Source organism: Ambystoma mexicanum, chromosome 1p (genome assembly GCF_040938575.1).
Source record: "Ambystoma mexicanum isolate Mex_15411 chromosome 1p, UKY_AmexF1_1, whole genome shotgun sequence".
Classification (NCBI taxonomy): Eukaryota; Metazoa; Chordata; class Amphibia; order Caudata; family Ambystomatidae; genus Ambystoma; species Ambystoma mexicanum.
In genome coordinates this window covers 782,360,427-782,504,605 of record NC_090921.1, presented here as the reverse complement: position 1 = coordinate 782,504,605, position 144,179 = coordinate 782,360,427, and the positions used below count along the sequence as shown (strand labels likewise).

General features: G+C 46.0%; 1 protein-coding gene and 1 long non-coding RNA gene across 2 annotated transcripts; one reads left to right on the top strand and one right to left on the bottom strand.

Moving 5' to 3' along the window:
- Positions 1-35,335: 35,335 nt before the first annotated feature.
- Positions 35,336-57,888, bottom strand: LOC138580738 (uncharacterized). The gene is made up of 4 exons (XR_011304342.1): positions 57,759-57,888; positions 52,005-52,103; positions 51,586-51,677; positions 35,336-41,620 (listed from the first exon to the last, which is right to left on the bottom strand). It is a non-coding gene; the product is annotated as an uncharacterized lncRNA (long non-coding RNA).
- Positions 57,889-57,966: 78 nt separating this feature from the next.
- RPP21 (ribonuclease P/MRP subunit p21) lies at positions 57,967-103,610 on the top strand. Its single transcript, XM_069651506.1, has 2 exons — positions 57,967-58,101; positions 102,863-103,610. Exon 2 carries the CDS (start codon positions 102,874-102,876, stop codon positions 103,387-103,389), a length of 516 nt encoding a protein of 171 aa, XP_069507607.1. The 5' UTR covers positions 57,967-58,101; positions 102,863-102,873; the 3' UTR covers positions 103,390-103,610.
- The last annotated feature ends 40,569 nt before the right edge of the window (positions 103,611-144,179 follow it).

The following is a 144,179-nucleotide window of genomic DNA, read 5'->3' as shown; positions in this document are numbered from 1 at the left end:
GATGTATTTTGATATATGTATGACATGGTGAAGTACATGTAAGACATTGATTGTATTTATGTTTATACCTATAGTGTCTTTTGCTCTTGAAGAAGGGGAAAACATCCCCGAAACGCATAGAGCACCTTTGGCTTCCTTCCGAGCATTAAAGAATAAAGAAGTTTGGACTACCTTAACAGAGTTTCTGTATTTAATATGGTGTTGGAAATAAAGATTGACCTTATCAATTTGCATTAATAAATTGGCTGATTCATCAGCATTAAGGTGTGCAGGGGACAGGAGTGTTCATAGATTGGACACCTGTTTTTGTAACATGCTCTTATGCCAGCATCCTTCCTAGGATCAAACCTTTGAGGCTTACTGTTTGTATCGATCTCCTTTATTGACTCAGCCTCTAAGGTTATGAAGTCCCCTCTCCTCCAACCTATTCTCCTCTCATCCTTTAATATCACCTCCAACCACCCTCTGAATACACTACACCACCTCTTCTCTCTTAAATATATGACAGTTTCCTCTTTGCTCTGGTTATCCTCCTCTCTACTCCTGATTTTCCGATTCTCCTCCTAGCCGTCCTTTCACCCTTCTCCAATTGTTTATTGGTCTTCCACCTCTCCTCATCACTATTCTTTTCACACTGTTCCTCAACTTTACTAATCTCCCTTCTTACCACCTTCCTTATTTTCATTTTTTTTAAATGACTTGAGCGTTTATATCACGCTTCATGCCATAGATCAGCCTCTACGTGCAGGATAAGGATACAAACCCATGCTGCTCTGCGTTGTGTGGCTTCCAAGACACACACATTGCCTCTGAGCTATCCTACTCGCCCTTTACCTCTTTCTCCCCTCCTGCCCCAGGCCCCCAACCTCTAGTCTCCTTCCTCCTACTGCAGCTCTTTATGCTATCACCACTAGTTTACTCCTACATGCCTTCTCCAAGTTCAAGCTCCCATGCTGCAGCCCCTAAACACCCTCTCACTGCTGTGCTGGGAGATGGGAGATGGCTCTTACATTCCGCTACCAGTAAAAGGCCTTTTCCTGACTGAAAGGAGGGTTCACCTGACTGGTCTAAGCATGCTGAGAGGTAAGGAGACTGTGCAATCCTGACCCCTCTGGAGGATGCCTTCAAAAAGGGTAGCCACTATTTTGAATTACATTTCAGAATGTCCTTTCTGCTAGCTGAGTGGCACCTGCTGATCTTTGTCCTTGTCTACTGCTGGAATGCCCCTACCCTCACACTTGGTCTGACTAAATCATATACACCCTAGGGGACTGAAAACCACTTCTTCCGTCTGTTGCATGGCAGGGATGTTTCTTTCATTGATTGCTCGGTGGGCTCAGTGGTTAGGGGCGACAGGCATCCCTCTCACCATAGTGACTCCAGCGGAAAGGGAATTATGAGCTCCCCCCTTCGAGGTCTCGCCTCAGGGTGGGAAAGATGTCCACTTCCTGCATAGGTGAAGGCCGAACTCCCTCCTGCACCTGTAAGTCTCAAACTTGCGAGGGGCACAGGTCTCCCATGGATCTCCTCTGTGAGGAGCGTGAAGTACTCCTGTGAGTGCTCGGGTCTTTACCATCAGGTCCAGATTGTAGGAGAGAGGTATTACGAAGACGTATTCTTTTTCTGCCAAATGTATTGACCAGGTCTACGGAGCCAGGTTATAGACATATTCTCTTGTGTCCATATGGGCTATGGGGATCCACTCTAGGTTTCCCATGATGTTCATTCTTTCCAATACGCAATTGTCCTCCCAAGATGCAGTCACGGTTTTCCCTTTGACAAAGAGAGGAATTCTGCGAGTTGTGGTTTCAGTATATTGGTCTTTTCAAATAGGACTAGCTGACTTTCCCTGGGGATACAGTGGACCTCTAATGACTATGGACCGTGGCCACTTCATAACACTGCCAAAGGTTACTCTGCTTCATCGTGGTACAGACTGAAATATTGAGGCTGTGGATGCTGACACAAATGGCATGTTATAATGAATCTGAACGGTCAGGCAGGGTGATAAAAGATGCGAGATGCTTTGGCAGGTGTGAGGTTAATATGGGGTTAGACACTGCAAGCATCAAATGTTATGTTAAAAGTATTGTTGCCTGCCCCTATTTTTCTGATCATTTTCAATATATTGGGGTTAGGAAATGACTGTCTGCATTTATGTGAGCATTAAGACCTCCTAGAACTACGTCTAGTCATATGTGGTCATCAGGTTTCGTCACAGAAGAAATTGGGGCCACCCACTCCGTGGATTGTATGTAAATGCTGTGCAAGCATAGGGGTATTTTCTTAACTTTGCAATTGACAGCTGTCTCTTGTCCCAACCTTACTTAGTGCTGAAGTCCTTTAGCACCCCACTTCCTTTTGGAACATCTCTGCATATGTTCTTATCATCACTCTGGCCAGATCTGTGTCTCCTACCAGGAACACTTGGGGTGCCACCCCCAGCTTTATTTCCATACCAAATTCTGCCTCTGTCTCCAGTTTACGATTGGAAGGCTGCAGGTAACGACATTGACATTTCTGATGATATTCCTAACTTTGTATTGTGTTTGGGAAACAACCAATCCCACAAGATTGAACGATATCCCAAGCACATTAGCGACAATTCATGGTCCACACCAGCTATTTTGCCATGGCTTGTTGGTCACTTTTCTGAGAAATCTTTTTCCTCAATATCTTCAAAAATCAAGGGGACTTAATCTTGGTGTCCTCTTCCTCACCCTTACCTTTATTCAAGGCTACTTTATTTTGCCAATTTTGACCTTACAATATTTGTCAAATTGTCCAATAAATCTGCATACTTTACATGCCCACCCCCCCCCCCCAAGTGGTACTCTTTGCAGAGGCTACGTGGTTGGTCTCACCAAATCTGAAACATCATTTTGGTCTTGTTTGACGATCTTTGTTTTCTCATATACATAACAGCTTTCACCATTTATTTGTGAGGAAATGACTGCAAACCCAGGAGGATCTCTAAATGTTCATGGCCAGAAGTGTCGGCTCATCCATCAACTGATCTTGTAGCACTATTGTTCTCAGGCTAGCTATGCATTTGTGGCTTTCTTAAGAATGATAGCGATCCTCCGACCCCCTCCCTATAGCACCTTCATGGGTCGTTCAACACTGAAATAACTTCTCTTCCCTTTAGCCAGAGGACCTCTGGTACATGCTTGCAACCTTAAATTAGGGCTCTTACACCAACGTCATCCTCCCCACCATCATCATCCTTAAAAAGTATACAGGTTATGTGGTGGGAGTGCCCCCTCATGCAGACCTTTTGTGAGAACATTATAAAGGTGATCCACGACGTTACTCAGAGTCGCCTCCCAATGTGCCCAAAGACCTTGTTGCCAGGGGCGCCATGCGAGGGGGTATACCCGAAATCGAGAGCTCGGGCAAAGTTAATGACTCATTTGTTGCTGGCAGCACGTATCACTACAGCCCGTTGCTGGAAAACAGTAGAAGGTCCAGACTTAGGGCGATGGTGGATCAAGGTCTGGGCCGAAAGAGTCTCAGCTGCGAAAGAAGGGAAACTACACCAATTCCAAGCAGTATGGTAACCTCCGGTGGACTTTGACCAAAGGTTCCCAGCCCTGATCTTTAAACCGCGGCTGATACGAACATATCTAGACCCGGGGGAATTCAATGACACAGGGGGCCGGGAATGTTGATGTACAAGAAGCAGAGGGATGAGATGGGGAAATAAGTGTTGCAATTTGATTGTTACATATCTTCTCAGAGGTTGCCAAATGTTGAAATGTAGTGTTGTAGCTCCAACTGTGAAACTAATAAAAATATATTTAAAAAAAAGTACACTGGTCCTGCCCTTACGGTTCTTCTTATGATAGTCAACTCCTCCTTCAGCAAGGATACAATTCCAGACGTCCTAAAAACAGGGCTTATATGCTCACTCCTGAAAACTCCCACCCTCAGCCCAGAAGACCTACCAAACTTCCAGCCTCCCATTTATCAGTAAAATCATCACGAAGGTAGTTGCTAACCAACTACTTAAAAAGAAAATTGGGAAACTCGGTCTGCTCCAGGATTACCAATCTTAGTTCTGGCCCAAATTCAGAAACAGCAATCAGCCAGGTGGTCAACAATGTCCTTCAGATGGTTAACAAAATGTCCTTCTGCCTGCTAGTTTTCCTAGACCTCTCGGCTGCATTTGATGCAGTCACCCATCACACACTACTCACCCTCCTTGCACATAAAATGTGCTTCTCTGGCACCATCCTGAAAGGTTTCACATCAAACCTACAGGCTGTCCAGATTGACTTCCTCATATCTAGCCTTACACTACCACTTAAGGTGTCCCTAGGGGTTTCATTCTATCCCTTGTCATATTTAACCTCTATACAAACTGCTGGGCTCGCTCGTAGATGACCCCAAAATCGCAATACACCAGTACACAGATGATACCCAGTTGTACCTAAAGGTAAAGGGCCCACAAGATATTGCTCGCCTTTGCACATGCCGTGCAACCATTCAAACATGGTTAATGTAAAGTCTCTACTTAAAGCTTAACCCCACCCAGAACTAATGTGAACTCCTGGGCCACCGCTACAAGCAGAAACGCACTGCAGGGTGGCTGGAAGAAATGTGCTTGGATAGGTTCAAATCTCACCTCGGCCACTCAGCAAAATCCCTACGCTTCATTGTGGATAGCAATCGTTCCAACAACCCAGCATGAAAAAGGTTAAAACGGCTTGGTGTCAGAACTCTCTGCACAGTAAGATCAAGCCCTTCCTCCCAGCTGAGGGCTCTTGAAAGGTGGTGCAGGATCCCGGCTGCTCACATGGCCCACCATGCCATAGCTCGCTGCATCACCGGCTCTAAGAAATTTAATCACATCACCCCCACCTTGCACAAATTACACTGGCTGCCCATCCGAGCACCACCGATTCGCCGGTTTACCAGACGGTCAAACAAAAAACATTGGGTGGTACACAGACATTTCTCACCACAGTGAAAACTAGACTGGCCCACAAGCGTAAAACTAGGAAACAGTTCTTCGCATGCTATGCTTCGGTCCTCTGGAACTCCATCCCAGTGGCAATGGACAGCTCCAAGTCTCCTTCAATTTATGAAAAAACGGAAGACCTGGCTCCTACAACAACACCTTGGTGAAAATGGTTATCTTGTGCACACCCCATCCCTCTAATCTACTGTGATAATTATGACTAATGTTTACTTGATGACTTGTTAAACTCTCGTTAACAGTGTTTTGCTCTATGACCTGTACAGCACTCTGTTTCTCTGAACTAGGTTTGTGCTATAAAAATATACAATAATAAATCAGTTGTTTCCATGGCATGTGTTCCTATGTGTAGAAGGTTTATTTCTAGTTTCACACTCGCTTTGTTCCGGAACTGTGTTCTCCAGGATGAGTTACTACACATCCCGGAAGCCCCCTCTTCCCTCCCCAACTTGGGTGAGTGGCAGGTGCTTCCAGACCTTTCCGTCTAACACTAAACAATGAATGAATATTGCTTTCTTTCTGCTGGCGAAGAAGTGAGTATCCTTTATCGCTTCTAAATAGCCGTTGCACTCTTGCTTTCATCTCTTCCATGGTTTTCATGCTCTTCATGCAGGGGGATGGGAAGGATCTAGTTGTCGCATTTCTTATTTTAAGCTCCCTTGGATGGTCCTTCGCTTCTGTTTAACTTTGTCCTCCATGTTGAGTGCTTGTGTGCAAGTGGCTTTTGATGTCGCAAGAAGACAGTGTAGTGAGGGCACGCAGGAGTGGTACTTCGCTGCTTCAGGCTCACTCCTGTTTGTCACTTAAATTGTATGTAATGTTTATTGAATTCCTCCTTATTTTGACGATCCTAAATGATCGAGCTGACCATCCGGTATGTCCTCGTCTGCCCATGCCCAGAAGTTCACGTTGGTGAGCCTCTTTGATGGCACATGCCTTTTCTCTTTAATAGCTGAGGGAACATGGTGCACAGTAGTCTTAATCCATTGTGCTTTGCACGCGTGGAATTGGATCCCACTTTTGTCGCCCATTTGTAGTGATTGTGACGGCTGAGGGTGGTTTGAAGTAGTTTATTCAGAGCTCCTACTGGACACCACCCTTACCTCCGCCACTGTAACTTTCTTAGAACTCTGAGGCACATAGGAATGCAGTGACCACTGACCTCATAGGTCTCAGTATATGACAACAATGCACGTGAGTAGCACTGCATACATCATATACCTTGCAGCATAAGATACAACAGCTCAGCAGGGGCAGTGAAACTTCAGTTTTATGCAACAAAAAATGATCATGGGTTTCAGTCCCGGATAAACCATTAGGCCAAGTAGGCACCGCCCTATGGGCCTCGCTCCTTATAGGGGCCCCGCAACAACAGATCGAAATAAAGCGATGCAGAAAATTAAAAATGTATTAGATCATTTGCGAGGGGGCTGCCCGACATTTCACTGCCTAAGGGGCTCCACGTGGTTTAATCTGGCACTGATGGGTAGGATGTGCAAGCTTTCGTCATATACTGAACAGGTCAGCATGGACGGGGACAGTGCATATTTCCCAGAGATGCTACAGAGCAGTTACAGCAGGGGCAGTGCAAGTTTCCTTTACATGCAGCACATCAAGTAGAGCGTAGGCTGGGAAAGGGCAGCTACCTTCACATGATGCAGAGCAAGTGCAGAGCACACTTTCCTCACATACTGTAGCTGCACAGTATGGGCAGTAACAACCCCAGCCTTCCTCCCACCCTGCAGAGTAGATTCATCAGGGTAAGTGCACTCTTCGATTACACACACATGCAAAATAACAATAACAATAACACAGGACAGATACAGCACTGGCAAGGGCATTGCAAACATCCATAACCTGCTGTATAACAGATGCAGCATGTGAACTTTCAATAGAAGGTGCTTCTTTTTGCAGACACCAATCAGGGACCAATGCCCACACTGAAGGTCACCTACATCGGCTCACCAGACAAGCACCTCGCGGGAGGATGGCTCAAGGGCAACGTGCTTGCCTTGAAAGCAAGACGACATGGAGCAATACAGGTTCGATCCCCGCGTCCGCACTAAGAAACATATGGGTATTAAGCGCGTTATAAATAACCTATCATATTATATCATACCTGGCATATGTTGTATGCCAAGGACGGCACCATGGCTGGGGTATGCACACACACACACAACTTGAGCATGTGGGAACTACGCTAGCATTGAAATGCCCATTCGGTGTGTCCACACACAGCCCACCTTCCATTACTGGGCTACGGGGCACTGTCCATACTTGTGATAAGCCCCCAGCCCTGCCCGAGAGGGAATCAGGACAGAGCAGGCACCCTTTGCAGTCCCTGCTATTCCCTTAGTAAAGGGAAAATTACAAAAGACACACCATCAGTTGCTCGGCATGGACCTGCTGTCTCCTTCTGATGGCAACCCTAGGCAAGCGCCTACCTAGATTGCCTAGTTGTTGCTCTGGCAAAGAGGAAATCAGATATGCAAGAAATTATTAATTTTCAGAAAATTAAACCAAGGGGTTCCAGTGCCCCAATTCAAAAGCCAGGAAGGCTTCAATCAGATGTACCCTAATTGGTATGATGGAAAATAAGAATAAGAAAATTTAAAACGAAAAAGAATAGTTGAGAAAAATAGATGGAAAGTGCATATTGCTTGAAAATCCAATCACATTCTTCCCCAACTTGCAAAGCAAGTATGAATACATCGATAAGTGAAAGAGCAGTGTTCAAGGTACAAAATCAAACACTTTAGAGGTGCCCGGCACTGCGTCACCATACTAGAATGGCATTCAATCTCAATGTAACTAGAACCATTATGCTAATGCATCTACACCAAACAGATCTCGAAACCAAGCAATATACTGAAAGACAAATTCAAAATCATTAACAAGATAAGAAACCCGATATCATAAACTATCGTCCTCACTCAGACCTTGCAGACCAGGGTAAAAACAAAGTCATAAACATCCAGCAAGCCATTAGCTCAATGCCCAAGGGCATAAGATGCAGATGCTTGTTTATTTGCACATGGGATACAATGTATCAATGAGAGAGAGTGAGAGGGATAGAGAGATAGAGAGAGACAGGGACAGAGAAGGAGAGGGAGGGAATTGACAGGGACAGTGTGAGCTAATGAAATTGGACCGGTGTGCAAGAGGCCAGTGGTGGGAGTGCAGGGTTGCAGGTTGTTTTGCCTTGTAAGGCCTACACCCCCCATTCCCCTGACTAACCGACTCCTCTGTAAGACCTCCTACCACCTTCCACTACAAACACAAACCCCTCACAGATGGCCACCACAGGCCTAGCCATGAGAACAAACACTAAGCAAGCCACAAATAAGTTCTCCTCTCCAGCTCTGTCGCCCACTCCCACATCAGCGGCTATACATACCCAAAAACATTATAGTCTATAAGATCTAATCCCAGGTATCACTGCCAAACCCACAGAAAGCAGATTGTGACTCAGGAATTCAGTACTTCTGACCTCCACCCATCAACACCACAGTTCGCATTTGCCTTTTCCACTGTCCCACTAATGAACCACACCCTCCTTTTTTCTTACCGAGCCAAGCACGGCGAGGCCACCAACAGTGACAGATGGGACACTACACAAGAGCACTTACATTGCATAAGCAACAATATCCCCACAAGCAACCACAATGCTGGACTGTTTCACAGCAAGCTCCACAGAAGACCTCACTAAACTGGTGAATGAAAGCAACAAAGCCAGCTCTCTCCAGCAGAACCTTACCCATCAATCATCTTCAAAACCGTTCACAGCACAGGAACATCAGCACAATACTTCAGCAAGCTCATAAACCATTTGCTGAAAACATGAACCATGACAGGAAGCTTAGAATCCACCTGCATATGGACAAATCCTAACACACATGGAAACCATCTACTGGGCCAGGTGCAAGTTTGTTTCAGATCTATGAGAGACTCTGAATCGGCACTACTCTCCATCGGGACGACCTAAAAATGAACTCAGACTTCAACATCACCTTTGCACTAATACTTTTAGACCTTTCAGAGGTTTTTGACACAGTCAACCATGCAACCTTCATCAAAAGAATAGAATAAACAGGGGTAAGCAACATCGCACTATAATGGATGGAATCCATGCGTAAAGAAAGAATGGAAACCACCTGGCTACCCCCTTTTAGGTCAAACATATTAATACTCACATGTGGTGTTCTACAAGGCTTATCCATCTCAAGATCTACATTGCTCGTGTCATGAAACTCATTTAACGACACAGGCCTACATACTACACCTATGTAGATGGCACTCAAATCATCTACAAAATCACCACCATCAAGGACACAGACCAAACCCTTGTCAATTGCCTCTCACAAATCAATGCATGGATGAGCAACAAAAACATTAAACTCAACCCGAATAAAACTCAAATCATCATCATGAACAACCCCCTTGTCAACCGCCCACACCATGGCATACAGAAATGGGGACCAGACCACAAGCCTCCAAAGTGGTTAAAAATCTCAGAATCCTGATGGGCAATGAGCTAACACTGCAACCTCAAGTTAATGCAGTAGTGAAAAATGGCCTCTTCGACCTATGATCTATCAGATGGATATTACCCTTTCCCAAAGAGAACACGTTCCATTATCTCAATTGTCATGTCAAGAACAGACTATGCCAGAAGCATCTGCCTTGGCATGCCAGACTACCTCACCAAAAAACTACAACGAAATCAGAACACAGCAGCAATGCTCTTTCCAAGACTCAACAAGCGAGAACACATTATGCCAGCACTAAGATCCCGCAAAAAAATCTGGGTGTTTCCCTATTTTTTGTTAATAGGGGGTCTGTTTCAGTAGGGAGAAGGACATCTTAGGAACACCAAAGGAAACAGACTACCCCGCCCTTAATCGCATAAGTGCGTGGACTATGGAGAACTGAAATAATCAATAATCAGTTCTTAGGTCTGACAAATATACAAAAAATTATTTAATATGTTCCACTACATAAAATAGTGACACAAACCACAATAAACAGTACATCAACATACAATTACAGCATAATGCACTACTGCGCTATAATATGCGCAACATGTAAATAAAAACCAACCTGACAACTACATAAAAGAGGTGGGGTTAGTAGGGGTGACAGATTTTCAAAAAAGAGATTCAAATAAGAGTGGCCATTTACTCTCTATAGTCGAGACATTGTGTTTCTGGCTTCTTAGGTGTGCTGTGACTATAATAAACAACCTCGTTCATTTTTTCCAAAGAGCCTTCATCAGGACACTAGACTTAGACACAATGTCGGTGTGATTCCCAGTTCCTAAGGATCTTCATCCGGTTTGTGCACTATAATCAACACAACGAACTCTATTAGGACTCTGACCTACTTGTGCAAATTTAATGCAAATCGAGCAAAATTCCATAATTTACCACTGACCTATTTCTTTGATGCGTATGTGGCAGAAAACTGTTATCACGGGACCAGATGGTATGTGATCACTCAGCACCTGAAGGTAAATCAGAGCATGGCACTATCTATGGCATTTTTTGTAAAAAGTTTGTCGGGTTAGCAGACGTTTTAAAGTTCTGGGGCGCACACGTTACCTTATGGCCCATTCTGCTTCTGGAATATGATCCCATCAACAGGGAGAGTCTCAGTTCACTTTCTTATTTGTGTAATTGGCTATGTTCTCAGGGACAGTTTTGCTGTATTTTCATACCTGTGGTAAATAGGAAGCCTCACGCAATACAACATGGTAAACAGGGGGCTATCTCCGCAATTTTTATTGCAAGTCCTACGATGGCACATTACTAGCCCGATTCTATGGAGTACTACGAGCCTGCAAAACTAAGTTGTAATATTAGTTGTTACATAGACGGTAATTTGAGCAAGTTCTATCTGTCATTGCATGAAAGCCTATAAGTAGCTCAAAAGTTTCAGCTAAAGTTTTCTTTTCTCGCAATTGCAATCCCTTCTAGCTGTCTCATTAAAGAAGAGGACCGGAACCCGTCGATACTGGCTGTTGTGTTCAAGGATGTACGAGAGTTCAGTCGTACGGGACCTCTGACCTGCTCACATTATAAAAAGTACGGCAACCTTAACTTGGGTAGCTCATTTTGTGAACTCCAACTATGGACGCACGGCTTGAACACTGATCGGGCTGCCAACAACAGTTTCTCTTTCACGTTGTGGAGGCACTTGATATATATCACATGTAGATGCGGGAGCCATCTTTAATTGGGAGACGTTGGCAAATGCATATGAACTGCTAACGGGACAGTACAAAGACATGAAACATACGATTAATACCTATGTCGCTCGTCCTTAGAGGCGGCCCCTGCTATTTACACCTAAAAATTGCACCAACAATTATTTAAATATTTATTTAAAGGTAATTGAAAGATTGTTTTTATTTTTTCCCCAAAATTGTTTTTGTTTTTTGTTTTCATTTCTGATTCTTCATGTGTTGCTTATCCCGAGCTCTATACTGCAGTGATAACCACAGCCGGCACAGGACCACTGTTCTCAATTGGACAGATTGCTACAACAAGGCATCTTCATGTTGCCATCGGTGCCCATAATCCCGAAGGAATACAAGTAGAGGATAATGCTTAAACAAGGTACATCTTGAATGGTCCTGCTATGGCATTTGGTGGACACCCTTTTGGATGGATTGCATTCCGAAACACTCTGTGATGTTTGCGACCTCCAGGCATATAAAGGCCTATAAAGGCCTCGGGTGTCAAGGCTCTATACTGTTTGCTCAACACTAGAATCAATGTAGAAACAGATTCCACTTGATCGAGGTATTCAGCCCTTTTTTGACTGTGTTTCCATTTCTGCTTGATTTGTCCAAGCAGTAAGTCACAGTCACTGCCCCTTGCTAGACATCTTACAGTGTGAATCATGAACCACAGAAAATCTGTATATTTATGAGATTTTTCTTTAAAATGTGGCACCATCGGTTTTTCAGTCACCAGATTTCTCAGGCACGACCAGTGTTCACAAATACGCTGGCAAATCTCTCTCTTGGTCTTCTCTACATAGATTAAGTCACACAGGCATTTATTTCCTTAGATAGCCCACTTTGTAAGGCAATTGGTAAAGGTGCAGAATTTCCAAATAAGACCATTCAGGTCTATATCTTTTAGATTCCTTGAAAGCGAGCACACTGAGCATCAGAAATGTCCAAGGACGGGCAGAAGAGACCACAAGGTTGCTGGAGTGCTAGTCTGCGTAATCTGTTTGCCTTCATACATATGAAATAGCCTGTCCTTTAGGTTTCTAGGATGCTTAAATGCAAAGCGGGGTTTGTCTAGATGGAAATCAGGTGTTTTGATAATATTCCAATTCTGGAGTATGACCACCTAAAGGCATGACCTATCAGACTAAAGGAGGTGACACGTGATCTTTTCTACTGGAACCTTCACTTGTTTGCCAAGGCAGATATTTCTATCCGTATTACATGCTCTTTTTTGAGCCGTACGTATTGTCTGAGGTGGATATCCTAGTTGTTTCAGTCTTGTGCTTAGGATTTTGCTGTGGCATCAAAATCTGCCATACTGGAACAATTAAAGCAAATTCTTAAAAATTGCCCATATGGGAGATTTTCCTTAAGGCTAGAAGGATGGAAACTTTCAAAGGCCAGTTAAGTATTCTCATTGGTGGGCTTTCCTAAAAAGAATGTTTTTTAGGGTGCCTTCTTCTGTTTTATGTATCTGTAGGTCGAGGAAAGGCATAGATAATTCATCAGAAAACATAGTGAAGTTGATAAATTAATTTTGCCCATTGAGCCACACTAGAAAATTCTTTAAGGAGTCTGAGGATCCCTTCCACGCCATAAATACATCGTCAATATAACGGTGCCACGATACCATGTCGTTGGCAAAAGGGTTATTCTCACTATAGACCATCTCCTCTTCCAGATAGTCCATATACAGATTTACTATATCAGGGGCAAAGGTAGCCCCCATGCGGGTCCCAAGGCATTGGTTGTAAAAACAGCTTTCAGAAAGGAAATAGTTCTCGGTGAGGGCCAACCGTATACACTTGAGGATAAAATCTGTCGGGACAGTGGGTGTATGCCTTTTGTCCACTAAAATGACTACACTGGATGCAAGAGGAAATCTCCATCTACAGACCAAACAGAACCCTGAGATATAGCAATGACATAATCTTTGGACCTAAACATTCAAAAATGAAATATGGTGCATTACCATTTTCAAGCATGTCAGCGAAACTCTGGAATTCCTTCCCCAAGGGAATTTATATAATAGAGGAACACCTGACCTTCAGGAAAGCAGTAGAAACATGGCCATTTAATATGTTGAGCTAACTCAAAGCCATAGGCCATTGTCAAGAAGAGACCAAAGATGGCTGAACACGGCACACATGGTTTCAGCTACCCAACAAGCTACTTATGTGACTGTAACTCAACCTGATGCCATCAGGATTTCACTCTCTTTCCCCCACTGACCCATACTATAACCCTCAATACTCCTGCAAACATACCACATGCAAACCAACTATGCCATGCATACACAACACCTATAACACCACCCTGCACTGACACCAAACAGCACTAAGAACCTCCTCTAGTAACTCACATAATCTCAACATGGCCAATGCATCCTTACGCCAAGGGCACTGATGAATCTGGTCAATTTGTCACTTCTTCCCAGAGGGGAGCCACCCCCTGAGAGGCTAGGGAAGTGAGCCTGCTCCACAAAACCCTCCCTAGGGGTTTGGGCAAGCGGGACCTCACTGGGAGTGGACTCCCAATATGAGAAAGACCCACCCGAGCCGACCAGCTTGCCTGCCTTCATGAATGCCGATAAGACTGTTGTCGGGACAGACTTACTACTATCAGTGACACTTCTCTGTGTTTTGCTCCAGACAATGGTGATTTTCATTTAGAAGGCACTGTTGACAAAGAACACACCCCTTTTTACTACAACAAAGTATTTAAACCCAGAAAGAACTGAACGTCGAGAGATCTCCTATGCAGATAGGAAACTGAGTCACACGCAGCGACGTATCCTTTAAGAAGAGACGTTGTGGAGAGGCGGAGCAATGCCAGACTGTGGAGCTGGCAGTGGTGTGGACAGTGAGCTGAGCACTAGCCAAATGCTGGGAGGCTGGCATCCCCTTCGGCCAAACAACCACGGTACAAGGGCAACGCCGAGACCAGATCACGGGGACGATATTAAGTCCGAACTGTCATATCCGAAACACATCAGGTATCCAGGTACGCAATATGTGGGAAGTGAACGCTCCCAGCAAGAGAGTACCGTCCAGAGATACGGACACTTTGAATTAAGCACCAGAGATCCAACGAGCCTGAGAATTCCGAGTAAGTCGACAACCGGATCCTGGCGAGGATTACAAGGCAATTGTACCTTGCAGCAGTTGGACAGATGTAGTTGGACAGATTGAAAGAGATTTGCCGCAATACGCAACCCTACTTTGAATCATCACAAAACTACGATTGAGAAATATTAGGATAAATATCCCTCATCACTAAAAAGAGGATTACTTGGAATATAGGCATCTCTCCTGATGAACCACAGATAACACTGTGGGGAAACGTGTGTTGGGAGATAATGAGAGACAATTATTGTATTGAATGATACACCCATCAACTTTGTTTGTATGAAATTAATACATGGGAGACAATGAGAGATAATCTATGATTGTATGATTGTATGAAATGAATACATCAGATGATAAAAGAGATGAGTAATCTACTGAATGTAAATAACAAGGGGGGTCCTAGGAGACTCTCTGCCAGACATGAGTCCTGGTTACAAGAGCCTTAACCAGAGTCTTTAGCTCACTATCTTTCACAGAGAAGAAATATCCCAAACATATCAGTCTTTGTCTTGCCCTGGGGCAGTCCAGCACCGAAATGCTAGGCAATTCTCCTCTGAACAAGAGTACCAACAGCAACCCCAGACACGTGTTTCGGTCTGGTTGAACCTCATCAGTAGGGTGTAGCTGTGCCTCTCTAAGAATAGTGAGCAAATATACTGAATGTAACATGCTAAAACTGTATGGAAAATAAAATTAGTACACCAGTGCACAATAAACTGGAGTCGTAATACACTAAAGGAAAGATTTGTCATTCTTCTCTGGGCGCGCAAAATTCACAAGCACCACCCCAAGAATAAGACAACCAGTATCTACTTGGAAAGAAAAGTCTAAACATTTTGAGTCAAGAGAACATATATAGTTGAGAGTGCTGGGTAGGCTCAAACGAACAAGGGCTCGGTGTGAAGGATCATATGAGAAATAGAAGAATATTGGATACCGGTTGGAAGAACTGCTGAGGCTCCAGGAGTCTGAAGTTTGAATGGACAAGCACCCTTGTGAAAAGGACAGTGAAATCTACTCCTTGTACTTAAATTGGAAATGTTGCAAAGCCTGAAAGGTCGAACTGGGCAGGGCCCTGTGTGAAGCAAGTTGATCCCAATATAAACTTTGTACCTCCAGGTTGGGGAAGCCAACCACCATATGAGAAATTAAGCTATTGAAAGGAGACGAGAACCCTGTATGAAGCAAATTAAAATGGAAAGAAGAATATTTTGCATCAAAACGAGGGGAGCTGGTGTGGTTACGAGAATACAAGTAACTTAAGTGAACTAATATTTTATCTCGAGAGAATATCAAGTTAGGAACAAGTCCCTATGAGAGCTGCAGGGCTTTGGGGAGATCGAGGGACTGGGAATCGTTCCCACGAAAGTTGTGAGAGACATTTGGCTTTAACAAACTTTACTTTATTGTCCCAGGTCTGGAGGCAAGACCAAAGTTATTTTGAAACTTTTACTTTTGAACTTTGAACGACTTGCCATGTTGGGCCAGGGAGAAGTCTAACCCCGAGACTGTGTACCGGTCTTCACCTTTCTGGTGTGTTTCTTTAATGGTAGGGCTAGTTAGGAGGTAGTATTTGGACAAAGGGCTTTTTAGTTTGACAGGGACCCTTGGTTTTAGGTTGATAGGCAGGGAATTTCCCTCATAGCAAAAGGGCAAGGTAGGCGTTTTCTTTTGAATTAAATAAACCTTTAATTTGTCTGGCTCCTCCTCCTGGTACACCATAGCACACAATGCCCCCATATGGATGCAAACATCTTGCACCCCCACCAACCAAGACCACTTGCAAGCAAACTCATGTGAAGTGACCAGTTTTTCCAAACTCTAACTAACACCACCATAGCAAAAGCACTCATGCACTCTCCTTCTCCTACCACTAACAAATGAAGCCTTCTCTCATTTCAGATCTGCCAGACTACCTAGAAACCATGCAAATGGTAGCAGCAGTGATCGAAGTGAGGGGGAGCAGATTTCTTTTTTGGGAAGATACCGGAAAGGTATTCTTTTTAAAATAAAAGTATAGGAAGAAATTTGAACTGAGTACACTGCAACCAGGCACGCAACTACCAATGGGCAGTGTTAGAATGGATTTCTAAACTCTGCTCTGGTGAACAAATGTTTAGGAGGCCACCCTTGTTAGTGAAACAGGAAGAACTTCTGGGAAGACAGCCAGACCAAAGCACGGTAGCTTGGAGAGCAGTCAAGGCTAAGTCACAGGAGGAGTGGGGGTGATCTGAGGTCTTTGATGAACACACACAGTTAGACACCAACAATTACCCTTAGACAGTAGCATGCAATAATATGCAATTTATTAGGCCCAAGAATGAACACAAGTGAATAATGAAAAACACAGTAATGTCACCACTCAAACACACACTATATAAAATATATACAGTCACTTTGGTCAATGCGGTAAAGTGCAGAATCCCGCCAAACACTTTAGGGTAAAGGGCAGGCAAACTTTATAACATTGGTCGTGCAAAGATATACAGTCAATTTGCTACCTTTTAGACGAGTCTTCCAATAAATGTTGCTTTCCAGTTGTCTGCATAGGTATGTACCCCTATTTTCACTGTCCAATAGTTTCAATGGTTATGATTTAGGTATTTTCCTTTTGCGCCAACTAGAATGGTTTATCCATTTTTCAAATTGCTTTCTCTACCCTCTTGTTTTCAAAATCCAAATAAAAAAGTGTCCAAACATGTCACCGTCCCAGAATTCACCAATATCTTATTTCACGCTTTCATTGTGCTCCTTACACATCAGTTTTAGACTTATTTTCCTCTCTCTACGGGTGTTTCACCCTTCTTTTTTAAAAGAGGCTCATCAGGAGAAAATTGCTTTCTTAATGTCAATGTGTTGCTATTGAAATGGAGTTTCAAAGTTGACGTTTATAGTGTTCCTTTTCTTTTTTGCTCTCTTGTTCAGATGGATATTTTCCTTCTTAGTCTTAGTGAATTGAAGCTTTTGTGCTTTTTTGGAAGCATGAGGATGCGATTGCCAAGGCGAGTCAAAGATCGGCGGCTCGTAGCAGAGGACAATCTAACCATTATTTTTTTTATTTTTTATTTTATTGCAATTGGTTTAATTAAACCTTTACAAATACAAATACAGAAAAGTAATAAAATCAATAGTGATAGATAATGATAAAAAAAGCTCACTTAGCCATCGTGAATGAAATATTAAACACAATAGTGATAAATATGAAAAACAAAAAAAAAAAACATTCCAATTGCGAGGCAGTAGAGTAATACTAAAAGTGAGAAGTAAGAATTAACAATAAAACTCAGCCGGAACATTCAAGACATCACATAGGAAGGGAAAAAAAAGAAAAAAAAGGAGAAAAGGGACGATTCAGAAGCATATAGGAAACATGGGGAGTAGACTAGACACGAAATGCAAAATGACAACAATTAAGATAATGTCGACCAGTGAACATTTTAGTATCCATATGCTCATTTGGTCTTAGAATAGGCGTAGAAATAATTATAATATCTCGAAGTTCAAACTTGACAGCCCAACAATCAGTTAGGCCTTCACACAGGCCCTCTCATTCACAAAGTCTACAGTTTAAGACATTTTATAAAGCCTGATAAGGCCAAGCCCTCGTGTATACTTCGAATACTAATATAACGCTTCCAGACCAAATCTTCATCACCAAATAAAGGCTTCACATCTAATTTTCCCAGAAAATTGGCCCGAGGCCTTGTAATGAACCACACTCCAAGACCAGGTGCCGTAAGGTCTCAAGTCTCCCCATACAAAACCGACAACCTGCTGAATCTTTTGTTATTTGTAGCCTCCTTAGTTGGATTTTCCTGGTTGATAATAGAATCCACCGTGCCCCCCGGTAGAATCGATTCGGAAATTGGGCCAGTATATTAGTTGGAGTTGGAGAACCTCGGCTTCTATGTTTGTGCGCCAAATGACTCAGAGGATAAGAATGAAATGCCTCTGTAGTCTGGACCCAATCTGAGTCAAGTAATTCCCTTTTGACCTTTATAGGATTATCGACTAAAGTCTCCAGATTTAGACCACTATCGCAGAGAATGAGGTCTGATCTTTCCCTTAGAGAGGATAACACATGGGACTAGTTCAGATTTTCCCCCCATATGTTGGTACAGAGAATCCGGAATAGGAGCCATAATTTTCGAAAATAAATACAAACAGGTCTATTGTACCCTTACCTAAAGGGAGGCGATACCTAATTAGAATCTTATAGCTGGTAATGACACTGCATTGGGTACACCAAGGATTCTCCTCCAAATTCTGCCCTCAATTCTATCTAGGATTTTGTGAATTTGATCAGATTTTAATTCCAGGCCATCAATCAGTTTCGGTACACTCTTCCCCTCAAAGAACATTAGGGCAGGCTTAAGGGAAAATCTACAGAATTTACGGTTGATTTTTAATAATCTGGGATTCCAGGAGCTTAGCCTTATGTAGCAGGGCATCAGTGGCCAATTTAGACCCTTTATATGCAGCAAAGTCAAAGCCCAAGTACCTGACACTTTCCGACAATTTCAGGGGCACTCCTCCAACAAAGCCAACAAGCCCGATGTGCTTTGCCCTTGCTTTTCTAAATGTGAGGATTTTAGTTTTATTTGGGTTAATAGTGAGCCCATTATCTTTGGCGTAGCTCGCAAATTTATTTAAAGCCTCTGCAGACCGACCCGAGTTGGGTCAAAAATCAGGAGGTCGTCTGCATATGCCAGCCATATGATTTTCGCCTTGCCCACCTTAGGAGCAATTAACCCTTCCTTCTCAAGGGAGAGCGCAACATCCGAGAAATATTGGTTAAACAGCCAGAGGGCCAGAACACAGCCCTGTCTGACCCCCCGGTAAGATCGAATTCTCCTGGAGACATCACCCTTTTTCGCTAAGACGGACTTGAATCCCGCAATTTTCAAAGACACTGCTAATAAGTATGAGAAGCCCACCCCCCACCATGCCCCATTTAGCCAATTTAGCCCATAGTTTGCCCCAGTCCATGCAGTCAAATAAATTGTTAAATAAAATAGAGAATTTATGATATTTAATCTAACTTTGGATTGAGTGAAGGTCTATTATTTCAGTACCAGCTTTAAGTTCTTCCCATGTTTGGCAGTAATTGAAAAATATAGTATAGCTTTCCTTTGGTTTAATTAAAATTGTGTACCCGACAGGGAAGGACGGCTAGTTGACCCCTAGTGAGGGGGACAGCCGTTGAAGATTAGGGCCCATGCCAATTGGCCAGCAGTACATTTTACCTGGCAATTGACTGTGCTCACGTGTGGCATCCATGTTTGGGTCTCCGTTTCAATGCCATCATGTTTGCGGGTGGCGGTTTCCATTGGTTTATTTACTAAGAACTCTGCTCCAATGACATTCTAAGACCTCAGCTGCTTCAGTTTGCAGTCTCCTTTTAACGTGTTGTGGCAGAATCACCTTTTATGAAACTCAGCTACTCACTAATATTTAAACATAGCTGTAGGTTCTGCTATGCGATATGAAAGATTATACTGCATTTATAAAAATCATCTCTGGGAGAAAATAGCATTGCAAATCGGCGTAAAGTAAAAACATAAAATGTGTTCAATACTGGCAATTAAAGTGGAATGTGTTTGTTGCATGCAGCAGTGCATTTTATTGGGGAATAATCCCAATCCGCTCATTGAAGGGTTAGGCACGGCTGTGTTCATGCATTCATCAAAATATGGGGTCCCTTTGAACACATTTTCCAGGGCCACTTTTGGTTGCCAGTCCACCGCAGACTTTAGGCAATTGAAATCATGATGGGATGTTAGCATTTACACGTAGGGGTTACAACGGAGTGTGGGAGCCCCTCTACCGAGAACAAACATGGGTCAAATACCCTGTTCTATGTAATTTTTTCCACTCAGGAGGGTCTACAACCACGTGTAGTGATACACAAAATTGCAAATTTGCCAATCAGGGCTTTAGATGACAGCATTAGCCGCTGAAAGCCAATAGTTTATTCAAAGTCTGTGCCAAAAATGCTGACAGTAGTCTGTTGTAGCACTTCCATTATGCAGTAGTGAGCTACAAGGAATATGCAGGCCTAGTAGGGGTGGTAGGTCACATTATGCATTGTAGATAAACAGGCAGGGCGAAGGCCCCAGCTCTGTAGCTAATAGACATTATTGGAGTGTTTGGAACATTATGGCACCTATATAGCGCTTAGATAGCCAGTCTTAAGCGCTATGAACACTAAGCTATGAGTGCATGCCTTTTAGAGCTTGCTCACATGGGGTTAATTCATCTCGGCTTCTCTTAGAATATTCTGCCTTTCTAACGGTAGCCCTGCATGGCTTCGTAAACAAATCCTCTTTCTCTGAGAAGGCACTGATAAGACATTCCTGAGCTTTCGCGCAGATGGGCTCCAAGTAGGGAGGGGCACAGAAAAGGAGCACAGTGAAAATTCACAGAGTTGGGTTTTTGCATGAGCAAGCCTATATTTTGCACAGGGAAAGTTCTGGAACTGTGCGTCATGGACTGACAGCACGAGATTATAAAAATGCATGCCCACATGACTCAGGTGGGAGATCGATCTGTGGACTTGGTTCGAGCAAGATCAAGTGTCCGGAATTTGTGGCTCTGTCAGCACCCTGCAGCGCTGTCCTCTGAGCGGGGCTTGTTACAGCTAGCTTATGAGGGGCAGGGTCTCCCAGTGCTGATTGAAGGGGCGTAAGACTGTGTTTCTCTATGTTTCTCTAAGTTCTATGTTTCTCTATATTTTGCATTTCTCTAAGTTTTGTGCTTTGTAATCTTCTCTAACTTGAATCCCAAGATGTTGCTGAAATTCACTGTTTAGAATAAATACTAAAACTTTTTGAAGGTGTCATTTGTCACTAGCATGAGTTCACTGCTCGGCACAATAGAACCTGTATTTTGGGCTGAATTGGGTAATTTTTGCTCCCAAGGGCTGGTCCCGAGGAAGATTTGCCCAATATCAAGACATTTGGTGGCAGCTTGGGGATTTGTGCAGAGCAGTGCCTTGCTGTGAAGTGACAAATTGTGTGAGAGAACACAGTGCAGAGTGATGAGCAGGCTGTCACATTTCCTTGGTGGTCTCACTGCAGCTCTGAGACACAAAAGACAGCAACGTTGAGTCGGCTTGCCGTGGCCCATAGCTTGTGTGGTTAAGAATCCCTTCAGTAAATCAGTCGTGGCTGACTTATTTCTTGGGAATGGAGCCAGGGAGCACAAGGCGATAAACAAGCGGGAAATGGCTATGTTTAAAGCGCTCCGATGAATGGTCAAGAAAGATTTATTTTCAATTAGGAAAGAATTTTATCATGCGGTTTCCCCAAGTTTAAAGTTGTAATTTGAAATGCAAAGTGAGACGGAGTTCTCAACTCTATTCTGTCATGAGGGCAGGAAAAATAGTTGCAAGGATTTGACATGCAAATTGTGAATAGTAATTCAACCATTGATTCAGCCCCAGTGTGCTAGCGAGTGGGGGGCTGTAATGTAAGGAGGCGAAGGTTCCCTTTTTTTTTAAAAATGTATGCTTTTGAAGTGTTGACATTCCTGAAGATAAAGTGGGAATGAGCCATTTTTAGGAGAAAGAGTAACATCTGTGTTGAGAGCCTAAAGGGTTTGTTTTTCTTTTGGCAACTGTAAATTCCATGTGCTGGTGGTGCATTGTGTTTAAAGGAAACACACTAAAATGGCTACATTGCATTTTAGCTGTGGCATGCTTACAATGGGTGAGAGACTCACTTAAAAAAGAAAGTGAGTGAATGGTATTTGAATTTTCGATTTTTGTATATTGATTTGGAATTGCAGAATCAGTTTGCAATGGTTTGGGGGGAAAAGACAATTTATATTTTTCTAAATTGCCCCTGGAGTATTTTGACTGTTCCCACGCTATGCCATGGATTTGTACTGTTGCGTTATAAGTGATGTATGTTTTGGAAATAGTGACCTGTTGACTGCGGTACATGGTGAAAAATGTTGTTGACACATTAACAGCCCACAAGCAATATAGAGTGTGGGTTGCTCTTGCAGAGAAAAAAAACGTGCAGGGAGCTGCACTACACATGGCATGTTTTAAATGCACTGAAATAAGTGGTTATATTCTGGCAATGGTACAACAGAATGAAAAATCTGTGTGTGATAAGACAGCACAAAGATTTAGGGGGTTGCGGGTTCTTTTGAAAGATCGCACATTGCATTGGAGTGAGTTTGTGAAGCCAAACTACAAGGTTACGAGGAAAAAAAAAAATGTATGCCTTTAAATGGGACATTGATCAGTTCAAAACAGGCTAAAAGACGCTTTGACATTTTGCAAAATTACATGGAGTAGAATCTGATGACAAGAAAAGTGCCTCTTTTGAAAATAAGAGTCGTGCTGTGTAGAGCTTGTGCCTTGAAGATAACTTGCACTGTCTTGGGCGAGGTGCGCGAGAAAAAAAAACTGTTGGAGGAAGGCAGAAAAGCAGAATACTGCGCTCCTGTTCAGTGAAATGGTGTTTACAGAAGCTGGCAGATATGGGAGCTTTTCTGAGTTGCTGAAAGCAGTGCAGGAAACAGTTAATCTGGATGAACTGTCTGAACCGAGTGCCTTCCATTGAAGCCGCCACAGTTTAAGAGTTATAGGCAAAGAGATAAGTTTGCTGCGTGCTCATGGCGCTGCCATGTGCACAGGAAAGATAAACAATGACATTCCTGCATTCCATCCCCTGTGAGAGACACCGTCAGTGTGAGCAAAAACTGAGGAGGGGGGTTCAAAGACAGAATGCTGAAACAGAACTGAAGGCAATAATTGCTGTGAGTGAGAAATTGAAAAAGAGTGCAATCTACCTTACATGCTGATGTACTCATGCTTTCTAACACCGGCATGCAATAACACAGCTGATCAGAAGTAAAGAATTAGCCCAGTATCAACACTGGAAGGAAAACAAATGCTGCATGCAGAATGGGCACATCACATCTGAACATTTGGGGAACCTGTGCATCTGTGAATGGGCTAAGAAAAGACAGCTGCCCATTTCAAGAGACATTGCCGTGCAAGCTGCATCCCCATGCGCCATGTGATGTGATGTGAAGCAAAGCGACATTGCCGTGCAAGCTGCATCCCAGTGCTCCATGTGATGTAAACTGAAGTAAAGCGCTGTGCACTGGAGAAGAAACCTCTAGGCGCTTTGAGAAGTGAAAATACACAGCTGGCAAAAATGCAAGCTACATTGCCAGGGCTGGAGTAACTGACAAAGACATTATGGCATTCCAGATGGAAGCAAACTGACAAAGGTAGCCGTTTTGCAAGAGAACATGCAGAGCGGGGCTTTGGAGTATAACATGAACACTGCACATTAGCCATGTTCCAGAAGCCTCACGGCTTAGTGCAAGAATGAATGATTTGTTGAAGCAACAAAAGGAACTGATTCAAACTATCGCGCTCAAAGGGGTGGCCCAAGAAATCAGCAGACACCCTTTGGGAAAATGACAAGTGGAAAACCAGAGGCTTGAAAGACACTAGCTGTATGGAGAAAAAATAAACAAAGCTGCTTGTGCAACTAACTGCAGGCGGTATTGGACTGAAGGACTTTACCTTTGAAAAATGGAGTGATGCCAGCAGGGCAACCTAAATCAAGATCATGACACACTGGAAGCAAGTTGGTGCCTGGCATTCGTGATCTCTTTGGTGAAAAAGAAAAGCATTGATCCATTGAGAAGTGCGACCTGGGTACTTATTATATGGCTTTTGTAAAATCACAGATCAGTCTGAAGTACCATTGACCAACTAGGATCGCATTGCACAAATGAGTTTGTGATTAGGCAGTTACACCCCGTATGGTTGAGTGCAAATAAGCCCCCAGTAACATGCAGAAGGGTGACAAATAATTGTGGTAGCAATGATAAAGTGTGTAGTTACCTGATGAGACTTCTGAAGGCGGGGGTGGTGTTAAGGGAAGGGGTGGATAACGCTGATATTGTAGTTTTGATGACATCCTAACGTGAATAACAATGACATTGTACTTTTGATGAAATCCTAACATTTCTGTTTGTATTTTGCCTAGGCAAAAAACCAAGACAGTTGCGTGCCATGATTGGGGTAGATGTGTGCAATTTGCGGGTGACACTGATCAGTCAAGCAGACGCATTCTCAGAGAAAGCGAGTCACTGCGAGATGATATGTGAACTTTGAACCTGTCCTGCACCGCACTCAATGCTGCTAACATGCATGACCTATGAGGACATTTGTTCTGCAACCTGCGAGAAGTGTTCAACAGAGTAATAACTTTTGCTGAACTGGCACGGTGCAGACTTGTCTAGTTATCAAACATTTGATGCTGCACATTCAAATGATTCAGTTGCTGGAAATAACTTGGTTGATATGTTTTGCCTTTCTTGTTTAAAGGACTGTGGACAATGGATTGTGGACTGTGACATCATGCACCACAAACAGCTGTGTGACACAGCACTTGAATGCTAACACATTGAAAAATGGTTTTTAAATGCATTTTTGAGATGTATCTGAAAAAACGAAATGTTTTGCTCTTCCAACTGAATTGCTTTAACCAGAGATGCTTTGCTTTTTTGAAGAAAAAAAAAACTTCTACGTTGTACGTAGGCAGGAAAATGATTTATGAATTGTTGGGGCAGCAGGATTATGCAAGCAGGAGCGTAATCTATTTTGAGATAAAATGAGTGCGCACACCAAAGTCAGCTGTGCGTAGGTTAAGGTTCTTAATTGGAAGTAATGCTGCCAAGTGTGTGAGCTCTAATTTGAGATGGTAACCTTTGAAACACTGGATACTTTTACAGCCAGCCTTAAGGCGGGTAAATGAAACCCTGACTGACTTGATGTTTGATTTTATGACACAGTGTGTGACACAGTGTTTGTTAAACCAACCAGTTTCATGTTTTTGTGGTGACAGTTGTCTCCAGCACACTAATGCAAAGAGTCACCTTTTGATTGTAGACATTTAGAATAATTCTTTGGAAAAGCGCTACAAATGAGTATCCACATGGAATTGCTAGCGTACTGGCCTGGCACATTGTCGGACATCTTTTGTCACTGACTCATATGACTGGTGCCTATGAAATCCTAGGCCCAAATGTTTCAGTGAATGGATCCAACAATTTGTTTGTTTTATGTTTTTTCTGACCAAGAACTGCAGCAAGTGTTCTCGCCAAGATTTTATGGACTATAAATTGACTAAATGCATTTCACACAATGGTGTGATGAAACAGCCATTGCCGGATGGTAGTATGGTGTTTGTAGCTAAAACTAATATTGTATATGGTAGGCATCCTACTTGGAGAAGGGTATTCTCCAAGTCACACAAGGTAGAAACTGTGAACATGTTAGATTTTCCAGTAGTAAGGCAACATTTAAATTGTAGGCTGGTAATGCACACCTCTATTATTACAGTGATACACTTAGACATAGATTTATCATGAGGCAATGTTTCCTTAGTACTACCAAGCTGCTACAAATGGAGTCCATTTCTATGGCCCATCACTAGAGTGCGCGTAGCTAGGGAGCTAGATTCATTAATTGCGGGAGCAACGGGGAGTAACAGGAGCTTTAAACGATTTTGACATAGAAACTGTGCACAATAAGCTAGCCACTATGGGTTCTGATGCCAGCTCTGCTATAAAACTTCTGGCCTAGTGGGGCCCATTGACACGCCCAACACTGCTACAAGTATTGGCAACCACTGGAGATGGCAGAATTTTAGGTATGAAGACATTTTTTCTGCCATAGGGCAGGTTAACAAGACTGCTAAATACACACGATGCATTGTATGGCAAACATTGTTTAATCAGCAGGCGTTGGCTTTTTACTGAGTGGGGGCGACCATCCTCAACCCACTGGCACACAGAGCTACAGTTACCAGCAAACATATGGATCAAACCGCTTGCTTTTGATTGCATGAATAACACATGCCAAGCTTTAATGCAAATTAGTAGAATTGTTTTTATTTAGATAACCTGGTGCCCATGGGTTCACCTTGCTCATGAAATTAGATGGTTTCTGGTTGAGTTCCACATACATGGGGGAAGTGTCTAATCACACAGCCCATAGTCACGTTTGAATGCCCTGGGGTCAGGGGGAGAGTAGGCCCTTAGAGTGAAAGGCTGCCAGGTTTTAGAATTGGTAACCATACATAAATGCAATAGTGCATTGTAGATTCGACTACACCGGATTGCCTTGACATTCTAACTGCATGCTGCTTTTTAACTGACAATCAGTTATACAATAATTATTTAGGTATTTTTGTGTAGGCCAGGTTTTGGCTAGAGTAAATGTCCATGTTCACTTTGTGTAGGTATTTTTTTTGTGTAGGCCCGGTTTTGGCAAGGGTATATGTCACTGTTCACTTTGTGTACATTTTTGTTTAGGTAGTGTTTTTACTAACCTTGCATGCCACGCTGACTAACCGCTAGAAGATAGTTTGCTTAAACCTCTTGCAAAGCCCCAAGGTCTTTATCACTTCACTACATACTATGTTGATGGGTATTAGTCAGCATTGTCGCACACACTTTGAATAGGGGTGGAGTGTAGTGATACACAAAATTGCAAATTTGCCCATCAGGGCTTTAGATGACAGCATTAGCCGCTGAAAGCCAATAGTTTATTCAAAGTTTGTGCCAAAAATGCTGACAGTAGTCTGTTGTAGCACTTCCATTATGCAGTAGTGAGCTACAAGGAATATGCAGGCCTAGTAGGGGTGGTAGGTCACATTATGCATTGTAGATAAACAGGCAGGGCGAAGGCCCCAGCTCTGTAGCTAATAGACATTATTGGAGTGTTTGGAACATTATGGCACCTATATAGCGCTTAGATAGCCAGTCCTAAGCGCTATGAACACTAAACTATGAGTGCATGCCTTTTAGAGCTTGCTCAAATGGGGTTAATTCATCTCGGCTTCTCTTAGAATATTCTGCCTTTCTAACGGTAGCCCTGCATGGCTTCGTAAACAAATCCTCTTTCTCTGAGAAGGCACTGATAAGACATTCCTGAGCTTTCGCGCAGATGGGCTCCAAGTAGGGAGGGGCACAGAAAAGGAGCACAGTGGAAATTCACAGAGTTGGGTTTTTCCATGAGCAAGCCTATATTTTGCACAGGGAAAGTTCTGGAACTGTGCGTCATGGACTGACAGCACGAGATTATAAAAATGCATGCCCAAATGACTCAGGTGGGAGATCGATCTGTGGACTTGGTTCGAGCAAGATCAAGTGTCCGGAATTTGTGGCTCTATCGGCACCCTGCAGCGCTGTCCTCTGGCGGGGCTTGTTACAGCTAGCTTATGAGGGCCAGGGTCTCTCAGTGCTGATTGAAGGGGCGTAAGACTGTGTTTCTCTATGTTTCTCTAAGTTCTATGTTTCTCTATATTTTGCATTTCTCTAAGTTTTGTGCTTTGTAATCTTCTCTAACTTGAATCCCAAGATGTTGCTGAAATTCACTGTTTAGAATAAATACTAAAACTTTTTGAAGGTGTCATTTGTCACTAGCATGAGTTCACTGCTCGGCACAATAGAACCTGTATTTTGGGCTGAATTGGGTAATTTTTGCTCCCAAGGGCTGGTCCTGAGGAAGATTTGCCCAATATCAAGACACCACGTTTTAGCTCACTGCACCCTTCACAGAGGAGAAATATCCATTTGCATATCAGTCTTTATGCCACCCAAAAGGGCAGTTCAGCACTGAAAGGCTAAGCAATTCTCCTCTGAACAAGAGTACCATCAGCACCCCCAGACACATGTTTCAGCCTAGTCGGGACTCATCACTGAGGTGAAGCTGAGCATCTCTAAGGCACAGTGAGCAAGGGATCCATGTCTGTATTACCCTGAGTTACTTTGTTTTTTTTTTTTGATTGATTGATTGATTGATAATTTATTTCTATCGCGCTCGTACACAAGTGTTTCAGAGCGCGACACCCCAAGTGAAACCCCAAGTTTTACAAAATTACAAAGGCGTGTGGGAGACCCTCTACTGAGAACGAACATGGGTCAAATGCCCTGTTTTATGGCATTCTTTCCACTCAGGAGGGTCAACAACCACATTTCAGCTCACTGCACCCTTCACAGAGGAGAAATATCAATTTCATATCAGTGTTTGTACCACCCACAAAGCAGTCAGTCCAGCACCGAAATGCTAGGCAATTCTCCTCTGAACAAGAGTACCATCAGCAACCCCAGACACGTGTTTCGGCCTAGTTGGGCCTCATCATTGAGGTGAAGCTGAGCCTCTCTAAGCACAGTGAGCAAGAGGTTCATGTCTGGATTACCCTGGGTTACTTAAGTTGGAACCCCAAGTTTCAACTGCCTGGTATACTCTCCTGCCAAGACTTCTCTAGCACTCACAATTGCCTGGTGTACACCCCTGCCAGGACTTCTTTTGTGTTCACAACTTCCTGGTATATGCTTGCCAGGACTTCTCTTGTCTTATAGTTCCTTTTATTTTCAAGTAGCATATACCTTTCTTGTTGGCTTGGTATATCTACTCGACAAACAATTATTGTACTTTCCGTAATTTCACAATGTTCAAAATCTTCTGCTCTCTTGATTAATACACAATCTTCATGCCACTTCACTTTCTGTAACTTTACAATATTCTATTTATCTTTGGCGCAGTCGCCGAAATGCTGCGTGGTCCCCACTCTGCTCTGGCAGACTCACCGGTTCTCTGAAGCTTTTCCGGCCTTGCTCGCGCTTACGCGGCATACATTCGCCTTCCCAATCTGGGTGGCTCTGACGTCTCTTCAGACATCCTAGGGCTCTGCTCCTGCACGCTGGCTTCTCTGGTAAGGACCATGCTGCTTCTCTTGGCTGCTGGACGCCAGGGACCCTCCAGCAGTTCCTGGCGTCACTGCGGCATGCATCTCTCGTACCACGTCTCTGTCCTTCTCCGCCAGCGAGCTCTCTTGCACCGCCCCACCGGCTCACGCCTCTAGCTTCCGCACCCCAACTCGTGCCTCCAGCTTCTGCACACAGGCTCATGCCTCCAGCCTCCGTCCGCCTTCACTGAAGCAGTAATGTCTTCTCCTGAGCTGCCTCTTACCATTTGGTTCACATTTTTAAAGGTCTCACGTACAGGTCCCTTCCTCCACCAACTAGCACGCTCAATACACTTGTTGCTCTGAGTCAATTTGTTCATATCCTCGTCTCAGGAATTAGGTGGTTGTGGGAATGGAAGTTCATTGATAGTTTCTGGTGCATTTTAGTTCAAGTATCTTTTCCAATGATGCCATATGATGAAGGATCAGTTCTACATGAAGAAGTTAGAACTGAAGAAGATTTTCATGGAGCAGTTCGGTTTTAGACCAAGACTGAGAGGTTAATTTGTAAGGTGTTGGAAAACAGCTTTTCTACTTTCCCTAAAGGGGGGAATAGACACATGGCAACAGACCATTAGGGTATTCGATAACAGGGGTTCTTCCTCATGGGAGCCTGGGGGATACCATGTCTCATCCAATGAAGTCTTCATGGGATTTCAAAGCTATCTGCATCTGTTATGCTCCGCAGTTCGATTAAGCCTATAAGACTAGATGCCATACACAGATTTAAGGGCCCATAATCAAAATGTAATACCCATCTGTTTTTAGATTTTTCAATATGGCTGTGAATAACTTTGTTTAAAGGTTTATAAACACCTCCGGAGCGGGCTCAGACAACTAGCTCCACGATTCTTAAGGGTACAAAACACATCATCTTCGTCTTACTTTGCAAAAGCCTCCACAGATTCTCAAAAAATTGTAAAATGCAGAAAACATCCTGCGTGGATCACCTTGTAAACAAGGGCCTGATTAAGCCATCCACATCCATGTGTATCTGGATGAAGTAGTTGGGTCCAACAGTTCCAATATGCACCTGACCAGTGTTTCCATGGCTTCTGTTATAACGGCTAGCTCGTGTCCGAAGGAGCATAACTGGTCCAGGTTTAGAAATCTAAATTCCTTGTAATGCTCCAGGGCTGCAAATGTTTTATAAGCCTTTGGACAAGTCCTCACCCTCTCCAAATACACAGGAGTATCTGGGGGCTGCAGGGTTTGGAGTTTTGGGGTGTTAGGCCAATCACGTCTGGATCTAATCAACCTGGCCTTTTTGAATAACGGACACTACTGGGCTCTAAATGTACACCGTTTTAAGGTTCGCTAAGTGTATTTAGGGGTCCTCTGAACCGGATATCCACCCCAGCTCTATAGAGCCATCCCAAATGTAACAGCACCAGTGTTTACAATTCTACCTGTAGAATCACCCCCCTCCACCCCGTTGCAGTGGACGCTGGTTAACCAAGATAGTGTTTTGGCGGTTTGCTGATTGTTTTAAAAATGTGTCAGTTTGATTTTAGGGTGCAGCTAGCCGCTAGTCAAAAGCGTTTGCCGTCTCCTGTCATATAAGGTGATTGGAATTTTTCTCGGGCAGGTATTGATGCGTTAATGACTATACTAGGCCCTGCTATTGCTACATTGAGATTTTCAACGAGTATCCGTGTGATAGAAGCAGTGTTGTGATTTTCAGACCGACAGGGTCCCTCAGCCTCTTGTATGTTATGTTCCACACAGGATAGTCAAGCAAGTTCACTGTGGTTGTCTCGCAACACCCCGCTGCTAAGGCTATAGTACCATCAACCAGATGTTTTATTAATGTGGGAACCACCTGCTCCACATATTGGAAAGAACCCCTAATAACAGCTTCCACCAGTTATCTTTTATAATAGGGCTTGAAGGTTTTGAGAACGGTCAACATTTTTTCATAACTGTTTTAAAGTGGGGGTACCTACAGGTTTTTTACTGTTCTTTTGTAACTCTACCGGGTCTTTTCTGTTCTTTTTGGCTGAAGTCGTCTATAGTAATAATACTAGCGTCGAGGCTCTACCTGACTATTAGCACGCCCCTGAACCGCATCATTAACACTGCCCTTCTGCGTGTCACCATCCTGGTCAACACCCGCATCAGGGTCATGTACAATGGTAATATCAATCCCCCCACCATTGTACACACATAATCTGGAATAGCATGACATTCACTTGCAAAAACGGGATCATTATGCCCGCTCATACACGGGTCATCAGTAAATGTTTCAAGGGGTATATTGTAAATATTGTTGGCCATGTCAGAAATCTCCTGAGTGGACAGATTAATAATGTTTTCTAACTGAGCATCCGGCACTGCGTCTTATGTGATCCAATTGCACCCTCTCATTGACAGGTCTAAACGCCCCCCACAGACACATCATCATCACCCTCATCCCCCATGCGCTGATATCTTCATATTGAGTGGTGTTAGGTTCACACTGTTCAATAGACCGTAAATGTACTGGCAAAGGATCGCCCTGGGCTCTGTTTTCATTGTCGGATGGGTTCATCACTACATTAACAATACTATCTGTAATATTTTTCACATTCTCAACTAACGGCTGTTACATTTTCCCTATTAGCTAACAGTGTACATTGTATTTTAGAACTCAAGGTGTTACATGCTAATGAAGTTTAATAATCACCGTTATTACCCCTGCTTGAAGACCCGGTACAAACCATAGATGCGACACCCCAACCCCTCTACTAGACACTTATTTAGGCTTAAACGTACCCGAGGTTATTGTACACTTTTAAAGTAATGTTTCAACCTCAAACCAGCCGAAGGCATGCATGAAGGCACAGGTATTACAAACAACCCCATTCCCAGACCTTCAAAAGAGGGTTGCACATTTAAAGCAATGGTGCTGTCCACCAAGACATCCTGCAGCGCTGACCGGGCCTCAACTGCATCGGCCCATGCTGATGCAAGGCCACACCCTGTTGCATTCCACCATTGCAGGCCAGCCTCAGTAATATGGACCCTCTGACCTGTTAAATGCAGGGCTCTAAATACATGGCCTCTTGTTAAAACAAAACAGATTGTTCCATCGTTCTTAGCCCCTCAGATGTATGGATAGCTGAGGAACACACGCTCCACACCCTCTTAATTAAACATTCCCTTGATGCAAAGTAGGGCCCGTGACCAGGGCCCTTCCAACTATCGTAGGGGCACCAATTTCATTTGCCCTTGATGCTACAAAAAAAAGTTCTTCTCCAGCGTAGGCCAACAAATTCCATTGACCCTCTGATGGAATGCATCAAAAACACATTCTGATCCATTATAGGCGCCCTCTGATCCATTCTAGTGGCCTCGACTCTATTAGCCCTTAAGGAGCCCAATAAACCATTCTGCTCCAGTGTCCAGTGTCGCATTCTCCACACTGCCGATATAGCCATGAGCCGATATAGCCATGAGCCGTCAGAACCCCCCTGGAGCGTCTCTTCAGGGATCTACGATTGGAATCCATGGGTAAACATATCTCCATATCCTCAGTGCCAGTTCGTGGATCCACCATTGAGGACTGTGCAGTCCCACTACTGGCATCCATTGTCCACATCTTTTAAAAAATACAAAAGGATATGAATTTAAAATACATTCCCCAATATCGCAATAAAATATGGGCCTTTAACACTGGCCACTAACCACTGACATAGGACATATTGGCTATTTTCAAATGAATACCCCCTTAGTATGTGTTTAAATACAATTACACAATATGAATATTTTACAGCTAGCGCTCACCACATGAAAAAGGATAAGCTTGCTCACACATGAAGCTTCATAGCTGTAGGGATCCTCTCTCCTTGTGATAATAGTAATGCATTCAATATAACTCCAAACCAGTGGCATATGGCCTGCAAATAAAATGATATTCAGGCTATTTTTAAAAGAATAACCTCTTAGCATATGCTTAAAATACAATTACACAGTTAGCTCACACCATGTGAAAAGTTGTCAAGGCCTCCTCCACACACGAACTTCAAAAGCTGTAAAACAGAAACTTCTTATCTGACCCCCGAACCCAAATACAAATGCTATCTTCCTTATAATAATAGCAAGGCCTGAAAAAAACCCTGAAACTTTACAATTTAAAAAATACAAACCCCCACAAAACAGTGAAATACAGGCTTCTCACACGGACCGTGCACATGCTTCATTTGAAATGAAATATTCACTTACCTTAATGTTAATCACAGGTGTAAAACCTGCCGATCACCGATCCAGTCGCAGCGGGCAGTTCTGCAGAAAGCTTATCTTCACACATGCTCAGCGCTCCGCAGGATCCTGTCCTCTGCTCTGGGAAAGGTCTCAAGCCTTAAAGTGTTCAATCATACCTCCTGCATAGCCCCTCCAACCAAGGCTTGCTGCATAACCCCTGCAAGAGCCCCAGCCCTGAGCCCTGTTTTAAAGGGTCAGTTATCCCTCCGCAATCTTACCAGCTTAGCCCACATATCCTGTAGGGGGACTGCAATTCTGCAGTCTCATGCTAATCCGTCACAACCCCACAACCCATGGCATCAGCTGTTTTTTAAAAGTGCTTGATGCAATAAACATCTGCAGTGGTGTATCGAGGGGGGGAGGGCAGCTTTGCCCCAGGGGCTCTTTTAGAGCCAGAGGGGGAAATTTGGTAGTGGGACACCTCTTCCATTCAGCACCCTCACAGCGTGTCAAACGGTAGAGGTGTCCCGCTGGCAGGACAATGAGGGTGCCGAGCAGTGTTCCTGCTCAGCATCTTCATTATCCTGGCACAGAGCATTACAATGGGATCCATTAGACATTGATGGGAGGGAGGGGGGACTAGTAGCAGGTACGAAGGGTGCATAATATTGCATGCTTTATGAAATAATTACTATGGCTTTAAAACCCAAGGTGGATATGTTAGGCTCACATTAATCTGCATGATACTGTTGTGGTGACTTTGCATGCACGATGGGGAAAATAAAACTAAAGCCATACTTCTATTGCTCAACATATTTCTACGACAATGTATAAAGTGCATAATTAGTTTATTATGAAAGGCTAGATTATTATGAAATGTGGTTTGCTTCCAAGGCATTACTATAAATAAAGTATTATTTAAGCGCAATAAATATCTATATCAACTGCACTTGGGAATATGTGTTCAGTTACTTAAATTATCCACATCCCAATTTCACCATTTAACCAATGTGTGTGATTCTGGGCAAATCATGTAATCGTACCGTCTGCTATCTGCAGCTCTGCAAGTGATTCACTTCATAGCTTATGTAAATATATCATGATGTTATAAAAAAAAGCCTATTGACTGTAGAGTTGCTCCATATATAATAATAGCGCAATTTGGGTATTGTGCACCACAAAGTTATTTGCCACTTGGCTTACTTATGGCAACTTATTCTAAAGTCACTTCCATAGTGCCTCCAAGTATCAAAGACTGATGATGCTCCTTGCAATGTCCTTTTCTGTGAAGTCACTTTCGTTGGTGTAATCCATATGCAAATTTGGAGTTTGCATGCATTGTGCCCCACAGAGTTTTGCCAGAGCTCCGATAGATGAGTTTCATGCATCTGTAATGGTCCTGCGGTTTTATTTTCTATCTTATATGTATGTGTTAAAATGCCATCTGCTACTAATGTTACCAAAAACGTTGGGGTGGGAAGGTTTGCGGAACGGGACATAAATGAAGCCGTATGGAATTGCGCACACTGTATTTTAGGGGAAAAGTAGTAGCAGGACTTCGTGGCCCGTCTCCCTCCTCCCCCCGCTCTTGCAATTCTGGAAACTCCCCTGAAAATCTGCCTTTGTTTCTGCACGAATACCCTGAGCCACTGTGACATGTGAAAGGCCCACAAGTAGCAGAGCATGATGCACCAGGCATCAGGCGATCGAGCAGAGACCATCTGTGTGCTTCCCGTTTTATTTATCCAAATGACAATAAACATTGCAAAGACACTGTCGGTGTCTGACATCATGACATCTTGAATATCTCTGCAAGCTGACCCACAATAACCAAATGGTCCGGCCTTTCAAAACTGACAAATATCCTTTCAAATAACAGTGCAGTGGAGAACTACTTATAATGCATACAACTCTCTGCCATAGCCAACCGCATTTCCTTTTAACTCCTTTGTCCCATTCAGCTAGGAGAGCCGACAGAGACATACGCAACCTAAGCACCGTCTCATCACTGTATGCTTGTGACACTTTTATTATGGGCCTCTCATTGTGCCCCACATGGCCTGGGATTTTCCAAACCAACAAAGGTCTACATACGGAGAACAACAGTAGATTTGTGGATAATTTGTGTGCAATTTTAACATTTCTTAACTGGGACCAAAACATGTATAATTGCAAAGAGTTTAAACATATGCCTGGAGTGGACTCGGTGAGAGGACTTGCTGCAAACTTGGTTCAAGATCTCTGGGTTAAAATGCCAGTGCAATTCATTAAAGAACAAACATTGACAAAACTATCAGTCTGGGCTTTTGTGTAGGCATGGGAAAGCCACTTTGTGTATAAAGGTTGATGGTGTGGGCTGATTAAAGCAAGCTGACATTTATAGGGTTCAACTGCACCCCCATCTATACCCTACATCGGGGTTATATTAAACATTGTGGGTCCAATTGAATATATTGGGGTTCAATCAAATGTATAAGGTTTCAGGGGGCATGGAAAGGGGTGAGCCATCTGTCACTTTTAACGCTTGATGAAAGGTATCCCCCCACTACTGCCCTGTCTTCCACATTGGTTAACAGCAGTTATTCTGTCAACCAGACGGCGCTGGGTATACCCCAGTGAAGGTGTATATCTATGGCAAGGAAAAATTAAAACAGAACACTAAATTAATGGGACAGGGTTCTGTTCAAGTTGTATATATAAACCTAAGTAACAGTGAGTGCAACAGAAGAGAAGAGGGTATTACCTGAATTCTATGCATCAGCCATGAGGTAGTTCTATAGGGAGTGTGCATATTAGGCTGTTGGACGTCTATTTGGTCAGGCCTGTAGAAAGGATTTAAAAAAAATAGGATAATTCAAATTTAAAAAGAGGCTAACGTTTCCAAAACTGCACTGTATAAGTGGTTTGCAGTATATACCAACTGTTACAGGCTTACATACTTTAGTGATCATGGGATAAACTTTGAGCAAGCTTGCCTTCATTTATGTGTAGTGTTGGCACATTTTGGATGCAAGGCATAACAATAGAATACTATTTATTGTTGTTTTTATATAAATACTTTTTGAAAGATGTTTGGTTAGTACCTCACACTGAAAGTTGCTACTTTTTATATGTGTATATTGAGAAGGCATGGCGGTAGGTGCCTTAGTAGAAGGTTCAGTGCGCGGCTCAGTTTAGTATTCTGTAAATTCTTTGCATATGGAGAAGAAAGAGGAAAGTGGAAAACCTAGTTTTAGAAGTAACTCGATACCTTAAGAACAGCTGGTTACGATGCATTATGTTAAAGAAATGGATGGTGTAGAGCACTTGCCTAAAGGGTATAAGAAGGAATCCTGAGTTTGGGTCAGCAACCAAGTGGCAGAGAGATCATTGTAACGAACATGAGTCTGAATCTTTGTTTAAATTAAAATATGGCTATCAGTTCTATCAACTACACCGTTGATTCCCTTTCATTTCAATGGGATTACCCACACAAACATTTGCTTTTGCCTATCTTGCTATCTTGGAGACTGAACAGGTCGAGAGATATGACTACACAGTATCCACAGTAGTGCGGGTTGTAGCACTTTTTGCCTCATGCTTTGTGGCTGTGGTGTACTTTGCTGTACCGCACTGGGTGCATATGCAGCTTTGATTGTTCCCATACATGCCAATGTGCCCCACTCCATTCAGGAGATGCTTCACCAGTCCTGGTTTAAACTTTGCATTCTGCGACTTGTAGTCCTGGATTTATAATGGGGTAATCCAGGGCTGCAAGTCCGAGAATGCAAAAAAATGTTAACTAAAATTAAAACGAGCCTCTAGCATTAAGACTAGCATTTCCGAATGGAATGGAGCATGTTGGCATGTATGCGTTTCATATAAAGAGCATTTCTGTTCTAGTAACTCCAAAGGTCCCGTCACATTGTGCCCCACTGTCCTGTACATTATTTTTTATTTATTTATTTTGATATTTATAAAGTGCACCAAACCAGGGGGCATCTGGGCGCTAGTTTACATGAAAGTAGTGGTTACACATGGTTACAATATGGTTACAAACGTAGGTGGTACATTGGTTTACAAGTAGTGAATACAATGGTTACAGGCATAAGTGGTACGTACATGGTGCCTACATCTGCGTTTCTGATCAGGGTGGAGGTGATAGTTGCCACGTTCTGGCCCTTGTATCTGGGAATGTCATATAAGTGCGCATATGCAGCCCGGGTAGGTCATGCAGATTGTTTCTGGACAGGTAGGTAAGGGCAATGTTTGAGATACATTATGACGTACATTCCGACTTCAGAGCTTTCTAGTTTCCTAGTTACACGCATAAGAAAGTCATCCATGCCTGTTTTTTCCTTGGATTTCTCTGACCTGTAATTTTGTCATCCGTTTTAAATGTAGGACTAGAAATAGAGGTGTAGACAGGGTAGGGCCTCAGCGGGCAAGGCTCACCCAAAATGCGTAAATGCTCTCTCAGCAGCGCTCTGTGGGCATTTACAAATGTTATTGTCACTGCGGTGGACCCAACTACATTAGCTTCAGGTCCCACTTTTTATACAATCCTGGCTATGCCTCGGACTACGAATCCCAGAAAAAAAAAACAGTACTGGATGTCTCTCTCATGCATAGGACTGGATGACTTGAGAGCTCAGTTACTTCTAATGTTGAAAAATTTGCTCAGCAGAGTGGTAGATCATAAAAATAAACTGGAAGCAGTACCGCCGGCAAAAGGTGAGCAGGAGTCAATTTCAACGGTCTGCTTCGCGGCCCCAAGGGTGGCCAACTTCATGAAATGGCCTTGCGGTAAATCCACTATAGCTCATTGTGCCTTATTTTCATTAACTTCCACAGTTGGGCTCATATAAAGCTGGTAATATTTAAACAAATGATATAGAAACAGGTTTTCAAAAACAAACATAACTGCCTTCTATAAAAAAAAAAAAATGAAAGTGGTCAATCCAATTTGGCTGAATGCGGAATCAAAACTGAGCATTGCCATGTAGCTTAAACACAGATTTCACCTACATTCTCTCAGCCTGCTGAGCTACCTCTCATTTCTTCCTTAAACACAGATTCCCTGATAAGTGCAATGCAGTGAAAAATGCTGAAAAATGTAATGAAAAACAATGTGAACAGGGAAAACCAGTGTTGGGAGAGGGTGGGTGCTCTCAAAGCAGGAGGCGAACATTCATCGGGAAAGAGCAATGTGAGTGGGGCACGCTTTCTTTGTATTCGCCTTCAAGGCAAACAAAGTCTGGGGCAGCCCACACAGCCTAACACTGGTAGACAGTAATAAGGCCAGGAATGTGTGCAAGCAGCCGAAGTCAAAGGAACATTCAAGCTGCAAAGCTCCAGTCACATGTCATCAAGGGGATCTGCCAAACACTCTGAGAACAGAGGGAAGGGGAGGTAGGGGCGCCAGTTCCTTTGTATCCCAGGCCTAGTCAGCACCTTAACATGATGGCACCCCTTTAGTGAAGAAGGAGCGGGCCAACCATCAACTGGCATAGTGGTCACTGTGGTCGTACAACAATGAGCAAAAGAGGTGGAAAGACAAAAAGGTCATCAAGGCTGGAGGATGCCGGATGAGCGGCAAAATTGAAATGCTAATGTATTGGAAATCTAGCAAGGTGTGGAAAGGCGATGAGGTGTTGAATGTAGTGCACTGCCCTGCTGTATACTGGGAGGCAGAAGTCAGTGATCGCGTCAGCGAAGGCAGCCTTGACAATGTGCACTGCTGTTTGATGTACAGCATTAAGGGAATGCTTATAATACAACAGGGGGTAATCTAAGGGGCCCCTGAGGCTTGGGTCCATATCAAATGAAAAAGTTGAAAGGCACCGACACCCCCCTGACTGGTATTAATCAATTCATTATAGCAACACCATATGTATAGTGTATGCTATTTACATAAATAAAAAAAAATACCATTCATAGTTATGCAAAACACAGTAACATTTAAATGATTTTCTATATAAAACAAGATAGGCAAACCAAAAACACTTCTAATAAGCAGAAGTGACACAAGTTATAGCCATTTTCAGGTAGCAGGCTCCCCATTACTGTTACAATACGTAGCAGTCTATTTGTTTTAGCTGAAAATGCTTCTGGTTGTTTTACCCACCAGCATGGCGTCTAGGCCTGTCCCAGTATCCGATTATATCTTACCGCTCTAGTTGGATTTTAGATCTGTGTTTTCTGCGATTGGTTGTCGGGAATCGGAAACGAGGAAGAGAAACATAAGCAAAGGGCGAGTTAAGCAGAGCAGCGCTATCGGTAGGAGGACCAGGCTGGTGGGAGGTAGGTAGCTAAACGATTCTTTTTGATTCAGGATACGCTTAAGGATTAGTTGGACGGGGCTCTGGAACTGTACTGAGGGATATAGCTGCATTAGTGTTCCGGTATTCGGCTTTTGAATGAGCTTATTGGGCGAGTCAATGGGTCTGACTGGAGGGCATGGGCACCGCTTGCTCTAGAGGTGAGGGGGTGCCAGTGGCCCCTGGGTCAAGAAAAGGTATGACTGCTCTGATTCCAAATTTGCTACGTGGATCAGGCGCTGGAGTGGCTGGGGAATCTAGACTTGCGGTAAAGAAGTTTTGTCAATAGAAAGAGTTGTGGTGTTCTGTTATTTTACCCGAGTTGAGCATCAACCACGCACGTTTTATGCAGTGTAACTGCTGCATTATTCTTTGATCAGTGTGCAAGCGTGAAGGTTTGACAGTTTGTCCCGTGCTGTCCCAAGTCAAAAAGGAAGATCTTCCTGGAATCATTCTTGAGTCATCAGGTGACACCATCCTAGAGTCATCCATGGCTAGTTCAGGGAGATCATCCGAAACCACCCTTAAGTATGTGTATAGGCTGCAATATTCAAATGAGATGACTCTAGAGTTATCACAGAAACTACTCCAAGAGGAGTCCTGATTACTTCCAGTGATGATCTTGTATTACTCCAGGATGACCCCCATGGCAACTTCAGGATGGTGCAGATTATTCCAGGATGACTTCAGGGATGGGTGGGGATTACTAGAGGATGACACCATGACAACTTTAGGATGGGTTTGAAATTGTGAACGATTATTGCAGACAACTTCAGGAGGATGTTGCTTTCAAATGATTTAGGAAAAGGGTTTTGATTCCTTGTGTGTAAGATGGGTGGTATTACTATAGGGTTAGACTTATGGATAGTGTACTGGAAAACATGGAATTTGCAGCCGTTACTTGCCATCTTTGCTAGAGCACTCAAATGTCATTAACCAAGGTTTGCTGATTTAGTATACAATACTACAAATCCACCCCACGAACCAACCTCTAAACTCCCTCATTTCATATCTCATCCTCTAGCTAACATGGCATCACACCCAATACACTCCCACAATTACAAATCACTGCACTAAAATAAACACTTTCAGTGACCTAAACAGAAGGTCTACCTGCATGACAAGACTGTCGATCACTTCACCCAATATCACTATGAGCAGCTAGCAATTAGTTCGACCATTCACCACACCCAAGAAAACATTAGCTGACCCAGAAATCCAATAGCACAAAAACATGTACCATTTACAAGTTGGCACCAACCTACAAATTCATCAGATCAACTATAATAGTTCTACACACAAGATCACTTGCATCTTCAGTTTCACAGAGCAGCATGTGAGCTACAATTACATTGTAGATTAGTAGCAGTGGCTGACGTAGCAACCAAACTCGGTTGTGGGGATGTTCCAATCCCATTGTTTTTTTTTTTTTTAAACCGTAATCTGAAAGATTGCACAGGTGTGTGGTAACGTGTAGGTGTCACTTCATGGTCCAAACAGGCATGGCCGTCATACTGTAACAAGAACACACTGTTAAGAAGACGTGGTGATAAGAGTTGAGCTTGTCAAATTAGATCTGTCCGACAAAACATTTGTAGCAGACAATTGACTGGTTATTTTGTAGTCCAATATTTTGCAGTTGTTGCACAGCTACATCTCTGGGAACTGCACATTACACAGACATCTGCCGATTTAATGCTGTCTATCAATTGTCCAGGTGAAGTAATAGGCAGGTTCTGAGGAAGGAATGAAGAACACTAGCCATCCCTGACAAAAAGGGATTCCAGCTTTTGTGAACAGCCATTAATACATTTTGGAATAGTCAGTTTTCACCCATCAGCTTTAACAATATAATTCTCTTGTTTTTTTCACTGCATCTTCTTTTTCCAGATTCCACCAGTAGCTGCTTTTTCTCCTCTACCTTTCTTTTTAATGCTTCAATTATAGCTTTTCGTTATTTCATCAAATGTTTCCTGTGTCTTAATACTGTTTCTTGGCTGTGGGTATGAAAAAGGCAAGTTGAAACTTCATAATGTGACTACCAATACAACAAACATTTTTCCTGAGCTGTACACTGGGGTGACTCCTATTAAGCATGACCCTATCCGCCCCCTTGGAGTTTTGCTTATTCTTGCTCTCCTTGGCGCTTTCCCTCCCTCCCCATGCAGCTACCCACAACTCAGTGTAGCTGCACACACAACAATGTGTATGGGTACATACCGTTGAGAGTGCGCCGTGACCACTATAATTTATAAATAGTGGCGAGCTGCATCACCAATTCCCCAAGGTCTATGCATAAAGGCCTTGAATGAATAGGACAGAAAACGGATTGGTATTTGCGAATCACGCTCTACCTTGGACATCCTAGATTAGTTCCCCAACCCGTGGACTACATTTTCAGGATGTAAAAAAAAAAAAAAGATAGTTTAAGAATTATCGATTTGGGAAACAATCCAGGATGTCCAAGCACCACTAAAGATTTTTAGCACAAGGTGCCAGCCATTGACAGGTCTCTCGGGACTCAACCCTTTAATCATCAATTACTATCAGAAAATTGTTTCAAGATATTTTCACAATCAACTTCAATTTCAAGGCTAAGGTCGAAACATGTGTCGACTGACTTTATGGGAATAAATTCACCTACAGATGAATACCCTGATCGTTTACCTTCATTCTAAAAGACTATATACCTAACTTTAAGGAGGTAGAGTGTGATTTGCCAATAGCAATCCATTCTGTCCTAGCTGCACACATACTCTGACCTGGACTACGGTCCCCGAGGGTGTTCAACCCATGGCGCTTCGCCAATAACATAAGAGAAATCAGTAGACCATCTATAGTTATTCTAGAGGAAAGAGATGCTGCAAATGAGGTGGGCATTGTGTAGCATTCATCTGTATGTGTGAAAAAGGGGAACGACTCCACATAGGGACGTCAGATGTACCCTCCTCCCCCAAACATCAAATAGATGAACAAAAAAAAAATACATTGCTCACCTAACTAGAAAAGCATGACTCCTTGAAATCCTTTTCTTCGCGTATTTCTCTTCTACTTTCATCGATACCCTCTAACAGCAATTTCCAATTAACTTCACCAGGAATGGCAAAGGCTCAAATTCCCCATCCTTTCAAATGTACAGAGAATTGTCTGAATCAAATTGTGCCATGATGATTAGAGCTATTGTCTAAAAGAAGCAATAATATATGTAAATTTAGTATGTGCCAAGTATTTGTGAACCAGGTCTGTACCCAAAACCATTAATTTATAGTGGGCTCGCTATGTATGTTCCTGCCTGATGTGTCCCGATTTATGAGTGAAGCGTCTCTTGGTGCTTGGTTAACTACCTCCAAGACTTCCACCCATTGTGGCTTTAACTAGTTGCATCTGTTCGCAAATTTAGAGGTGTGTGTTCTGGAGAGGCAATACGTTCTTAACTGCCGAGCTCTTCTACCTAAAATGCTGCAGTCATTTTGTGTGTGTCCTTTAAAAGACAAACACATGTTTCAGTTTCTTAAATGTAAATATCAACCATAGAGAGCCCCACCTTGCAGACAGCAACATGTACAGGAAATAGGAGGATATGCAGTGACAGAACCCATGACCAAAGTGATCTTTACTGGGGGAACAAAAAGTAAATATTACACCTTAGCAGGAAGGCCTTTGCTAATATGAGCCAGGCACTATCCTCCAGAAGGGTCACAAGTCCCCCCCCATAAGCATCACTAATGTGCAATAAATTAGGCACTACAGCTGAACTAGTGCAGCGCTAATAGCAGTGGAAAAATCCTGCAAAAAAGCAAAAAAGTAAACCAAGCCATAGTTTCTCACACATGCACCACGGCTGGATACATGTAGCTAACCTATTACATAGAGGGTCGGGTGCACCTATCTGAGGAAGGCATGGACTATTTGTGTGGAACATTGTGGGGGCATTGGAGCAGCAACAGCATTAAAGCCAGAGAGGGGCAGCCAGTAGGAGCATTTATCCCCTACTTGGCAACGGTTTGAAAGCAATCAGCCTGATCCGTATAACAGTCATTGTGTGGAACTGAGAAGGAGTCGCCCCACCCATGAAAAGGGGGCGTCTGTATGCTGAACAGCTAGGTCGTCTTATGGCAGAGGCCTTCAAACTGGGGGGCCCAAAGGATGCCAGTTGGGGGGGGGGCTTGAAGGATTATGGTGACTTTTTAATAGAAAAAGTAAGAATTTGTGGTGGGGGGCAGAAATTATTTTACTCAAGGGGGGGCTCCGCATAAAAAGGCTTGAAGACCACTGCCATAACCTTTTAACTGCCATGGGTTTTCCCCCAGTGCCAAGGCCTTTTTTGGCGATTTTGGGATTTTGCCATTCAATGCCTTCTAACGTTTTCTGTTTCATTAACCCCTTGGTCCAAAGGACGAGGTATCTCGTCCTTGGCAACAGGGAGGTAATCCAAGGACAAGATACCTCGCCCTTGGCACTTAAGGGGTTAAGGGAATAAAGTGACCTCCCACTTTCAAATAGCAAAGCAATTCACAGCACTCCTTTCACGCCCAGGTCAGAAAATTCCCGCTACACTGCCAGTCCTGATACACAAGGCTGCTGAAAAATCCAGACAAGCAAGAAAATAGCTCAGCATCATCTAACGAGAATGAACTGGTCCCACCATTAGATTTTTAAAAAAATAAAAAAGAAAAAAAAAAGAAAAAGAAAAACATAAAAGCCTTCACCCCAGATCATCATAAACAATGATCAAAAAAGATATTTTCAAAATTAATGATAGGGATCAAAATCCCTAGCAAGCATTCAATAAAGTTTACAGGCAAACTATCTTCAAATAACTGCTGAGGTCAAGTGGTTGAAAAAAATAAATAAATTAAAAATGTAAAAAAAAAAACGCATTGAAGGGCCAATAAAATCCCTCCGGGAAACTCATCAACCTATATAGTATGACATAAGTATAACTAGAACATGCAGTAATCCAGAGTCCCTGAAACTTACATTTGTATATATTAAATCATGTAGCCATTTCCCCAAAGTGTTGAACAAACTAACCGTAGATGAGTAGAGCATGAGGGGAATTAGAACATGGTCCCCTGCGCATAAAGGCTGGCACAACTAGCCCTACTGTGAAACGAAAAGGCAATGGAAAACGGGGGTGAACAAGCCATCTATGTGCCCTTTAAAATAAATGGCGTAAAAAGCTCTGCCTCGCGGGTATAGCATCCATAACTTCCAGCAGTGAAAAAAATATTCAAAAGCATTACAATATAAAATGAGTCTTTGAATGCCAGACAGTTCGCTTTTTAGGGGGTGGCAGCTTTACAGAACCTCTTTAGGGGTGCTTTGACCTTGAACTTCACGGAGTACATGCCCTGTAACACTTCACATTACACAAATCTCAACAATGTTCCCCAGCTTGAAATGGGGGTGGGGGGGTTGGCATGGGGAGCGTTGAAACTCTCCTTTAATGCAAATTCAGTTGCTGGACAATTAATGGATGCCACTTTTTTTTTAGTTGGCTGGTGTTCAATGGCTTATGTGAAAGCAATGATCAGGTTGCAAGCATTGCTAAGAGAAATAAATAGATGGGGGCATCTGTCCACTGTTGGTTAAGGGTCTTTTTCTCTCCCTTCTTCATGAGACCTTGGATGGCCAATATTTGCAACAATTCTCTGTGCGCCGAATCACAACAGCAAATCTAAGCCCAAAGCACCATGTGCCACCAGAAGGAGGAACGCAGGAATCAAAGAACTCATTCATCAGGGCATTTCAACCATCCCCAGCCTGAGACTACACCTGGCGTTGTGTGCAGCACACCCTGTACCAAACAGCGGCTCAAACAGTCTGCCACACACTTCAGAACTTAGCCATCCTTCATGCTAGCCAAACAAAACGTTGCCATTCAGCACCCTGCTTCAGAATTAAGCAATATTAAAGATGCTGTGAAAGTCACACACGCTTCGCACAAGCCACACATCAACAATCCCCACACAAGGGAAATCTATGCCAGCGGGTGTCTGTGCACTGACATGCAGCTATCTGGGCAACTTATTGAAAATTACAAGCATTGTGCCCTCTATATACAAGAGACACATTCTCACAGGGGCTATGTGACACTGCAATGTTCTTAAGCGGATGACAATCTTGAGTATCGCTGGGTCCGTGCAACTCTTTCCTTCCCAGTAAAGCACCGGAATGATTTCGCTCCTACCCACTGAAGGTGCGGTCATGTGTACGAGTTGTATATGCACCGTACCGGAAACATAGCAATGTCGCACACAAGGGCACAGCAAGCACGTGGATAATGGACCACTTAGCAACCAGGGATTTTGCAAAGGTTTGTTTAGTACATTAAGCTTCTACCGTTTAAGGCCACACGTGCACTGTCCCCTAGGGACCAGGGAGGATAAGTGCTCTTCCAAACTAACAATCAAAACATATGTTAACATATAGCGGTGCCAGCAAGATAGCAATTAGGTTTTTTGCCCTTTTTTTAAAAAAAAATGTTTTTCTTGATAACAAGATAGTCACTCTACGGGCAGTGGTCTTGTGGTCTTCAAACTTGTTTGACCACGAAGCCCTCACTAAGAAAAAGGTACCTGGCATGGGCTCCTCTATCCACATGGACTCCAAAATGTTTATCTGGTGTAGAATGGTGCCAAATGGAGGTGTGGGTGCCAAACAACATTCTTTCAAAATCATTGCTTGCAATAACTCAAATTAATTAGAGGGTAAATATTTGCAAACGCAGCATTCAGAAATTTTTGCTACAGGGGACGTGACTAAAAGTAGCGTTGGATATTTATTTCAAAGAGTAACGTAGGACATACTTAAGTACAAAAACTTGATTACTATCAATGCAGTCACTTGCAAGGTGGACAGTGGCATACTGGAGAGCTAGTGTGAAGGGTGGGCCTGCCTTTCAGCAGCCAGCCATCACTACTGGGTTCAATTTTTGCAATAAATAACCGGTGGTTGGCTTTCTTCCAGCTTTGACCGATATTTAGTCTTTAGGGCTGCAAAAGTTGAAAATGTAATCTTGCAAAGGTACAAGTTGCTGAAAGGTAACAGTACATTGACTGCATTTGGATAAAAGGAGGAAACTGCATTGTGCCAAAATCCCCCCCACCCCAGGACAATTTTTTGAATTGACTCCAGTAGGCGGTCACTTTGAAGTCCCATTAGTTCCTCCTGGAAGTGTATTGGGAGGTGGGCGGGCCCCTACGTCCGTCAGGAAAGGCTGAACCACTCAGTCATTGATGCTACAATTGTCCTCTGGAAAGTACTTTTGAGAGTGGTTCTGAGATGGTTTCCCAATAGTTCAGCAACACATGAAAAGATCATACTCCACGTCCTCAAGAGAATCTGCTAATAATGAAACGCGTCGGACACAGACATGAACACTCCTCCGCCAAAGCTCCAACTTCTTAAATGCTGACATTTTTGTGTTCATAACCAATGATGTTGTTTCTTTTCTGTGCCTTGCACGGAGAGGTTTAGAAAATGTAGCTTTTCAAAGAGGTTACCATAGTAAGCTAACAGTACAAGCCATTGTGAATCACACAGAGGCTATTCTTTCGTCTGGTCTAAACGCAGGAGAAAGCGTCTCACTTTGTTCCAGAGTTCCTAAACACAATATAAAACCTTTCCCCCTGGAGAGCAACCTGACCTCCGTGTGAAACAAAGCATCATGTTCAGCTCCCATTTCTGCACATAATGTGGCAAACAGATGGGCTCTTGTGCGGTGCATCTTAACAAAATGCACAATCTTTACAAAAAAAGTCAGCACCTCAGCGAGTGTATTCCCCATATTGCGCACAGGCAAAGCTTCCCGGGGATCACGCAGTGTGTGTGTGCTCACAATATATGTGGAGCTACTATCAACACTTTTGCTTTTAACCCAGTTCTAGCACCAGACATTGAAGGAGCCCCATCCAAGCAAAAACCAACACACGCCTCCCACTTTAGGCAGTGGGAATGTAGGAAGTAGTTAACAATGTCAATGCAGTTGCTCTGCCCTGAATTGGTTTACAAAATATTTCTCCAATATTTCAAGCACAATATCAATTCTGTACTGATAGAAGAGGACAGGTCAGTAATGTGGCGGAAAATTGTGGTGTCGGACAAAGATACTTTTGCATTTTTCTGCTGCAGCGTTACTAAGCATTACCCGGTTGACAGTGAGAATTGTTGGCAGAATTACTCTCAGCATCTGTAAAGGGCCCCCCGCACCCCAGATAATGTAGTAAGAAGCTTCCAAAGCATTTGCAGGTACTGAGGCCACATTTTAACAGTGTCTTTTGCTTGTGTATGCCTTGTAGCTGCCGTACAAACAAATCCATGGTCTTTTTTGCTAAGGTTTTGTTTCCAAATGCACCTTAAGTGTTGGCTTCAGGCTTGCTAACGTAGCGCCACAAACCACACACTGCAGCTTAACTTGTCAGCAACTGTGATCCATGTGAACCCAAAAAAAGACATTTATGTGTTTTTGCATTTCTCGTGTCCGTTTCCACCTCTCCTTGCGCTTTTCGTTTGAGATTCCTACCATCTTTGGGCACTAGGAAACTATCCAATTCTACCATCTTTGGGCACCAGGAAACTATCCAGTTCTATGTGTTATTTCTGCATTTTAAAGCCCGAACACAAAAAAGACTGTTTTTTTCCCGGCCGTTTTTGTATTGACTTTAAAGTGCATAATTCACATCCTGCCCTCCCTCTCCTTCCCCACCCGCTCATTAACTTGTCAATCGGGGGGACCACCGAAACACCAATTTCCCTCCCCCAACACACGCATCTTGCCCACATGTGCACACAGTCCAAAACACACCTCTGCCTCCTGTGATGACTGCTGGGTCTCACAGCGCCTGTCAGCCCCTGCACGCACTCATGTGTGACAGGGGCTTGACAAGTATGATTGTTCGATTTAGAAAGACTGCTCTGAGCGGTCACAGTGCGGTCTTTCTAAATCGACCCCGTCCCCCCCCAATCGGTACAGTGAAAAAGATATTTTCTTCACTTAGTACTAGGGGTGTACCGAATAGTGAAATTACTATTCGGCCGAATACCGAATAGTTAGCAAAACTATTCGGCCGAATCCGAATAGTGAGCCGAATAGTTGTTTTTTTAAATACATTGTCCAGCACATGAGAAATACTGCTTCGCAAGACAGTAAAGAGCATGTGAATGCGCGCATCATGGATGCACACATTCAGCTGCCCTTTTTCAACCCCATTTGAGCATTTGCACAACCAAAAGAGGCCCTAGAAATAATTTTTAAATTGGCCCCATATTACACATTTTCAGCAAGCCTAACCCTTTTCCTATGGGAAAATTTGGCCAATACTGCGATGCGCCACAACGGAGGGGGTGGGGGGGACATGGGAGAACATCACGGGACAATGGAGGGGGTGGGGGGACATTGCAGAACACCACGGGACAACGGAGGGGGTGGGGGGGACATGGGAGAACATTGCGGGACAACGGAGGGGGTGGGGGGGCACCATAAAAATAAAAAATAAAAGCATTGCAAGGATCCTGCTAGGATCGGACTCCAAGTGGCTTGCTCTGCCCCACTATCTCTCTCCTGCTTATCCTTCTATCTTCAACCTCTTTTTCTCTCTCTCTCTTCCTTACACTCTGTCTTCCTCTCTGCCTGTCTCTCTCGCCCTCTAGGTGCCTCTCTCTCTCTATCCATACCTCTGTCTCCCTCTCTCTCTCGCACTATTTTAATCTTTCATGCTGTTTCCCTGTCTGTTTCTTCTTCTCTCACTCCTCCCTTTGTTTCCCTCTCTCTCCCTTTCTCTCTCTCTCCCGCTTTCTCTCCCTGTAGCTCTCTCTCTGTTCCTCTCTATCTGTACCTCACTTCCCCTCTCTCTCCTCCCTCTGCTTCTCTCTCTGTCTCTCGCTCTCCCGCTGTCTCTCACTCTCTGCCTATCTGTGCTTTACTCCATCCCCCCCTCCCCATCTCTCTCTATCTCTACCCCTCTTCCTCTGCCACTCGCTCTGCCCGGCCCCTCATGTACCCCCTTTGCAAGCGATGCCCTTCACAGCCTGTATTTCTCGTATTGCCTCATGCCCACTAAGACGGTTTTACTGTGATGGTTTTAAAGGAAGACGTGCCCTGGGTGAGGGTACGCTTAGCCTTTGCTTTTATAATGCCAGCCTTTTGCTTTGTGTGCATGCCAGCTCATCTCTGCCCTTTGCCTAGCACCGTGCCAACCTTTGGAGCTTTAGTTGAAGGCTCCAAGCATCCCTGACACACATCACTTCCCAGAGCTAGACATGCTTCTATGCTGCTATTTGTTTGCTAAATCAAAGAAACAGGATAAGCCTCAAACTTTAAAATAGGACTACAACTTGGCAGTGACATTGGTAGCGTGGCGGGGCAGAGTTCTGCAATGTACTCTTGTGGGCAGTGACTACATATTCTAGAATGCTAATGCAGGTCGAAAGCTGTTTTCCCAAATGCAAGCCATGCCATTGTATTGCAAGTAAACGCAGTTCAAACTGTGCCAGTGCATTCTTCTTTCACCATGTTATTGGGGGGTGTGGGAGGGGGGTGTGCATGTACAGGCCCACTCTGAGAAGTAATCCAGAATTTCCTTTAAGGATCGCGAGATAGCCTAAATACACATATTTTAAAATAAAATGCTTTGAGTACTATGCAGTAAATGAAGGCATTATTTCCCCATTAGCCGGCTAGTTGGCATGGGGAGGAAACTTTGCAGGCAAGCATGGATCCAGTGTTTGAAGCGCTAGGGTGGTGTGAGAGAACTCTAGGAGAAGAGCCACTGCACGTGGCAGGGTATTTGGGTCCTGGGATTGGGGTGAAAGGGGTAAACAAATACCACTCAACTCACAGGCATTTGCCGGCTGCAACCCATAAAGCAGGCCTCATACCTCTGCAAAGACTTGAATAGGTCCTCAAATCCACACAAAAAATACACAGTTTCAACCCCCCCTCTCCCCTGCAGACACAAGGTATGAGTAAAGGTATGAGTAGAAAGTATGCCGTGCCCCCCTCCCCCCATACCCCCCCTCCCGCAGGGCACCACAGCACATAGAATGGCACACAGACACGGAGAGCACTCTTTATCAGAAGAGCTGGACTCACAACACACGTATACATTTTTATAAATATACGAACAAAAGACTTACCTGATGCCGCCTCGATGTCCGTCTTTCTTCTGGTCATCTTCTTCTAGTCTCGGCCTCGGTGCAGGGTATTTTTCTTGTGCTGCTTGCAGCAGCCAGTAAGCTCTCAGCTTACTGGCTGCTGCTGCTTTTCCCACTGTCCTACTTTCTAGGATTGGCTATCGTCTCTCACATTGAGAGACGATTGGCAATCATAGAAAGAGGACTTACAAAAAAAAAAAAAGATTTTTTTTTTTTAACTTCGGCTTCGAGCAAGTATTCCAGGAACCTTCGGCCGAAGCCGAATAGCTGATTTTCAGCCGAAATTCGGCCGAATACTTACTCGAAGCCGAAGTTCGGTACAGCCCTACTTAGTACCAATGATCCATCTAAAAAAGGAGCCTGACTCTGAAAACATTGAAAACCCCCCACGTTAATAATTTATGACACGTTATTTTTTTAAAAGCATTTAAAGTTTTCAAAAATTTTAAATGCTTTAAAGATTTAAATTGACAAAACACCACATAAGATTTAAAATTGAAAATTGAAAAGGCTGGAGGGGGGCGAAAAACAAAACCATGTGAACAGTTTGGGGGAAAAACAAACTCAGCAGTAATGGGTCAGAAATGCTGCTTGGATTTTTAAAAAAAACACCACATTGATACAAGTCTCAGAAGACTCCCTGTTCAGATCGTGAAGTTCTGGCTCGAATTTTTTTGTTGAATTGTGGTCCCGGACTAGGCCACAGGGCGGCGAAAACCACACCTGGATGCACATTGCACAGGGCCGATATAAACCTTCATCAATTCTACTCAACCAATATTACATAGGGGGAAGAAATCCTTACTTGCCTGCGTGACTGGGTCAAGTGGTTCACTGGATTTTTCTTGCTGGGACACAGGTGGTTAGGTTGACACACCGACGCTTGGAGCGATGCTGCTGCAATGAAAACAGTTAGTCAAGAATACATGGGTCTACCTGAGATTTCAAAAATGAGCAGGGGTTAAAACCAGCTCTTGGGTTTTAGGCATCAGCTAGTAAGCAGGACGTAACGCTGGGAAACTAGGAGAGAGTACACAGGGCACTGTAAATGCAACTCCCACATAAGACGTGAACTTTCAGTACCGCCCCAAACTGGGCACGAGAAAGGAACAGCCTCAAAAATAGGTTTGAAATCCCCGATTGTGACTCCTACTATACCTTTAAAATTATCCCAACATCACCCACAGCAAAATACAGTTGTTTTAAAAAAAAAGACATTCTTACCGTCAGAAAGTCCTAATACAGATGTCAGGATTTTTTATGGTGCCATTGCCACTGGGGACTTTGCTGTCCAAGATGGGATGATTAAGCCAATTTATGTTCCTGCAATTGAAAAAGTACAATAAAAAAAATATTATAAACGTACCAGATTGACCATACCAATATGTGCGCACTACACTCTGCCAGTCGGCATACATCCTCCCCTGAACACAAAAGGGACCTAGGGTGCAGGGTCGAACCGGGAAATCTCCAAAAGTTCCCTTTAGGCCAGTCCACCCCAGCTGGTAGAGAGAGCAGTCAAGAGCACATACCTGAAAACGTGACTCGCACTCAGTCACCGGGACAAAACAAAATAATAGAGTGTGTGAGAGAAAGAGCATCAGCTTGTTATAGGTTACCCTTAACAGTTGTGAAGTCCAGCCTGCTGGCATTAAAATCATTCATCTACATATCTTACATAGAATACGACACAGTAGTTCTTAACTCACTGAGCCAACTTTCGGAAACATCGAGTAATAGCCATGTAGCTTATACTGCAGTTAGGTGACAGCGCTGACGTAGCAGCAGACTGCCGCGGCTGCCATGCCAGACACAAGGGTCACTGGCTTCTCTGCAACATATGGTGCCACATGAAGGCGAAGGCCTGGCACCCACAGCTGGATGATATACACAAATTCCACTTTAAATCACTTCTATGGCAGCGGTGCAACCAATGTACTGTTGGTAATGCAGTGATTTTAGTATATCATGGGATGCACAGACTTGCTCTATAGTAGATGGCTCCCAGGGTAGCTCAGCAGGTTGACAGACCATTGCTGAGAGAGACTGTGTTTAAGGTTGAATTTAACCAAAACAATAAAAACAAAAAGAAATACGCAAAACCTGTTAAATCGATGGGGCTTTTTGCAATTACTAAAAAAAGGAAGTACTATAAAATGTGTTTGGCCAAGGGATGGGTTGGGGTATTTCTGCCTCCGTTTGGCACCCATGAACCCAGTTTAATTTCCTAATAACTGCTGTCAGCACAATGGATTTATTTGTAAACATAACATCTTTATGAATGTATAACCTGTGATAAAACACAAAGGAAGGGGCACACAAATTGTATTGGTGTGGTGCTCAGAGATTTTTTTATTTTTTTTTAAAACACACACAGCTCAAAGAAAACTAGTGAACGCAAGTTTCAGCAGCGTTTTTGAGTTTGGAAATTACTTTTTTCCTTTGAATGTGTAAAACACACATTTGAACAATAATGTGTCCAGAATGTAGAATGCCTGCTTTCAACAGTGACAACACCCCTCCCCGCCACAGTGATGTTCATGGTCCATTGATTTCCGTGGTGTCCCTTTCAGGACAGAAAAACAAACGGGATGAGCAAACATAGCCAGGAAATGCGCGAGTGACGGCTGGGTAAACGAGTCCTGCTTAGATTAGGTCACCGAGCCCCCAGCTTCCCTCTGCAAAGCTGGGGGCTTGATAAAGCCTGGTCATGGCTGAAGCAGGCCAGGTTCAGAGATCCGGCCAGACATCCGATACCGGATCTCGGACCCGGCCAGCGCTGTCCCATGGACCAGAGGGGTGACGAGGCAGAGGGACAGCCAAAGCAGGGGGGACCGGTGTTGTACGATATCCGGCTACCCCACTGCAGATTGCTGGAGTGCCCAGCAATCTTCTGTGGGGGAGCTGGACATCATACAAAACTGGCAATGCGTGCTTCCGTCGCCGCTCGCCTCTTCTTCCCCCATGGCCAAGCAAGGTGGGACACAGAGGGGGGGATCTGGGGGGAAACAGCATTGCAGTGATCCAACCCCCCTGCTCACCTTTCCCCACGCGTTAGTCTTCGTGGGTCCAAAGGGGGAGAGGGAAGCAGAACGACCGACAAAGGCGTGAAACACTTGCTTCCCGGCACTCCGTCCAACTGTGGTGTGGCGGTCTGAGGTGAGAAGCGGCATCCCTTACCAGGCAATAAGACGCTGGCGTCAGCAGCAGGAAGCAACAACGCAGCATGGACACGCGATCCAAATTCAGGAAAGAGCACGTCCATGCTGCATTTATTTCCCGCGCCCTCATCACGTTACTTTGGAAAAAAAAGAAAGAAAAGAAAGCGCCCGCGGCGGCACACAGTAAGGGGGGCGGAGCAGCTCATTGCCGCCATGAGCGCTCTGATGGCTCCACCCACCTAGGTGTACACAGCAGGACTTTGATACAGGTCACAGCTGCAGGAAAAGCAAACTGTAACTTCCTCTGGTGACCCCGTGCAGTACCGCCCCAAACTGGGCACGAGAAAGGAACAGCCTCAAAAATAGGTTTGAAATCCCTGATTTCAAACCTATTTTTGAGGCTACAATTCTCAGCCACGACTCAGTTTATTTATACAATGTTTGTCGGATACATGGACCCGGATTATTCATGCAATGTTTGTCGGATGCTTGTATCCGACAAACATTGCATTAAAAAAAATATATAGGTAGCCGTCAAACATGGCATGAATAAATAAATACCCCCATTATCATTGAAACTATCCCACACGATGCAGCCACCCAACTGCTTTCAGAGGGGAGCTGCAGGAGCTGTGCCGGGTGTGGTTCAAGTAAAAGAAAATGTTGCTTATGGCGAACAGAAATCAGCAGGTTTTAAGAATGAGGTTGCAGGACAATCCTTCGGTTTAAACCAGGATTTCCCCACAGATTATCTGCTCTTTTACCATTAGCTAGAGTAATTGCTCCTTTACATGATTCTTTAACAGTCTGCTCAAAATAATCCTCTGTATGAGCTCAGATCACAGTGTAGACTAACAATGCTGTTGGTAGTTTAGGTGCACAGATGGATGGTACGGTTTGCTCCCTTGTGTGGGTCGGACTGGGCCGTAAAATTTCAGGCACCAATGAAAAAGTGTCCCATAGTTGTAAACGGCAATTCATTCCTTTTCTGACCATGTTTGAATAGTACCCAAGGGGGGAGCTTTTTTATAAAATGGGATGCAAATTGTGCATTTTAAAGAATATTTACTCTGCAAAACTGGTGAGTGGAAGACCCTGGGACCGCTTTGGGGGGTTCTTTAAATGATTATCATCCCCCAGCTGCCGGCGTTCAGCCTTGTCCCCTCTCCCCGCCCCCCGACCAGCTTCCCATGTTTTTTCCGCCTCCTCTCGCCCCCCGTAATTGGCCACCTGATAAGACAAATCTGAAATCCCCAGAGCAGACCTCTACCTGGCAGCCCCTTCAGCTAAGGGCCCCAAAGCAAAGGGCGGCTCCTACACTGGCGGCTCCAAGAGGTGTCGGGCAGGTGTCAGCAGGGGAAGCCAAGGAAGCCAGCAGCAAACAGACACCAACAAAAACTGTAAGTGTGGCATGGGTAGGGTGTAGAGCAGTCACTCTACACCAGAAAGCCCCTGCCACTCTACCTTACCTTCCCATAGCATAGACTGCCATAGACTTAGCCCATGCATACTTAGAAAGTTGTGTGACCACCAGCCAGATATCAACCATGACAGTGTTTGAAATGCTGCCTACACTGCATCCTAACATACTAGTCAATGTTAACAAGTGTCACACCTGGAGGGAATTGTGGACGCTGGCCTGCGTCGCATCTAGATAGGTTGTGAATATCGGCTTCTGCCTACTTGGATAGAATTAGGAAGGCTTAGCATACACCACACTTGATAGAACTCCAATTGAAATGTTAGAAATGTGAATGTTGGCATGCGCCACACTTAGTCAGAATTCCTAGCTCTGCCTCCCATCTAGATGGGATTGTATTAGCAAGCAGCATACTCAGATGAAACTGTAAATGTTGGCATGTGCAACACTTAGACGTAATTCCTAACTTGGGCCTGCGTTGCATCTAGACAGAATTGTGAACGTTAGCATAGGCCACACCTAGATGTAACTTCAATGTTAGCATGTGCCACACTTAGATAGAATTGTGAACATAAGCCTGTGCGGTATCTAGATAATATTGTGAAGATTAGTGAGTGCCATACTTAGACTGAATTATGTAGGTCAGCAAGTGCTACACTTAGACAGAACTGTAAATGCTTGCATGTTAAATGTCACATAACCCACTAACCAATATAAAATCAAACTCTCTGCATACTTTAAAAAAAAAAAAAATCAAACAATCATCTCTCGCACAACAAGCTGCACACACTTCACCACACTGCAACAACACATGTTACTCACACCAAAGCTCAGCACCAAAGCTCAGCACCCGGTGTCTACCGAGTTGAAGCTGCCAACAGTACACCACTCCTCTAACTATCCTACTCCCTCTCCACCTTACTAACCCATCCCACCTTCTCATTTACAGATCCTCCAGAGCGCCTGGGGGCCAATCCCGTTGGTGAAGGTGCGCTATATAAGTACCGTTAACATAACATAACACTGGTCAAAACTATTATTTGCATAGTGAAGTAACTCATCGCCAGTGCCATGGAAGTGGAATTGATATATAGTTTGGAAAAGAAGCAGCATGAAAGAAATTGCGCCGTTTTAAACTATTATTTTGGACATTTGCTTTGATCGGAGGTCAACTGCCAGCTCCACCCCCCAAACTCTGACTCTTTGGGCCCCGCCCCTTGAACTCCACCCCCACCCTGGCCCTTGCGGGACCCCCCACCAAATTTTTTCAATTTCCCCCACTGGATAAGGGTGAAGATGGCGGCAGCCGAATCTGCCCTGAACTTCCCTCGGCATGTGCGGCACGGCCAGAAACCACTTCTGTTTGGGGGTGGGTGAAGCCTAGGATGGGGATACTAGCCAAGAAGACACACAAAGATCCACTGTTGGTGCAACTGAAAACAAAATAGGAAAAACAAACCCACCAGTGTTTTGTTCTCCCACGTTCCCCTCCCTTGCCGCGCTGTGAAACACCTGTGTATGAGCTCGGTGTAAATAAAAATATAATTAAATATACCTGGCACTTCTCCGAGATGAATAAGCGCAATAAAAAATAAATACCTGCCCGTGCACGGCGTGGAGCACTCCTGCCTCCGCGATCCTCCCCCTAAGCACGTAGACGTCCCACGTGAAAACATCACAACAAGGTAACAGATACACGTCATTAAGCCGTAAAGGCATTTCAGAAAGTATCGGCAAGCTTTAAAACAAACACACAATGCTAGGGGGTCTCATAGGGACTTTAAATGTGTGATTGATAATGAAAGCAATACAAGGCCTCCATTTAGCCTTCTCTTCCACACATTGCAAAGGGGTAAATGAACAATCCCCTTCCCGGGGAATGCCAAATCGCCCCCCCTCCTGCAGGAGAAATAAATAACTGAACAGTTATGCTGGAAATTCGTACCCATATGCGTCTGTCTGCATAAGAAACATATCCCCATCTGCTGCACATACCAAATCCTGCAACCCCCTCCCTCCAGCGGAGAGGATAACTGTTCGCTGTACTGTTCACTGGTACAGTGTTAGTCCCATTGGGACGGGAGGAACGCACTGTGCCCATCCCCAATCCTTAAAACACACGTCGCACATCTGCATGAGAAAACCCCAAAACGAACTGAATCCACCTGTACTTTAAGTAAATCTCAACCCCCAAAATACACAATGCCCCCTCCCCAATATTGCCTCACCCGTGATGCACGTTACATATCTCAAAAATACACCGAAATAACGAAAAGAAACGGAATCTGCCTGTACTTTAAGTAAATCTCACCGGATGCACATTATAAGCCACTAAAACACACAGAAATACCCCCTCCCCAATATTGACAATCAACATGAGATAATTTTAAGACTTACTAGAAACCAAATAACAATCAACTATAAAAACTGTGCTTTGCAACGGAGGAATCGCTCTCGTAACACCTTGCCTTCCACCTCGTGCAAAAATGATGATGAAGCGGACATTGACACCCACGTGATGCAAAGCAGCCCACGTGATGAAACAGACGTTGAAACCCACATGATGCAGAGCAGCGCACGTAATGAAGTGGACGTTTAAACCCACGTGAGTAATGAAGTGGACGCAGAGCAGCCCACGTGATGAAGTGGGGACGGATTGTTGGTATTGTCCGTTTCTCGAATGGAAACTAGAAAACTGCCCTTTACGAAACGCTCATTTCTTGTTTTCAGGCAGCATCAGGTGAGTGCATGCGATCCAGCTCTTATAGTGAATTTTATATGCATTTCTTTTAGCATCCATCAACTTAGACGTTCTTATCCCTTTGTTGTTATATTGTTAAAGAGAATCCGTTTTGCAACCTCTAGGAATGCACGTTGAAGCTGTAATTCCTTGTGTTGCACTTATCACTTGTTGAAATTAAATATTGTAAGTACGTGATTTTCTAAACATCTGGTTTTGAAATTACACGGGGCAGCCTGTTGTTGGCATAGACACAGTAGCTGCTCCGAAGCTCATTTACGGTACGGTTCAGGCTCTGCAATGCCTGCAGAGGCAGTAATTGCTGTGCAGCTACTATACAGACCCTGTACAGATATATAATAGTACCTGCACAGACTAAATCTCGCAGACGCAGTAACTTCTGTGCAGCTTAGTAGCTGCACCGCAGTTACACAGCAGGTAGCAGCTTAGTAGCTACACAGACCCTGCTCTGGTGTAAGTGACATATATATAATACCTGTGCCGGATAATGCTCGCAGAGGCAGTAACTGCTGTGCAGCTGCTACACAGAGCCTTCTCTGTTGTAAGTGACTACATATATAATACCTGTGCAGGCTAATCCCTGCAGAGGCAGTAACTGCTGTGCAACTGCTACACAGACCCTGCTCTGGTGTAAGTGACTTTCACAAAGTGTTAGTGTAGGGTTGATGGAGTTCTTTCTATGAATTGTTTGCCGATTCTTGTGGCGTAGTAGTTTAAAAAAAAAAAAAAGTTTTGCCTTGAGGACTGTTGCTTTGTACAGTTTGAGATGTCTTTGGTATTTTATTTAGTCTTGTCTGGTGTATTGTTCTCTCCATTTTGTGGTTGTTTTTTTGGTGGGTTTTTTTCAGTTCTTCTGTGAACCATTTTGCTGCCAGTTTTTTTGGTGGTGTTGCTTTGAATGTTTTAGCTGGTGCTAATTGGTCAATGGTGTTGGTGATCCAATTGTTAAGTGTGTCTTCTGTTGTATCTATGTTTGTATCGGTGGGATCTCTTTCACCTAGGTTGACGTGGTAGGTTGATAGCATGGCGGCCTTGTCCGCTAGTTTTGTTGCAAAGTTGGGGTTGTAAGAAGATGGTCTGTAGATCAGTAGGAATACTATGTTGGATTGGTTGTTGAGTTCTATCTTGATTAGGAGGGATTCATAGTCTTCCGCGTTGGTTGTGATGATTCCAGATGCTCAGGTGTGTTTTTTGTGTATAATTGCGATTCCACCTCCTCTTCGGTTTTCTCTGTTGGCGTGCATAAATTTATAATTGTCGGGTATTGCTTCTTTCGCGATGGCTTTATAGTTGTCTGATAGCCAGGTTTCTGTAAGGAAGAGCATGTCTGTGCCTCCTTCGCTTAGGAGGTCATTGGTTTCTGTTGAGTGTTTTGCCATGGATCTAATGTTGAGGAGGCTGCAGTGTAGTTTGCTGGATTTCCCTTTTGTGTTGTTGTTATTATTGCTTGTTCTGACCAGTGTGGTGTTGGTTGTTTTTTTTTTTGGGTGGGGTGGTTCTTTGTTGGTCCGTCTCTTTGTCAAGTAGACGGATAAGGTTTATGGCGGGGTTGGTTCGTTTCCGGTTGGTAAATAGGGTCGCTACCCCTCTTTTGTTCCAGTCTTGGTGATATAGGGGGTGTAGACTGAGTGTGATGGATTCCAATTTGTTCCTTGTTCTGGTTGGGGTATTGTCCATGGTGGAGACCGGGTTGGGATGGTTTATTAGTTGTCATCTGTTTGGTGTCCTTGTTGGGTCTGTATTTGTGAAGCTTGTTGGCTGTCGGTTCATTGTTGCTGTGCTGTTTTTGTTTACCACGTTGTCATTTGTCGACAGGTAGCGAGCATTGTAGTCTGTCTTTGCTCTTTTATTTGTATGTCTCCTTGGGCCATCTCAGATGTTTGTCGCGTTTTTTTGGGGTTGTGGGATCATGCTGGTCCGTGCCTTGCCGAGTGGTTTGGGATTTCTTATTATTTTTATTGTCTTTTCTGGCTTCTTTGTCTTTCTTGTGGCGAGGCATGATGCAAGGGTTGTGTTACTTAGTGAGCGTCCTCTTTCGATTGGTGTTTTTCATGGTCTTTTGGGTTTAGTCTTTGCTGTTTGTGGTTTGTTGTTGCTTGTATTTGGTAGGTTGTGGGTAGTTGAATAGATTTTGTGGTTCCGTTTGTTTATTTCTTCTTTCTTTTTTGGATCCTTTTCTTTAGATTTTTTTTATCCTGGAGGTACTTTTCGTTATGGTTGTTGATTATTGGATTTTGTGCAAAGCAAACATGAATATTGTGTGAAGGAGTGCATGTGAATACTGGCATATATTGGTGCAGTCATGTTAGGGAGAATTCTCATTTCTCTAATTCCCTTGAACCTTAGAGACCCCCAGCTCTTTTGCTGGACTGTAGGACTTTTTTTAATTTTAACCCTGGAGTGAGTGAGACACTTTTCCCACTGCACCATGTGTTTTGACCTTTGGATTATGTGTTTTGACTGTTTTGAGAGCCTGACAAACTCCATATGCATCTACTTTTTGTATGGTGACACACATCAACTTCAGTGCAGTGTCACTGAGAAATCCTTTAGATTTCTCATAAGGTTTAAAATACCCTTTCTTGTGTGAACTACTGTTCCCAAGAATAGTAAAGTGAAAATGACTTTACTTGCCTTTTCTCTTTGTGGGTCCAACACACACCATTTTATGTGGAGTGCTGGGAGGTTACCTAGTAGCCCCTTATCCTACATTCCTACATTCTCACATTCTCATGTAACATTTGTATGTTGCCCTCCCTACTTTTAAATGACTAATGGCAGTGGTATAATTTTTACTACCATTGTGTTTTTCTACCAGGGGCTGAACCCTCAGCTGCAGTATAGCACCCAGGGGTGACCATTTTATCAAAAACGTCCCGTCTTCTTTTTTTTGCCATTTTCTGTTTGTGAGGTCTTTCTTGGGTTTTACTCTGTGCGTCAAACAGATTGAAGCCCTTTGTCTTGCCGTTGGCGCACTTCAGCCCCGAGTCCCACCTCTGGCTCCATTGTGTCTGGAAGGACAGGATGTGAGGGAGGGTCCTGAAACTCTCCTGTCCTTTGTCTCTAGGAATGCCTAAATGCAACCAGTCCTGAATGACTGGCTGGCTGTCAATTGAGGACAGCGCCCCTGATGTGTGATTGACAGCCTAGGCTATGCATGAATGGGAGAAACCTGCTTAAACGTCGAGGGTTTTGGGACTAGAGGCAGAGTCGACCACTGGGAGAAACAACTGACGAAGAAACCGCAAACGAAGCTTGCTGCATCCTCCTGGACCTTTGAATTGCTCGGTGAAGCCCTGCTGCTTTGCTGAAACTCCCTTTTCAGACAGAGAAGCTCCGGAATGGACTTCTCCCCTTGGGTTAGTGGGACCAACTAACCCAGAGACGAACTCCACTGGACCATCTTCCCTGTCTGGCTGTACTTCTTTATTGCTGCAAGAACCAAGTGCCAGGGGTCGAGTAATCCGTAGTCTAGTGAAACGTCTGAAATCTGGCTAGAAGCTCCAGGAGTCTCCTAAGAACCCTCCAGAAGTAGGACGACCAGAGCTAGAGTCCCCTCACCAGACCCAAGGAGTGAAGGAAGCCCAACCGGTACCAGAGATCCGCAACAGTGCGGTTTACTAAGCGCTGAAACCTGCAAAGTGCCGCTGAACCGAAAAGAGCCTGTAGCCGCCAACAACCTCTGAAGTACCACCGCAGGAGCCCTACAGATGTCCTCCCTCTTGTCCCCACGACTAAAGCTCAGGAATACGGGGTCTGCAACGCTGTAGCAGGACATAAGCCAGCTGGACCACTCTTCTTCAAACCTGAGGTACTGTTTAGACTTTGGGTACTTCCCTCACTGTCTTGTAGCCTTGCTTTTCTCAGTTGGGAATTGCAGTGACTTACTTTTAAAGTTTATTCCAACTCTGTTTTCACAGCTTGCGACCCTACAATTGATTTTCTAACAAACTCTCTAACTTTGTGCAAGACATTTGATTCTAAGAAGTGCCTCAGCTCCATAGACTGTTTCAAATTGACTTTGGCTGTCCTGGGTCCTTGCAGACTCTTCTAGCCCACTGACTTTGATATGGTTTGTCCCTCATAGGTGGTAACTTGTTTTAGACTGTTACTGCTGGGAAAGGCTTGTCTAGATTTCATTGGAAGATTTATTTGTCCTCACCTATACTGAGAACCCTTTTTAACCTTTTTCCTTCCTTAAACCTTTCCTTTCTGCAACCTCAGAATCTGCAAGTGTGATATATAAATGCCATTACTGTCCTTGTGATTGAAGTCACCCCATGGTGTAGCAATTGTGTATGAAGCATATCCAAAGATTATCCACTAACTTGCTCTGATTCTGAAAAGTAATTTAAAAGTATATTTACATTGTTACATGAATTGCCTTTATAAAAAAAGTTTATTTAAACGATGTTAATTAAATAAATTACTATTTATAACTGAAACCTTGAGTCTAAGTGTTACTTTGCTACTTGTATTTACAGATTTTATTTGTACAGCTCAGTTATCCCTCTTGAGATGGGTCTGGCTGCTCAGTCACACTGCCAACCTGTGTAGTTCAGACCTATACCAAAAGGTGGGTTTACCTAATACCAAGCAGATAAGTGTTGTGTAGTCTCACACAGTAGGACAACACCAATTCTTACCTAACAAGTCAGCATGGAAATGTCTTGATTGTGAGGGTGCTGGATTCCTGCTTTTGACTGGCATCGCAAAGGATTCTCACCCAGGGGGTGCATGCTATATTTAGGCCTATTTCTTCCACTTTGGCCCAACATAGTCTGAGGCTTTATCCATGCCATATTGGGGATTGTGAGGGTGATGAGTGCCTGGGATGGCAAAGGATTCTCACGGATGCATGCTATGTTTAGGCCTCTGGCTTCTACTTTGGCCCAACATAGTCTCAAGCTTTACACTTGCCACAGTGGGGATCATTCAGCATAAGTGCAACTAAGCAAAAGCAGAATGACAATCTGTATTGGTCCACATATCATCCTACAAACTCTGATGTTCTGAAGTAATCAGTAAGTCATCCCCAAATCAAGAACAAACATGTTTCATGGCAATGCTCTTCAAGTAATCAGCAGGTCATCCCAGAATCATCCCCAAAGCATCAGGGATAAACGTGCAATCTCTTGAAGTGATCAGTAGGTCATCTTAAAAGCAACAGGAACAAAGAGTTTTCTAAAATGGGGATACTGTTAGCATATTCATTAAGTCATCCTAAGCTCATCCCCAAATCATCATCCACCATTCGAAGATATTTGCTGATGACTTTAACAGTATGATGACGTCTGATAATGTGGGAATGACTTCTAGTGTAGTTCGATGACCCGAGGATGGTCTCAAGTCATCCTTTTAGACCAGGGCTGCTACGCTGCACAGTCACACTCAAAGAAGGAGCGGAGACTGGAGGTCGGGTGCAACACGTCTTAATTCATCTGTGCTCAACAGGAACTGAACTAACGGTCCTTCGCCCCTCCTCTTCCCACTGCCACGTGTCCTCCCCCACATGATATGAGTAAGTGACATCACCCCCATACTAAACATGAAGTCCTACTTCACTTAATTTCTTCGGTGAGGCTTTTTCTGAGTTCGTTGGGGCTGCCGGTCTGCATGCTCAGAATGTCCTGGTGACGTCCAGGGCGGCATCTCGGTGCCAAAGTCTTCTCTGTCTCCTTGGTAGGGTGTATCCCATTCAGGGGGCGGGGCAGGCGAGATGGGATTTGTAACTGTCACTATCCCGGACATCCATCTGAATTGTGAGGAATTTCTTGTTGTGGTCTTCCTGTTACCTTCAGCAGTGTTGAGGGATCCTTTTACCTTGACAACGGTGAGGGTTTCTTCATTGAAAGCAGCCATGCTCTTACGACCTTGGGTTTGTTTCATGATGACCACATCCCCTGGTTCCAGGTCGTTCTCCTTGGATGGTCTCTTTCCGTCTGGTATTTTCTCTGTATGTCAGCCTTTTTGAGAGCGTCTTGCTCTCTCATCTCTTGATCACCCTTGTATTTGTCGTCTTCTGGCGCAAGGTGGGGAAGTCAGGTTCTTATGCTTCTTCCAAACATCACTACGGATGGTGTTTTTCCTGTGGTGCTGTGTGAGGTGTTTCTGTAAGTTGGCACAGCAACTTTTACAGAGGCTCCCCTGTGAGCCGAGCGATTTGGGTCGCGCCCTTGATGTTGCACATGAATCGTTCTACGGTGCCATTTGCCTGGGGCCATAATGGTGTTATTTGGTATTGGTGAAATCCCATGTACTCGAAGAATGTTTTGAAGTCCTGCCCTGTGAAACATTCTATCCATAACGGGAATGGCGTGGTGCGCCGAAGTGGATGGCACAATCTGCATGTCGGGGAATCACGAGAATTCGTCGACCGCCACTAGTATGTCTTCCCCCCCCCCCGCTTCAAATGGCCCAAAGTAGTCCACCGCAATTTCTTCCCATGCTCCTTCAGGTAGCGCGGTCATGCACAGGGGCTCTGGTATGCGGGTGTATGACTGTACAGGTGGGGCAGTTTTTGAGTAGTTCCTCCACTTGGGTGTCGAGATGAGGGAACCACAGTTTCTGTCTCGGCATTCTCTTTGTGGACAAAGAGTGGTTGTTCCCAAACTAATTCGGGAACTCCCGTCCCCTGCACACTATCTGCTATCTGTACAATACAGATCAATCACTTAACCAAGTAATAAACAAATTCTAACAATAGTTTGAAGGTCTGGTTTGAGAAGGTTTTTTACAAACAGTAATTGGGATAGTAAGACAGTATACAGGAACAACCATCTCAAAAGTGAAGTTATATCAAAGAAATTCAAATATAACATTCCTCTGTGTCCCTCATGAGCTAGTTCAAGAACCTTTTGTCTTAGGCTGCGAGGAATCCCAAGTTTGGTGCCCTTTAGGAGTAGTCCTTCATCTGACTTGGCGAGTTCTTCTTTTATGGCCAGCAGGCAGGTGATGTCCTGTCTTGCGTCTTCTCCCACTTCCTCCTTCAGGTGCCTCGCTTGTTTCCAGTGACCTGTTTCCAAGCACCTCAGGATAATCTGCAAACCTTGATCTGCGTTGGACTCTCTCTAGCTATCTGGTCTGCGTCGAGGCCTTGTGGTGTGTTACCTTGAATGACGTACCACATGTATTGGTCCGCTATAGACTGGCTTGCCGTACTCTCCTTGCTCGGATACCTCGAGAGAACGTCTGCAGGATTTTGCTCTTTTCCTGGTCTGTGATTTATGTTGAACTGATAATCCTGCATCCGTAGCGCCCACCTCACTATTCTTGGGGGGCATCTTGGCATGTGGATTACCATAGATGAACAGTAACGCCTGGTGGTCTTTGACTGTAAAAGGTTTCCCGTATAGGAATAAGTTAAAATGTTCGCAAGCCCAGACCATGGCTAGGCCTTCCTTTTCAGCTTACGAGTATGCTTGTTCTGTCTCTAACAGGCTCCTGCTTGCGTATGATAAAATGTGTTTGGAATGTCCGTCTCTCGTCCAGTTGGGTCAGCATGGCACCGATGCCTACTGGACTCGCGTCCACCATCGATTCAGTCTGCTTCCTGGGGTCGAAGTAGGCCATATTTTTGGCATCCGCTATGCGACTTTTGATGAGTTGGAAAGCTTCTTGAAATTTTTCTGACCACATGAGTTGAGTTTTGTGAGTGCCCTTACGGGTTAAATGACGGATGCAAAATCTTTAATGTATCGCGTACAATAGCTCGCAGTCCTAAGAAAGACCTGAGGTCAGACGTGGAGCCGGGTGGTTGTGCTTCGGTGAGAGCACTTACTTTTTCGGGGTCGGGTATCATTCCTTGAGCAGAGAAGAGGTGGCTGAAAAACCAGTGTCCTCTTCCGGAACTCACTTATCTTTGTTTAGAGTGAGTTGTGCTTCCTCGAGGGCCATGCATACCCTCATCAGTGTGTCATCATGTTGTTCTTGCATCTGGCCAAATACTAGAATATCGTCACAGTAGATAACACAATTTGGTATGCATTTGATCACATTGTGGATCTCCGATTGAAAAATTTCTGCCGCCTATGAGACTCCGAAACAAAGTTGTTTGCCACCCACCTGGGCCTATACAGGTACAAACGCTGTGATGTATCTGGACCGCTGACTGAGCTCTAGTTAATGGTACCCTTTGGTGAATGTAATGAAGCAGCTCCCAGCCTTCTTAGGTTGACATGCTAGGTTTATTTCCAGCTTCATAGACCACTTCATAGCAGTCAAACATGTTACTTATAGGACAATAAAACACTGGCAGCCCATCCCCCACGCAGAGGGCTCACCAACTGACCAGGTTAGAACATTCACCCATGCATTCCAAAGACTCGGGCATAAACACTCCACATGACATCACAACATTCCTTCTGCAAAGCCAAGCCATACACAACAGTGAGGTCCAGCTTCGAGAAAATGGTGGCCCCGTTTAGAAGGTGCACCGTGTCCGTGATGCATGGGGCTTGGTGACGTTCTCTCATGATGGCTTCATTTGGCCGTCGCATGTCCACGCATATGCGGTTGTCGGATGAGTCTCTTTTGGGTACTGGCACTATGGGGGATACTCATGGTGTGGGGCCTTCTGCTGGCTCAATGATGTCGGCTTCCAGCAATTTGATTAGTTAGTTCTCCACCTGCTTCTGTATGTTAATGGGGATTCCCCTGTAATGTTGTGCCACAGGAGTGATGTTGGTGTCAATGTGTAGTTCGATTTGTCGGCCTTTCAGTTTTCCTAGTCCTTTGTACAAAGTTGGAAATACCTGTTCGATGTTCGCAGTGGGATCCAGGTATTTGTGCATCATGAACCTATAGAGGATGTGTATGAGGCCCATTTCAATAGCCGCCTTGTAGCTCAAAATGCATCCGCTGTCGGTGGCAGCTTCTAGGACGTGCATGGGTGTGTCTTTAGTGTGACCTTTGTAGCTGCATGATGCTGTGAAGAAATCTTTGCAAGCTATGGGTGTCTTTGTTCCATAAGGAATAATGAGTGCTCTTGCGGGTTGGAGCCGGGGGGCATGTGGTATGTTATTGCGGCTCTTCCTTGGGTCTTTCACTTCTTATGGTGCTGTCATCAGAGGATTCACTTAATGCGCTGTCAGACTGTGATTGTTCAACTAGATATCGAACGTATCTTCGGGGTCTCCTCCTGTTCCTGGATGTCATGGGTTTGCTGTCTCTCCCGTCACCCGAGGTTCGCTCTTTTCTTCTGTCCGGCTGGTCTTCTCGGTATTTACGGCGGACAAAGACGTATGGGTGGCTTGTCGTGTGGGGGGGGACTTTGTTGCCTTGGATCTCTGTCCAGTGATGGTCGTCCATTTCTCCCAGCGCCACGCATCTTTTTGCGGGATATGAGGCAGACTGCCTTGTAGTGGTTTTCACCTCCACACGCGGAACACTGTTGGCCCAATGCGGGGCGCTGTCCTTCATGCGGGTACTCGTGACCACACCTGTAGCAAAAGGGGACGCTGTCGCTTTTCGTGGTCCCTTCAAGCTTGTTTAGACTTCCTTGCTTCCCATGTGTGATTTTGATGTCTTTAAGTCCTTCTACTTGTGATGCTAGTGCAGTGTCTGAGCGGGCCAGCCGCAGGATCTCTTCCAGGCTTTTGTAGCCTTTTGTAGCAGTCGTTTTCTGAAGTCTGCGCACTCACATCCGACTATTATTTGCGAGCATAGTGCTTCTTCATTGGAGTATTTGTCTTAGTCTCATTACAAATGCGTCCACGGTTTCGCCCTTGGCACAACTTTTGGGCTCAAGCCTCAAACTTTCCAGATGGTGTGTGCGTCGCCTGCTGGGTGGGCCAGGTTATGCCCTGCTGTGATTGTTGGCAGGCAAAAAGATGTTTCTGCATGGTAGGGTTCGCCGTGTGCAGACGCAAAATTATTTCCTCTCCTTGTTTTGCCCTATAGAATGGTGCTGTGAGGTGGGTAGGGCTATTTGCCCTTGTTTTGGTGATCACTGCAGCGGGGAGCTACTGCGCTCCCACCCGCTGATGTGTGCCTGCCACCGGTGGGCGGACTCCCTCTTTGCCAGCCTTGTTGCGCAGAGTTTTCGCGTCTTCGCTCGCGACAGCTCCGGTGTGGCTTTGGGCGGGAGAATCCTCTCCGACAGCCCGGAAGCTGGTGGGTTTTTCGGCAGGGAGCGTTCATGCTCTTCTTGACCCGACGCTGCAGTAAGAGCGGGAGACCGGTGTCTCTGCTGCCCGTGGCGTGCCCTGTACTCTTTCGGTGGGGGGGCGTAGCACTTCTTGACACGTTGCGCGTGTCTCTGCTCTGGCGTCTGCCCTTCGGTCACAGGCGCGGCCGCACCAGCCAATGTTTGTGGGGCGTGACGGTTTGTGAAGCGCCCCGTCGCCAGTGTGATGTCCCGTGGACCACCTTACCCCCAAAGGCCTGCTACGCTGCACATTCACGCTCAAAGAAGGAGCGGAGACTGGAGGTGGGGTACACCACGTCTTTATTCATCTGTGCTCAACAGGAACTGAACTAACGGTCCTTCGCCCCTCCTCTTCCTACCCCCCCCCCCCGTGTCCTACCTCACGTGATATGAGAAAGTGACAACATCACGGTGTGTAGCACAGTAGGTGTTCAAATCACTGAAGCGTAGAGATGGCCCTACTAGAATTCTACAGTTCATGTATGCGTAGCTGGCCCAAGGAGATAAACCAGATCGGCAACCAAAACCAATCTATTTGAAGGTATAGTGGAACTTTTTTCCTTCGGTTATTAGGGACACGTTAAAATCAACAGTTCTAAAAAAAACGTTAAAATAGTTGAACTATATCAGGTGACGGCCTCCATTTGGAAAATAAAATGCTTGTGTTTTATAAGCAAAGCATTTACAGTTGCCTATCGGATAACATTATTCACAAGTAACACAAATACTATCTTTTGAAATCTATTATCCTGGTAACCTCAGGAATCTTTTTAGGCATAAAATAGGAAATCGAGGACTGCGTATGTGGCATCGGGGAAAACATTACTTTTGCACAAAGTCTCTGCGCTATCCAAATATGCCATGTTTAGAGGCAGGTTTTCAAATTACTATGCCTAATTATAGAGTATCCAGGGCATAGGAATAGGATGTGCTGAACATTCTCCAACTCGTCATTGCAGAAAAGATATTTCCCTAGGTTAGAATAATTCCATGTTGCTGTAATGCTTGCAAGAGGTAAAATACCTAATCTTAACTTAAGAAAGAGGAGACGGGCTAATGGCTTCTCGGTAAGCATTATATAATTTAACAGACCAATGTAATTGTCACGAAATACAATGGCCCTGTTGTCAACATGAGCGTGTTTAGCATCTTTCTTTACCACCTAATCCTTTTAAGCAGTGGTCACTTGCTCTTTGCTGTTCTTATTAATTGCAGATGGATTAAGCCAAAGGTTTTCCAGATCCAGATGCCTCAACCACCCGTTGACGAATTATTTAAAGCAAGGAAGGCTTCCACCCCGTTGGGAAGTTAAAACGTCTAGGGTAGCTGTTCTATATTTTGAGAGTGGGTCTTGACCAAATACGAATCCAGTAGTGGAGCACTTGGTTCTAACTCCAATTGGGTCCCATCCCAATTCCAAGTGTAGAGTAGTGTTGGGGACATTTTGGTCTCTGCAACCACACATTTTTACATTTTACAGTGGCCCCATATTTCAGCTCTGTAAGTTGCCCTTGCAACTGCTTGAGCTCGATATATATCTCAAAAGCTAGGGCTAGATTTCTATTCCCATATTTGGCTGAAAAGGCAATAATGACCGAACCCCTTTTCTCTTAACGCGAGTTTGGTTTTATCCAGGTGGTGGTCTATCTATTCTTGTTTATTTATTTGTAATGCGCGCCAGACCCAGGGCTATCTGGGCGCAGAAGAGCAGCAGGAAACATGAATATTTTCAGCCTGTAGTTCTACAGGTTACAGAGGATATGCACAGGGCTTTACAGTAGAAATACAATACATATATTGTGCAAGGTAGATGCAAACAAAATATGGTACAGGTGTATACTTACAAAATTTACAAGGTTAGGATTCAACCTATAATGAGCAATACAATCTTTATGTACACTTGGATCAAATGGGTAATGACTTGATCATAAAGGCGGAAGGTCAGAGGATGAGTTATTGGTCTTTATCTCTAAGCCATTTAATGGTGTTATGTCTGAAGTTCAGAAAGGTTGATCAGCCCTCAAGGAAGGGGGAGGGAGTTCCATAGTTGTGCTGCTTTGACCGGGAAACTACTTCTCCCAGCTTTTGTCAATGTAAACCTAGGTACAACTAGACAATTTGAGTTTGCAGTCCTAGTGGGACGGTTAGAGGCTTTTCTATTAATTCTCTCCACCAGGTAGCAGGGTGCAGCATTTGTGGGTTAGCGAAGCAGTTTTTAGCAGGATTTTGTTGCTGCTGGACAGCCATTTATTTTGTCTTCTAACCTCTGAGATCTGCGCTTTCCTGGTGATGCCCTGTGTCGTTCTCAGCACATTGTTCTGGAGGATTTGGATCCTGTTAACAGTATGCTTACTGGCGCCTAAGTAGAGGGAATTGCAGTAATCCAATTTGGACAGGATTAGTGCACGGGCCAGTGTAGTACAGCTGTCCTTGGAGAGAAAAGGTTTGCCGGCTCTGATCAACTTGCATGTGTATGCAGAGGCTGAGGCCATAGTGTTGACCTGTTTAGCAAATGTGAGGGTAGAGTCTAAGTAGAAACCTAGGGGCTGATTCATGGAATTATTTGCGCCGGAAAACGGGGATTTGTGCACCATTCTGCCCGCAAATCCCCATTTGTTAAACAGGGATTCGCGGGCAGAATGGCGCACAAATCCCCGTTTTTCGGCGCAAATATTTCCATGAATCGGCCCCCTGACGTTTTTACCTCTTTAGCCACTTTGATGATGTTACCATCGATGTTAGAAGTATATTTGTGACCGAGTTTATTGAGGCTAGATGTATTTCCCACAATGAGGAGCTCATTTTTGTCATTATTCAGGCATAGTCCGTGGGCAGCCATCAATGCCTGGATTATGAGGTAAATTTTATTTACTAAGGCCATATCCTTATCATAGTCCCCAGTAAGCGGTATGACAATCTGGGTGTCATCTGGATAGTTTGTGTAGGTGACACCAAGAAGGTCCAGATCATCGAATAGGGGCTTAGTAAATATATTATACATTGTGGGTGAGGCACAGGAGCCCTGCAGCACACCACATGTGATGGGGAATAGGGTCTGCTGCTGATGATGGTGAGAAGACACTCATGGTCCGATTGCTCAAGAAGGATTGGATCCATGTTATGGCATCCTGTGAAAAGTGAGAAGCCGAGTCAAGATGATTAAATAAGACTTTATGGTCTACCAAATCCAAGGCAGCCGAAAGATCCAGGAGAAGTAGCAAAGCTGTGATTCCCGTGTCCTTCAGTTCGTCAATTTGGGTTTTGAGATCAATCGGCGTAGTTTCAGTGCCATGTTGTGACCTGAAACCAGATCGAATTCCCAAAAGCTGATTGGACTGCTCGGTCTAGAATTTTAAGTAAAAAAGGCACTGTCGTGATGGGCCTATAGTTGGTGGGGATAGAAGGATCAAGGGTTTGTTTTTTGAGTAAGGGAAGGACCCAAGATTCCTTTAAGTTTTTTTGGGATGGTGCCAGATGAGAAGGATGCATTGATAAGCTTGATTATAAAAGGTGCAAGGTCAATCGCAGCCCCTTTGATAATTTGGGCTGGGCACTTGTCTCCCTTGGCAGTTTGAAGGCTTGAGGGATGGGATGATTTTTTCCACTTCTATGATGGAGACTCTAGCAAAACTGAATTGTTGGGCCGGTTTAGTGTAATCTATAGGAGTGCTGGCAGGGGTATCTAAGTTGCTTAAATTGGCTTTTTTGTCAGCAATCTTTGTTGGTTAGGGCATTCTGTATATTAGTACACCATAGTTTGTCCTTCACACAATTTTCTGCTACGGGTACAGGTGCTTCCAGTTCTTTTAAAATCACAAAGAGTTCCTTTGTACTAGAGTTAGCTTGAAGAATCCTGTTATAGGCTTCTTGTTTGGTATGTCATATTTCTTTCTTGTATAGGGCCGAGATATTGATGAGGTTGGTTTTGTTTTTGGGAGGTGGGTAGGTGTCTCCAGATGAATTTGCATTTTCTTTTTTTGGCTCTCAGTGATTTGAGGTGTGGGGTAAACCAAGAGTTCAAGTGGGCTCGGAATTTGCCTTTCCTCACTTTTAGTGGGGCGATAATGTCCAGTGCTTTAGTCAAGGTATTGTTTTATTCGTCTACTGAGGTCATTGGAAACGGCCAGTGAGTTAATGGTGAGTAGTATTAATGGTAGGCCTTATCTACCGTTATATTCTTGTTATTCCTTGTGGGGATGGGGGATCTTGTGGCTAACTGTAATCACTAGGAAATCAAAGGTGTTGACCTCTTCAATTTCTGGGTCTATGGTGATTTTCCTTATCATTCTGTGTGTAATCCTTCTACCACTCTGCATTACTTTTGTTCGGGGTCGGACTGGGTGTTAGGGAGAATTCTCTGTTTAGGCTGAATTTCCTAACCTAGTGAGTCCCCCAGCAGCTTTGCTGGATTTTTGGGGTTATTTTTTTCTCCTGCCAAGAGTGAGACTCTTTTACCCTCACTCTTGGGCATGATTGGAGTGTGTTTCTTTGACTCTAGATGTGTTTAATGGGCTATGGGGTATTTTACTCCATAGGGCTCATGTGTTTTTGTGATGTGTGTTACACAGCACCCTCAGTGCAGTAACACAGGGGTGTCATAGTGACCCCCCAGTATAGACTCCATACCCTGGGACTGACTACTGTCTCCCAGGGCATGTAAAGTCACCATTGACTTTACTAGTCTTGAATTCTGAACAGAACCAGTACAAATCATCATATTGTGGACGTACTGGCTGGGGCAATTCGATTGCCCCGGGGTCTGTTAATCGAGGGGGCACGTCTCCGTCCCCCCTGATCGAGTTTTGGCTGGTGGCAGTGGATACTACTTTTTATATTCAACCGCGAATATTTCTCTATGGGATTTTCCCATTGTTCGAGGCTATCTTTATTTAATTTACGATAGCCTCGAACATACCACCAGTTTATTTAATTATTATTAATTCTACGGTTGGTATTTTTTGCCAAAACTCGGTTCTAAAATGGCGTTTGTGTTCTCTTCTGCGACTCCAACCCAAGTCGAGCCCTTTGTTCCACTTTTTGGCGGGCTTCTCCACAGAAGCCCTCCAAAGTGGTGCCACTCTGTCTGGGGTACTTAGGAGGGGTGGAGGGGGATTTAGGCACCCTGGACTGAGTTGCCTAGGCAACTCAAGTCGCACTCCGTCCTGACTGGCCCAAGTGGTGAGCCGGCCGGCTCACTACTTAGCGTATTTGAGTGACAGCTAGGCTGAGTGAATGGGGGTTCTCTGCATAAAAGCAGGGCTTTGGGGACTGGAACTTCAGAAGTCGCCACAGGACCTAAGAATCAGACGAGGGAGAAGCTGAGCCGACCTGCCACGACACCACCACAGGTGAAGCCCTGCTGGACCGTCTCACCACTTTTCCCAACGACAGAGGAGATCTCCCGCCGAAGAGTCTTCTTCCTTTGACTGGTGGGGATAACCAGTTTCACCGTCTTTTTGCCTTCCCGACGCATCTCGTGGCCGCCTTGCCTGTGCCAAGCACCCCGGCAACCGGAATACCACGTTTTACCCCGACCGCGAAATAAAGGGTAATACCTTTAACCGGAAAACTCTGCGGCTGGTTTCTTCCCTGGCAGTGCAACGACCTTCATCTTTCCTCAAAGTCGAGATCTTCTCTTCCCCTGGACGACGATGACACTTGCACCCGCTGCCAGGAACAACTGCCACCGCTGGAGGATCCTTCCCACTTAAGGTACCGTGTACCGCCTGGCTTCCCTTGCCACCGACTGTACGGGGTAGATTTAGCCCCCGGCTTTCGAACCTGTGTTAGCCTGGGACACCCTGGCTAAACTTTTCTGAGCCTCTCTAAACTCTTTTCGAACTCTCTGCAAGACTTTCTAAGCCTAGTGTAACTGTGATCTTGGGCGCATTTGTGCTCTGCTCTCTCTAAGAGTGGGCCAAGCCTATGGACTTTGGCTCACAAGTGACCTTTGCTCTTCTGCCTTGCTAAAAGTGTTCCTAAATCTTAGAGTGGTGTATCTTCCCATATTCTGTCTTTTCCCCTCCCTTCTTCATAAACTTATTGGAGTGCCATCTATAGTTAAGCGCTCACCTCTGTATGGAAATAAGTGGTGTTAACTATGACTTGTCTGATAAGGAATAAGGGTTGTATAGATTATAATAGTAACTGTGTTTAGAGTGTTTTACAATAAGAGTGCTTGAGTGTTTCAAACAGTTTGGTTTTAAATAAATAATTATATAGTTTGATACCAAAGCTCTGGTCAGTGTTTGCTTGTGCTATTGTGTCTGAGTGCCTATTGTGTATACTTTGCATACTGCCTAACTCTTCTTAAGGGAAGTCTGACTGCTCAGCCACAGCTACCAGGTAAATCTGGGTGGTACAGACTGCTACCAAGTGGGTTTACTGCTAACACCTGTGTAAAGACTGGTAGGGGGTGGTCGGTACTTCTGCTCTCTATATGGCAGAGGGGAGGCACAGAGGACCCCAGCCTAGATTCTCTATTCGGTAGCTATGGTCGAGCAATCAAGGCCTAGCTTCTCAGGAGGTGATGCAGGCTGGTTCTTAAGTACAGTGTAGTCCCCAAGCCCCCACAAAGGAATGTCCACACACTGTATTGGTTAGAACACAGTCTTTATATAATCAATATTCAAGGTTATGTACACTTATCATAATAACTCACTTTGTACTTAGGAAAATCAACAATGGCAAATATATACAATTCTAAAGTGGTACCACCTTTTGTATTAGATCTCATTAAAGTGCATCAACAATACTGTAACAATGTCACACAGATCAATATAGTGAAACCAGCAATAGAGAGAGGAGAGAAAATAAGATGGTTGAGCAATAGGCAGAATACTGGCCCCTACCACTAGACGCAGTTCTGTGTGGCGATTTCCCTCCCCCCCCCCCTGGGCAGCCTGTAAAATAAAGATATAGCACAAGCCCAGTCCATATATTGTTCTGCAAGTCTTAGTCCCTCCTATAATGTTTTTACCCCCCCCAATGTACCTGGTGGAGTCGAGTTCTTCGAAGAGGCGTCGACAGATCCTTCTTGAGCGACCCCCCCCCCCCCTTTCAAGCGGGAGTCACGGATCGTCGAGAGGCGTCGAGAAGCGTTGAGGAACTCAGCGTTCGGCGGCAGGGAATCGACGGCCCTTCTTGAATGCCTTAGCTTTCAAGCGGGAGACACGGGGCGTCGAACGTCCGACAACAAACAGGGTAGAACGGCGTCGATGAGGCGGCAGCTTCGATCCAAGCGGTGCTCGTCGACGACTGAGCGTTGGCGTCCTGCAAGGCAGAGGCGTGCGGGGCACCTCGATGACAATTGTTCTGGACTGCAAAGATTGTGAAGACGGGGGCCCAGCAAGGGCGTTGAGTCGCTCGAGTCTTTCTGGTCTTCGGGTGGCGGGAAACCCACCGGCAGGTTTCTCGTCGGCGCGTTGCTTGTCCTCGACTTTCTCCGGCAGGATAAAGCGGTCGACGGTGCGGACGAGGGAGTCCTTCGATTCAAATGTTCTTAGGCAAGGAGCGGCGGCTCCGGTCGTCGGCGGCACGGCGTCAAGTGGTTCCCACGGCTGGGCAACACTACTTTGACGGGCCTCCAGCGGTTACACAGACCTGCGAACCCTGGTCGACGGCAATGGACTTCGACGGCGGCGATGTCCGGGTGCTTCACTTCGATCTCCTTGGCGGTCCCGTCTCGGGTCGGCAGCCTTTCGAGGGTCTGACTTCCAGGGCGCTTCGGCGAAGATGTAGCGGTGCTCGATGATCCCTCGGAGCACGGGAAGAGGGCGCCTTACCGGGTCCTCTCTCGGGTCAGTCCTCGACGAATTCGGCAGCTTTCAGATCGGTCGAAGCAAGTGCAACAGCAAGTCTTCTTCTTCCAGCTGGGCGTCGAGGATCAGCAGTTCCAGTTACTCTTAGAGTGGAGACTCAGCTTCTGAACTCTTCTGAACAATTACCAGTGGTGAGAGGTCCCCAGATATACTATGCTGTCTCTCATCCACACTGCTGGCACGCACTCAGCAGCCAATCATACAGAAGGGCATTCATACAGTCAGTCAGCCAATCAGGCACACAGTGCATTCAGGCCACACTCCTCCCTTTCAGACACTCACAACAAGGAATGTGGATTGGGACAAGTACCCAGCCATTCAACACTACACACTGCATTCAGGGCAGTTTCGGGCAGGGCTGTCTCAGTCTTTGTCTCTCATGCCAGACAACCACAACAAGGAGTGTATATTGGTCACACACTCCATTCACCCAGGTCCCACCCACAGGAGGTACCCACAACATACAGTCACTGGGAAGGATCCAGTCAGTCTAGCTGGGCCTTCACAACAACACCATATATGGAACTTCCACCCAACAGCCAGTCAGGGGGAAGGGACAGAGTCAGGGCTTCCCAGGACTTTGGGAAAACAAGGTAACAGGCAATAGAAAGCAAGAGGCCACAGGGGCCATCTTGTTTCTTATCAGGAATCAACTGATCCCAATGGCAGGGCCTGGGTATCCCAAAATGGAGGACACCCAGAGCACCTGTCAAATTCAGCATGGAGCTGCCACCAGCCCATACCCTGCTCTGTGGGCCACCCACAGGTGCCCAAAAACATACACTTGGGGCACAGGGTTGTACCCCTACCCATGGGTGCCATAAGAGAGAGCTGCACTGCCAGGAGTCCCACATGGACTCCTGGGCAGAAAACACGACAGAACACACGATAAAAAGCAGTAAAGGACAAGGATTCAGAGGCCCTGTCCCTCTGATGCATTTCCAGCATCACAGTCGCCCCCCCCCCCCAGACTGAGGTGGAGGGTGTCTAATCTCCCACGGGATAGACACCCTCATCCAGACGGTCAACATACCTTCTGGAAAGGCCATCTGCATTATCGTGACTCTTCCCTGGTCTGTGCTCTATGGTGAAGTCTAGCCTTTGCAGGCTAATGGACCACCTGAGCAATTTCGGATTCTCACCCTTCATCTGCATAAGCCACTTCAGGGACTTATGATCTGTTTGGACCTTGAAGGTAGACCCCGTAAGGTAGGGCCTAAAACGCCTAAGGCTCCAAACTATGCTAAAACACTCCTTTTCAACAGTAGCCCACCTAAGTTCTCTACCCTTGAGTTGTCTACTGATGAATATGATAGGATGTTCTCTCCCTTTGTCATCTAACTGGGATAAGACAGCTCCAATTCCGGTGTCGCAGGCATCCGTCTGGACGATAAAGGATCGGCTGTAGTCAGGCGCACACAACACAGGTGCCCTACACAGACTTTCTTTCAAGCCATCAAAGGCCCTCTGACAGTCTTCGGTCCAATTAACCTTCCTAGGCTGTTTGGGTGAAGTTAGAGCTGTCAGGGGTGCAGCTATGGTTCCATAGTCTGCCATGAAATTGCGATAGTACCCAGTGAGGCCCAAAAAGGCTCTCACCTGGGTTTGAGTAGTGGGAGTCTCCCAGTTCTGTACATCCTGTACTTTACTGGAGAGAGGTTGGATTTGACCCCCCCCCCCCCTACCTCATGACCAAGATGGGTAACTTTCCCCTGAGCTATCTGGCACTTGGTGGCCTTGATATTGAGGTTAGCCCTTTTCAAGGCCTGCAACACCTTATCCAGATGTGTCAAATGCTCTTCCCAGGTGGAACTGTAGACGGCAATGTCGTCTAAGTAAGCCACACAAAAGGCTTCCAGCCCACTGAGCTCATGGTTTACCAATCTCTGGAAGGTGGCAGGGGCATTCTTCAACCCAAAAGGCATGACCCTAAACTGGTAGAGTCCCTCAGGTGTTGAGAAGGCCGTCTTTTCCTTGGCATGGTCCGTCATTTGCCAATAGCCTGAGGTAAGGTCAAAGGTGCTCACAAATTTGGCAGCACCTATGGTGTCCACGAGCTCATCAGCCCTGGGCAATGGGTGCGCCTCAGTTTTGGTGACGGCATTGACTCCTCGGTAGTCCACACAGAACCTCCAATCCTTGGTACCCGCCTGGGAACTTGCCTTGGGGACAAGGACCACTGGACTGGACCAGGGACTGGTTGAGGGTTCAATAACACCCAGATCCAACATCTTGGCGACCTCAGCCTGGATGTGGTTCTTGACGGTATCTGACATACGGTAGCACCTGCTTTTAACAGGCACACTGTCACCAGTGTCAATTTCATGCCTACACCACGGTGTAAGGCCTGGCGTCAGTGAAAACAGAGAGGCATACTGTTGGAGCAAAGCCCTGCAGGCCCTCTGTTGCTCTGTTGTCAAATCCGGAGAGAGATGTACTCCCTCCACTGAGCCATCCTGAGGGTTGCTATGCAGCAAATCAGGAAGGGGCTCACTCTCATCCTCTTCTTGCCCTGAAGCTAGCAAGAGACATGAGACTTCTGCTCGCCGGTGGAAAGGCTTGAGCCTGTTGACATGGAATACCTGAGGGGCTACCCCAGAGGCTCCCATGTCAACCAGATAATTGACGTCGCCCATCTTGGAGATGATCCTGAAGGGTCCAGTCCACTTGTCTGCCAAAGCTCTAGGCTTGGTAGGCTCCATCACAAGGATTTCCTGTCCCGGAGTCCAATCCACTTGCGATGCTTTAAGGTCATGCCAGTATTTGTTCAATTCCTGGCTGGCCTTGAGATTTGCTGTTGCCTGACCCATCATCTGTGTCATCCTCCGTCTGAGGCCTAACACATAGTCCCCCACTTGCTTGGCGGGACCTGGAGGGGTGGCTTCCAAACCTTCTCTGATCAAGGCGAGGGGCCCCCTCACGGGATGTCCAAAGAGTAACTCAAAGGGGCTTAAACCAACACCCTCTTGAGGTACCTCTCTGTAAGCAAACAGCAGGCATGGCAGGAGGAGATCCCATTTCCTCCTTAGGGGTTCTTCCAAAGCCCCTAGCATGCCCTTGAGAGTTTTATTAAATCTCTCAACCAGACCATTGGTCTGGGGGTGGTAAGAGGTGGAGACTTGTAGGTTACCCCGCACTCTTTCCACATGATTTTCATGTAACTAGACATGAAGTTGGATCCTCTGTCAGAGACAACCTCCTTGGGGAATCCAACACGGGTGAAAATGCCCAGGAGAGCCCTGGCAACCACCTTGGCAGTAACAATCCGAAGGGGTATTGCCTCAGGGTAGCTGGTGGCATGATATACCAAGACCAGGATGAACCGATGTCCACCTGAAGTGGGAGGGTCAAGGGGACCGACGATGTCGATGCCCACCCTCTCAAATGGTGTGCCAACCACTGGCAATGGCTGCAGTGGGGCAATGACACTGCCTCCAGTCTTGCCAGACAACTGACAAGTTGGGCAGGTCCTGCAGTGGGACTCCACCACTACTCCCATCCGTGGCCAGTAGAAATGGGCAGAGAGCCTCTGCTTAGTCTTCTTGGTCCCAAGATGACCAGCCAAGGGCACCTCATGCGCCAACTGCAGTAGGAAGGGCCTGTAAACCTGGGCTACCACCAACCTCTTGAGGGCACCAGGTTCAGGCTTAGTGGGCTCACTAACAAGCAGCTCACCCTCCCAATAAATCCGGAATGTCCTAGGCACTTCTCCTTGTGCCTGGGACAGGGCCTGTTTCCTCAGTCCCTCGAGAGAGTGGCACTCTCTCTGTCCCTTACGGAAGTCTGCCCGGGAGGGTCCCCCTTCAGCTAACAAGCATTGAAGGTCAGGATGATCCTCCGGGTTGAGAACCTCTCCCACAGGAGAGTCTTCTGTCTCTTCTCCCACAGGAGTTGAGTTTGGGTTTTCCACTGGACCCAGCCCGTCCAGAGCATGGATCCCAATGGGTGCTGTCGGAACAGCAGGAAGAGAAGGTGTTCCCTCCACAGAGGTGGCCTTCTTGGTCTTCCTTCTTCTTGCCTTAGGCCTCGCCTTTGCGTCGGGTACCTGACTCACAGCCAGACCCGGTGTCACCTGTGACCTAGTGACTGCAGCAGCAGTCATGGGAAGACCATCCGAGATCAACCCCAACTCTACTAGATCATTGCCTAACAGAATGTTAGCAGGGACATTGTCCTGAACCAGGACAGGAAGCTTTGCTGTCTTGTCTCCAATCATGCGTGTGACTAAGGCTACAGGCGATAATTTGGGAGGCCCACCAGCTAACCTGGTGGTTCTCAGAGGAGCACCTACATAGTCCTCTGGCTTGAGCAGGGTCCTGTCCACCACTGTCATGCTTGCCCCAGTGTCTCTCAAACCAGTAGAAGGCTGGCCATTCAAGAGGACACTTCTCAAAAACCTACGGGTGTTCTGTGGGATAGTCGCCAGTACTTCTGCATACTGGTCCCAGGCCCCAAGGGACATTAAGGAAATCTCTACCGGAGCACCAAATGTGATCCCGGTAGAGGAGGGGAGGACAGTGGCCTCCACCTCAGACACGGGGTAAGGGTAGGTCAGGCTGACAGCCTGTACTCCAAGTGCCTTACCTTTACACTTGGGGTCACCCCTTCTGTGATCCAGAGCCCCACAGTCCCAACAAGTGCCAGGAGTGCGGGGTACGGTACTGGAACCACTGGGAGCCTGCTTTGCAGCAGGTGGACCACTACTCTTATTCCCACCCACAGATGATTTATCCCCACTAGATTTTTGGGTCTTGGGAGAGGAAGGTTTAGGTTTACCCGACTGTGACTGCTTGTGGGACTCCTCAGCTTTCTGAGAGGCCCCCTTTTCTTTGTCCTTGTCCTTGTCCTTCCCACTGGGGTCCTTAGGGGACACCCGGTGGGAGACCCACTTGTCAGCCAACCTAGCCAGCTTAAAGGGGTCCAAAATGTTCTGGTCAGCCACATACTGACGCAGCTCTGCTGAACAGGCTTCAGAAAAATGCTCAAAAAACAAGAGGTGGGACAATTCAACAAAAGTCTTAACCTTGTATCCATCAATCCACCCCATCATGTTCATGTGCGCAGCACTCGCCCAGTCAACCCAAGACACATTCTCTCTTTTCTTAAAATCCCTGAACCTTTTAAGGTATTGGGTAGGTGTCTTGCCAAACTTGGCAATCAAAGCATACTTCATACACTCATACTGACCCCTTTCTTCCACACTCCGCTTCAGAATACAGTCATATCCAGTTTGAGGCACTCTGCTTAACAAACACTTAGCCCAATCTCTTTTATCAACATCATGAATCGCACAAGCCATTTCAAACGCTTCAATCCATTGGAGGATATCTGAACCCTCCACAAATACACCAACCAAATCTTTCATAAACTTGGTGGCTGGGGACCTGACACTCTCACTGGTTTTAGCTGAAGTCTCCACTCTAGCTTTCTCTAGCTGGATTCTCTGACATTCAGTGTCCTGGCTCTTGAGTTCAAGGTCCCTATTCTTGAGCTCCACTTGTTGAGCCAACTCCTCTTTCTTAAGTTCAGCATCTATTTCCAACTTGCGGTATTCAAAGGCCAATTTCATCCTTAATAACTCAAGCTCCAAGGAATTGCTGGGGTTTGGAACAGAGGCAGCAGGAATGGCAGCTTTCCCAGAAACAGATTCAGCAGAAACCCCAGGGGCAGAGTCCTCATTGGTTGCATTCCCCCCCCTCATCAAGAGTTTCACCATCAGTCTGGTAGTCCACCAGGGCAGCTATCGGCTCAGCCCTAGACTTATCCACAAAGTCTAACTCCCTGGCTTCACAAGCACTCTGGAGAGCCTCCAAGCTCATCCGAGTCAATTTGCCATTTGCAATAGACTCCATTGTTTGTAATGCAGTTATCTTGTACACAACTAAACCTTAATTTAATAAAGTGCAGATATTTTGTAAGTGGCACGGTTATACACTGATTCTTAAAACCATAAGCATCCCACCGCTGCCACCAGTGTAAAGACTGGTAGGGGGTGGTCTGTACTTCTGTTCTCTATATGGCAGAGGGGAGGCACAGAGGACCCCAGCCTAGATTCTCTATTTGGTAGCTATGGTCGAGCAATCAAGGCCTAGCTTCTCAGGAGGTGATGCAGGCTGGTTCTTAAGTACAGTGTAGTCCCCAAGCCCCCACAAAGGAATGTCCACACACTGTATTGGTTAGAACACAGTCTTTATATAATCAATATTCAAGGTTATGTACACTTATCATAATAACTCACTTTGTACTTAGGAAAATCAACAATGGCAAATATATACAATTCTAAAGTGGTACCACCTTTTGTATTAGATCTCATTAAAGTGCGTCAACAATACTGTAACAATGTCACACAGATCAATAGAGTGAAACCAGCAATAGAGAGAGGGGAGAAAATAAGATGGTTGAGCAATAGGCAGAATACTGGCCCCTACCACTAGACACAGTTCTGTGTGGAGATCCCCCCCCCCCCCCCCCACCTGGGCAACCTGTAAAATAAAGATATAGCACAAGCCCAGTCCATATATTGTTCTGCAAGTCTTATTCCCTCCTATAATGTTTTTACCTCCCCAATGTACCTGGTGGAGTCGAGTTCTTCGAAGAGGCGTCGACAGATCCTTCTTGAGCGACCCCTTTTCAAGCGGGAGTCGCGGATCGTCGAGAGGCGTCGAACGTCCGTCGAGGAACTCGGCGTTCGGCGTCGGGGAATCGACAGCCCTTCTTGAATGCCTTCCCTTTCAAGCGGGAGACACGGGGCGTTGAACGTCCGCCAACAAACAGGGTAGAACGGCGTCGATGAGGCGGCAGCTTCGATCCAAGCGGTGCTCGTCGTCGACGACGGAGCGTTGGCGTCCTGCAAGGCAGAGGCGTGCGGGGCACCTCGATGACAATTGTTCTGGACTGCAAAGATTGTGAAGACGGGGGCCCAGCAAGGGCGTCGAGTCGTTCGAGTCTTTGTGGTCTTCGGGTGGCGGGAAACCCACCGGCAGGTTTCTCGTTGGCGCGTTGGTCGTCCTCGACTTTCTCCGGCAGGATAAATTGGTCGACAGTGCGGACGAGGGAGTCCTTCGATTCAAATGTTCTTAGGCAAGGAGCGGACGGCTCCGGTCGTCGGCGGCACGGCGTCAAGTGGTTCCCACGGCTGGGCAACACTACTTTGACGGGCCTCCAGCGGTTACACAGACCTGCGAACCCTGGTCGACGGCAATGGACTTCGACGGCGGCGATGTCCGGGTGCTTCACTTCGATCTCCTCGGCGGTCCCGTCTCGGGTCGGCAGCCTTTCGAGGGTCTGACTTCCAGGGCGCTTCGGTGAAGATGTAGCGGTGCTCGATGATCCCTCGGAGCACGGGAAGAGGGTGCCTTACCAGATCCTCTCTCAGGTCAGTCCTCGACGAATTTGGCAGCTTTCAGATCGGTCGAAGCAAGTGCAACAGCAAGTCTTCTTCTTCCAGCTGGGCGTCGAGGATCAGCAGTTCCAGTTACTCTTAGAGTGGAGACTCAGCTTCTGAACTCTTCTGAACAATTACCAGTGGTCCCCAGATATACTATGCTGTCTCTCATCCACACTGCTGGCACACGCTCAGCAGCCAATCATACAGAAGGGCATTCATACAGTCAGTCAGCCAATCAGGCACACAGTGCATTCAGGCCACACTCCTCCCTTTCAGACACTCACAACAAGGAATGTGGATTGGGACAAGTACCCAGCCATTCAACACTACACACTGCATTCAGGGCAGTTTCGGGCAGGGCTGTCTCAGTCTTTGTCTCTCATGCCAGACAACCACAACAAGGAGTGTATATTGGTCACACACTCCATTCACCCAGGTCCCACCCACAGGAGGTACCCACAACATACAGTCACTGGGAAGGATCCAGTCAGTCTAGCTGGGCCTTCACAACAACACCATATATGGAACTTCCACCCAACAGCCAGTCAGGGGGAAGGGACAGAGTCAGGGCTTCCCAGGACTTTGGGAAAACAAGGTAACAGGCAATAGAAAGCAAGGTGGCCTCTTGCTTTCTATCAGGAATCAACTGATCCCAATGGCAGGGCCTGGGTATCCCAAAATGGAGGACACCCAGAGCACCTGTCAAATTCAGCATGGATCTGCCACCAGCCCATACCCTGCTCTGTGGGCCACCCACAGGTGCCCAAAAACATACACTTGGGGCACAGGGTTGTACCTCTACCCATGGGTGCCATAAGGGTATCCCATGGGTCTGTTCACCAAACCAAAAGAGAGAGCTGCACTGCCAGGAGTCCCACATGGACTCCTGGGCAGAAAACACGACAGAACACACGATAAAAAGCAGTAAAGGACAAGGATTCAGAGGCCCTGTCTCTCTCATGCATTTCCAGCATCACAACCTGTACTCCTAAATCTTTTGCAGTGTTCCCAAAGGGAACTGCACAGGTTTTTGCCTAACACTGGGACAAGAAATAGGCCCTGTCACCCAAAAGAAAGTGGCCCACCCCTCGCCTCAAAAAAGTGGCCCACCCCTTGCCTCATGACCCTTGACCTCTGACATCACCAGAAATGATGTCATTTGACCCCACCCCAAAGTGACCTCCTGGGCGATGAAACACGACTTTTCACCCCTTGACAAAACAGGAAGTGGCATCAAATATCATTGTTCCTAAGTACACTAAATTACTGTGAATCCAAGCAGACGTCCAAGGCCAAATGATGATGTTATTGTATAGCACTTACGCTCTTTTTTTTATAGAACAAATATGCATACAATATCAGCCTGTGTTGGTACTCATTTATTGACTTAAAAAAGGATGAAAGGCTTTGTGAGAAAAAAAGTGGAAAAAAAAATATATTTTTAAAAATAATTTTTTATTTTTTCTTCCAAACCGGCCCAGGCATGGCCAGAAACCAGCCCCAGGCCGAGGGGCCAATCCGACCCTGCTTTTGTTTTGTTTTATCTGTATTGTTAGACTTTTTATTTTATACCACAACTTTTAGTAAAGCCATTTTTCTGGTTTTCTAGGCACGTAGGCGTTATAGAAATTAAGACCACATTGTCCTCTAACATTAACATTCCTATTTTTGTTTCACGTGGGGGGTGTCGCTGTGTTGGCAGCATGTTGGGTGGGGTCCAAATTACATCCCAGGCATACCCATTGTTAAGATGGTTTTCTAAACTCTGATCTGGTGGGCAGAAGTTTGGGAGGCCACCCTCGGTTTAGTGAAACGGGAAACCTCTGTACGAGCCAGCCCAATCTAGGTAGCTTGGCAGGCAGTCAGGACTAAGTCTCAGGAGGGATGAGAGCGATTGGAAGCCCACAATGCGCACACACAGTAACGAACCACAAATTACTCTTAGACAAGTGTATATGAAAAATATCTATACATTTATTGTTGGCCGTACCAATAGACCCAAGTAAACCTAACTGGTTGTGCATAACTAATCACACAAAATCCTTATACTAAATAACATATATACATTGTTTCCTAATGCGACACAGCAGTAAAACACATCCACCTGTAAAGAGAGGGTTGAGTTAACACACTAGGAGCATTAGACCATTCTTTGGAGTAGTCCCCTAACTTTTGAGACCAGCCCTAAAAAGAGGGGAGTCTTGTGCTGAACAGTAGAGTTGTGCGTTTAAAAAAAATAAATAAAAAGGCACGATCGTGCAGGTGAAACAAAAAGCAGGTCTTCCTGGAAGGGCTGTAGCAAGTCAGGAAGGGGATTGAGGTGATGAAAATTGATTCCCACTATTCGAGTAGGATCTACCCTGGGCGGCAGAGCAGTTTTCAAAAGGTGAGAATAGCTAGGGAGGGCAGGCTAACCCAGCTTTAGGGGATATTCGTGCGTAAAAGAGATCAGTTGTGCCAGGGGGCCACCGGTAAGTGATGCAAGTACTCACCGACCCTCGGCACAGTCTGGACCAAACTTTGCCAGTTTAGTCAAGGTTGTTAGTAGGTTTGAATCCTGCTGTTTGCAGTGCTCTGGCTCTCAGTGGCTCTGGGATGGAACGATTGTCCGTGACGGGACAGTTGCCTTTTCTCAGCTTCAGAAGGAGGTATGAAGAAAACTCCGGTGCAGCAGGCTTCGGGCATAGGAGAGCAGAACAGCAAGGCACCTACAGATGCGGGCAGCGTTGCACACTCTCCTAATTCTGGACACACAGGAGCTAGGCCTGCAAAATTTGGTGGGAGAATGCACAGGCCCACAAGCAAGTGATGTCCCAACTCTCTGGTTGCAACTCAAGACGGCAGCGGTTCTGCAGGATATCCTTCGGTAGAACTGGGCAGTTCACTGGATGTCCCAGGAACACTTCCAAAGGGGCTCGTTCGGTGGGTAAGGAGGGGGACGCTGACAGTAGTTGTTCCCACTACTCCAAATGGGCGAAGCGCCTTGGCAGACCTTCTTGATCGATGAAGAAAGCGGGGGTCCGGCGGAACAACAGAGGGCGAAGGGTGCCAAAACCTTCTAAAGCGTCTCCGGTGGTTTCACAAGTCTGTTTCTTCGTGCAGGAGGCTTGGCTTCTTCTGTAGTTCGGGGAAAACTAACTTGGGTGATCGACCTGGAATGGATGCAGAGCCCCTTTTCTTATCCAAGATTAGCTTCGTGCCAAAATCAAGGACTTCCAATCGAAGATCTGCTCTCATGCAGGCATCTGTCGTGGACCAATTACAGTCCACAGTGTTTTGTCATTCAGGCACTGGCGACATTCTGGCACCAGTAGTGTGGATTGGGACCAGACAATCCCACATAGGGCGTGCACAGGTGACGGGTCTGCGAAAGATATCAGTAGTCGCAGGAGGCTGCATGCCCAAATAAGGAAAACCTGGGTTACTTGACGTGGGTGAAGGCAAGGGACAAAATGGCCATGGGACAGAACGAAAGACTTTTTGGCTCAGCCATTTTCGGCCTGGCCACAGTCGTGAACCAAACGCGGTAAATGCGATGAAGTAAAACATTATAAAAAGTAGCTGCTGCCACCAGTTCATCCCAGGCACACTCGTACACTCACCAAAAAATCCTTCATGGGTATCTAGTGCCATAAAATAAAAAGGACCCCAGCGCACGGTGCACTGTTAAAAAGTTACCAAGAAATGGAAACATAGTCAAAGACTAAGAGGAAACCTAGTTTCCCAATACTGACAGTCTGAAGGACGTGTCCGTTTCCCCATAACAAGTGAGAAAAAGCCCAGGGGAGCACAGAAGAAGGCTGTGCTTCACTGGCAAAAGTCAGGATCGGAATAGCCAAACAAAAGCAAAAAGTTTGGGGGGGTCCACAAATGGAGGGAAAATTACACATAAATAAAATGTTTCCTAATGGCCATTTATTTTACACTGGCAAAGTTTTAGTGAGCCCCCTAATTGCCCACCTAACCCTGGCTTCAGGAAGAAATCTCCTCATCCCAGCAACACCAGAGAGACCAACCACTTATGGACTAGGCAATCAGGCGGCAAGAGCATGTGGCATCCCTTCTGGTTTTTGGCTTTACTTTCTGTCTGGAACTTCACCGCCAGTGCCCATCTTGGATTGGTGACTGACATTACTTCCAGTGGCCATCTTGGATTATCCCCATCTTCAGCTGAAGGCCACAAGAGGCTCCTCTGGGAACACCAATCGGGAAGAATTCACCTCATCCTGGCAACACCACGTGCCATATCCGAGAGACCAACCACTGATGGATTAGGCGAGCAGGTAACAATAGCGTGTGTCTGAATTTCTTAGGGGCGGAACAGTGAAGGCCAGCCTCTTTGCCTGTAAGCTTTTGTTTTGCCTTTCTCCCTGTTGCACATGTAGTTACCCCAAGTGTTCTTATTACTGTACTGTCTCACAACACTGTGCTTCTCACCTATGATGCATTCACTCCTGCTCCTCCTACTCGCCTCTCCCTACACTTTCTCCCATCACAATACTCTCAACTCCCACCTCCTTCCAACAAACAAAGCTTGCGAGTTAACCCAGACCTCCTCTTATCCACCTTGCCTCTCTTCCTCTGAGATTCAACTTCTCTACTCTTCCTTACCTCATCAGCTGAACATTGCATTCTGGAATTCAGTCTGTATGCAACACAACTTCCTGTATCACTGACTATTTTCACTGCAGCTCTCCTCCCCTAGACTTTCTTGCATCACTAAAACCTGGATTTCTCCACCTAACACTGCCACTCTGGAGGCCCTACATGACTCCAAACTATCCTTCATTCTCTCTCCTCGACTGACTGGTAGAGGTCTGGAGGCTTTGGACACCTACTCTCTTCCTGCCTCAATGCCTCACAACCCTTCAATGCAACATCCTACCCTACATCTTTTGAATTCACCATCTCTACTATTGCTCTGCCTCACTCGCCATCATCTCCATCTCCTGGATCCACTGGACCATTTTGTGATGCTCTTGGGCAACTCCTTGATTCTCTTTCCACTAAACATCACCTCATTCTCTTAGGTGACTTTAACCTTCCCTCTCCAACCACTTCTCAGAAATCTGAACGTCAGTCTTTTTTTTTGTGACCACACTCTCTCCACTCTATCCATAACCTGCACCCTGCACACCCACACGGGTAACTCTTTGGATCTCTTATTCATCTCCACCTCTCTCTCAGCCACTAATACTATAGTCACACCATCCATATCTGATCACTCAATTGTTTCCACCAACACCACCTCCTTTCCACCCTCTGACTTTTCCTCACCACTTGCTTCATCTATTAATAAAAGGGCATTTTAAACCTTCTGCCACCCCCCCTTTGTCTCCGACCTACAGTTCTCACGCTCTTCGTTCACACCCGATGGCTCTCCCACCAACACTACCATCTCCTGCTTCCAATCCAAACTATGACTTGTTCTCCTCTCACTTCCCACTGCTTATTCACACCCCTAAATGTCGGCATCCTCAACCATGGGTCACCCCATTCATACGCTCTCTCTGCACAAACATGCGTCTGCTGCTGTGCAAATGGAGGCGTGCCCACTCGCATGAGAACCTGCAACTCTACTTCTCTGCCCTGAACACTCTCAAGTCCACTCATGATAGAGCGAAAAGGGAATTTTACCTAACACTCCCTTACTCTCTCTCTCCACCCATCCTAGCCGGCTACAGGGCACCATTCCCCTGACTCCTTAGTCTATCAACTCCACTCTCAAAGCCAGTGATCTAGCTGTATACTCTGCCTTCTCTACCATCATCCTCTGCCTCTATCTCCTACTTTAGTCGCACTAATACTAACAAAGTTCTATCTCTACTGATGCAGGCTAACCTCTCTTGTGTCCCATCAGACCCGCCTGCTCCTCAGCTGCTCAAGCCTATTGCCCCTTTAGTGGCCTCTCGACTCTGCTTGGTTTCCCTCTGTTTTCAAAACAGCCATGGTCATCCCTCTCCTGAAAAAAAGCAAGGGGCTGGCCGAACATACCGGCTAACTTTCATCCTGTATCTCTCCTTCCGTACTACTCTGATGGATTGTGTTCAACCGTCTTACCAATTTCGTAGACATCCACAACTTTCGAGACCCCCAACAAGCAGGTTTCCGCTCCTATCACTCCACGGAAACTAATCTCATGAATGTGTCCCACTTCATTGCCTCTGCTAAGCACTCCAATGTATCCTCTATCCTAATTCACCGTAGCCTGCCTGCTGTCTTTTCCACTGTCAATCACTCTGATCTCCTTAATAGTCTTTCTTATTAGGATTCGCTATCGAGCCCTTGCCTGGATTGAATCCTGCCTTGCACCTCACCGATTCTGTCTCCTGGAGCAGCAACACCTTTCGCTCCTCTAAGTGTTGGTATTCCACAAGGCTTTGTCTTGGGTCTGTTCCTCTTGATACTTTATAACCCTGTTATTGGGGCACTAATCTCCTCCTTTAGGTTCTCATACCAACTCTTTGCGGACGACACCCACATCATCGTCTTTTTTTCCCAAACTCTCCTCTTATTTCCCAAACTCTCCTCTTATCAACATTTCCAACGGTCTCCCTGCCATTAAATATTAGATCGCTTTGCACTCTGATGTTAAACTCTACCAAAATGGAGGTGCTATTCTTCCCTGCCAAAAGCTTCCTCTCATATCTTTCTCTTCCTCTGCCTATCCAGTTCCCACCTGACAGTTCTCCCCATCTATTCTTCAGCTAGAAACCTCAGCGCCATCTAATACCCTTCTCACACCTTCTCTACTTTCATCTCCACAACTGGAACAGCAACTCTCCTCACCCATCTAAATATTAGAAAACTAAGACACCTCCTTCCTTTCAACACCTCCAAGCATCTCTTAACCACTCTTATCTTCTCTAAACTGGACTACTTTGCCAGCATCCTTTTTGGTCTCCTATGCTTTCGGTCCTCTCAACAAGATAACTAACTTCACTACCAGGACTCTCTTTGAACTCCCTCAGACCCTCACCAGGCTGGATGGCTGATGATGCAAAACGGGGCCAGATTGAAATGTCTTCTCCTGGTTAACAAATCTATCCACAGTAAGGCACCACTGTATCTATCCTCTATCCAACTCTACAAGCCTTCTCGTAATCTCTGCACTGTCTCCTCGACTCCCCCTTATTGTGCTTCCCTCTCACTTCCGCTCTTTCTCTCTTCTTGCTCCACTTGCATGGAATTCTCTTCCCCTTCTGGACATCCGACAAACCATCCACGCAGATTTGTTCAAAACCAACGAAAAGCCTACCTTAACCTACCTCTCATCTGAATGCTAGTTGACACTTTTCTCTTGCCTCTAACCTGCCTCTGTCCCTCCCTCCCTTCTCTGCCTCCACTATAGCACTTCACCCATCATTGTCACATTTCGAGCAATAACTTGGATAAGAAGTCTAGGGCAAAGGGCCAAAACCCTAGCATTTGAATCCTGTATTTTGGAACATTATTTTACATCACTTTATTACCAGTGAGCTGATAACTTTTCTGTTACTTGAACATGCCAAAAACACTATTTACTTTGAAAAGAGATCATCCTTGCACAGTTATCTTAGATTATTAATGTTTGGGACAGAAGTGTTTGGGACACGACTGCAACATACTTTTAGTTTCAGACTTCTTGACAACTTCAATAGTTTCCTTTTAGGTAGGGAAACACCTCTTGGCTTTAGGGATAGATAGGCCTTTTTCCCCAACCCTTTCTTATTTAATAAGTCTTTACTGCAAAAATATGCCATCATTCGTTCCGAGCCTTTCTTCTGCACCTTTACAGTGGGAAAGACCTCCAGAGAACCCACAGAAATGTCAGTGGGGGACCTCCAGAGAATCTCAAGCAACCCAAGATCTGAGGGAGACCTCCAGAATAGCAAGCAACCGATCTTGGAAAAACCTCATAAAAATCATAATGTCTGACAAAAACCAAGCGCAGGAGTCGAACTTCAGATTTCAGGAGCTAAAACTACATCCTGGGTATGGGTTATCACCTAGTAGGCAGGAGCTACTCCTAGAGAGGCTGGAGCTAGTGCCTAGCAGAGATTTAACTTTTATGTGCAATGCAAACGTTTATATATATATATATATATATTTTAAATGCTTCTTCAAACATCTTCCCAAATACAGAAAGGTAATGTTGCATGGGTCTGTTTGTATGGCACCAGTTGGCCGGTGGAGCCAAAGGTGCCTGTTGGTGCTAAGCAAACCAGGCTCCCCAGGGATAGACGCTGGAGCTAATCTGCTCCCAGCAATTTCAAATGCTGCCAGCTTAGAAATCAAGAGGCCCTCAATGTCTAGGTACCCATCAAGCAGAGTATATTAGGTGGGCAACACCTAACCTTTTTATAGAGCCATGATTTGTGAACTTGTTGTTGGCCAGAACCGTAGAGCTTTTGTTTGCAGAATAGGGTTAACCTGGGGGCTAACGGGACATCTGAAGAGTAGGGCTTGGACTTCTGTCTGCCACTTCATTTGGAACTTTGCCCTCTAACGGACACCCTATCCTAATAATAAGCTTGTTAAGCCTATGGAAATTACTTCCGTTATGTTGGCCCATCCCAGACGCTGTTTATGTCGGAAGTTGCTTTTTGTTTGTAGAATCTTTCCCCAGTTCCTGGAGGAGTTCAAACCATCCTCATCCTCATCCCCATCCCCACTTTTTAAGAAGTCGACTGCAAGATTTTTTCCTTCCTCATTTCTCAATACCCTCTCATTTCTCAATACCCTCTGAGACATATAGGTGCAGAGCACAGTATAGAGCCATGAAATGTGATTTGTTGTGAACACAATGTTACAATTGAATCTGGGGCACCTACATGCAAACCACTATATAAAACCATGCAATGCGCTTTGGTCTAAACACAGTGGTCCTGACGTGGTAGTCTGCTGTTTCTGCACATACAATCATAACCACACCAATTTATATTTGCAAACACAATAGGTTGTCAAAGGGATTCTAGCAATGATAGCCACAAAACGGGAGTATAGGAGGCATATTCAAATGAAAGCTATGGTGTTTGCTACAGCCACATCACATCTTTAACCAAACCAAGTTGTTGCAGTATTTGGCTGCCCTCATGGCGTCTCATTCATTCAAACTAGCTACCTACCCTCATTCTGCATGAGGATCAAGGACCGGGAGCTTAGCACCTTTGCAGGAGGTAGCCCCTTGCCAGACACAGTCCCTTGTCCCATATCAGGATGCTGCTGTACTATCAGGGACTGCAAGTCCTGTGCTTTTCTGGAGAAGAGGCGTAGGACCTAATACCAACTTTTAAATTATTGTTCTCCTCAATGTCAGAACTTAATTCTAATACAGAGTGTATTTAGGGTTTACCTTCCAGTAAGATAGACGGTATGCCTGCAGCAGGCTGCAATGATCTGTGCCTTATTGAAAAGTCACAGCGACCTGCCATCAGTAAAATAGCTCAGTATTTTATATATGTAACACAAGTTGCGTAGATCTGTTTTTAATGCGGAAGTCACAGGTTTAAAGTACAATAATATAGCTTGGCATGATAATGCCCCTGCTGCAGAACTCTGTGCAACCAGAGGTTGCATCTGCCTGAGAGAAGTGGAAGAAGAGACGGGGAGGGAAAGCTGGATGGGAAGATGAAGATGAAGGGGAAGGAAGGTAGGTAAAGACAGGGAGATAAAGATTCAGGGAGAGGGCGAGAGAGACATTTATAGAGCAGGGAAGTGACTTTGGGAAGAGGTGAGCAAGGGAGAGAGGAGATGTACATCGATCAATCCTGGGGGTGGTGTACTGCAGGAGGATCATCTTGGTGGAGTTGGGGCCCACTGGCAGTGGGGAGAGTTTGCAGGATGAGACACTGTATTTTTTCAATTGTGTTATTGGGTTAAATGAGGAATTGGCCTATTGTCAAAGGATCACAACCTCCTACTAGCGAAGGGGACATAAACTCCCAAGGTACAACCCAACAAAGTGCTATATTAAGGAAACCATTCTTTTGCGCCTCCCTAAAAATATATATCCGCCTGAGACCAAATGTATATCAAAAGGGATGATGGAAATGTGCCCATTCTGATTGCAACTAAGACGGCTAGCTCTTACTGTTCCTCTTCTTAAAATGTTAAGAGAAGTGAAACAGTTGCAAAAACCATCAAAGCATTAGGAAAATCAAATTTTCCAAAAAGGGTCTACATGTCCCAGAATCCCTCAGGAACTGTGACGAAGAAGAGGGCTACAGAGGCATGCAGAGGTGGAGAACAGGCAGCCAAGCAAGCCTAAAGGCCAGTGGCAAGGTGAGGCAATTAAGGCTGAGGTTCTGCACTTAAAGCCAATTAACCCACCTCGGGGAGAATACATGGCTGCTGCAGATGGGTGTCACAGAGAAAAGCTGGAGCAGGAGCTGGAAGGTCGGCAGCAGCAGCAGGAGGAGAAGAAACCGAACTGGAGGCTTGCAGTTCACAAGGAAGTGTGACCACGGAAGGGAAGCCGGAGCAGAGAACAAGCAGATTTCACCTGCCGGCTCCAAGGTGGTCCTGTGCTCACAATCCCTGTCTGGCTGTGGCTGCATTGGAAGAGACTGGAGAAAGCTGGCCATCCTTCCAGGCATGCCTAATTGTTGTGAATGCTAAAGTCCTGTATTTTACCCGAGGCTTGTGTGCACATGCAAGCTCAGGGAACTGGAACGACTCTCTCTCTTCATGAGGCCGGATCCGAAACGCCCATGCTGAGGAAAGGTGTGGATCTTGAGAATGCCTGTAGTAGAAAGTCGGGAAGTTGAGTCAACTCGCAGCCGCTGTAATATTGGAGCTGTCGAATGAAAGAACTCCAGAACAGCAGAAACTCCTTGCCAGTAACTGTAACCAGTTGAACTCCCTCGCTTTACCTTCAGTGCGAATGAAAACTCTCCGTAATTGCGGGAAGTTCTATCCAACAAAGCGGACATGTATGTATCACGTGCTTATTCAGAAGTAACCCGAGTGCTCGTGTGTGACAAAATTCTTTATTTCCCCATTGTTACCTTTTTAAATCGTTGACCGGTGAAGTTGCAGGTCTTCTATTAACACAGAAAGTGGCAGCGGTAATGATCGCAGAAGCAGTAGAAGACTTTCCTACTGTGTTGAAGGAAACATCACTTCGGAGAGGCCGCGTTTGCAAGATTCTATTTCCCTATTGTTGGAGACGAAAGCTGCCTTTGTAAAAAGGGAACGCAAGTAGCAAGTCATATTTCACCATCAAGAAGTCATCGTGTGTGCCTAAATTCAATTGTTAAGTGACTATGAACTCTTGTAACATCCTACTTTTAAATATTCTAGACTTTAAACGTAGAAGCAGAGCAAGCTTTGCCCAAGCCAATAGGCAGAACCTTCCCAAGAGGGAACCAGCTAAAACAAGAACTAAAGCTTGCTGTCTTGAAGTTGTTGAAGCTAATACTAACCCAGGGTCCTCTGATGTAAGTGTTACAAAGTCTTATGAAACTGGGGAGTGGCATTTTAACTGTGGGTTGGTAACCCCTGGAGACGCAGAGAAGCATAAGAAGCTGGGTGCTGGTAACAAGAAACCACTATATATCAGTTAAGCTGACATTGTGGCAGTCAGAAACTGAAGCAGATTTCGAGGTGGCTACAAGATTTAGAAGAAAGGCAGAGGCTGCCCTTTCTGGTAGAAGGAAGAGTCCCTGGCCAACCTGTAGAGGTCGATGAGTCTAGTATAAGTTACCTAATGACATTTCCACTGTATCAAGTTGCAGAAGTTGAATTGTGGTTGTCTAAAATTTTGTCAGAACTGTTATGTTGAAGTAGTCTGAGACAGAGAAGCCTACTCTCACACTAAACCTAAGAAAAGGAAATTGTCACAGAAAAAGTAATTTCCTTAGGACAAGCATCCTGACAAATTGCAGACAAGAAGCTGCTGGAAGTAAAGTTGTTATTAAGTTCTTTATCCAGGATTACCCTTGGTGCTGTTTTCTTTATGGAACTTTGAGAAGGGATATTTTCATGCAGAGAAGAAGAAACTGTTACCATTGGATTTCTGTTTAAGTGACCTTATTTTCTTTGGACCTTGTCAAGTACTTATTGGAGACTTTGTTTTCATGGTAGATAAGTGGCTTTGGATTCTGGGGGAGCGGAATCTACCAGAACCAGCAGAAGTCAACCAAGACCTTATTTGTTTGGTAAACATTATTGTAACTTTATTTTGATTGGTTGATTGTTTAGTGTGAGGGTTAGTTTTGTGTATGCTAGGAGGCCTTCCCTTATACCTAAAAATAGGCAGGGAATCCCTGGGTAGAGTAGGTTTCTTTAGGAATTTTATATTGTTTCTTTTGCAAATAAAATGTCAAACATTACTGACCCCCTCACAAGGGGGAGAGCGAGAATGAGACATTGTGTTAGTGGGGGAGATGGAAGGAGGAAAGGGAAGATGAGTGAAAACTATTGGCATAGCAGGACCAATGAAGTACACCACAAACCCCCTGAAAAAGTACATGTAAATCCCATTGAATTGGGCTCGCCTTTTATTCGACATAGATGCATTAAATGAGCTATGAAAACAGTACATACAGAGCAAAAGAGAAGCAAGGACTATAGTGGTAGCAATATCGGTCTACCTATCTTGCCTTCACATCTGGTCTCTCCTTTCTATTCCATCCGTGCCACTTCATCTTTGATCCCCACCCCTCCAGTCACCTTACACCCACTCCTTCTGACCACAATTCCAGTTTACCACCACACCTACACAGTACACGCATCCCATTATGTGTTCTTGGCCTGGCTCGGGAGAATCAAGGATAACGCCTCTGTGAGGGGCTAAGCAATGTGGCCTGCAGCCCTTATTCCGTCTCGCTTCAGTACACTCCACACTGCCCCTGTACACTGTGGCTGCTCGAAGATAGTCGCGGATGGGGGCATGGAGACCTAGCATCTTGTAATAAGACATTTCCCCTATGCCCTCAGAGTACTGCAGCATGGAAATGTCATTTTGAAGCACACAAATATATTTTTGCAGCATGTTTGCTGCATATTTTTAACTGAGCCGAGTGTACAAGGTAGAGCAGTAGAGAGACAGGGTGCAACAACAATTGGAATTGTAACCTATATTGTTAGGGTGGCATGCAGTAAACCAAATCTGTAACTTTGCATATTGAATGTCAAGGGTCACTTATATAGTGAGCAACATTTAAGTCTATTAAACCATCAGTGAGGCTTTTTCAGAATTGAGTATACTGCAAATTGAATCCCTTCTGGGGCACCTAACGCTTTCAGGTAAGGCACAGAAAGATTAAATGATTGGCCAACATCATACACTGGTGAAGCTGGATTTTGACTCGTCTGAAATTTAGGAATTTGACCAGTAGTTGGTACATATAATGTCTTGGATGGAAAACCTAAAATAATACTCCGTTTTGTACAGATACGTTTAAAAGCGCACAAGTTACATGATAAACCAACTTGACAATGTTCGACATTGTAGAAACATGTTGATTTAAAATGTCCATGGGCTTAATTTTGTTTTGCATCCTAAATTGCATGGAGGGGACCACTTCCTTTTACACTTTTGGCCAAAAGTGTAAAAGAAAGGTCCCTCTGTTGCAATTTTAATTGTTTCCACATGTAATGGAAAAGGACATAGTAGAACACAGACGAAACAGCCTTCACTATTCCAATCGGTGTCTGGAAAAGTGTAAATGCCTCTCAACGGATTCCTTTTGAATCTGCCTGCTTTTATCGGGTGTAAATATCAGGCAGATTCTTTAGGTGTCTATTGTTTTTTCGCCGGCATAAAAATACATGCTGGTGGAAAATGAAGCAGATTTGGCGGGAGAACCTGTAAGAGCATGCAAACGTGTTGGTTTTCTCTGCTCTCCGACTTCGCCGATCAAAATCCTGCAGGAGTAAAAAGTGGAGGTAAAATCTTTTTGCGCCAGATTTTCCACTCCACAGCCACTTGCTAACAACAAGCCCTGCAGTCAGGGACAGCATCCGGGCCTTTCAGCCTTTTCATTTGATAAGGGATATGAGCCTCAGGGATGTCTACAGCAACTTCCCCATGTTGCCAGTTTGCAGTGTTTATACATTAAACACAGAAATGTATATATACTTTTGTTCTGGGGCTTAATGCCTTAACTGCATTTGCGCGAGCCCTTCCGGCCGTCACTTCCCATGGGTTATACAGAAGTGTTATCACCTCGTTGCCTTTTCACACGGGTTCCTCCACAGCAGGCACTTGCTGACATAGGCTTTATATAGGAGTTATAACTTTTCAGTGGGTATTATTGTTTCAACTTACTGCTGCCTGGCCGTTTAGTGATAATCGGCGGCTGTTAACCCCCCCCCCTCCCCCCCACATTTTTTTGGTCATTTCATTGGTTAAAATTGATGTGACATCTACTGTGATGTCATCATATGCTACTTACTACTTTTGAAACTGGTCCCAGAATGTTGGCATGTCACAGTCTTAGATTATCTAGATGGATAGCAGTGTGCTTTAAAACTGCAGTTATCTGACATACGCAAATGTTCCAAAATGGATCAGGTGTCACTGGAGCCGTGGCTTTCAGTCTCGTGATTAAATGCTTGTGGCACCTTAATCACGAGACTGAAGGAATATCTAAAGGCTCTCTGCAGCACCATGCTGTTATTAGTGCAGGGCCTTGGTGCTTAGAAAGTGGCAATTATTTCCACCCACTTTCTAAGCACCCAGGCCCCGCACTAATAACAGCATGGTGCTGCAGTGATTTAAAGCGCTTGTCGCACCTTATCACGAGACTGAAAGAAAATGTAAAATGCCCTCTGCAAGCAGGCTACGTTATTACTGCAGGCATGGGTGCTTGGAAAGTAGCAGTAAATAATATATCTTCTGCCCATGTGGGCGGGAGAAATATTATTTACTGCCACTTTCTAAGCACCCAGGCCTGCAGTAATAACATAGCCTGCTTGCAGAGGGCATTTCAAATATTCCTTCCTTCCTTCTCGCGAATCACGAGAAGGAAAGAATATTTGAAAGGCGATCTGCCAGCATACCATTTTACTGTGGGGTTGGGTACTAGCAAGTGGCTGGAATTAATATTTCTCCCACCTGAATGGGCAGGTGAAATATTTCTTCCTAGCCGTGGCCACTTGCTAACACCCAGCCCCGCAGACAAGGGGCTTGCCTTCCTCCACCCTCCCCTAAGCACCCCAGCATGACTCTTTACCTCGGGTGGAAGCCAGGTCTGTGAGTGGAGCTGGGGTGCTCCTACTGAAGTCTTCTCCGTGTGACTTCGATGCCGCCCCCGGGCTGGGCTCATACATTGATACAATGTATTTAGCCCAGCCCGGGAGCTTCTGCCTGCTGCCTGCACACTGGCAGTGCGCAGAGCTTAAATAAAAAGGCACAGTAATCTGTGCATTTTAAGCTCTACGCTCTGTGCCATAAATCATATCGCAGAAACTGCGACATGATTCCAAAATTAAAATGCAAACCAGGGGTATCGCAAATTGCGATGCGATACTGCTTATTTTATGCCTTGATTGATGTGGAAAGTATGGAAACAGTTGTTGCCTGACATTGTGAGAGTCTGGGACCCAAACCCAAATTGGAAAATTGTTGTGTTGTACGAACATCCTGGCAGGAGAGTATACCAGGCACTTGTGAGTCTGGTAACTGCACCCAAATCCTGTAACTTTGAAAAGAGAATCCCAAGGAAGATTCATGCCCTTAAAATTTTGAACTGTATTGCATGTGGAAAGAACCTGGGGAAAGGAGTCATTTCCCAGTGTGTAAATTGCAACACCAAGTGGGCTTATCCTCTTGGGCTATAAAGAATTTGGTTATTCATTTGAACTTTTGTTTTTGCTGAAATGAAACCTGGGGAAGGGAGTCATTCCCAGGAACTGTGAATACCATCTAAGTGGAAGCCTTTTTGTTGGCGTTGTACTTTTTGTGTTGAACTTTTCAAGACAAAGACGATGCCCATAACACCTTAGAGTTGGTTTTAGAATGCGAGGGGTAGGGTAGGATTTCGACACCAGGCAATTTAGCTTTGGACATCTTGATACAGGACAGGCCCTTAGTTTTTGGCTGAGGTAGGGAAATACCTCATAGATTATGGACAGTGAGGCATTTTCCAACCCCTTTATTATTTAATTAAAGCTTATGCCAACCACTATGAGTCCTGTGTCCGTGTCTCATTCCTGGTTCCTCACATCTGGTGTCAGGATGTGATTGGTCTCAGTTGACATAAACTGGTATCCCTTAGATTTGAAAAATCTACCGAGCTTCCGATCCATCCGTAGCAACGGAAAATTCTATCGGATTTGACCTATGTAGTAGCAGGGGAGAATTGGAGGCAGAATGTTAATACCCACTGACCTGGTTCTAGGAACCCCTTCACCTCTGGCACTTACATCAGATTAACCTGGCCTAGCTTAGCGACATGGTCTAGACGTCTCAGCAGGCGTCATAGATCCCGACTATAGAGGTGATGTGAAAATATTAATTCAAAACAGTGGGAGAGAGGCATACCAAATTAAGGTGGGAGAGAAGATGGCTCAGGGGATCTTGGAGAAAGCTTTGTGTCCTAAAATAGATGAAATCAGAAAAGCCGATTAAAACAAAGCACGAGGAAAGCTTTGGGGAGGCAGATGAAGATTCCCCAATAAAATCTGAGATGGTACCACCAAAAACCCTTGGTGAGGTAGCTAAGATCATTCCTGATTTAGCATTTGCTAAGTGGAATGCCCCCTTGCTAGCAGGCTTCCTTACATGTGGTATCTGAAAAAGAGGGAAGATTGAAAGGGAGACCATTCTTCTTTCTTGGGCGTGGGCTACTGTGTAGTGGTGATCTTAGCCCCAATGGTACTCCCAGATCTTGGATTATGGTGCCTAAAAGTCACAAGAGGATGGTGTTGGAAATTGCCCACTCAACAGCTGGTCACTTGGGGGCAACCAAGACACAGGCATATGTAATAAGCCAATTATATTGGCCTGGAATCTATGCTAATGTGAAAACCCTCGTACTTACCTGCAGCCTGTGTCAAAAGACCAGTTCCCGAATACCTCCCCCAGCTCCGCTCCGACCTTTGCCTATTATTCATGTACCCTTTTCCCACATAAGTATGGACATAGTTGAGTGCTTAAAGCCATCTAGGTTGGCGAATCGTTACATGATTATGCTACTTGATGCCCAGAGGCTTTCCTATTACGTAATAATGCGTCCCAACGAATTCTAACAAATCTTGAAACATTTCATCCCGTTTTGTTTGCAAGTTGGTTTCCTGAAGGAGAACTTAACAGATCAAGGGACTTCATGAGTTGGTTAGTGGCAGAGGTGAAGGTTATCCTACACATTAAAACTCTGAGGACCTCTGCTTGCCACCTGCAAACTGATGAACTTCTGGAACATTTTAATAAAACCCTTAAATGTCAATCTCTAAAATTGGTTGGCTCCGACTGCAAGAAATTGGGATATTTTGATTCCCTGGGCCCTTTTCTGCCATCCAAAAAAATGCCACAATCCTCAGCAGGGCTTTCACCATTTGAGTTACTGTATGGTACAGCGCCACGGGATGTTGACATGCTAAGGGAGACCTGGGAGGAAGGCTTTTACCCCTCTCACAAACGGACCAATGTTTAAAAGAACACATGGCTACAGTAAGTTCAAGCCCATACGGCTAAAGCCCAAGAAAACCAAAATCCGTCTTATGATAAAGGCTTTAATTGGGTATTTTTCTATTGGACAGAAAGTTCTTGTTCTCCTACCAACATTCGAGAACAAAATGTTGTCGAAGTGGCATCAACCCTATGAAGTGATTGAACAAATAGGGCCCACAATGCGTATCTCCCAACCAGATGGGCGAATCAAGTCCCATATCTATCATATAAACCTTCAGGAATGGAGAGAGTTTCCTGTGGAGACCACAACAGTGGTAATGACTAGTCTCTTAACACCTTGGTTCCTTCCCACATATCACAGACCCAGAAACAAGATCTACAAGACTTACTGGAACAGTTTCCCACCCTGTAGAGTAAAGTTCTATATCCTCCTGAGTGGTTGAGGCCAGGAGGGAGGAGGAGAGGTGAGCCCACTCGGAGAGGAAAGAGGTAGTCTGGCCAGGTGGCTGATGGATAGTAGCAATGGGGAGAGAATGGCCAGGAAGAGGGAGAGCCTGTAGAAACGGCTTTCGAAGGAGTAGGCCGGCATAGGAATCGGAGGCAGAAATCCACTCCGGGAAGATAAAGGCTACACCCCCACCATGTGCATATTTTGTTAATGTTTACTTGTTGATTTTGTGTTTTGGTACTTTTGAGACATTTTTGTAGTTTATCTTGTTTAATATAGCTTCCTAATGTACATGTTGGTCCTGGAGGCAGATGTATATTGAGTTTGTTGGGGGCTGTAGATGATGTGTTGCCTCTATTGGGGGGTGATGTTGATTTTTGGTCAGAATATCCTTTATTAAACAAAGGGGGCAGTTTTAAGGTCGAAAGCATGATTTTTTTCCAGCGCTATTGAAATGTGTTTATTTTTTTATTTATTTTGCTTGATGTTGGGCATGAAAACATTGCTTCAGCTCTGCCAATCTGACACTAGTAGTTGGATCTGTGGCATTCCAAATGTGGTTGCTTTCACGGATGAGAGCAGAAGTTGAAGAAAAACCCCTTTTTGCATTTGAAATGTCCCACTAGCTAACATAGCACTTGAAAGTTGGGAGCTTCCTGGACTGTTGAATAGTGATTGCTTACTCCCTGGAAAGACCAATCGGATAATATAGTGGGTGGAGGAATAAAAAAAGTGCCTATTCCCAAACCTCTTATAATTCTCAATGTGTATCAGGCCAGTATGGAACTAGCAAAATCCCTTCTGAGCATCCATGAGGGGAAATCTGGAGATGGAGGAGGAAAGGTGTAAACTCCCTTATCCGAAAGATCCAGGAGCATGGTTCTGAAGTCCGCTTTAAAACTGTTTTACCCAATCATCACCCCCATGTGGCAGCAAATGCCCACAAATGCAGCACACGAATGGAATAGGACCGCTGCTTGGTTCTCTAGCACCACTACATCCACACACCAGCAGCTAACTAGGTCCTTCAAACATTGATTTCAACTGATCAACATTGGGCTCTCCCTTCTGGATGAAACCTAATCACAAGGTTCTCTCTGCCAATATCCGACTAGAATCACACCAGCATACAAGTCTCTGGTACTCAGGCTTGCAAGCATCAACATCACAGAATTTGTATCTGCCGTTCCCTAGTCTATCCCGTTAATAATCGTCTTGTTTTGCAGGCCCACACGTAGTGAGGCCTTCAAAATGGCAGAAGTGCGATATACAAGACCACACATGTTGCAAGTGCTTTGTCGTTTTGTATTGTATCATTATGAAGTATGTAAATTGTACGATTTCACTTGGTTAACTATTTCATATTTTATACCCATAGTTGATATCACCATGTCTGGCCAAATCAAGGATAAAGAAGCCTTTCAAAGACTGAACTTCCTTTACCAAGCAGCTCATTGTGTTCTATCACAAAACCCAGAAAATATAGAGCTGGCTCGGTTCTACTGCCACACAGAGAGAACGATTAGTAAACGACTAGTGCTGAGACGTGATCCTTCAGTCAAAAGGACTATATGTAAAAGGTGCCACTCCCTACTGCTCCCTGGGATCACTGCGACAGTCCGACAAAGAAGAAGAAGAAACCACAGACCGCGTCGGACAGTGGTGCGCTGCATAAGCTGTGGCTTAGTCAAGGGATTTGTAAACGACCCCAATTATAAACTGTGGTCAGAACAGCCCGAAGCACGGTTGGAAAATCAGCCAAAGAAAGATGAAAATACTGGGTTTCATCAGATCCAGCCAAAAGGCTCCCAAGGGGATGGCAAGCAGATGAAAGCAAAATTAGAGAATCCGCAAGAGAAAGATGGGAATGTTGTGGTTCATCAGATGAAGCCAAAAGAGATCTGAGGTGTTCGAAATGTTGAGGTTCAGCCAAAAAAAATCCAAATGAAGTGATTTTTCTATTGCTGTGCTTACATAGGTGTTCATGCGCTAGGGCGCTGTACAAAATCTTTGTGTTTTGCAGTGATGCTTGTTAGTTTTTACTTTAAATCTGTAGATTTCTTCCTGAATGTGGTCTGCATTACCTGTCCTGTGTTTAGATTGATTAAAGCAATGACTGTTCCGAAGACGCACTTGCATTGTGTACAGGCTGAAGGCTGAAAATAGTACATTTTGCAACCTGAATAAGAAATGTGCTGAATTTTTTTCCCCCCTTTTTGTTGAGTGTTTTACTGCTAGTTTGAATCCGGCAGCCATGTTTCTTATTGCTGTGCACAATTAATCTTTGTGGTCCTTTACAGGAACTGGCCCATCTGGAGGGGTTGGAGACCTAGGCATATCAAGATACCTTTGAAACCAGAAGGTGAATTGTTTCTCTGCACTTCTTTCCCTCTCCATTATTGGGGTGCAGAGTACAGTTACTCATGAATGCACTTGCACAAATGGTGGTAAGCTTGCAGATGGGAGAGCCTTAGATAGGTGTACAGAGGGTTACTGTTATGTAAATGGACACTATGGCCTATGTGGAGGCCACACTGGGCCACTCCCTCTGGTATTGAACCCCAGCCTCTTAAGCAGATCGATACTGCTCTGTTCAATTGAGGCAGTTTTGGTAGCAACCTCTTTCACCTCCCAGCATTGTCGCAACAGAAGACTAGGTCAACTCTTTATACATCCACTGACATCTGTTAAGCAAAATCTGCATCCAACAAGCTTGCCATTGCCTGTGGCTCAGACAAGGTAATGCCTCCCCCCACCCTTTCCTGCCCCCAACCCGTAATATCAACGTTCTTTGGGATACAAATGGCACTGGGTGAAGTTTCTCTTGCCAGCAGGTAAATTCGAAGCCTTTGCCAGCTTCATTGATTTGCTCTTGGAGAAAGTAAAAGCAGAGCATCAACTAGAGATTAGGAAAATGCATTTTTGCAGGCTCCTCCCACCGAAGTAGGGGAACAGGTTTTAAGATGGTGCAGAGAATGTGCTTCAAAACTGCAGTCAATCGGATACCTTGTGTTGAACAATGGCTCAAATTGGGGGAGAGAAGAGGTACATTCACACTTGCTGGCGTGTACACAGTTTGTGAATAATGCTCTCCCGGTTTAGTTCTGGCTTTTGAATGTCGAGTGAGGCTTGGCTAACAAACCACTTGCTGCTTCCGAACCAAATGTCAAATTAAACTTCAGTTGTCCTCCTAATTATTGGCTCTCATCTAGACCACCCCCATCTCATCCCACTAGTTCTGTATCGGGTCCTGTCCTATGTATCTGGTCACCAGAGCAGGACAATGGAGCCATAAAGTGCTGGCATTCTAGACCATTATAAACTTTCCCTTTGCCCTAACATGATCAGGAAGCACTTATTGTGTATAGCGGATGCCACTTTGTAGACAAGCTGACAAGCCCTGGTACAACAATGAAAAGTATTGCAAGGGAGAGATGATGCAGAGAGGCGGAGTTTGGGGGAAGTGGAGGTGTTGACAGGAACATTAGACAAGCTGGGGGAGATCCATACTAACTCGTAGCCAAAAGGGCGGGCAGGGGTATATGCCCCCCCCCCATTGCTTGCAAAGGGGCTACTGCCTCATGCACAATGCTAGCCTCGGGAACAATCCAGTGCAGCTTCATCCTCGGAATAGAGGGCAGGAGAAAGCACTGTAACATTTGCAGACCTGGCCTGTAACCAACTCCTGCCAGAACTCGATTCTGATTTGGAACAAAATCCAGCTGGCTGCAAGTTTTCACCTAGAACAAATACAGAAGTAAAACCGTTCACCATGAAGCAACTACATTGTTGGTAGGATTCATTGATAAAGGTATTGGTGCTAAATGTGGTGTTAACAACCGATCTGGCTGACTGGATTGGGTGTTATCAGCCACGGGCCCGAGTTGAAGTCCAGAGCGGAGCGAGGGCCTTTGAAGAGTGTCCCCGGGCCGATAATACCCAATCGGGCACGCTGGAGACTGTTTGAGGCCATTAGCATCCCGGGGTGCTAAAGTATTTGCCTTCCTTCAACCAAGATGGTGGCCATGGTCATAGAAGGCGGGTCTCTGGACGGAGCACCTCTTCTATGACCATTGCGGCCGGAAAATTGAAGTTTGCTGCGGCGGGCAGTACTGCCGCAAGTCGGGTAAGGTGGTTGGGTTTAAAAAAGAAAAAATGTGCAGGGTGAAAGATGGTGGTCTATAGCAGGGGAAGCAGCATGTGGGTTCTGTGAAATGCTGAGAACCGGTTTGTCTGCGATCTGCGCAACCTGATTGGCTGTGCCCCCTGCCCCGGGTACTAATTAGTAATACAAACTGTGGGCTTAAAATCTTCCACTAATATGTTGTCTTAATGATTTTGTATCATTGGTTTGTTCCGGCTATGGACACTCCCAGGAACCGGCTATCCTTTTTGTAATTGAGTGCTGATGCTTCCAATGACTACTTGCTCTCAGGCTCTTGCACGTCTGTTCTGGGACCTGTGCAGCTCTTTCTCCCTTCAAACTCTTCCAGCACAATACCCTTCTGACGGAGGAAGTGAAGGAAGTTACTAAGCAGAGGAGATACTTTGCAAAAATAAGCTTGTTTGAAATTATCGCAGTGCCATAAAAAAATAGAAGCGGTTCACCAAAATATCATGAAGAGTGGAAGTGACCTTGCATGCCTGATTAAATCGCAGCAGTTGACATCATATAGCATTGTACCCAGATTATATCACAAAATGAGATTTCAGATGTTAAAATAAACTTCAGTAAATGTAAACATTAAAAGTAGCAAATGGCTACTATAGCAGACAAAGGGTTATTTTAATTTCCAAAACAGAAACAACCTTCCATTACAATGATTCTTGCGTATAAGCCAACGATTTGTTTACGATTTTATAGCAAAAACATTTTTATTTCGAAACTTCACACATGTATATTACATTTAGTGTAACGTCTACCACATTAAATGCCTGACTATCCACTTTCTTGTCTCAATCCCTACAGACATGCACGAGGTTTGACAATTACACTGTTTCCAAACAACAAATTGTGTATGAGATAGTCACATTTAACATAGCATGTCTACATATTGTGCCAAAACCTCTAAAAAGGCATCCTTGTGGCTGTCTCAGAACAAAACCTAAGCTCTGACATGTTTCGGTTCCCTTCCGTTGTGAACTTTCTTCATGGTGATTTAGCTACTCTGAGGCTCCGACAAAAGAAAAATGTAATCATTCTGATAAGTAAATTGATTTTTCATGTTTACTGTTTTTTTTTTTTGGTCCAGTAATTCACTTGTTACTTTAGGTTTGAGTAAACTAGTTTTTCCTATTTTAAAAGGTTGTCACCTTTTACTTTTCTTCTCAACTGAACTTGCAAATAAGAGATGTATCTTAAGGCTGTTATGTCTTTGGGTTGAATATTCATAATAGTAAAGCAAGTTTGCAGAAATATTAACAAATATATGTTTGGACTTCCTAAAAAAATCTAACTATTTCCTTGGTGTATGAATTTATAAAGGGTCTTGCTTTTCTTTTGTGTGAATACCTAGTGTTCAAAATAATGTTCTAGAACATCATCAGCAATATTTAAGTCATGTAAACCTGGACCTTATTACGGTATGAAACTGAATTTTAACAACGTTTGTATGGAGTATGTTGCCTACAATATTTAACTGAATACCCCCTTTATTAGGAATCAATACCAGTTCTTCTCTGATCAGTGTTTGCATGTCCCTGATATTTAAAATAGTGCTTAATTGTATTACATTTTTGTTCCCTTGCTATTGGGCGCCTTACCATCCTTGATCTTCAATGGTTTCATCGCAACTTTTTTGTGATGCATTGCCTGCTGAATCTGACCCTTCTCTTCTATTGTTGGTTTTACTGCACATGTTGTAAGAACTATTATGGAACGTGGGGCCCCTCTATTGTGTTATTTGTGCCAGATGGCCTTACACCATCATTTGCAGTGATGTAGTTGCAATAAGACTGAGTAGGCCTTGGCCTAGAGAGGGGCAGACTCCATAGTTGATGACACATTTTCTTTATAGATTTATTTCATAACCATGTTTTGATTGATTTACTTCAATCTTTGATGTCAATCATGTATCGGGGTCTGGCTGTTTGAGGCTGCAAAAGGGGCTTCCCAAATACATGACCGTGTATGTATCATGTTACATCAGGGCGTTGTGACGTTCTTAGCTCGCAGCAGGAATCATGTGAGATAACCTCGTAGTGTGAACTCCATGTGGTCGGTGTGGACGAATCATCATGCTGCAGCATGTTTGGCACATGCTTTGGGCTGTGAAGAAAGCATCCGCAGTGAGAAAAGGGCACTTTCTTCACCCCGAATCCTGTGACTGTTTCTTGGCACTCTTTATTTTGACCCCAGCACTCCTGCAAAAGAAAGAATTCTGGATGGGGTGCGAAATGAAGAATTAAGCGCATAGCTCCAGCAGGGACTGACATGAACGACCGGGCTATATATTTTTCTGCTATTGTATTTTCATTAAACCTTTCACCTTTCATTATTTTCACAATTAAAGAAGAAAGCACAAAAATCAAATGAGCACAAGAAAACCGAACTGTCATACAAATATTAACACTATAGAATAAAAGTGGAAATGATCTGTAGTCAACATTGGCATTTGCCTCGATAAAACATGAGAACCACCGATTCTAAATGCCTTCTCTATTTGACGTTTTCTTTGCAATCATTGGCATATTCACCAAACTTAAGATGCTCCTTATTAAGAAAGAACTACATTTCTAAAACCGCTTTACCTAGTTGGAAAGTTAGAGAATCACACCAGCATGCAAGTCTCTCTAGTATTTCAGGCTTGCAAGCATCAACATTGCAGAGTTTGAGTCTGTCGTTCCCTAGTCTATCCCATTAAATATAGTCTATTGTTTTTCAGTGCCACACATTGTAAGTGCCTTTTGTCTTTTTGTATTTTCACTGCATTATTAAGTATGTAAATTGTACGATTTTATTTGGTTAACTCATATTTTCTGCCCATAGTATCACCATGACTGGCCAAATCAAAGATAAAGAAGCCTTTCAAAGACTGAACTACCTTTACCAAGCAGCCCATTGTGTTCTGTCACAAAACCAGAAAATCTACAGCTGGCTCAGTGTTAGGGGAGTTTAAGTCCTACTGGCAGTAAGACTTTAGTAAGCTATCCCAGTGGTTTGTAGATCCCCCAACTCTTCGTATCAGTCTGTACTAGCTCAGGACCTTGGTAGTGTGGCAGAGCAGTCAGGCTTATCTTAAGAGGAAGATGTGAGCTGTAGGTAAGTACTCTGAATTTTAGTTAGACTGGCACAGCAAACAAGCACGAACACCTATATTTATATAAAAGATATATTATAGTTACACCAGAATCACTTTAAATACTTAAGACGTTTACGGTAGAACATTTAGGAATACTAGATAATACACTTCAAATGGCATTTTCAGTTTTATGTTTGTTCGCAGTTATAATCGTAGCAGCGTTGGAAAGAGAAAAGACAAGGTTATCGTATTATCAGTAATTGCGCCCTCATGCAGTTTTCAACAGGTCCTATGGTAATGCATTTACTCTGCAAACGCATATAGAAAAGTCACTTAAAGGGAGGAAAATCAGTGTTTAGTGCAACTTGAGCTTAGTTCTAGGTTCTAGAAACGGTTTATTCGCCTGGCAAGTCTTTAAAGTCTAAAAATGCAACCCTAGCTAAAGGCAGTTCGGAGAGGGCTTAAAGTCTTGGCAAACGGTGAATAAGTTTTTTTTAAAAAAACAATTTTTATTGCATATTCAAACAAAACCAATACAAACCAAACACGCAGTGCAGATATCAACAGTACTATTGTTCATTGCATAATTTTGGTGAGTGCTCCCCTTATCCCACCCCCCCCCTTACGAGCCTATTTGTTCCACTCGCTCTGTATCTGCCACGCATGGTGGGGTCTCATTTTCCGTGGATTCTGTCAGATCTTGTATCGTTCCAAACAATTCCGCTATCAACGATTTCCATGCCATCAGGGTTCCCGCCTCCTCCTCCCCCCCTATGTTGCTTGCCTCTTGCCATACCATGGTCTCCACCTCCACCCACTTCTGCAACTCTTTCCACCACACTTCCACCGGTGGTCTATGACATGTCTTCCACCCCATGGCAATCCTCCTTTTTGCGAGCACGTATGCTAGATCTTTCAATATATTGACTTGCGCAAGTTTCTACAATCTGAGGAGCCCCCCCCCTCCAGCAAGCAGGCCCAGGCTGACTCTATAATAATCGTGAACCCTCTTTCGGCTAGTTTCCGTGCTACTTCCCCCCTAACCCCCCGAAGCGCTCAATCACCGGGCATGACCAGAACATGTGTACCATGTCAGCCTGTTCTTTGTCGCATTTGGGACATGTTTGCCGTCCAGCATTTTCAAACCTCGATATCCTCTGCGGTGTCATGTATGCCCTGTGCGTAATATATAGTTGTATCTATTTTAGTCTTGCATTCCTTGACACCTTCTTATGGTACCCCAGGGCGCGATCCCACATCCCATCCTCCATCGGGGCTCCCATTTCCGCTTCCCACTCTAGTCTTAATTGCGTTCTTTCCCGACCTTAGACATCATCATCTCGTACAATCTAGAGATCTCATGCCCTCCCTCCGTTATATCATATATCGTATCTATGGTAACATCTGGTTCTTCTTCTAGTACTATTTCAAGCCACATTTTCTTAATTCTCTGCACCACTCTATGATATGTGATATACTGGCCCACGTGTAACCCTGTTTCCTCTCCCAGCTCTTCAAATTTACGATAGTGCCCTCCCACCATACATCTCCCATTGTTACCAACCCCACCCATTCCCAGTTGTTCCCGATTGTCATCCGTAGCTGCTCATCTCCCCCTGCCAATGCAACCAACGGTATTTGCGGGGAGCATGGAACTGGGTTTTCCATCATCTGGCATGCTCGGCGCCACATCTTCCACCCAAGCATCATTATCTTGGGGCGCTCTTTCATTTCTGTCTTGGGCAGCCAAATCATCTCTTTTAAATAGAATGGGGCACAATCTTGTTTAAACAACCTGGATTGAGGGGTCGCTTCATCTGAAAGCCATTTAGCGACATATTGCAGTTGGCTCGCTACGTAATAGACCTCATAATTAGGCAGTTTTATTCCCCCTTTTTCATAAAAGTTCTGCAGCTTCCACGGTGCCACCCTAGTCCTGGTGCCATGCCACAGGAAATCCCTGCACATGCTGTTCAGTTTAGTGAAAAACTTCTTAGGTATCAGGTTGGGAATGTTCCCAAAATAGTGCAGGAGCATGGGTAAGACCACCAACTTAAGCATTGCCCCTCGTCCCATCATTGCTAGAGGCAACTTCACCCAGAATTTCATACACTTCTCAATTTTCTCTATGGTTACCTCAGTATTGTACCTGTGTTCTTCTACCACCGTGTGGTACATATCTATCCCAAGGTACCGAAAAGTACCAACAGCCCAAGCAGTTTGCAGCACCGGCAACTGTCTAACAGGGATTCCCTTATAACTACCTAGCGGGAAAATACTAAATTTCTGAGGATTCACCGCTATGCCAGACAGCCCCGCATACCTCTCCATCACCTCCAGGATGTACTGGAGATTTTCTTCCGGGTGCCTCGGGTACAGCAGCAAATCATCCGCATACAAGGAGATCAAGTGTCGCTCCCCTCCCACCTCGATGCCTATAGTATCATACTGATGTCTGAGGTATATCGCCAAAGGCTCTAAAGCTAATATGTACAACATAGGGGACCATGGGCACCCCTGTCTGGTGCCTCTTCCTAGTTGCTACCTTTCGGAAATCACTGATCCTGTTTTAACTCTGGCCAGCGGTTCACTATATAGCATCTTTGCCCATTTTATGTATCCAGGCCCCATACCATAGCCCGCCAAGGCCGCCAGCAGCCATGGCCACTTGACAAAATCGAAGGCCTTCACCGCGTCCAAGGACACAATTGCCATTTCACCCTCATTACTGCTCCCTCATTCAACAACCCGGTGGAGTCGTCTATGATTATGATTTATGTTCCTATTCGGGACATAGCCCGTCTGGTCGGGGTGTATTAGTTTGTCAATGACTCGTTGCAATCTGCTTGCCAAGACAGCCTTCAATATCTTGCTGTCCTAGTTCAGCATTGACAATGGTCTATAGGAGCCACAGCTATGCCCTGGATTATTGGGTTTGGGAAGCGGTATTATGATCGCTTCTCTAAGTGACTCTGGCAGCCATCCCACCTCAAACGCTTCATTTAACATATCCAACATTGGGGGAAGCACCTCTGCTTTGTACACTTTGTAAAATTCACTTGGAAACCCGTCAGCTCCCAGGGTTTTACTAGTAGGTAGCTGCCTCACCACCTCTTCTAACTCCTCTAAAGTAATCGGTGCATCAAGCTCCTCTCTTTCTTCAGCACTTATTGTAGGCAGACCTATGTCTTCTAGTGTTTCTGTTATTTCCTCATAGCTGCTTCCCCCTTCATCCCCGTATAGTTCCCTGTAGTAATCTGCAAACACCTGATTAACTCCCTCTTGGGTGTCGGCTATATTGCCATCTTCTCTCGTTATTGTCCTAATGGTGGGTCTGGGGATCTCACTCTTGTACAACCATGCCAACAGCCTTCCTGTTTTATCTCCTCCCGCATGCTGTCTTTCTATATATTTTTTATAGTTAAGGTTGCACAGTCTGTCTCATTGTTCCGCACATGTCTGCTGCAGTTTAAGTATCAGCTCCATGTCTCTTTCAGTGTCATCTCTCCCCCTCAGTGCCTTTTCCAATTCCCCTTCTGTTTCATGTAGATCAGCCAGGGTCCCACCTTGCAGACCTTTAGATTTTGCTATGGCTACGCCCCTCATCACCACCTTGAAAGCTTCCCATAGCGTGCTCGCTGAATCCACGCTACCCGTATTCACCTCAAAGTAGTTTATAATCTCCTCTCCGTCTTCCATAAAAAATGGATCTTTAAGCGCCTCTGCCCGGAGACGCCATGTCGGTATCCTCGCTCTTGGCAATATTGCCAGCCAATAACCAAGGGTGAGTGGTCTGAGAGGACCCTCGCTTTATATTCTGCCTGCGTCGTCTCTGTCATTATCTCCGACGCAGCAAAGACATAGTACGGCCTCGTATGCAAATGCTGCGGGGCGGAGTAGTGCGAGTATTGCCTTTCTTGGGGGTATCTCGTTCTCCACACATCCGTCAGACCAAAGTCGTCCAGCAGTGTCTGCAGCGCTTTAGCCGCTGGGGCAAGTCTATCAATCTTCTGATCTGATCTATCCACCCCAGGGTTTAGTACACAGTTAAAATCCCCACCCCAGATCACCGCACTCCCCATACACATGCTAAGGTTGGTACTCAAGGTTCTGAAATATGCTGCTGTATTCTGGGTGGGCGGCGCCACCCAGGTGAGCACTCCTCTAGCATAGGCAGAATATGTTGAGCCCGCCACGACCCCTTTCCATTTTTTTCACAACCATCCCCAACTTTTCCCGTGTCAGGTGAGTCTCCTGCAGCAGTGCAACGTCTACCTTTTGTCTGCGCAGGTACAACATAACCTTATTCCTCTTTAGATAACTATTGAGCCCCCTGACATTCCATCTAATTATTTTAAGGTCCCCCATGGCTTGTTAGAGTCCCCATTCCCCTCCCCCCCCCCTGGTGCAGTCCGGTTCCCCCTCCCGTTTCAGTCTATATAGGCTTGTTCCCCAGTTCAAACTACCCTTAACTACAAACACCCCTTCCCCCTCCCGCCACCCTTCCCCAAATTTACCCGCAAATAATTAAGAGTTCCTGCAGAATTCTTCCAGTGTCTAAAGTTATTGAAGTCGCAAGTTAGCAACTAACAAAGGAAACCTAAAAACGGACTTGAGAAGGGGACACAAGCAGCAACTTGGGTCAGAGGTAAGAGGGGGTTGCCCTGGACACCTCTACGTGCACTCCAACGCTCTGGCGCGACTTCTTGGAATCTAGTAAGCAATACCTTTTTCCCCACAGTACCTCTTTAGTTTGAAGAAAGTGTTTGTGTTGGCTCCTCTGCATTGTGGCATCTCTGGACCCGACCTCTGAATTCCTTTGTCTGGTGATGACAAGCAGGACAATGGACGGTGTCTCAGCAGCACTCTCGTGGGAGGACCAGTAGCACGGCTTTCAGCAACTTCTTCGTTCACTCTGCGGTTCTGATGCCTTTTCAGCAGCACCAACAAAGGACACTGATCGCCCGGTCAATCGTATTTGCTTCCTGCAATCCCACTGTGGTGAGGGGGTCTGGCCGAGTTGGATCAGATCTTTGGAGTGTCCTTATGGGCTCTGCACAGATTGAGACGGATTGGGCCTTTCCACGACAGTGCACTCAAATTGGGCAGTGGGTCTCCTGATATTAGGGTTCTGCAGCTCTGGAAGCTCCTAGGACCTCGGGAGATGGCTTGTTTGAAAGTTTGTCTTGGGACTGGTTGTTCTCACCAGCCAAAGGGAAGGAGTCGTCCTCTTCAGTGCTCCTCTGTCACAGAAAACAGGATCTGGACAGCAGTGGTTACTTAATGGTCTTGCATAGGGTCTGCTGAACTCTATGGTAATCTTCTTCGGTTACTTCTGTTTCCAGTGGTCGACTTGCTTTTTGCTCCAGAAACCTCACCTTTTACAGTTGCAGCACGCACTCCTCTGCAGTTTCTCTCAGCATTTTACAGAAAGGGGCATTTGGCTGTCTAATCAGGACAAACAGACCCACCTGTGGGAGCTGGTCCTATCCATTGGTGGTGGTCATGGTGGTGGTGGTGGTCATCATCATCCCCACGTCCTGCCTGCCTTGACACTCTGGAGAGTAGGCGAGGTATACCTACGGGTCCCGCCAAAGGCAAAAAAACTCTCTCTCACTCACCCCCCTCCCAGAATGTTAGAAGGACTACTAAAAACAACCACACTAGTAATGGCAAAAAAGAAGGGAGGCCCCAAGTTGGTACTTAGGTGCCCCTATTGTGCACTACCTAGGCTATGCACATAGCCTGCGGTATCAAAAATACACTATTTGGTAAAGCACGTCCACGTCCACTGCCACCAGCCATAACTAGGTGATTGTCGTTGTGACTAAAAATTCACAGGAGCAGAGAGAAGGGGGATACTAAGTATCCCTTTTGGCACTCCACTGGAGGTGGTGTGTGCCAATCTCTCATAGAGTTTTGGGAGAAACACTAAGTAGCTCCCTAACCTTAAGAACTGTAGATACTTAAGGATATAGGAACAGAATCTTAAAGGAGGACCCTAGGGGTTCTCAGCAACACTGCCCATAAGGAGCTGTGTGTTGCAGTAGTAAAACACAAATGCCTTTAAGAGCTATGGAGCAGACAAACTCCATAGTACAGGTAGCTTTACAAAGAATAGAGTTCCAAAAGATCGCATAAGGATGAATGATTTGAAAAAGGCTCTACTCATTCAGGATTAAAAGAACAAGGGCCAGAAGTCCAGCAAAAGGTGCTGGGGGTCTCGCTAGGAGAGGGATGAAGCACAGTAATGATAAATCTCCCTAACACTCGGTTCTACTGCCACACAGAGAGAAAGATTAGTAAATGACTAGTGCTGAGACGTGATCCTTTGGTCAAAAAGACTATGTGGGTAATTCATGGAATAAATGTGCACCGAAATTTGTGGCGCAAGTGTGAAAAAGCTAGCGCACACGTGCGATTCATGGAAGGCCCTGCATGTGTTTTTCCCGGGATGTGTGCCAAACCTGCGCTTACCTTACACGTCACTGCGACTTTCCAAATGCGTGTGCCACAGGGTCGGGGAAAGTAACAACTTCTCGCGCACACACTTAAAAAGGGGGCGGAACACGGGGAATGGGGACCAACGCCTGAAAATGTAGGCGTAACGTGGGAAGTACCGCTGGGAAACGCACGCAACGCCCACACGCTAGTGAACAACACATATTCATGGAATTGAATAGGGAAAACCCGCGCATGTCAAAACACGCACAAATACGTCTGCTGCATGAAAGCAGGCGGAAGCGCCCCCGCACAGCATAAAAATGCGCGCAAACAAAAAACAAGCATATACAGCTACGATGAATGTCCCATTTCTCGCAGCAGTGATCGTGGGACACCGCAGGAGGAGGAGAAGAGCCAGGCCCCGCATTATTTTGGCCAGGACCAGCCTTTTTGGGATGCCTGATGACCAGGTCTATGGCAGGTATAGGTTTCCACCTCATATCCTCCTGGAGCTGGTCAGGGAGTGGGAGGATGAACTCACATCGCCCACCCTGTGCTCCCACGTATTGAGCCCATTGGAGAAGGTGCTCAATGTACTGCATTTTTTGGCTACGGGGTCATTTCGGCAGACAACTGCCATAGTGGGGGGCGTGTCACAGCCCACGTTGCCTACACCAGGTGTTGGCAATCATCACTGCGCGCCACATGCCCAGAACCGAACACCCGCAGAAAGGCAGGCCGTGGTCCTGGACTTCTACAGGGTGGCACACTTCCTCAAAGTGCTTGGTGCCATAGATTGCACCCATGTGGCCCTACGTCCACCTAGGGCCACTGAAAACATCAACCGCAAGCACTGGCGTTCCATCAACGTGCAGGTTGGATGTGATGCCAAGGGAGTCATCACCTCTGTCTATGCAAACTATCCTGGGTCCACCCATGACAGTTTCATATTCAGAATGTCCGCCCTGAGCCGGGCCTTGGAAGCTGGGAAGCATGGTGACACATGGCTCATAGGTGAGTACAAATGCCTGTGCACATGCATGTCACACACAGACAAATACACAAGCCCAACTAATAACAACCCTTATCACCTTACCAGGGGACAGTGCCTACCCTCTGAGCACCTACATGATGACGCCAATATGGAACCCCACCACACCACCCCAGGTAAGATACAACGCAGCCCATATTGCAACCAGGGGCATAGTGGAGCGCACATTCGGAGTGCTCAAGTCACGCTTCTGCTCCCTTGACCGCTCTGGCGGACAGCTACTATATGCACCCCTAGTAGTGCGCAGGATCATTGTGGCAGCATGTGTCCTGCACAACGTTGCAACATGGCATGGCGTACCGGTGGACATGGTGGTGCTCCCACATCCCCAACCACATGCACTGCTGCTGTGCCTGGGAGGGGAAAGGGCATGTGGCAAGGCAGCCCGTACCCAGCTTGTGGCCACATTTTTCACCTAACTCCAACTCCTGTGGAGTGCACACAGGCCTGGCACATACCAGGTGACAATCTATGATGAGAAAGGGACAGTTAACTGTCACAACCTTACCACCCTGAGAATGTGTCCACGGAAGTGCCACATTATGTGCATCCCTAGCTACTTAAAGACAACCAATCCCATGTGACCAAAAGGAACACATGCAAAGTGCATATCCCCCCCCCTTCCCTGCAAAACAGGGCATGAAAGTACTGGTATGCCACCCAAACCCTCCCAACCCCCATGACCTCCGTCTGCCACACCATACCATGGTATGCAACGGCACAACATCAAACCATATGCACAACACATGACACAATAGTCAAGAAGTGCCACGTGAGAAATGTATCTAGGCACCAGACAATTACACCTGACATGGAATCTGAAGAAATGACTGACCAAAACCTCACACCCTGAAAACGGTGGCACAAATGCATGCCACCAGTGGTGCAAGCAAAAAAAAGTCAGAATACCTGTTGCCATGCACATTGGACAAAAGAAAATTGCCATTTCAAACACTGTGTGCTGCGTGTGTGTCCCCTGCAACACACCGCTCACCGGACAGCACAGTGAGTGTACATTGCGTTGGGGAAACCCCTTGAGCATCATGAAAAAAAAGTGCAATCAACCAAATAGTACCCTGTCATGCATGTACATGATCAATGAATCGGAAATGAACATGGATTGTCGGGACACAGCATGCCCGAGAAGGCAATCTGGGTGCATGTGTGTGCATGGTGTCGACGTAGCTGGTGGGGGGGGGCGCGTTGCCTAAGTGTTTGTGTCAGTAGGGATATGCATTGAATACATGCATGTGAAATGAAGTGAGCCTCTGTGTCCTGTACACAGCACATGTGAACATTGCACTCAAGGACCCCCCTGTGTGTTAAACCAGACCCATCCCCAGACACCTCCAAATAAAACACAACATAGGCTCAGCCATTGACCAGCAGAACATATCATGTACAGAGTACCCCACATCGACAATGGCAGACAGTGAGCAATCACTGATTCATTGAAAATCCTTATAGGGCCTACACACAAAGTTCATCAAAGCACCTCAAGGAGGGAGGGAACAAGGGAGAATAACAGTACATTCCTACAAGTCCTTCAAACAGTCCAGAATGTGAAAATGAACTATCAAATCAAAGTACATAGTACAAGTGCCTGGATAAGGGAGAGTCTAGGGAGGGAATGTGGGAAAACACAACTAGCATCAACATTGCTATGCCTGACGGCAATAGTTGCAGTGCAGGAAACACATAAGGAGGGGGTGAGGGAAGAGGTGAGGAGAATAACAAAATAGGTGATAAACTGTGTAAGGTCGACGAAGAATCAAGATAGTGCTGGGGAGGGGGAGAAGAAACACAGAAGGGAAAGGGGGAACAGATGACCTGTAATCAGTGTTCGAGGGACCGATGATAAAAGTAAGTGCCAAAATAAAACTCAAAAAGGTGAAGGTGGGGGCGGATAGACGAAGGCAGAGGGGGAAGGGTCTGCAAAGAACAAGCGGCTACGTATCACCATGCCTGATGGCAATTGGGGTAGTGCCAGAAAAAGACAGACAGAGGACAAGGAGGAGGGGAAAGGGTGGTGGAGAGGGAGGAGAGAAGGGAGGATGGGGCCAAGGTGTAAATGCATGAAGGGGGAGGGGGAAAGAAGACGGTGCAGAAGGTGAGGGGGTGTGATGGTGAAGGGGAGACAGAGGGAGACTGGCGGGCGACAGGGGGACAATCAAGGGACCCAGAAGGGTGGTGGACAGGGCTAGACCGGGCCTCCATTGTGGGCCTTTGGTAGTGGTGGCAGGCTCCAGCCTGCTAGTTGCCCGGATTGTCACAAGGGCCAAGTGCAACCAATGCGAGGGGGGAGCAGGTCCAGGCCACAAACATGACAGTCAAGTCAAAAGCAATGCGGCCATACTTCAAATGGCACAACAAAACACCAGGCAGGGCTGCAATATGGCCAAAGCAGGGCAAGCAAGGAATTGGGGGTCGTTGAAATGTGTGGTGACATGGATAACTCAGCGTGCAGCCTTCATGTGGCATATCAAAATCACTGTAGGGCAAGTGTCCCAATGCAACATTGTCAGCACACGGACCCCTCCCACCATCAGTGTGTGTTACACAGCCAAAGGGTGCATGGTACCGCCTACAGCAGGAAGTGCATGAACATAGACAGTCACTTCATAAAAAATCATAAGCAACATGATGAAATGCACAGTCAACAGAATACTCACCAAAATGAAGTGCAGACATGCATTGGAGAAGCCATCCGGAATACCCACTAGGGGTGTACACACAAGTAAGACTGCAGGCTGGCCACAGATATGACGGAAGCCCAAGGCCCCTGTTTGAGATGCTGTCACACCAAGCCATCCTTGCAAGCCCATGGAAAGGGGAAGCAGGAGTAGCATATGTGTCAGGACCCCAAGCAAAACACATACACAAGACAAGCCTGAATGGGCCCAGCTGGAACACACAGTGGATGCCTTCAAATGCCACAAAGCATCACACTGTCACATGAATGCACAATAGATAAAAAAAATGCAATTATAAAAAAATTAGCAGAAATTAAAATTGATTAAAATAATTATTTGCAGGAAAAAAAATGTAAAAAAAATTTTGCAGGAAATAAAACAAATATTATTTGCAGGAAAAAATAAAATTCACAATATTTGCAGAAAAAAAATATTTTCTAAAATATTTGTAGAAACTTTTTTAAAATAATTAGTATGAAAAAAATTACAAAATTAAAATATTTGCAGGAACAAAAACAAATGCAGAAAAAAATGAAAAAATCTAAGATGGCCATATATGACCCTGGGGTGGGTGGGGCACCCAGGAGGCGGGAGGTACAGGGTGCACCTCAACACCCACAAGTGTGGGAGATAGGTTGTCATCGTCACCCTCTGGATGGAAAACAGAAGCTGGACGTGGCTCAGTTGCCTCACCACGCCTAGCCGCACCTTGCCCCTCAACGGCAGCAAGCATGCGCGTCTGGTAAGCCAGGTCCTGCTTGGTAATGACACGTAGGTCAGCATGCATTACCTCACGTGTCACACGTGCTTCCTCCTGCAAGGACTCACGTGTAAGACGGAGTTCTGCCTGCATGGCCTCACATGACAAACAGTGCGACTCCCGGCTTGCATGGAGGTCAGCTGAGATGGTTCTTTCAAGCTGCACCATCCGGTCTTCTGCCCGCCTACTCTCGTTCATCCAGAGCGCACCCAGAGTAGATCGGAGGGATTGGTGTTCAACCCTCAGGGCCTCACGGTGTGCCTCTGCTTGAGCATCAAGTGCTTGAAGCAGAGCCACAATTTCAGCCCGGCGCGCCCTGTCAGACGCCGCCATGCCCAGTCTGAGTGAGCGGCACGTGGACCGCGTAGCCCGCTGCTGGAGCTCCACTTGCCTTTCAGAGGGGAGGATGGAATGGGCCACACTTTCCATACCTTGAGCCATCATCTCAACTGCTCCCCCCTGTTGCTGTGCTATGGCATACATGGCATGCTCCCACTCAGTTGACCCCGGTGGCACACGGCCACCGCGTTGCCGGACACCACACCTGCTGGGCCCAAGGAGCCGTGGTCCTTGCTGGGTTGGTGGCGCCTGCGGCTGCAGGACTGCATCCCTCCGTCGACCTGATGCCCCAGGAACATGGCCAACTGGTGTGGAGTGTGACCCTGCACCCGTAACCACCACAGGCAGACATTCCAGCCCTCCTACTGCAGGTGTCACGGATAGAAGATCATCCAACACAGGATCACTTACCGGCGACGACACGTCATGATGCAGATCTGGCTCAACATAGTGGTCAGAGGATACATCAGAGTCTGACTCAGAGTCAGCTCTGGACACGATGGCCTGGAGCACCAGTGGGTTCTTGTGGGCTGCCACCCCACAACCACCACTGGTGCCTGGTTGTTGATGTGAACTGACCACCGTGTCTGGGATGACATCTTCATACTATGCCGCCAGTGTGTCATCACCTGCAACATAAACAAAAGAAACATGAACACATGTCATTATCAGATACCACGCACACATACAGATCACAACATAGACAGCCAACTAATGAAGCAGCCATGTCACAGGCAACTCAAACCCCAACATGCATCCAGTGGCATTGCAATGCAAGGGTATCCCAAAAGCAGAAAAGGATGTGTGCAAAATGTGAAGGCAACACATGTATTGCATGTTGCACATCACCTGCATCACACACAACCTCTAGCAGGCACATATCCAAAGCAGAAATGAGAGATGGCAACAAAGAGATGGCACGTAGCATAAGCATGGGGGAACACACAAATAGCCACAGCTGGCAATCAAACCAAACACACCATGACACATGTAACATGAATGTTCACGTGCAGAACTCAACTACTATCAACTATGAAGAGTACATGTGTCACAGGAGGCACCTACGCTAGTGCGTTTCTATACAGTGAAAGGAGGGACATGGGTACATACATGGCAGGTCACTATCATACAGCAGCATTGTGTTGGCATGTTGAAGGGCTGAACTTGGCACAGGAGTGGGTGTGTGCGGTGCAGTGCATGTATAGCCCCTCAACTTCTAACATCAACATGTACATAGTGATGTCAATCTTAAAACATGACGGCAGTATAAGGGCAATTGCAGCAATCATGTGCAAATGGCATGCACCATGTAGCATGGATACCGTGAAACACCCGCCCTCTGGGCTATAGCAGGGAGGCACTGCATGGCAATGAAAGGTTCCCCACAGAACCGTGCATTGGCAGACAGTGTTGGCATGCGTCTATTGCATGTCGTCAGTCAAATGTCACTACAGCCGATGAGAAGTGGATATGATGCAGGACAGATGAGGAACCATCAATAGTACACCCATGCATGCAGAAGACACACCACCAGTTGAAAAGAGGCAGTGGGCCTGTAACAGCGGGAGCCATTTGCATGACACAGATGTGGACACCCTAAGGTTATGCGTGATGACACACAGACGCACAGCGAGCATGAAATGGCTGTCCAAATAACATGACACTTGGATCATCCTGGAGACATACTACAATGAGCAGGCGGTCAAGGACACCTAGGGGCATACATGGAATGCACATGGAACATGAATGTGCACACATGTGCATGGGGAGCCACTGCCATCAGCACAGTCAGAGTGAGACACACTGCACCAAGGACAAAAGATGCATATGACATGATATGACATCTCATCAAGATTGCACTCGTACACAAGTGGCTCAGAGCGCAAACAAGCAAAGGGAGGGGAACAAGGGAGAAAAGGAACTGAAAACAACAATCATACTGGGCACACTGACAGTGAGAACACGCAAGTGCATGGAGACGGTATAAAGGGTTGAAGACCCTGGCAGGGGGAGAAGGGGAACGTGCCAAACAGAGGAGACCAAAGAAGGAAAATGAAGTCCAATGATAGAATAGGCATTCAAAAGGTGGTAGTGCAGCCAGCAAGTGGCAAGTGCAAGATCATTTGGATAGGCCAAATCTGATGAGTGCAGAAGAAGAGTGGGGGACTGTATGGGTACACGTAGAGGACCCATTGCAATAGGAGGCCTGGAGGGAGTGCAGCAGGGAGCCAGGGTGAGCAGGTACCTGGGCCCGAAGGACAGAGGGTGTGCAGGTGCACAGTGCCAACAGAGGAAACTGTTCAGCTGGGGATAAGAGGGGCTAATGCAGTAGCAAATAGGAAGGTCTTGAGGTGCTTCCGGAAGCAGAGATGTTTCTCCTCAAGTTTCAACGTGGACGGTAGGCTGTTCCAAAGGGAGCTCCCAGCCGTAGACACAGATCTGCCCCCAGCTTATTTCTTCAATTAACGACTGACCCGGAGCGAGTGTGAGGTAGAGGTAGGTATTGGCAGAGGGATAGTTGAAGGTATTTTGGACCCAGGCCCCAAAAATCTTTGTGCACAATGCAGGGGTCTGAAGTATCATCCTTGCATCCACTGGTAGCCAATGAAGGGATTTCAGAGCTGGAAAGATAGGATCCCAGGGCTTGAGGCCAAGGACAAGTCTTGCAGTCCTGTACTGGATTAGTGGTAGAGGGCAGAGTGTGGAGGCAGGTAGAATATTGAAAGAGCCTGTCACAGTAGTCCAACCTTGAGACAACCAGAGTTTGATAGACTGTGAGCATGTAGGTGAACAATAGGAAAGGCACAGTACCCCTGAGGAGGTTAAGCAAGAAGTTAATATATCTCAAGAAACGTCAGAAATGTGTGTGGAAAAGGAATGTGTGGAGTCAAAGGTGACCCAGAGGTTGTTGGCCTTGCAGGTGGAGGTAGGAGGAGGGCCAAGGGGGGGTTAGCCAGAGAGTGGGGGGAAAGGATGGCGAAGGTGTACCGATGAGGAGGATGTCAGTCTTGCTGGCATTTAGACAGAGATTGTTGGCACTACACCAATTTCAAATGTCAATGAGGCTATCAGAAATGAGGGAGGGAGAAGAGGTGGCCAAGGGCAGCCTGGAAATGAGTTGAGTGTCATCAGCATAGCACTGGAAGTCGTAGCAGAAAATGAAAATGCAGTAGGCGAGAGCTGCCAGGTGCTGTTTGTAAAGTCAGGCCGAGAGGTCAGACCCCTAGTGAACACCACAGGTAGAGAGGGAGATTGATGAAACGAAGGACCCAAGTTGTAGCTGGGAGGGTCACACACGCCAAACACACATGTCATTGAGTAATACGCATCAATACTCACTGGACAATGCATCATAATCCATCCTCTCTCCCACTCCACAGATTTGTTCTTCCGGGATTTACTCTGCAGTGATCTCCTCATACTGAGTGAGTTCATCCTCCTCTGGTGGTGGCCCACCACCAGTCACCAGAGACATGGAATAATTGGAGGCACGCTTTTGTTTTACACTGCGTCAGTGGTCATTCCAACGCTTGTAGCAGTCCTGAGCCGTGCGCACCTGGAATCCCATGGCTGTCACACCATCCGCAACATGCTGCCAGTGGACCCAACACTGGTGATGCGTTGTATGGCACTGTGGGCCCACAAGCATATCCTGTTGGTGTACCGACACGTAGTCTACAAGGAAATCCAGTTCCTGCTTGCCGAAAGGCTTCTTCCTCGACGTGCCCGAGGCCGGAGCTGTGTCTTGGGTCCCAGCCTTTTGCGCAGGAGCACGCTTCCTCCTTTTGGGCAGTGGTACTGAGCCTGAGTGGCCAATGTGGCCCTGATCAGTGGGGGCAGTGGCGCTGGTGGACTGGACCAAGGCAGTGGGTATTGGAATGAGGACAGAAGGTCTGGCTTGGGTCTGACTCACTGCCGGGGTGGTGTTGGCTGCATCTACCCATGTAGTTACCACCACTCGGCTGCTTGGGGCAGCAGATGTCATAACTGCCCCAGATACGTGTGCCCCAGTCACAGCTACACTGGACCCACGTGACCCGCACCTCCGGACAAGATGGAAATCGTCCAGGGAGTCCTCGTCACGCAACGCAACATGCGCTGCCCGACCCCGAACCGGGTGGTAGTCCCCACAGCTGCACCTGCAGCTACCACCACCGGTGGGCCTGTGACAGCAGATGTAAGTTGCTGTTGGGTCATATGGGCGCCAGGTTGTGATGCAACAGCTGCATCACCAGGAAACACAGGGGGTGGTGGCATGTCTGCACCAGCACGTGGCTGGGCATCCCGCCCCAGTGGGGCAGCCCTGCCTCTTCCCCCTCTGGAGCCACCCTGGACTCCCTGTCCCCACTGGTCTCCGCACCCACATGCCCGACAATGCACACCCCTGGGAGGATGCCCAGCTTTGCCCCCCCTTACCCTTTGGTGGCCTCCCAACCATGGCACAGATGGTAAATAGCCAATGGGAGGGGCTCTCAACAATTGTCCTGGGCAATTGGATTGAAGGGGGCAGGGTACTGGATGGAATAGGTACCCCTGTGCTCCTGCAAGGCTGTCTGTGACCCCTGGGGAAAAATGACAGGTCACGCAATGCTCAGGCCCCCCACAAAATTAAAAAATAAAAATAAATAAATAATCAAAAATTGACAAAAAATAAAACATAAAATAGTAAAATTACAAAAGAAAAATGTGCACGTGACCCCGGTAGCCCACGTGCATGGATTTAACCTCCAGCAATACGGTGTGGCACTCAGGGAAACAAAAAACACGTACCTGTGGAACACGCGGGCTACTATGACCTCGAAAACGGTACGCGATGCACAGGGGGAACCACAGTGGGAAAAATAGCGTGCGCGACTCACCGCCTGCCTTGCATGGAAAAGAAAAACACACACGCTTGTGCGCATAGGCAACACCCTGCCAAAAGAAGAGGTACAAACTTCAAACGCTGTGAAGTAATTGCGTGTGATTCCAGAAGAGTAAACACACGCGTCGGTCTCCACGAACAGCAAGTACAGTGGACTGCTGGCCCACGCTCACCTTTAACCCGTGCTGAAGGCAACGCCCGCGCATGTAATGTCACTGGCGTGCTTATCAGCTAAGGCCCTTTCCTCCTCGAATGACACGCATTCACACGCGGACGTGCTGTTTTTGCACGTGCAGATTCAATATGAACCGTTATGAGGGAAACGCCTGCGTGCACCACGTCACTTACGTGCTTACGCGCTAAGGGCCTTTCCTCCAATTACACGCTGACGTGCTGTTTTTTCATGTGCCAAATCACTCTGCATCAACCTGGCCACACAACAACACACGGAAGACCACGCTCCTGCCCAAAAGGGCATTTTCCTGCCCCCAGACCTCTGAGCTGCCTCCCACGAGCCATCTGCTGCTGCTGCCTGCCTGCCTGCTGGCCACGTGCCCTGCTATTTGGTGCCTGCACATCAGCCATCTGCAGGGGTCCAGTTGCTGCGACCACCCCTGCTGGAACAGAAGACTCCCGACTGCAGTTCCATCGCTCCACAGCCCAGCACCAGGACCCAGTTGACCACCCACACCTGCCTCGGGGGTTGCCATGTCGGGCCAAAATCCATCTGGGACCAGTGGCGACCCCCCGGCAGAGAGGCAGAGGGCTGCCAGCTTCACTGCAGGAGAAGTTGGCATCCTGGTGGAGCAAGTCCTGGTGCATTATGGTGCCCTCTTCGGACGAACACGCGCCGACACGAATGGACGGAAGAGGATCTGGATGGACATCGTGGTTGTCATCAACGCAGAGGGGGTGGCAACCCGCAACCTACCACATGTCCATAAGCGCTGCGAGGACTTCAGGCCCAGGACCCTCAGGAAGGCCCAGTGCCTCTTGGACGCAGCGGATGCAGTGAGGTGCCAGGTCCGCCTTACCACCGACCAGATGAGGGTGCTGGAACGCATTCGCCCAGCGCTTCACCTTCAGGCCCTCGAGAGGCAGACCCATCCGGAGTCGAGCGGTAAGTGTCCATGCGTACTCATTGGACGCAGTGCATGTTGAGGTTTGCCAGGAGTGTGCAGCTTGGACATATGTCTGAAAAGGCCCATGTATCGATGTGTATGTGCAGGGACATGACCGTGCTGCATGTGAGTCCAGTCATGTGTGATGCACATAAATGGTGTATGTGTTCCAAAGCATGATGCACAACTGCATGTGGAGATGCACACATGTTAGTATTTCTGTGTATGTACTATGCCATGGTTGGGGTATGACACATGGATGCTGGTTCCACCTTCATGTACGTGCAAATGCTGTTGTGTGTGTATCGATGCTGCTGCCTGCTGCACGATTCCTGTTAATTTGTGCATGTGTGTGGGTTCAAATGATATGAGTATTGGGGAGTGTGATGCCATCTGTGAATTTTGACACTGCCACTCATGTGCAATTGTGTATCCGACCATTGTACAGTGCCCTGATGCCTGTGTTCTGTCTCTCCCTGTCTGCAGCGTCGACTGATGAAGAGGGCGGAGATGGTGATGTGAGCACAGTGGCAGGGATCCCACCGCCAGCAGGAGAGGCAAGGCCCAGCTCCCCTCCCACGTACTGATATCTTCCGGGAGTGAGGAGTGTGATGCTGCGTCCATGGCCGCAGCTGCCGGGGGAAGGTCCAAGAGGCAGAGTTTGGAGGAGGACTCCTCGGCAGCAGTAGGGGCAGCTGAGCCCCCACAGGGGCCTACGGAGGAAGATGGCATGGAGACATCCAGGTTAGTGGGGGTTTTGGTTGAGGAGGAGGCTGTGGAAGCCCCATGCACGGGGCCTGGAAGGGCGGATTCCACTGGTGCTAGTGGTGCAGTCCAGGGGCAGGGACAGGAGGCAGCACAGGCCACCACGGAGGTGCCTGTGTGTAATCCTGTCCCCGATCCTGTGACTGCATCATCCAGCACCAGCAGGGATGTCTCCATCCAGAGCTGTTTTCAGGGAGGGGATGCGCAAGCAACAACTGCCCTTCCTCTCTCTGCGGACGTTGCAATCCGTGACCGGATTGAGCCTGTCCTAGCTGAGGTGGCGTTGCGCTAATGTGGTATTCGGGATGATGTGCAGGGTTCTCGTCTGGTCAATGCACGTCATTTTGAATACCTCTTTGGCCGCGTCGACCTACTAGGACATGTCCTCGGCACTGGGTTCATCCATGTGCTGGATCTTCTTGCGGCCCCCTCCTCAATTGAACCACCTATGCGCCAGTCATCCTTCGTGCCATCTTCCCACCCAAGTATCACCTGGGCCCCCTGTGGAGCTGCCCCTGAGCCAGTGGCCAGGCTGGTAGAGGACACATACCTGCCACAGTCGGGAGCCGGAGGTCCAGCAGGGGTGGCCACCCCACCAACTGGACCCCAGCAAGAGGAGGACGTGCAGGCATCAACAGGCAGGGCACGTGCACGGCAGCAGCAGGCTCAGGGTGGGAGCGATCATGGCTCGGGGCCATCAACATCCCAGGGGTAGCCATCGGCCGGCGGGCAGGAGGACCCAGGATTGGGAGTGTCTTCCGTGTGGCAGCGGTTGGGCCAGCAAATAGATGCAGAGCGGCGGCGGGCAGAGAGGGCACGGCTCACAATGATCAAGGCGGAGAACTCCATGCACCGGGCATTGAGGTGGGCTGAGTGCCTCGAGGCAACTCGCAGGGAGTTGGAGGAGGCCATGGCTGCATCCCTGCGAGACCTTGGAGCCAGGGAAGAGACCCGCCTCGGGGACATTGAAGTGGAGTTTGATGATGCCCTGGCCCGGGACATCAATGAGTGAGCCCGCTGCTTTTGTAAATAGTTATGTAGGTGTAGGTTGGGTTTCCTTTCTTTTTGATTTTTCTTTGGGGCGCATGGACTATGCCCCGCCTTTTTGTGAATAGTTATTTATCAGGTAGGTTTTTGGTTAGGTTTCCTTTGGATTGTTGGGTTCATGGACCCTTGAGTATTCATTTGTATTTAGTTATGGACCTGGATTTACTTTATTTTTTGACCCATGGAGGAATGCTTTGCCCCTCCCCCCTCTACATGCCCCGCAGGCAGCCCACACCACAGGGGACCACCCTACACCCCAGGCATGCCCCGCAGGCAGCCAATCACCCCAGAGCATGACCCGCAGGCAGCCCATCATCCCTGACCATGACCCGCAGGCAGTCCACACCACAGTGGGGACATTTTCCATGGAATTTGCCTGGCGCAGGTGGTGTACATGTAGAGTTCATTTCGACACGTTTTGGCTGCAACGAGCGGGGTACGCGTATCGAAGGGGGTGCGCGGGGAGATTTTCACGTGTTTTGGCTGCCGTTAGCAGGGTACGTGTAGTTTTTCACGCGATAACAGTGTAGCGGGCCTGTAAGCTGGTCCAGGGTTAGCGTGGCCCTTTGCACCGTATTGGGGATTTCAATGGCTTTTCCAAGGAGCGTTCTTGGGGGCGTAAATGGCGCTGCAGGATGTTCACTGCGCCACGGCTCAAAATGGCTTGGGAAATCCATGAATACGCTGTGCGCCAGAATGCTGTTTAGCACACTCTCCTCTCTGCGCTGCCTGCGTGCGCTGCTTCCGCGCTGAATTCTATGAATTACCCCCAAAATGTAAAAGGTGCCACTGCCTTCTGCTGCCTGGGATCATGGTGACAGTCTGACAAAGAAGAAACCACGGACGGCGTCAGACAGTGGTGCGATATTTGATCATAGATATCTGTCTATTCCAAAAGAACTCCATTCCTAGCACAAATTAAGGTTTGCCAGGTATCATTAATGCACTTATGAGCTACATTAATCATTCCTTTGCAATACATTAGTTGATATTTAGCGGTGTCTGATATTGCAGAACCTTTCTTCTCTGGACGGGTCCATGCGAGGACCCAAAACAATTTGGGCCTGAATCACCGAAGCGTTTTATAATGGTGTAATCCCATAGGAAAAGGTTCCGTGAATCAGGCTCTTAGTCAGGAGCATGTTTAAAGGTAATCACAGTATGGCATCTCTTAACCTTGATGAGGGGAGTTTTTCAATAAACGTCTCTCTTCCTGTGAATGAGAGAGGTCTTTCAGAGAAATCAACTTTTCTATCTCTGATGTACTCATTGCCCAGTCATAGTTTCTTCTGTGTTGTGATGGGATTTTGAATACATTCTTTTGTTTGATCCTATTTCTTGAAGAAATAGCAGGCCTATGTTTACAAAAGAGGATACCTCGATTAGTGAGTGGAGAGTGAACAATACTTTCAGATCCTCATACAATATGTTTTTCACACTAATTGCAATGGCAAGATAGCCCAAACAGTTCTCGCATAGCGCAATGGGACCACATTTGGTAAATCCAGAACTGCTCTCTATATACATCCTTCATTTCTCTATAAACGGCTATTAGGTTTTTGTGTGTTTTGATGTTTTGATTTAAAGTGAATCTAATCTTTATATAAAAATGATTTTAATATAAAGTTTATATTAAAATGATTTTAATATGGGAGGGCGCATGTGCGCTCTTGCTTGGTTGAGGGCATAGTGAGTTGTGAGGAGTTAGCCGGCGAGTGTTAGGTGCTGGTAACGCCTTGATGATGCAGGAGTGGGTTGGGGCCTTTTATGGTACGATGTCATCATTTTAGATAGATTTTATACGGGGTTGTTGTATATTTGATAAGCCTTTGAATAATTTAATATAAACTTTATATTATTTTTACATAAAGCTGGCAGGGATTTTGATCAGAACATGAATAATTTTATATAAAGCTGGTGGGCATTTTGATAAGCACCTAAATGTTAATATAACCTTATAGGGCTTTTCTAGGCACACCATTATCATTTTATAATGTTGAAGGATAAGCCTGAGAGGCTTGTGGCTATTTTAACACCAATCTAAAGTTGAATAAAAATGATTTTATAATGGTGTGGACATGCCCGTACATTTCGTCCTGGCATGACTGAGCATACCCGGCATGTTTTGTTTATGAAGTGGACATTAAACCTTTGAAAATATAGACATGTAAAAATGCTGGAGCATTGGCTTTTTCCTGGGTTGCATAACAGTGTTCACAGCAACACAGCTGCAGGTCCATAGGCAAACGTCAAACCATTGTAAAATATACAGTGTTCACAGCAGAGTGCAAAAAAAAAAAAGTTAAAGCCCTTAGTTCAGAGGTGTATTAATGTTATATAGAGTGCCAAATTCTGTATAGGCTAGACAGCCAAAAGTGTCTTAAAAAAAAAAAATATCAGCGAGTTAACGCTGTTGTTTTTTCTGGCAGGGACGCACACACACACCCCCTTTCCCCAAATCTGAGCTTTATCTGTGAAGATGGCAGCACAGGCCAAAGAATTCACAGATGACGACACAGGAGGCTCTGTGGTCTGACTCAGCTGTTGGATCTACCTACGCATTAGAACATTTATGAAACATCAGAATAATGCAACCTTACAATGAAGCCCCAAGACTCTTGTAATCTCCAGATGTCATGTGCTGGGTGTGTCTAAACTGCATTTGAATGAACCCATTTTATTATAAAATCACCCTGACTAGGCGGTTTTCAGAGGCCCGTAGCAGACTGCACATGGAATATGCCGGATGGGGGATGTTCTGATGGGTGGGGCACTTAGTGGATGTCTTTAAAACCCAGGCTTTGGAAGCCTACCAGAATATCACTGTGGATTTCGGGAGATTTGCTTGATCTGTGGACAACGGTTGGAACTGAAGACCCCCGCCATCTCCAAGTCCTGTGACGGAAGAGGCCTCATTTTTGAAAGAACAATAAGGTAACATGCATTTAATTTATTTCATGTTTTTCTGAACAGGCAGGCTGGGCTTTAAAAGTGTACACTCTTTATACGCTTTTTAAATCTAAAGAGTACTCCTAGTGCTAGAAAGTTTCAAGGCGCTAACATGTGGTTTCTGGAAATGGCGAAAGATGTAAAAAAAATTCCAAGTGTTTTTAGCCCAGCTATATTAAAAGTTTGAAATATGTATGCTGCCTTTACATTTAAAGAATAGTATTTCTAGTTCTGAGAGGGTGTTACAAGGTGCTAACGTGTGTTGGTGAGACTGCATTTCTAAGTGTTTTTATTCCAGCTATTTAATGTGTAGGATAAACAAAATGCATGCGTTTTCAGTCAAAGTGAATTTCTGGCTAAACAGCACACTTTTGTTGAAATGCTGGATCACCGGCGCCAAGTGTTCTTTATATGAAAGCCTTTTTTATTTAAAAGTGTTTCTTCTAAAATCTAGCATTGTGTATTTTTGTTTAATGGGCAAACCGAGAATTTAAAACAAAATGTGTTTGTTCTTTGTGGGCAGGCAGGATTAACTGTGAGCCTATATTTTTATATATGGAAGTTGAAGTGCGCTTTAACGGTGGCATGCAAGGGTTAAGTTACATGTGTTACTGTCTCAGGAGAGACAGGGTCATTTTGTAATCTGCATTTTATGTTTGTTTTAGGGCTGCTAGTGTTTAGGCCTTATCAGCATTTTTAGAGATCTTGTTTACAACGTTTTCGGCAGTGGGGACCTTCTTTGTGCAAATGAAAACTAGGGAGAGGTCAAGCTCAACATGCCGAGCTACCACAGCGTGCACAATAAAGTTATAAACTGCTGTAAATATTTATTTGGTTTTAGGCAATTCAACTTTTTAAATGTCAAGCTCTGTCTATGCACACAAGCGACATGAGGCATTGTGAGCTGGCACACAACACATGTCTGAATAGGCCTCTTTGTTAAGAAAGTTTTTGATCACACACCACAAAAACAAAAATGCTAATTTAAACAGTATTGCAATGAACACATTTTAGCCATTGACAGCCACAATAGGCATGGCATTTATATAGACATAGGGAAGATTGCTTAAAGCAGCCATGGTTTTATTTTATAACACATTTGTTATTTTAAAACAAATATTTGTTTTGGTTGGAGGCACTATTAGAGATGTAAGCTTATCAGCATTTTAGATAACCGCCCTCAGAAGCTCTAGGCAGCAGGGACATTCTATGTGTAAAATGAAAACGCCTATATTTAAGTATTTAGAAAGTATTTAGGTGCTTTGTGATGGGTGATTTTCAAATTGTGGACCCTTGACAAAGTGAATAGTCATGGACTTTCTATAAGCATACGGAAGCAGAAATATTTTTTGAAGTAGTGTTTATACCAAATATATTCTCTGCAAGTCCTGCATGTTTTGAGGGGGGCTGTGCTTACAGACAGCATTTTAGATGAATGTATTCAACTAGGCACAGTGCCCAGTTGGGGAGCATCATTTATCAAAGGGGTTCCAAATGTCCCTGATGGTTGTGCTGTCCCTGCTGGTTGTGTGGGCGATGTGTTTGTGTGTCATGATTTTAAAAAACGTTGCTGCAATATTGACGCTTTTGCCAATGTGTCATAGATCACACAGTAGGTTGAAAATGTTTAAGGGTGCTGAGATTCAGGATGGTATATTTTGGCTCGGTGGTATAAATATTAATATAATGTACTGATTCTGCGGCTGGCCAGCAGGAGACAGTGAGTGGCTGACCGCGGTGTGGAGGGCCCACTGTGGGAGTGCCCGCACCCGGAGGAGAAGCAGGTGGTGTGGGACTTGCTTGGAGCGGCGGACGGCTACAGAGGAGGGCCTACTCTCACTTGGGAACCGTGTCCCACTGGAGGCAGCACGAACGGCTACAGGACTGAGAGCGTGGCGCCGAAGGGCCGGGTGGGGAGACCTGGGGGGAGTCGACCTGGTGAGGGCTGGAGGTTGGCTCCCCAGAACCCACAGGTGGCGGCTGGGGTCAGTATTGCCATGGCGGTGCGCCCCACGGACAATTGACAAGGCTTGGAAGGAGTGTGGCCCTTAGTGCGGGACCCGACTTGCGCCCTGCGGGGGTCCCGCTCATCGTGGTGGAAGGGGCAATAGGGCGCTCTGAACCAGGCACTGAGCCCACGGTGGAATATTTTCTCGGCAGCCAAGACCCCAAGTGCCACGCGGAAGTGAGAGGAGTACCTCCTCGGCTGCCTGGGACCTGCACTGGGAGGTGCCCATATCTGAGAGATGTTGGACTACAGATTAGGTGCTGTCCTCTAGCAGGGCAGCCTGAGAGGACCAGGGAACGAGGAGGGCACGGCAGGAGGTGGATCAGGCACCCAGACACAGGTGACGACGAAAGCGGGCCAGCGGGAGGTGGGACGCCTGGTCATCTGGGGCGGCTGCGCCTGGCCCCAAAGGAGGGAATCAGCGGCGAGTGGTAGTGAGATCCCTGCATCTGTACTCCATATTGGGATGGCTACCAAACACAAGGGAAAGAGTGGGAAAGCTCTGCAGATTCCGGGGGATGCTTCGGGCACCCTTCCCACCATCTGGCCTTTGCAAGAGAGAAGAGAGACGGCTAAAAGTATGCGTGACGGCACGGTGGACACGGATATGCCGCTCGACGGGGAAGCGGCAGCTATGCTTTCGAGGCAAGACATTAGGGGGAAATGCTCGCCCTGCAAACCAGCCTGACAAAAACGTTTCAGGAACAGTTTCAACTCCTACGGTCGGACCTCAATTCGGCCCTAGGGGAGATTAAGCAGGAGCTGCGGCAGCAGGGTGAGCGAACTGACCTCCTGGAGAAAGGGTTGCAGGAGATGGACAAGGAAGTGATGGCGCACAGTGAAGCGATCGAAAGACTTGACGTAGCCACACAGAACTTAGAGACCCAGATGGAGGACATGGAAAATAGGTCCCGCAGAGTTAATATACGGATTAAATTGCTGCCGGAAACGGTCGGAGACGAGGAACTTAAGGGGGTGGTGCAAGCAATCTTCGCCGGGATCCTAGGCGTGTCACCCCCAGATGCAGTGGAGTTAGACCGGGTCCACAGGGTTGGCAGTGGGGGGCGGAGGAGTGACACAGAGGCCTAGGGACGTCCTGGCAGCCTTTGCCAGGTACACCCAAAAGGAAGCAGTCCTTCGAGAGGCAAGAAAGCAAGAGCCAATACAGTACAATGGTCACGGCATCGCCTTATTCCAGGACTTGGCAAGCAGCACTCTGCTAAAGAGATGCCTAATGGGCCCGGTCCTTAAGGAACTGAATAGCAAGGGGATTAAATACAAATGGACCTTCCCCTTTGGTCTGGTGTTCGAGTGGGAGGGGGCTCAAAAGCGAATAACTACGCTGCAAGAAGGTGCGGACATCCTCCGTCAGGATCTTGAGGCGGCGTCTGCTAGTGCGGGGAGACGACCCGCGCATATAGGGGCAGAGCTAAAACCCTGGCTGTGGTCGACGGTGGGGGAAAAGAGAAGGGGGGCGAGGGTGAGCGGGAAGTTGTCCAAGGAGAGGAACACAAGCAGCCTGACTGATGAGGGGAGGTATGCTCAGGTGGAAATATAAGCCAAAGGGAGTTACCAGGGTGGTGGGCCTCAAAAGGAGCAAATGGCAAGGGGTGGGGGAACGATCATCTATGAATCGGGAAGGGTGGGAATGCCCGAGAAAGAAGGGTAGGAAGGGGCGGGAAGGGCAAGCCCTTCGGGGGGGGAGGGGGACAGTTGGCTTTGGGGGTAGGGGGCAGGGGACATGGGGGAGGGAGGGCAAGCAGCAGTAGCTCGGCTCGAGTATCAGGCCCGGGTGGGGGGCCAACCATACCACTGTAGGAGGGAGCAGGATGGCAGTTTGCACAAAGACAAGGCAGCTCCATGTTCGTTGGACCCGGTATTAGGGGGGTAGGGGGGGATGGGGGCGGATTGTGGGCTGTGGCGGTATGAGTGGGATTCAAGTGGCTGACGCATAACGTGAGGGGTTTGAATACCCCTCTCAAGAGGAAGAAATTGTGGCAATTTACGAGAAAGGAGGGGCCGGATGTTCTGGCTCTACAGGAGACGCATCTTCGGCAAAAAGACCAGGGGCGTTTGAAACTGAGGGGGTTTGGCCAGATTCTACATGCCTCGGGGAGGGAGGTTGCCTTGGCCATTAGAGACTCAGAGGATTTTAGAGTAACTGACATTATAAGGGACAAGGAGGGAAGGTATATTATGGTTAAGGGATCTCACCAAGATGACCCATACACGCTAGCGGTGGTATATGCCCCGAATTCGGGCCAAGAGCAGTTTCTGAAGAGGGTGTTGGGAGTTTTGGAAGAAAAGGCCTGGGGGCAAATAATTCTGATGGGGGACCTTAACATAGCTTGGGAGAGGGATAGGGACAGGTCGGGGGCCTCTGCGAGAGGAGGAGGGGCCGTGATGTCTTCAGGCCTTAAGGAGAAAATAGGTGGAGTAGGTCTACGGGATGTATGACGGGAGCTAAAGGGGGAGGAGGAGGGCTATACTTTTCTATCCGGGGTACATGGGTCCCAGTCTAGTATCGACTATATATGAGTCTCCTCTAGCTTGGTGGGTAGAATTAGGGAGGTTGTAACGGGCCCCATTGGCATAGCGGACCACAAGGTGGTCTCGATGTGGATGCCCTTGGGTTTTAGAGAGAAGGGGGTATGGTCTTGGAGGTATCCGAGATATCTCCTCAGAGATCCCATTATTCGGCAAGAAATGGAAGATAAGATCAAGACTTATTTTGAGCTTAACAAGAGGGGAGACACGGGGGATGGGATGAGATGGGATGCTTTTAAGGCCACGCTGAGGGGGGAGGAGCTCATAGCAGCTGCGGCGTAGAGGAAGAGGCAACTGGCAGTGCTCGAAGCGCAATTAGAGGGGGTAGTTGAGAAGGCTAGGCAGCAGGCGGGAGCTACCCCATCCAGGGTGGCTATGAGGGAATACCGAAGAGCTTTGGGGCAGTTGGAACTTCTCCATACTAAAAAGGCCGAAGGAGTGCTTCTCAGCGTCGGCCAGAAATGTTATGCAAAAGCGAATAAGGCGGATGCACTCCTTGCGCGCTTGCTGAGAGGAGCCCAGTCTAGAAACGCAATCACGGCCTTGAAGACGGTCGCAGGAGAACGCGTGACGCAGTAGGGGGAAGTGCAGGAGGTGTTCGTACAATTCTAAGAGTCCCTCTATGCGTCGCAGGGGCCCCCGGCTGATGCACAGACGGAATTTTTGGACAGAACGGAGCTGGGGAAGATCGGGAGGGAGGAGATGGACCTGCTTAACAGGGAAATCTCAGAGGAGGAAGTGAGGAAAGTGATCTGCGCCCTTCCACCGAACAAGGCACCGAGCCCAGATGGATATACTGCAGCCTTCTACAAAACCTTCGCACCCGTCCTTGTCCCACATTTGACCAGCCTTTTTAATACGTTCAGATCAACGGGGAGAATATCCCCGTCTATGGAGGAGGCGAGACTGACCCTCATTCTGAAACCACACAAGGACCCGGAGGAGAGGGCATCCTATAGGCCAATAGCGCTGATTAACACCGACGCCGAAATATTCACGAAGATCTTGGCCAACAGGATGGCGGGCCTTCTCCCGGGACTGATCCACCCGGACCAGTCGGGGTATATAAAGGGCCAGCAAACCGCGGACAACATCAGGAGGGTGGCTCACCAAGTCGATAAGGCTGACAGGACAGGAACACCCGCGGTACTTTTGTTTGTTTGTTTGTTTGTTTATTTATTTGTAATGCGCGCCTAACCCGGAGGTAGCAGGGCGCAGGAGCAACAAGAGGATTGTATGGCTTAGGTTACATATAATACTGTGGAATCCAGCTGTGGTTACAGTGCTAGACACAACAGCTAAATTGAGAGTAAGTACAATGAGTTGATAATTACATGAAGAATGAAATATATAAAGTTTCCAAATTTGAACTGGAAGGACAATGAGTGATATCACGTTCCTTGATCCAATGAATGAAGTTCACTCTGAATTGTAGGTATGGCAAATCTTCCCTTAGAGAAGGTGGTAACGAATTCCACTGTTGTGCTGCTTTGACAGAAAAGCTACTTCCCCCGGTGGTGATGCGTTTAAATCTGGGTACCAGTAGGAGGTTCGAGTTTGCCTTTCTGGAAGGACAGCATGATACTTGTCTGGTGAATCTTGTTATGAGGTATTGAGGGGCAGAGTAGTGGAGACATTTATGGGTCAGAGAGGCAGATTTAAGGAGGATCTTGTCTTTGGTGGAAAGCCAATTGACAGATCTTCTAGTCTCGGAGACATGGGCTTTCTTCGGGAGGCATAGGGCTGCTCTTAATGCATTGTTTTGCAAGATTTGAATCTTGTCCGTGATGTACTTATTGCTACCTACATATAGAGCATTGCAATAGTCCAGTTTGGACAGGATCAAGGCTCTTGCTAAGGAGATACAATTATTGGAGGAAAGGAAGGGTTTAGCTGCTTGGATAAGTTTGCTGGTGTATGAAGTGGCGGAAGCCATAGCATTTACCTGTTTTTTAAATGTTAATGTTGAATCTAGATAAAAGCCCAGGGATTTGACCTCCTTAGCTACAGCAATACTGTTATTGTCAATTAAAACGACTTTTATCATTGGACGCAGAAAAAGCGTTTGACCATGTGGAGTGGTCCTTTCTGTTCAGGACAATGCAAAAAATGGGCATCGGGGGAGAGTTCCTGCGTATGGTCCGGGCCAATTACCAGGCACCAACCATGACAATGGCAGTGAATGGGGTCAGGTTGCAGTCCTTTACACAGAGCAGGGGTACTAAGCAGGGCTGCCCCTTGTCCCCAATGCTTTACGCAATTTATCTTGAGCCTCTACTACAGGCAATAAGGGAAAGCCGGGTGATAAGAGGTATTCCATTTGGAGGGAGGGAACAGAAAGTTGCAGCGTTTGTTGACGACATGCTGCTAACACTGACAGCTCCCCGGGAGTCGATCCAGGCAAGCAGGGCGTTATTGGAGGAATTCAGGGAAGCCTCCGGCTTGAAGATTAATCTTGGCAAATCAGAGCTCCTGAATTTGACTCTACACCCAGGAGATCGGGAGGCACTTAGAGCGGCCACCCCTTTTCTGTGGAGCCCGGGCGGCATTTAATACTTGGGAGTGAAGATCACGTCAACGTTAGCTGGCTGGTATCAAGCTAACTATCCACCATTGTTGAGGGAGATAAAGGGGGATTATCGGCGGTGGAGGGCTCTCCTGGTGTCATGGCTGGGTAGGGTAGCTGCGGTTAAAATGGTGACCTTGCCGCGCCTCCTGTGCTTCTTCCAGGCAATACCGCAGGCAGTACCCGTGGGCTTCTTTAAGGAGCTGGGATCCCTGACCAGTGAATTTTTATGGGTGGGGAGGAAAGCACGAGTTAGCAGGCAGCTGATGATGGCACCCAGACGGGAGGGGGGCCTTGCATTGCCGAATTTTCAACAGTATTATGGGGCTGCGCAGCTGCGACTAATTAGAGAGTGGCTTCGGGAAGGGAAGGCTACATGGGACAAACAGTGGGTGAAAATGGACAGAGCGGTGGCGCACCATACTCTTGCGGAGGTATTGTGGCTCCCTAAGCAGCTACGGCCTCGGCATCTTTATGAAAGCTCTATAACGAAACTGATGGCAGAGAACTGGGATAAGCTGGTGAGAACAAAGGGGATCACGACCTTCCCATCTCTTTTCACGCCTTTGTTTGGTAATGGGGATTTCACCCCAGGGCTGGTGGGGGGTGCGTTTACGCAGTGGCAGGAGGGGGGATGTACACGACTGGGCAAGTTATTCTGCGGGGAAAGAATCCTTTCATTTGAGGAGTGCAAGAGGGAATATGGCGTAACTGAGGGGGACAGGCTCAGATACGCGCAGCTGCGGCATTGGGCACTGAATCCAACGAATAAGCAGGCGGCGACAAGAGAAAAGACAAGCTTTGAGAAGTTTCTTTTATCCAATGATGGGTCCGAGGGGCTGGTTTCTAATTTATACAAAATCCTGGACGATGCTACCATTAGAAGCCAATGGAGTTACATGGGTAGGTGGGAGCAAATCATAGGTAGGGACATTGAACGTAGGGACTGTGAGAGGCTATGGCGGAAAATCCCCAAGTTGGCTAGGGCGTCCCAACTCCAGGAAATGTGGTACAAGATTTTGTTTGGATGGCATTATACCCCCGCGCGTCTTCGGGAGATTTATCCTGACACTTCGGGGAGGTGCTGGAGGGGTTGTGGTCTGGAGGGCACGGTGCAACATATTTGGTGGGACTGCCCTGCAATCAGACCCTTTTGGCAGGAAGTTGCGGAGGCCCAGGAGCAGGCATTTGGGATGGGGGGCAGCAGACCACCAACGCTCTCTCTCTGGGGCTGGGAGGGGGCACTACCCTGGGGGAGTCAAGATCCAGGGAGAGGGCAAGAGTGTTCCTCGTTCTCGCAGCTATGACTGTAATAGCGCAACGATGGAGGAGTGCTGAGGTACCCCTCATGAGGGACCTGCTGCGGAAACTCTGGGAAATGATGGCTCTTGAATGGGCAACGTACACAATGGACGATAAACACCCTGCTTTTGCAACGGATTGGGAGGAAATTATGGTATTTCTCAAAGACGATTTTCGAATTGGGTGGCGCCCTCAGCGTTTGCGGCTCCTGGACTTGCAGTAGACTTTTGTGTGTTATTTGTGGAGGCGATGGCATAGGGGTTAATGAAGGGTAGAAGAGGGAGGGGGAATTGGGGGGTCAAGCTCGGGATTGTTCCAAATCACTAACTCTTTTGCTTGACTTAGGGTGTTCTGGCTCGAGAACTGGTTAATTCTGCTTACGGGGGGGAGGGGGGAGTTGGGGCTTGTTTATTTGTTTTCCTTTTGTTGTTGTTGGAAATCAATAAAAAGAGTTTAAAACAAAAAAGTGTACATTCACATGACGGTGCCAATGTGAAACGGGGTGTGGGGTTGATGGTGTAAATTCAGAATGTTTTAAGCTGCAAAATGCATGCATAATGTTGAGAATGATCCGGCTGGGGTAAGGCTGCCACGGGGGTGTGGGGGTTAAACGGCGACTAAAGAATAATAATGCCAGGGGTGAGGGTAGTACAAACATGACTGCACAGTTGGGGGTTGACACGAGTGATATGATTGTGATCGCCAACAAGACAAATGTATTAGACTATGCTCTGAAGAATGTATATGTTGGTAAAGAGGGAAATAACGCTACCAGCATGGACAGCGTTACAAATTTAGATAACCAATCTAATGCAGAAGTAGACCCCAATGAGATCTCGTTTTCGGGGCTTTCACCTGAGGAGCCGGTAGTGGTTCTAGGGGTTTTGCAGAAAGACATTGGGGGGCGGAGGGGTGTTGATGAATGTGGGAAATATGACACCCATGCCGGATGTCGCTACAGCGCTATTCAGGATGAGACAGTAGTTTAGTTGGAAGTGCAAATATTCAATATGCTGCGGAAATCCAGAGTTTACTAACAATCCTATATCTCTGGAGGCGCTTTTGGCGGAGCGCCGAAATTGTTAAAACAGTTGATGAGGCGGGTATACATAGCAATCTGGCTCTGAGTCATAATATTGGGGTTATTAATACAGCTCCCCTTGATAATCAAGATGACTGTGTATATTGGAATGGAGGTGAATACAGTGTTGGGCCGGATAATATTTCTGCTGATGTTCAGGAAGGGTTACCACACAATGGTCATGGCTTCAATGTTGCTTCTTCTGATGTTCAGGGTGGGAGTGGATACATTGTGGTGTCTGAAACATTTGTTGGCACTTAAGCAGGGAGTGTACACAGGGTGGGGGATGGGACTTCTGTTGATATTCAAGAGAGGTGTGTGAATAAGGATGGGTCAGTATAATATTTCTAATAACGATAAAGGGGCGAATATGTGCACGGGTGTGGGGCTGGAACTAATGTTGCTGTTCAGGATGGTTATGTGAATAATGATGGGGATGCTATTGATATTTCGGATGATGATCAAGGGGTCAATGAGGAAGAGGTCTACAATGCAGATGTTAATTTTTCAATTGTTCTGGTGCAGAGTGTTCAAACACGGGTTGCTGCTCCCCCCTGAGCTTCCATCAACAAAATATACTAACACCCATACACCTGTTTAAACACTTTGCGATGAGCCCATTATCATGTTGGATAGTGAATCAGACACGCAAAACGGAGGTCATCACAGTGTGGGAGCCGTGGCCAGTGTTGGGATCATTAACGTTTCAGATACAGTTGCGTGTGAGCGTGTAGCAGTTATTCAAAAGAACAAGAAAATAAAAGGCCACTTTAAAAAGAATTATAAGAAATTGAGCATCATCAAAAGTTTAAAACCCTATTGTAAAAATAAGCAGTTTGTACAATCTATGGTTCAGAGCGCTTTCGAAAATGCAAAAGGGGCTGTTTTGATGCTACTAATGCACCTCGGGGGCGATACTAGCACCTTAGCCTCATCACCTTGTGTGACAGTCATGGGTGCAGGCCAATATTACACTAACCGATGCCCCGGTTGTTGAACACACCCCAATAGTCGTAGAAGGGGTCTCTAATGCACATTGTGAAACATTCAGAGGTGCATCCGGCTACAGCACTAGACAAGGCACAGGGTCTTGCACACAATGCACTAACCGCGTGTCTAGCCAATTTTCCACAAACATTTGTGGGGCCTAGTATATACGCATCTCTGTCAACCCCTGATCCAGAAATATCCCAAATATTAAACATATCAGAGGAGCCTGAAAAGTTATGACTTACAAATAGCAAGGCCCATCAAAGCTCCCTCCTATTAAAAAAAAAAAAACACTCAAAAATTAGCCCCCATAGACATCTGCTATGGAAGACTGCATCAAAGTAAAAACACAGCCGTTGTCAAACCTGTTGTTACAGACTAACTGATTGTTCAAAGCAGTGGTGGATATTCGTTTCGACAGAGCTCTAAAAAGAGGAGACAAAACTTTAAATGGGCCAGATCTTGAGCGCAGAGACGTAGACTATTTAAAATCTTGAAAAAAGGCCTGCTTGGTTATATTCTGACGTGATCGAGCTACCACACCGCAGATATCAACAACCCAGACACAGTGTATTTGGAAAGGGTGCAAACTTATCAAAGAAGTTATAAAACATTTGCAGCCGTGGAGCATTATGAGTAATTTAGATTCATAAACTTGGACCACTTACGCTCACTAGGTCACGGAATAAAGGTTATAACGGAGGCTATGTAAATGTTAGTCCGGCACATATTGGAAACTGTTGGTCCCAATGATTTCATTCAAATAAGAATGGAGGCTGATGGTTTAAACATCACCTTGTTTACAAGGTGATCACACCGGGATACTTTTTGTGTTTTTCAGTTTTGGGAAAATGTAAAACTGAGATTTTGGGGCTGATTCATGGAATTATTTGTGCCGAAAAACAGGGATTTGTAGGCCATTCTGCCCGCAAATCCCTGTTTAACAAATGGGGATTTGCGGGCAGAATGGCACACAAATCCCCGTTTTTCAGCGCAAATAATTCCAAGAATCAGCCCCTTTGTGTTTTGGGCCGCTGAAAATGATTGTGTTAGTTGTCAGGCCATGCTCCGGCGGTACTTACAAGCCTTTGAGGAAGATTCTGCACAGCCACATCACAAAATCTAAAGACCGTTGGTTATTAAACTTCGATCCTGGCCCCCTAAATCTCTGCCTGGCGTCTAGTCTTAATCAAACCGCGAAGCATAACAGATGCTGATATACGTGCAAAAGCCTTGCAAGTGCACAAAGAGTTAAAACTACCAACAGGCACTCCGGTAGGGTTTGGACAACAGAGTCTCTTTGAGGAATATTTTAATAGACCCATCAAAATACTCAATTTTAACAACTGGGTGTGGCAATATTTCCTGCTAATGGCTAAAACAGCCAGAAACACTTTATATGTTTTACAGCACGACAACCATTTCTACTGTGTATTGAATCTAAAAGGTTTTCTGGTGGCTAAACATCTCTATACGCATTGTCATCACATTTCCAAAAACAAACATAGACACAGCTGCCAATACCACTGTCGTTTGTGTCTAAGAGAAAAATGTCGAGCGCATAAGGAAAAACCTACAAAATGCCCTCAGTGTCACGTTATAATGAGGTATCGGGCCTGTCTAGACACACAGATTCAAAAGGCAGCTTTGGGCAGGGTTGCGTGTGAGCCACGCATTGATTGTCCAACGTGTCAGAAATTTCTTCCCGATAGTCACAACTGTCGGGATGATTTGTAGAGTGTAAAGTTTCCATTGTCAACATGGCGAAATACCTGTGCTACAGGACGCCTGGCAGACCTCAGAATAAAACCGAGAACTACATAATATATGACATGGAGGCCCGCCAATTGAATGTAACCCATCAACCAAAGTATATCTATGGCAGACATCTAATAGGGCATAGCTATTGGGAATTTACCGAGGGTGCCTGTGTGGCTACCTTTTTAGAAGCACTTTTGTACAAGCAAATTCACGGGTTACATCTTTTTGTAGCATAATTCCAAAGGATATGATTCACACTTTGTGTTGAGACAGTTAGTTCGGGAAAAAATGTAAATAAAACATATCACCCAAGGTGCTAAGCTAATGGCCATCTTTGTGATACCTCTACAAATACGTTTTATTGATTCCTTGAACTTTTTACCCATGAAACTTCGCAAACTCACAAAGGCATTTAGTTTCTCTGGTTCAAAGGGTTTCTTTTCCCATCTTTTTAACACTGCTGCTAACCAAAACTACATCGGCCCAGTCCCACCCTGGATCAATACGGGGTTCAATACATAATGCCTAGCGAAAAGGAACAGTTTATGACCTGGTGTAAGGCGCATGAACACAGCGTCTTTGACTTTTGCCAAGAGTTAAGGGCCTACTGTCAGGAAGATGGCAACATTTTAAGACAAGCTTGTAATTTGTTTAGAGACGGCATCATTCAAATGACCCCTCTTGAAACGCCTATAAAGGGTGTAATATACGTGTCCTACATCGACCCTTTTCAAAATATCACTCTGGCTAGTTGTTGTATGGAGATCTACAGACAACTATATCTAAAACCGGAAACAATCGCGCTGCCGCCCCATGATTCATATCGCAGTCGACAAAAACGTTATTCCACGCTGGCTATTCAGTTTATGCATCTCAAAAACAAAAAACAGAGAACATCTCTATACAGCACGCCCTAACTGATGGTGGTGGAAAAACGCTACAGCCAATACTGATTAGACAGTTATGCGGTGGTTAAAGGGGTGGAAACAGCCTATGAATTTAATGGGTGCCTTTTATCATGGCTGTCCCGAATGCTATCCCCCCGTTGGCTTCAACACTTTAACGGGCACTGCATATAAACAGTTATATAGACGCACTCTATTGAAACCAAGTTTTCTAGCCAATCTGGGTGTTCGCGTCGTCCCTATCTGGGAACACGAATGACA

Excerpts from the sequence above, each read along its gene's own strand:
- RPP21 (XM_069651506.1), top strand. The coding sequence starts at position 102,874 with ATGTCTGGCCAAATCAAGGATAAAGAAGCCTTTCAAAGACTGAACTTC.